The sequence below is a fragment of the Lissotriton helveticus genome, chromosome 2_1 (genome assembly GCF_964261635.1).
Source record: "Lissotriton helveticus chromosome 2_1, aLisHel1.1, whole genome shotgun sequence".
Taxonomy (NCBI): Eukaryota; Metazoa; Chordata; class Amphibia; order Caudata; family Salamandridae; genus Lissotriton; species Lissotriton helveticus.
The window spans coordinates 1,375,044,289-1,375,188,467 of record NC_136059.1 but is presented as its reverse complement, the minus strand read 5'-3'; positions in this window follow the sequence as shown (position 1 = coordinate 1,375,188,467).

Below are 144,179 nucleotides of genomic sequence, written 5' to 3'. Positions count from 1 at the left end.
CCACGTCTAAATTAAATGTCACATGATTGTTTTGATTCAAGGCGATAACAATTTTATTAATCTGATTGCTATTCAACATCAACCAGCACTGGTTAATTTCTATACCGAATGGTACATGCATTCATGCAGCAAGGATATAGCACCAGTCACTTTATCAGCCTTAGGGCATTTTTGCATTCATGCAGTTATGATAATTGTTCGAGAATACCAATGAGATATGTGCAACTATTTTAAATGGAAATAATTTTTTAATGTAACATTTTATGCATTACAAAATTATAAGACAGATTGAAATTTTAAAACAAGATTAACTTGTTTCATAATTTGTATTGATTTCAGGCAAAAAGTACTTTTTAACTGAATACAAATGTTCAATACAGTCTGTTTTTTACTTCATTATGTAATTTGCACCTTTTCTATGCCTATGATTAAATGACCATGTGATGCACGTTAGGAGGTGTGGCCCATAGGAGGGGTCAGGGAAATCAAGCATTTAAAAATAACAGGCTGACCCGTATATCGGTGTGTGATCAAGAGTACACGATACTCGAAACGCGTCGCCAGAAAGGTTACCAATAAAAGCAACATCTTGCCTGAAGCCGTGGGGTCTGTCTCCTTCTTTCGCCACGCCGTGCGGTGTGGAGGTTTGGGGATTTTCATTGATATATATATATATATATATATATATATGTATATATTACCTACTGGCGGTCGCCAGTAGGTATATATAGTTAGGATTTTTTCCCTATGGGATTTTTGAAAATTCTATGTCTAATAACTTTGGCGTTTGTGGACGGAATTGGCTGAAATGTTCAGGAAAATGGAACATTGTGTTTCTGAGCAGCCCCTGAAAATTTGGGGGGGGGTTTGTCAAGGGGGGGCCGAGAAAAAAGCGGGGTCCCAAAACGTGTTTTTCCCATGTTAATTTCCATAGGGCGGTTGGCCTCACTTTTAGCCCGAACGGCTGAATGGATTTGCACCAAACTTGGCAAAATTGTAGGGACTGTTAGCCCGATGTGCCTTTGCTAGGTCTCAATATATGTGCTCCAGTGGATTTTGAGAAATTAACGTTCAAAAAAAGATATATATCTGTAAGCGCGCTCCGGGCAGCGCTCCGGTTCGCGTACTTGACGCGTAACGGAACTTCGCGAAGCGAAGCTGATTGGCTCTCCGGTGTCTGTCAACATTCGAAACAGTCCGGAGCGGCCGCCATCTTGTCTCTCGGTAGGATCGAGAGACAAGAGGAGGCCAAAACAAAGGGGCAAATGACCATAAGGGGGCATAGTAGATCCTCCCTGACCCCCTAGGTTTGATGTGGAGGCTTTAAAAGGGCCCCGCAGGGCAAAAAAAAAAAAGATTTTTTTTTTTTTGCGTGGGGAGCGTCCGGTTCGCGAACTGGGAAGCGTTCTGGGGAGCGTACTATAAGGAAAAAAGAATGATAGACTTTTCAAATACTGTATGTTAATTGATTGTTGGTTTTGTTGATTATTTTTTAATTTCTTTATTTTTTAAGCGATTATTTATTATTGTGATTGTGTTTCAAAATTTAATAAACTTTCTAACATTTCACTGTCTGAAATGTCATTATTTTCATTGAACATAGTTTGTAATCTCTGAGGGTGTAAAATGTCCTCATTTTGAAGGAGGTCATCTACTGCTTGCACACATTGCAGTAGTTCTTGGTCCCAAGTTTCATCCATAAATTCTATATAATTTGGATCAATTATTTCTTGGCTGCTCTCTTGCAGGACAATTTGAAATGAAACTTTGTGTTCGCCTTCCATTTTGCCTGAAATTTGGATAAAAAAAATATATATTAGTAGAGATAGGGCACTGTTGGGATTAATTTTAGATAGGCAGTTTTTATCAGTGCATTTATCTTTGGGCAGTGTTTAGTATCAGAGTGGAAGTAGGAATATAAAAAAGTGTATGTGATTTAACGTAAGTAAATTCATAATTATACAAGAGAAGCCTAACTCCATCCATAACTATAACAGAGAAGTCTATCTAAATCTATAACTACTACAGAGGGATAGTATATAACTATCAGAAAAAGTTTACCATATTAACTTATAGTGCACAATATACTTCAGTTTTTAAAATAACAACTTACCTTTACAAAGAAGTTGAAGTGATTAGTGAAAATCCAATTGAAATGTACACCAGGAAGTAGTAGTCAAAATGGCTGTGTTCCCTTCTCTTCCTTTAAATATATTCAGGTATATAACGAATCAAATGTCAGGTAAAAAAAGTAGAAAATGAAAGTAACATTTTCATTGGTTGTCAATTCCAACACTTCAGATGTGTTTTGTGAAGTAATTTACCTCACGGTATTTAGAGAGGTCCACAGGCTAAATGGCTAAATGGAATTTCAATCAAATTTGTGAAAATGATAGGGATTGGTATGTAGTATGAGCTAATCTATATTTGGTGAGAGTGTCTCCAGTCGTTTTTCTGTAAATTACTTTCCCACCTTTTTTGATGGTGCGCTTCCCGGGGAGCGACCCGGTACGCGAACTGGCGAGCGCCCCGGTACGCGAACCTGAAGCGTAACGGGAGTCCACCATTTTGTGTTTCGGTCGACTTAAGATACAAGATGGAGGGCAAATAATGTTCAGAATGGGTAGAAGGGGGCACGGTAGACTTATCTTGACCCCCTAGGTTTTCTGAGGGTGGCTAAGGAGGCTTATATGTGCGAAAAAAAGCATTTTTTAAAAAAAATTCGCGAGGTTAGCTTCCGGTTCGCGTACCGGGTAGCGCCCCGGGGAGCGTACTTTGTTGAAAATTAGTGAAAAAAGTTAGAGAAAAATAATAATTGTGAGTGATCAGATGTAGGGTAGCTCTGAGAAGAGCTTTTGGGTTTATGGTACATTTAGGTACTTATAAGTAGGTACCAATGCACAGTCTTAAATTCAGAATGAAAATTCTGTTGCCCTCATCTGAGAAGTGAACTCCATCTCCTCTGTAGATATCTTGCATGTAGAAACGCAAGTTATTGTTGTACATGGAGCCCATTCCATGGTCTCTCATGTAAGCTGAAACAGATTTGTTTACATGCTTCCTCGACTTCTCAATTTGTGGACAAAATTGGTTTGACCACCTCCATTTCTGTCTTTGGCATATATTTGAATATACCAAGGCAGTTTGAGGAAAAAGTGCCATCAATTGCTCAAAGGTGTCCTTTAAAAGCATTTCCAGACCTACCCCAGTCAAAGTGCCCAAATCATTACCTCCACAGTGCACAATTAACAGGTCAGGTTTTGGCAAATGCATAAAGGTTTTCACCAATGGTATCAATTGGTGACATTTTAATCCTCTGTGGCCAAACCACTTACTTTCCACATCTTGTAAATTGAGGTTAGGTAAATTTCTGGTCTCAGCATACCTCTGAGCCCAATAGATGTAACTATGTCCAACAATCCAGACAGAAAACATGGTGAGAGAAGGTTCTGCTGCAGTCAGATGAAGTGTGGCAATGAAATGGCAGTTGAAAAAATAAGAGTTTAAAATTAAAAAAATTGTGGAGTTTCGGTGTTAATGAAGCAGTAACAGTTATTGGTTGATTTTGATTGCTGAAAACAGAAAGTTAGGGTGCATGGATGAGTTCTTTGAAAGATGTATTTTGAATGGTCAATAAAAAATCATTAAATGAAAGATTGCACTGGATATGCAGGTGCACTGAGAGTTCAGAGTTCAATTGAAACATTGTTGTGTGAACTTGCAAACACCAGAGGTCTTCCAAGAGGTGGTTGCTATGCAAAAAAGGCAGAGAGGGCAGAGGGGGGAAGGGTTTTGATTTGAAAAAAGTGAGGGAAGAGTTTTGATTGGGTGACATGAGAGATATGTGTGAAGAATTACAGCATTTCTGTGCTTTTGATAGCTGCAGACTCTGGAGTGCATACCTTTTGCTCTGCTGAAGACAAATTGGTGTGTTTCTGAGACTGTTTTGAAACTCATAAAGTATTTGCTAAGGTGAGAAAAGATTTCTTTAATTTAGATAGAGAATAGTGTGCTTTAAGGAGAAAATTATGAAGAAAGTTGTGTTTTTAAAATGTTGCTTTGTCTCAAGTGTTTTACAAATAGATTTTGTTTCTTTGAGAAATTGTAATTGGAGAAAATGTGAAGTATTAGTACTGACAGGGTGTTTTTGTGCATAGGAGCTGTGGAGTGTTTTCAAATTATGACTTTAAAATCGTTTTTGAGGAAAAGGAATGGTTTTAAAATGTATGACAAGGACATAATGGTGTATGCTTCTTTATAACGCATTTCAGTGTCTCTGATGTTATTTTTCCCATATTAAATTAAAAGACCTTTCCCTGTGGAGCAAATTCCTTGTAAATATGCTCCCACCTGTGCATGGCAAATTTAGATTTTGATTGTTTGCGTTACATAGCCATGTTAAAAGTGACCCAAACATGCTGCAAAGGCAATCAAAAAACGCTTTCATGTGTCTTAAGGACATTTTAAGTCATTTCCCCATGTGGAATGTTTTCAAATTATGACTTGAAAATCGTTTTTGAGGAAAAGGAATGGTTTTAAAATTTATGACAAGGACATAATGGTGTATGCTTCTTTATAACGCATTTCAGTGTCTCTGATGTTATTTTTCCCATATTAAATTAAAAGACCTTTCCCTGTGGAGCAAATTCCTTGTAAATATGCTCCCACCTGTGCATGGCAAATTTAGATTTTGATTGTTTGCGTTACATAGCCATGTTAAAAGTGACCCAAACATGCTGCAAAGGCAATCAAAAAACGCTTTCATGTGTCTTAAGGACATTTTAAGTCATTTCCCCATGTGGAGTGTTTTCAAATTATGACTTGAAAATCGTTTTTGAGGAAAAGGAATGGTTTTAAAATTTATGACAAGGACATAATGGTGTATGCTTCTTTATAAGGCATTTCAGTGTCTCTGATGTTATTTTTCCCATATTAAATTAAAAGACCTTTCCCCGTGGAGCAAATTCCTTGTAAATATGCTCCCACCTGTGCATGGTAAATTTAGATTTTGATTGTTTGAGTTACATAGCCATGTTAAAAGTGACCCAAAAATGCTGCAAAGGCTTTAAAAAAACGCTTTCATGTGTCTTAAGGACATTTTAAGTCATTTCCCCATGTGCAGTGTTTTGAAATTATGACTTGAAAATCGTTTTTGAGGTAAAGGAAAGCTTTTAAAATTTATGACAAGGACATAATGGTGTATGCTTCTTTATAAGGCTTTTTAGTGTCTCTGATGTTATTTTTCCCATATTAAATTAAAAGACCTTTCCCTGTGGTGCAAATTCCTTGTAAATATGATCCCACCTGTGCTTGGCAAATTTAGATTTTGATTGTTTGAGTTACATAGCCATGTTAAAAGTGACCCAAAAAAGTTGCAAAGGCTTTAAAAAAACACTTTCATGTGTCTTAAGGACATTTTTAGTCATTTCCCCGTGGGCAGTGTTTTCAAATTATGACTTGAAAATCGTTTTTGAGGTAAAGGAATGTTTTTAAAATTTATGTGCGCCATATGCCCCCAAATTTCTTTTTCAGGGGTGCAGCAGGGTGTTCTTTAGACACCCCTGCACCCTTGGAAAAATTCCTAATTTGCGATTAGCTAATTGCTAATCGCAAATTGCACCTTCATTCCTATGGGCCTCCTGGCCCATGGAAATGAATGGGTAATTTGCAATTAGCAATTTGCTAATCGCAAATTAGGAATGGTAAAGAATCGCTATTTATTCCTTAAAATTCGCTATTTAGGAAATGCAAAATAGTTTGATGATACATATGGCGGTTCATCTCTAACAAGATAAGAAGCTTAGGGATAGATTTATGATGACTGGCGCAATGAAGTGGACATCACTTACTTCATTGGTAGGCCTTTACATGTATTATCTCCTCTGTATTCTTCAACAAGCATAACTTTGATCTGCAACCCTGAGTAGGCCTCACCTTAAACAAACCTCTGGATAGGCCACACCTTATCGTCACCCTGAATTAATCATTTAAAATGCTAGGGACAGATTTATGATAGGTGTATGCCTCTTTTGCGCCACTGTGCGTCACTTTTGTGATGCAGCGGCGGTGCAAAAGATTTGCTATGAGGCGACAAAATTACAAATTGATGCATTTAGGCAGATGTGTCATGCTGTAAAAAAAGACGTGCCACATGAAACCAATGCAGCAGTGATGCAAAAGATGCACCATGTTGCAAGACAGGCCTCACTTGGGGCCATATGTATCAAGCTAATTAGCATTCGCAAAGGCCGAAATTCTGCGAATTTCGGCCTTTGCGAATGCTAATTAGACAAATGGTATGTATCAAACAAGTTTGATGCAAAATAAGGAATAGCAACATTTGCTATTCCTTATTTTGCGATTGCACTTAAGGATTTGCAAATTTTGCGATTCCTTAAATGCAATGTATCAAACAAAAAATATGCAAAAAATGCCATTAAGGATTTGCAAATTACCACCAACTTCTAGTTGGTGGTAATTTGCAAATTCTTTTCAAAAAGCTTTTTTTCCATAAAACAAAAGGTGCCATATGACGCCCATACATGCCCTTAGGGCATGTATGTGCGCCATATGCCCCCAAATTTCTTTTTCTGGGGGTGCAGCAGGGTGTTCTTGAGACACCCCTGCACCCTTGGAAAAATTCCTAATTTGCGATTAGCTAATTGCTAATCGCAAATTGCACCTTCATTCCTATGGGCCTCCTGGCCCATGGAAATGAATGGGTAATTTGCAATTAGCGATTTGCTCATCGCAAATTAGGAATGGTAAAGAATCGCTATTTAATACCGATTTTGTACATACATACCGTTTTGCATTTCCTAAATAGCGATTCCTTAAATTTCGCTATTTAGGAAATGCAAAATAGTTTGATGATACATATGGCGGTTCATCTCCAACAAGATAAGAAGCTTAGGGATAGATTTATGATGACTGGCGCATCACCAGGGATGTGCCAGTCATCCTGCGCCGCTGTTCCGCCACCCATGGTGTGCTGCATTTACAATGCGGCGCACCATGGGGCAAAAACGGCACAGATGCGTGACGCATCTGTGCCGTAAAGGTGGCGCATTGCTGGAGTTGTATCGCAAGTGCGATGCAGCTCCAGCAAGGCTCAGGGGTGCCCCATCTCCACAATGCTGTGTCAAGACCTATGCCTGCTTCAAGCAGGCGTAGGGTTTTGACGCAGCTTTGTTCTATCTGATTGTAAATGCGGCACACCATGGGTGGCAGAGCAGCGGTGCACGTATCAAACAAAAAATATGCAAAAAATGCCATTAAGGATTTGCAAATTACCACCAACTTCTAGTTGGTGGTAATTTGCAAATTCTTTTCAAAAAGCTTTTTTTCCAAAAAACAAAAGGTGCCATATGACGCCCATACATGCCCTTAGGGCATGTATGTGCGCCATATGCCCCCAAATTTATTTTTCTGGGGGTGCAGCAGGGTGTTCTTGAGACACCCCTGCACCCTTGGAAAAATTCCTAATTTGCGATTAGCTAATTGCTAATCGCAAATTGCACCTTCATTCCTATGGGCCTCCTGGCCCATGGAAATGAATGGGTAATTTGCAATTAGCGATTTGCTCATCGCAAATTAGGAATGGTAAAGAATCGCTATTTAATACCGATTTTGTACATACATACCGTTTTGCATTTCCTAAATAGCGATTCCTTAAAATTCGCTATTTAGGAAATGCAAAATAGTTTGATGATACATATGGCGGTTCATCTCCAACAAGATAAGAAGCTTAGGGATAGATTTATGATGACTGGCGCATCACCAGGGATGTGCCAGTCATCCTGCGCCGCTGTTCCGCCACCCATGGTGTGCTGCATTTACAATGCGGCGCACCATGGGGCAAAAACGGCACAGATGCGTGACGCATCTGTGCCGTAAAGGTGGCGCATTGCTGGAGTTGTATCGCAAGTGCGATGCAGCTCCAGCAAGGCTCAGGGGTGCCCCATCTCCACAATGCTGTGTCAAGACCTATGCCTGCTTCAAGCAGGCGTAGGGTTTTGACGCAGCTTTGTTCTATCTGATTGTAAATGCGGCACACCATGGGTGGCAGAGCAGCGGTGCACGTATCAAACAAAAAATATGCAAAAAATGCCATTAAGGATTTGCAAATTACCACCAACTTCTAGTTGGTGGTAATTTGCAAATTCTTTTCAAAAAGCTTTTTTTCCAAAAAACAAAAGGTGCCATATGACGCCCATACATGCCCTTAGGGCATGTATGTGCCCCATATGCCCCCAAATTTCTTTTTCAGGGGGTGCAGCAGGGTGTTCTTGAGACACCCCTGCACCCTTGGAAAAATTCCTAATTTGCGATTAGCTAATTGCTAATCGCAAATTGCACCTTCATTCCTATGGGCCTCCTGGCCCATGGAAATGAATGGGTAATTTGCAATTAGCAATTTGCTCATCGCAAATTAGGAATGGTAAAGAATCGCTATTTAATACCGATTTTGTACATACATACCGTTTTGCATTTCCTAAATAGCGATTCCTTAAAATTCGCTATTTAGGAAATGCAAAATAGTTTGCTGATACATATGGCGGTTCATCTCCAACAAGATAAGAAGCTTAGGTATAGATTTATGATGACTGGCGCATCACCAGGGATGTGCCAGTCATCCTGCGCCGCTGTTCCGCCACCCATGGTGTGCTGCATTTACAATGCGGCGCACCATGGGGCAAAAACGGCACAGATGCGTGACGCATCTGTGCCGTAAAGGTGGCGCATTGCTGGAGTTGTATCGCAAGTGCGATGCAGCTCCAGCAAGGCTCAGGGGTGCCCCATCTCCACAATGCTGCGTCAAGACCTATGCCTGCTTCAAGCAGGAGCAGGGTTTTGACGCAGCTTTGTCCTATCTGATTGTAAATGCGGCACACCATGGGTGGCAGAGCAGTGGTGCACGTTAACTGGTGCATCCCTGGGGATGTGCCAGTTAACATAAATCTGCCCCTTTACATTTAAGTATGTGCAGGGGACACAGAGTCGGTGAGGCTTATCCAAGGTTAAGAAGAGATGAGTCCTGTTCACTGAAAAATTGGACATAGGCTTCACCTCCTCAGCATCGCTGGACATGGCTAAATAATAGCTGCAAAATTTTACTCTTGTTAAACAATTTTACTATTATAATCTCTGAGATTTGTCTCTTACTCTGCAACATCTCATTGTTGTTATCTTTCTTTAAAGATAAAGACAACATCAACATGAGCGACAATCAGCAATCAGTTGATTTCGACCTCATCATTGAACTCGTAATTGAAACATCAGTGGATGTTGATCCCTTGGATAATTTAAATCCTGAGGATGAAGAAGAACGTGATGAGGATGCAGATTTGTCAGAATTGTATGACATAGGATGGGAAGCTGACGTGCTTGAGCCTATGGAACTATAAACATTTATTTTAAAAATGTATAATAAATGAAAAGTAAAAATGTAAACCGTTTCATTTAAAAATAAAGACACCTTCAAAAACAGGTTATGTGTAGTGTCTTCAATAAAATATTAAAATATGCTCATAAAATTAGATCAGATTCACATATAAAACAGCACAGGTAAAATGAATATAAATTCCATTTCTTTTCTGCTATTTCTGTATTCTAAATTTGCCAAGCACTAAAAAATCTTCTATGTAAAAATGTCAAGTAGTGTGTTAAGTTTTTGATGACTGTTATTGATTTACTGTTTGGTAATAGTGGTTAATAACATTTTTTATTATATTTTACCACAGATTCAACTGCAGATCATTTAAGATTTCAGCATGCCAACCAAAGAAAGACTGAGAAAGGCTGCAAAACGTCAAAGACAGCAGGTCAATGAAAAAAAGCAGCAGTCCTCTAACAAAAAGATTTGTCAAGTCACCAAGAAAGCACCGGGTAAGAGTACAAAAACATTCATAAGAAATATCTGTAGTAAAAAAAATATTACTACAGAAAATGTTTCAGTCCAGAAAAAGAGAAGCAATTTAAACGGAAAGGAAAGGCCAATGAAAAATGTTACTGCTAGAGCAAGAGATAACTCTGTGCATGATAGTAGAAGGAAACAACAGTTTAGGGACATTCGTAAACGAATGTTCCGCAACAGGATAATTGGCAATTTGTTAAAAAATATTAAGAAAGGTCAACAGAAAGTGGTTTTTTATAAGAGAAAAAAAATAGTTGAGAAAGTTATTGATCAGGCATTTGAAATTAAACGTAAGTTATTTATTTTGATAATCAATAGAATTAGGAAGCTAAACAAGGCAATTTATGATTTCAAAAGAAATAGTAGATGGAAGAGAATAGTTAATCGTAGTAATTTTTGTGAAGTTTTTTCTGGAGAATGGATGCATAGTTCAAGCTGTGAGGCATTTTTTAATGAGGAGAGTTATTTCCAGGATAATGATTTGGTGCATGCAGTTGACACCAGTGGTCGAGCTTATGAAGTGAAAGATGGTTGTCCAGTTGAAAAAGAAAAACTTGTGACAACAGAGACAGAAGAGGTGTTAGGTAATGAGGTTTTAGGAAGACGTCCTATGGGTCCTGTGTACACCTGGAAGTGTAGTAGTATTTGCAGTGTGCGACAGGATTCCATCAATTTGCTTTGTGATTTTGTACGGTCATTTAATAAGAAAAGTTTGAAGCAGAAAATGAAGTTGTTGCAAGAATTAGATCCTTGCAGAGTGAGAGAAGTGACAGGTTTGCATGGTCATTCACTGGCTTGTCTTTCCAGGAGAGTATGCCAGAGTGTTTTTCATCATTTCAGGATGCTAGCAGTGCATCATAATAAAGTGAGGAAATTAGTTAGAATGTTGTATTATGCTAAGAGTCCAGCAATTATGCTTAAACAATTATGCGCTGCTCTTTTGCATGGTTCTGAAATAGATGTGAAGAATATTTGTGAAGAAATTGAGTTTTGTTACTTTGGAAGTAAAGAGGAGAATGTTGAAATTGACCAAGAAGAAGAGGGTAATGTGGAAGATAGTGTACAGGTTTCCAGTACAGATAATTTCCAGAGGGAAATTGCGACGTTTCAGGTGAAATCAAGTGAGAGGCCAAATTTCACTTGTGTGTGTTGTCGACGCACTTATTATAAGAATCAGACTAAGTTAGTGGATTTATATGCAAAAAGTGAAAGGGAAAATAATAGTGAATGGAAGGATTTCACAACATACTTGATGGTAGAAAATTGTTTTGATTTGGGATTGGATCAACGTGTGTGTACTTATTGTTGTAATAAATTAAATCAAAACCAGATGCCTGCTAGAGCAGTTCATAATAATCTGGAATTGGTTGAGATTCCTTCTGAATTTAAGGATTTAAATACTTATGAATCTATTTTGATTCAAAGTATCCATCCCTTTCAGGCTATTGTAAGAATGGAGCCAAAGACAGGGAAATTGCCTCCATCAGATTTACAGAGAGGATTAAAGGGAAGAGTTGTTTATTTGCCTCTAGATTTGAAGAAAAACATTAACACAATTGGAGTAGAAAAAGTGGAAGAGGAACCTCTGGTTATCTTAGTTAATGGGGTTCCGACAAAGAATAAGAAAATATGGCAAGATTTAGTGGATGTTAGGAAAGTTAAAAAGGCAACATTGTATTTAAAAAAAAAAAAAAATACTATAAGAATGTATATGTTGCAGAAGAGGAAGTAAGTGAGGAAGAGGATAGTGATTTGTGTGCTGGTCAAATTGAGAAAGTAGAACCCTGTACTAGTGAAGAAATATATGAACATTATAGTGTTCATCCTTTGCATTCCAAGGAAGTCATGGGGAATGCTATTGAGTTGTTTCAAATGAAACAAGCCAAAGGGAGTCCCATTAGTGTTTGGGAGGAAAGTTTGGAAGCTCGGTGTTTCCCACAGCTTTTTCCAACAGGTCAGGGAGGAAGATATGATGAGCGACCTCATCAAATTCCTGCTTCTGAATACCGGACTTTGCGATTGTATGCAGGAGATGCTAGGTTTCGACAATGCATTCCCTATTTGTTTCATCTCCTGTTTGAAAGCGATCTGTCTGGACTGTCATATGCAGTGAACCACATCTTGAAAAGTGGTATACACATGCAAAACATCTCGGCAAGTGACTTTATGGATAAAGTCAATGTCCAAGACAGTATTTTGGATTCTCACCTGATTAATCTCATGGCGTGTCAGCGTGGTACTAATGAGTACTGGTACCGTCGTCATGGTGATTTAAAATGTATGCTGAGGAACTTAGGAACTCCCACATGGTTCCTCACTCTGAGCTGTGCCGAGTATGGCTGGGAAGACTTACTTGAATTTCTACGAGAGGCAAATGGAAACATCGAAAACATCGAATTCAAGACACCCGGAGAACTGTGCTCTTTGGATCCAGTCAATGTATGCAGGTACTTCAATCATAGATTTGAAGCTATGATGTCTTTCATCATGAATAAGAAGAATCCACCTCTTGGAGAGGTGTTGGATTTCTTCTGGAGAAAGGAGTACCAAGCAAGAGGTGCTCCTCATATACATATGCTGCTGTGGATCAAGGATATTTTAGAAAGAACAAGGGGAACCCAATAAATGGCCTGGGACCATGGGTATCAATTATTTCAAAGAAAACAAGTGGTCCCCAGCATAAACAAGGTAGTTTTAACAAATTAATATATAGACCACAATGGGCTACTGTATAGTATATAAAATCCCTTACCCAGCCGGGCAGGGAATCTTTATTCAAGTAATAATCTATTCTGATGTTTGAATGAAATAGGTAACCAAAGACATCAAGGTTACTGTAAGGCACAGTCCTGTGCCATACACAAAGGAGGAAGTAGAGAAGACAGTGAGTGCAAACAATATCAGGCAAACAAAGTGAGCTAACAGGCCACTGACATAAATTGAAATCAACAGTGTGACCTGGAGTTAGACAGCCATACTCTAATACAATAAATTTCAAATATGGGACACTCTTAAAGCAGTCGACGGACGTTTCGATCCCAAGCTCAATTATAAGGGGATCATCTTCAGGACTTTCTTAATCAAAACTTTTGCCTGAATATAACCTTTTCACATAGAAAACCGCCAGAGTTGTATCTGTTATTGGGGTTTTTTGTACTTTTCGGGTGTCTTCAATAGTTAGGACAGTAGCACGACATCCATGTTTGAAGATTGGGATTCCGAGCTGGACTTCAATTACGCCCGGCAAGGAAGCGATTTCGGTGGTTACGCCAATTTTTGGGGTCCTGGTTGGACTTAGAGTCTAATTCCACGGGATTGGGAATGCTAGTCCCAGTGTTTTTGTGCTTACAAAAAGGAGTTTTCTGCGCACTGAAGCCCTGCTGAGCATAACGCGCCACTGATGCACGCCAAACCACAGGTACCTCGAGGAGACCTTTAATTCTGGGGCCCCCACGGAGGATATCAGCGCGTGGTTTCCGTATTACAGTGTTAATTATTTCCACTGCAGCTAAATAGATCGGATTTCCGCAATTTGCAAAGGGAGATCAGAATCCATCGATAATGGGTCTTAGTTAATACCCACTATACATCTACAAAGACTTCCTCCATAGAAGTGGCTTCAGTGCGCAGAAAACTCCTTTTTGTAAGCACAAAAACACTGGGACTAGCATTCCCAATCCCGTGGAATTAGACTCTAAGTCCAACCAGGACCCCAAAAATTGGCGTAACCACCGAAATCGCTTCCTTGCCGGGCGTAATTGAAGTCCAGCTCGGAATCCCAATCTTCAAACATGGATGTCGTGCTACTGTCCTAACTATTGAAGACACCCGAAAAGTACAAAAAACCCCAATAACAGATACAACTCTGGCGGTTTTCTATGTGAAAAGGTTATATTCAGGCAAAAGTTTTGATTAAGAAAGTCCTGAAGATGATCCCCTTATAATTGAGCTTGAGATCGAAACGTCCGTCGACTGCTTTAAGAGTGTCCCATATTTGAAATTTATTGTATTAGAGTATGGCTGTCTAACTCCAGGTCACACTGTTGATTTCAATTTATGTCAGTGGCCTTTTAGCTCACTTTGTTTGCCTGATATTGTTTGCACTCACTGTCTTCTCTACTTCCTCCTTTGTGTATGGCACAGGACTGTGCCTTACAGTAACCTTGATGTCTTTGGTTACCTATTTCATTCAAACATCAGAATAGATTATTACTTGAATAAAGATTCCCTGCCCGGCTGGGTAAGGGATTTTATATACTATACAGTAGCCCATTGTGGTCTATATATTAATTTGTTAAAACTACCTTGTTTATGCTGGGGACCACTTGTTTTCTTTGAAATAGCTGTGGATCAAGGATGCACCTAAATTTGGAACGGATCCAGAAGACTCAGTGATGAGTTTCATACAACAGTATTCTACGTGTGCTGTTCCAAACGCAAAGGAGAAGAAAAGCCTAAGAGAAAAAGTTCTACGTTTCCAAAGCCATCGATGTGGAAAGTACTGTCGTCGTAAATTCCGAAACAAGGACAAGTTCTACACCAAATGTCGTTTCGGCTTTCCACGACCGGTGATTTCTAAAGGAAGAGTAAACAGTTTGATGTATTCGCTGCGACATAATGTGATGAAGAAATCACCTAAAAACACATACAATTTGAAGAGGAACGAAGAGTCCAAGTACATCAACGACTACAACCCGGTGATTTTGTCCACGTGGAATGCTAACATGGATATACAGTTTGTGGCTGATAACTGTATGGCTGTGGCTCGGTATGTGACATCTTACATCACCAAAAAAGAGAAGACAGAATTGAAGGATATGTGGGAGGACATTTCCCATGAAAAGAGCCTCAGTAAGAAGTTGTACAGTTTCAGTCTGAAGATGTTGTCGCATCGAGAAATCGGAGCTTACGAATGTTCTGACCGGTTGTCTTCAGCAAGTCTCTATGCCAAATCCAGGAGTATCGTTTGGGCGAGTCTTGGTCTTGCTGCAACGCGTAATCGAGTTCTGAAACCTGTGCGGGAAATTGAGTATTTGGCGGAAAAGGAGCCAAACAGTACCGACATTTTGAAGACCAACATGTTGGATACATATTATCCAAATCGAAGCAGTCACCTCGAGAATGTTTGTCTGTATGAGGTTCTTCAAAATTACATATTCAAGAGGAACATCAAAGAAAATACTGAGAAAGGAGTGTATGCTGTAATAGGAAGTGAGGGATGTCTGGTCAAGCAAAGAAAATGCCACTTGGTAAACCATCGAAAATTGAGTGGCGAATCTCCTGAAAAAAATGAGTTTTTCTATTTAGCACTTTTGCAACTTTTCAAGCCTTGGCGTGCAGAAGAGGAACTGCTTGGAGATTTCCTCTGTTACGAAGACTCTTTCAATGCTGCCAAGGAGATCATAGAATGTCCTGCTTTTCCCAAATATGTAGAAATGTTGAATGCGGAAATTGAGCAGGAAGCAACGATTGCAGCTGAGATTGCCAGAGACAGTTCTCAGGACAGTCAGAGTTCTGCTTCATTGAGTCAGGATCCACTAGGAGGACCTGTTATCAAAAATGAAGCTGCCACTGCTATGAATGAAGTGGAAAGAGCCATGGCACATGCTCAGGAGGATGCGGTTAACTTAGAAGAGTTGGCAAGACAACTCAACGTTGAGCAGAGGAGAATATATGATGAAGTTACCATGCAAATTGATCATGGATTAAGTCATGAGAAGAAAGAGTGCTCATGTACGTCGTTGAAGCCTGTCCGACTGTACGTGAGTGGAGAAACGGGAACTGGAAAAAGTTTCCTTATTAAAGCAATTTCATGTTATTTGCAGGAAAGGACTGAGTCATCGCTGTCTTGTGTTGTCACCGCTCCAACTGGACTGGCAGCACATAACATTAAAGGGATTACTTTACATCGTTTACTGATGCTGCCAGTGGAGCATGACAACAAATTACAATATCACAAGCTATCTGGAGATGCTTGTTGTGAAGTTTCAAGAATCTTGAGGAAAATGAAACTTCTTATCATTGACGAAGTAAGCATGGTTTCCAATGTCATGCTTGCCTTTGTGCATTTGAGAATGCAAGAAGTTCTCAAAACAGAGTATGATGTGTTATTTGGTGGCAAACACATCATTGTTTTCGGAGATCTTCTGCAGCTGACACCAGTGAAAGGGCAACCTGTGTTCAAAATGCTCACGCATGAAGATACCAGGAAGTGCCTAGGGAGCATTGGCAACGTCAATATATGGTTAAACTTCAATTATGCTGAACTGCATGAAAATATGCGTCAGGCGAAGGATGAAGTTTACAAGACTATTCTACAAGATGTTAGAATTGGAAAAGTGACCGAGCATGGGAAAGAAGCTTTACATGCACGATTACTGTCAAATTTATATCCAGAACAAGATGTTGTGCCTGAGAATATTTTTCAGAAAATTACTGAGAAGAAATCTGGAATATGTTTGATGCCAACTCTTGCAGAATGTGCCAAATTCAACAACAAAATGTTGCATTTAGAAAAGCAAGAGATTGTGAAACTGGAAGCTATTGACAGAGTAGAGCATATGGGATCAACAATTATTTTGTCTGAGAATTTGAAAACAAAATTGGATTCATCAGAGAAGACTATATCTAAAACTGCAGGTTTTGAAAAGACTCTGAATGTGTGCTTGAACTGCCGTATAATTTTAAGAAGGAATTTACATGTTGAAAGAGGTCTGGTAAATGGATCAATGGGTAATGTTGTTGATTTTGTAAAATACAGAAATAGAGATGGAATTGAATTTTTAAAAATTAAATTTGATGGCATTGAGGAAGTACAGCTAATTGGTCGTTGTTCTGCTAGATTTTTGCTTGTAAAAGACTTATATGTTCGCCGTAAGCAGTTTCCTGTTTGCTTGGCATATGCGGTGACAATCCATAAATCGCAAGGTTTAAGTGTAGACAGTGCATTGGTGAATATTGGCAGTTCTGTGTTCAAGGAGGGTATGGCATATGTGGCATTGTCACGAGTTAGAACTTTATCGGGATTGAACTTGATTGAGTGTGATCTCACAAACATTTGTGCGGATCTAGATTGTGTTAAGGAATACAATAGGTTAAGAAGAGAGTATGCGCCACATTTGCCTCAATATCCTTTGTTTGAGAAACGTGTGGTAGGCCGGAAACGAAGAAATGTGACCAATACTGGGGAGGTTGTAGCAAAAAGACGAAAAGTCGATGAACCTGAAATTATAAGCAGAAACAAAAAGGATTCTGTTGAAGATGTTGTTGGTTTTCAATTTGAAAACAGTTCTGGTGTCAACTGCTATGCTAATGTAGTGGTTAATGTTTTGTTTTCTCTAGAAAATGTAAAAGAAGAGATTGTGGTCAATTCTGATCAAAGATTTTGAAGTTTGTTAAATTCTGTGTTAGAGAAATGTAGCACTGATAGAACAAAAATAGAAAGTGTGTCTGAAATTCGAAATCTGTTAGACAGATATTCAGGCCAAACACAATTCTCTCAAAATATTCAGCAAGATTGTCAGGAGTTTTTAATGTATATGCTTGATGTATTGCATGCTGAAGGTGTAGATGTAGATCACCTGTTTGGGCTTTCTTATCAATGGCAGCATGACTGCGAGAACTGTAGGGTATCAAGTACTACTAGTGTAGACTCAGAAAGATTTATATATTTAACTTTGCCAGACAGTAAATCAGTCTCTTTTAATAAACTAGTAAAAGCAGCTGATCACAACATGGAGTGTAGCCAATGTAAATCTGAAATGATGTCCACATTATTTATACGAACATATGGCCAGTATGTTATTTTAATGTTCCAACGATGTAGGCCTGATGGAACAAAATTGACAACTTTAATTAAAAATTTTGTGGCTTCACAGTTGTCAATATCAGGAAGGACTTTTGTAACTGCAGCAATTATATATCATGACGGTCCTTCAATAACATCAGGACATTACACAGCGTATTTAAAGTCTAGAAATGGCTGGTCATTCTGCAATGATTCTGTTTTAATTTTCACAAAAAAAATGCCGTATGACCTTAAAAACTCTTACCTGGTGTTTTTAAAACCAAAATTTTAGGGAAAGAATCTCGGGATGTGCTCTAAGGAATTTCAAGAAGTTCTAATGGCTCCTACACGATTTGGCCTTGAGGATTAGTGTAGTACAGAGACATAACTTCTTACCATAACACTGGACGTCATGGAGAAATAACTGCACTTTGAATGAATTCAGAAAAACTGTTTCTTTTTATAAGCAAATTGAAGCAGCCAATCAAAACATGGAGTAGAGGGAATGTAAGTCTGCAATGCTGTCTACTGTTTTATATTGCTTTGTGATTAAAAGTGATGTAGAGAATTAAATAATTGTAGTAGTCATAGAGATAGTGTAAGTCTGCTTCATAGTAAGCAGTATCAGTGTCATAGGAAATGTAGAACATGACTGAGCAAGAAGGGGAAGATATTACTAGTCCAGGATTGTGAAAATGATCTTCAACATTTTAATTGTGAAAGTTGCGGAAATACAATATGACGGGATTGGCTTACAAGAATTCTAAGAGTTATAAATGGCTCTGACATGATTTGGCCTTGTGGAAACGTGTGGTAGAGAGCAAGAAGTCATTTATTGTATGTAACATGTTTTTCAAAACGATGGAGGTTTTCTTTCAGAAAGTGGCGGTCTGAAAGTAATAACAGCACAACAGAGTGTAAGCTGTTCATAGGACATCCTTCGACGTCATGGAAAGTAAGTTAACTTTAAGGAGTTCTGAATTCTGATTTGTTATGTTGTATGGGTTTTTTAAACACAATCATTTTGATTGTCTTTTTTTTCCCCGCTGTTATATGATGAATACCTTCAAGTCACTGTTTTTAGTGAAATTTGATACATTCTGAGAACAGCAAAAATAAACCATTTAACATGTATAATTAATTCTGTACTGTTTGCATTTATGATGTACATTTAGAACTGTGTACGAGGCATGGAGAAGGAGAGGCTTCTGTAAGTGTCAAAGTTGTTGCATACAGTGCTCATATTCTACGTAGTCTTTCATATGATAGACTACATTTCCACAATGAGATACCTAAGCAAAGGAAACACAGGTGATATGATTGTGGAATGAGCAAAAAAAATTGCACGTTTTTCAATTATATTACCTGTGTTTCCTAACATTACACATCACATTGTGTAGATGAGGTTTAGGCCTGTTCCTGGAGACAGAGGAGGTCTGACATTTGTTCAAGAGTGCAGTGGACATGACTCACTTCGTTGGTAGGCCTCCACATGTATTATCTCCTCTGTATTCTTCAACAAACCTAAATTCCATCTGCAACCCTGAGTAGGACTTACCTGAAACAAATCTGTGGATAGGTTACACCTTATTGGCATCTTGAAACAATCATTTAAAATGTTAGGGTCAGATTTATGGTGGCCATGCGCCTCTTTTGCTCCATTGTGGGTCACTTTTGTGTAAAAGATGCACCATGTTGCAAGATAGGTTTCAGTTCATCTCCAGCAAGATACCATCAGTTTAAAATGTATATAATTAGCACTGTGTAGGGGGCATGCAGAAGCTGAAGCTTTTGTAAGTGTCAAAGTTGTTGCATGCAGTGCTGCACTTCTGGGTACTGTTTAATATGCTGCACTACATCTGCACTATGAGATACCTAAGCAAAGGCAACACAGGTGATGTGATTGTGAAATGAGGAAAAGAAACTCCACATTTTTCAATTACATCACCTGTGTTTCCTAAGTTTACGAATGACATTGTGCAGATGAAGTTTAGGTCTGTCCACGGACACAGAAGAGGTCTGGCCTTTGTTCAAGAGTGAAGTGGACATGACTTACTTCATTGGTAGGCCTTCACATGTATTATCTCCTCTGTATTCTTCAACAAGCATAAATTTGATATGCAATCCTGAGTAGGCCTCACCTTAAACAAACCTCTGGAGAGGCCACACCTTATCGTCATCCTGAATCAATCATTTCAAATGTTAGGGACAGATTTATGATAGGTGTATGCCTCTTTTGCGCCACTGTGCGTCACTTTTGTGATGCAGCGGCGGTGCAAAAGATTTGCTATGAGGCGACAAAATTACAAATTGATGCATGTAGGCAGATGTGTCATGCTGTAAAAAACCCGTGCCACATGAAACCGATGCAGCAGTGATGGAAAAGATGCACCATGTTGCAAGACAGGCCTGACTTCATCTCCAACAAGATAAGAAGCTAAGTCTTCTGTAAATGTCAAAATTGTTGTATATACTGCTCAACTTCTATGTACTCTTTGATATGCTAGACTCCATCTGCACTATGAGATACCTAACCAAAGGCAACACAGGTGATGTGATTGTGAAATGAGGAAAAGAAACTCCACATTTTTCAATTACATCACCTGTGTTTCCTAAGTTTACGAATGACATTGTGCAGATGAAGTTTAGGTCTGTCCACGGACACAGAAGAGGTCTGGCCTTTGTTCAAGAGTGAAGTGGACATGACTTACTTCATTGGTAGGCCTTCACATGTATTATGTCCTCTGTTCTCTTCAACAACTCGAAATTTCATTTGGAACCCTGAGTAGGCCTCACCTCAAACAAACCTCTGGATAGGACACTTCTTATTGGCATCCTGAAACAATCATTTAAAATGTTAGTGTCTTGCGACACTTTTGTGAGACAACAGCAGTGCAAAAGATGCACCATGTTTTAAGATAGGCCTCGCTTCATCTGCATCAAGATACTGTTAGTTTAAAATGTATATCTTTAGGACTGTGTAGGGGGCCTGGAGAAGCAGAAGCTTCTGTAAGTGTCAAAGTTGTTGAAAAACTGTTTGTCCTTCAATCTTTTCCCTTGTCTTTTCTAATTTTTAAATACATGTTTTAATATTTTTCAAATGTTTGTTCTCTCTTTCACAGATTGAAAGTATAAAAACAAAAAGTGAGTAAGTTAACGACAATTATAAGGTAAATGTTTTGTACTCTTTTCGTTACATTTCTATCACATTCACCTACTAGTAGTTCGACAGCTTCATTTCTTTAACCCTCAGTTTCCTGCCTTTGCTACTTTCCTCATTCCTTTCTCTATTACCTACTTACTCTACTCCTTCCACTCCTTTTCTCAGTCCCTCTCTTCTCATAGTTCCTCACTCTTGTTCACTCACTCCGTCTCTATTACTCTTAGTGTCTTTGACTGATCACTCTTTCAGTACTTGTTCATTATGCTTTTTCTGTGTAGTTGAAGCACACTGAGGGGCATATTATGAACACAGCCAATAAAATTATTGCTGTTTTTATTGGCAGAAAACTGTTGCAAAAGTGGTTTTAGCGGCAGTTTTCCGCCGCAAAAGCGGCTTTAGCGACACATTTCTGCCGATAAAAGCTGCAAAACTTTTATTGCCTATGTTGATGATATGGCTCTATGTTATTTACATTTCTTTGCTGTTTCAATTAATCTTTTTCTGTTATTTTTTCTTTTCTGTTTTCTGTTTTTTCTCTCTGTTATTCCACATGTTTTAATCTTATTTTGAACATTCACTCACATTCTCCAAGAAACTCTTCTTTGTTATTGTTCTACTCTCTTTTTTTTCTTTCACTTCCTTATCTATTTTGTTTTTCACAATTATACCCTCTTCCATCTTTTCTTCGGTAAATAGATCTATTAAACAGTATCTCTGGTTTACTCCCTATAGCTGTCTTTCTTTTAACATTACTCTCTGTTTACTTCCCTTATACTTACTCTTCTTTTTTTTTTTTTTTGGTTCGCTCCCGGTTCGCGAACCGGGAAGCGAACGGGGAAGCGAACTAAAAGAAATAGAGCTTGCCAGAGTGCTAAACATTCTAGCAATTTTTTTTTGAAAGGGGAGGTAGTTCTGAAAAGAACTTTTTTTTTTATGTTTTTGTTGTTTTATATATTTTTTTATTTTTCTGAACATTTTTTTGTTTTTTTGTATTTTTTTGAACAGTTTTATGTTTTTTTTTGTTTTTGATGGAGGGGAAACAACAAAAAACAGGCATTGAAAAGGGCTCAACAGGAGCAAAAAAAAAATTACTGTCTGGGGCGGTTAGGGCAATTGTGATTTTTATAAGCTACGTTAATTAAGTTAATGCTCATGTTACCACATGATAGCAATGCACCGCAATACAAGCAGGTAAATTTGATATGAACAAAGTTCTCCTGAATGTTTGGCACGGTTTCCCGTGCCTCTGCTCCTGTCAACGATATCTGTGATGTTGACCTGGCCACAGGAGTTGTTGTTGGGTTATCCTGCAGGTCACGCATCTCTGCTTGGCTGTAGTTCAATGGATGCCACCTGCTCATGTGGCGATGCATGGTATAGTTACCGAAGCTATACTTTTTATCAGTGCCTCTAGATAACTGGTCTTTACAAATGAGGCAGGTGACATACCTAGCATTTACTTTCTTCTGCCCTCGAGGGATTGAAAAAAACTGCCAAATAAAACTGGCTTTCCGATGGGAAACCCGGGGCACCTCTTGTAAGAATTGTGGTCCTTCTGTCTCCTCTTCCTCTAGTTCATCCTCTTCCTCCTCTGTGTTGCTGATAAACTGGGGAGGTGGTCCTCTCTTCCCATGAGGAGGTGGAGGTGGTGGTGGGGGTGCACCAGCTGAAGCAACTAATGAAGCCATTGCTCAACTATCCAAAAAGGTCTTCCTCTCACAAAGATGAAAGTCAGAGTGAGGAAAGAAGGAGGGGTTTTCATCATTTGGGAAAAACAATAGTTCTAAACCAATGAAAAGTGTTATTTTTAGGTCACCTGACCTAGCCTTACATCATTATGAAACCAAAAGTGAAATGAACCAATGAAAAGTTTTATTAACAAGTCACATGACCTCTTACGCTTAAGTTACGCGCTGCGGAACGCGCCCCGGATCGCTTCCGGGTCGCTGCGCTTCGCGCCTCGGTTCGCGCTCCGGAGCACTTCCGGGTGCGCTAACGCGGCGCGTCATAAGATGCATTGCGCGGCAACGCGATACGTCGCGCTTTCGCGACGTGCCGCGGATCGCTTCCGGGGAGCTGCGCTTCGCGTCTCAGTTCGCGTACCGGAGCACTTCCGGGTGCGCTAACGCGGCGCGTCATAAGACGCATTACGCGACAACGTGATACGTCGCGCTTCCGCGACGCGTCACGATGTTGATTTCTAACGCGGCAGTTGCACAAACGGAACGTTTACCGGTTCGCGGACTGGGTCGCGGCATCAAGATGAGCTAACGGGAAGCTTCCCGGTTCGCGAACCGGGAGCGAACAAAAAAAATATTTTAAAAAAAATTATTAATAAACATATAAAATATATTTTGGGATTTAAAGAAGAATACATTTTACAGCTACAGATATTAGCTTTTAAAAAACCAATGAAATTCACTGAAAAAACCATAGGTTATAGACCATATATAGTTAGGAATTAGCATTTACAAAACCTTGAAAATTCACTGAAAAAACCATAGGTTATAGACCATATATAGTTAGGAATTAGCATTTAAAAAACCTTATTTTACTCACACAAAACCATTGAAATTCCATATATAGTTAGTTGTACTAACTATATATCGCGCACCCGCAATCCACTGCTGATCATCTCACATATTACATCATTCATGACATGGTCAGTGACATCACTGATGACATCTCAAATGACATCACTGATGACATCACTGATGACATCTCAAATGACATCAATGATGACATCACTGATGACATCTCATTTGACATTACTGATCACATCACTGATGACATCATTCATGTGATAATACGATGAACCTCTTCAGACTCTAATATAACTTTAGATATACTCAGTGTAAACAGACACTCACAGACTGTCACTCATCCATGGAGTTACTCACACACCTAGTCAGTCATGCAAACAATCAATCACACCTCCATTTCCTCAACTATACAGTTATACACACCTTACTTATTTAAACATATACTAACACATATTTACTCTCTTTTACAATGCCTGATACAAGTTCACAATGATCCATACAGCCACTCACACATTCACTGGCTCTTATGCACAGTTATTTATATATGTCAACTGTCACATGTACTGTGTTTTACATATGTACTTACTTTGACATGTAGCACTGAGATATCCATTCACTCACCTATGCACTCAGTCAACCGCCCATACAGGTGTTTCTACATGCACTTTTGAACCCATACATCTAGTGAATCAACTGCTCACACATCTATGCACAGAGTCATACACCTCCCAGCCACCCACACACACACACTCAGTCTCCCATACAAATACTTGGGCAACTAATCAATAACCCATATAGTTACTCATATAGCTACTGATCAACACATGCAGCAGTTTACAGAACAACAGACATAATGATGCACAAATTAAGACAGTTTAGTCACTAACCCATGCACTCAGTGACACACATTTATTCACTCACTCATACAGTCAGTCATGCACCTACTAAATCCTTCATCCAGACACGTATACATCCACTCATTCTTCAATATGTAAGACATATTTTAACTTTACAGAAACATACAGTCACTGGATGTTGTCATCAGTGATGTCATCAGTGATGTCATTTGAGATGTCATCAGTGATGTCATCAGTGATGTCACTGACCATGTCATGAATGATGTAATATGTGACATGATCAGCAGTGGATTGCGGGTGCGCGATATATAGTTAGTACAACTAACTATATATGGAATTTCAATGGTTTTGTGTGAGTAAAATAAGGTTTTTTAAATGCTAATTCCTAACTATATATGGTCTATAACCTATGGTTTTTTCAGTGAATTTTCAAGGTTTTGTAAATGCTAATTCCTAACTATATATGGTCTATAACCTATGGTTTTTTCAGTGAATATATATATATATATATATATTCGTTGACCACTCCTCTCTTCTTCTTACAAAAGTGAGCCGACACTCACTTGGATTAATTTATCATAGTGTGACGATATCTACGCGTTTCTACTGCTTCGCGCAGCCTTGTTCACGACACAGATCGCCATTTTTCTATGCTTAAATACACATAATCTACGATCCTGTAGATTAACATAGACAAAGGACAATTCAAATTTCCCCCCAAGGCAGTACATTTTGGCAAATGTGGGAGCCATTTTGAAACAGATTTTGTTTTACATATTGTATTGTCATTATTCAATGCTAATGCATACATTCATCAATATGGTGCCATTAAAAACAATAATTCCGTATAAATAGTTGAATAAATAAACGTCAGACACATTTATTTACACTCAAAAGGGAAAATTCAATTTTTTCAACTAAAGTGCAAGTGCCTACTGTTTCTTAGCTGCCACTTTACATATAGAACTTCTACATGTGCCTTCACTTTCCTGCCTTCTTGTTATAAAGTGCTTAATGCCTATTCATTTTTATTTCATTTTAATTTTTCTAAAAGAAAATGTTGTTTCTAAAGTACTAGTGCTCATACTAGTGTTTATACAATGCTCTTAAAGTGATTGATAATAAAGTGCTGGTGCCCTTTGTCCTTCTCCTGAATGTGTAAACTCTAAAACAGTTATTATTACAGGCATGTAAACAGGTCTTCATCAATATTCAGTCCATTCGGTTCTATGCTATCGAATCCAAGTATAAAATATGTCTCCAACTTTCGCCGTTCTTTTTCTCTATTACCTCCCCTCTTTTTTCTTGGAATTTCTGCTATGCAGCTATAGCGCATCAGGTTTGGGTTACTGTCATGGTGTCTTTTGAAATTCCTAGCTACGGGGTAACTTCTATCTTTGTAAATTATAGCCCTTTTGTGCTGCAATATTCTCTTGTGGGCTGGTAGTGTTGTACTCCCTACGTAGACCTTCTTACACTGGCATTTAAAAATATATACAACAAAACTTGATTTACAATTTAGGCAACCTTTTATCTTTATAGTTTGATTAAAAAGTGTTTTCAATTCAGTTAGGCTCTCCCCATGTTGGCATGCCTTGCATTTTAGACATCTCCTAAATCCCTCTCTCTGATGTAACCAGGCTTGAGTGCCCATCTTCTCATGATATTCACTTTTAACTATATGGTCTCTCAAGGATTTTGATTTTCTATACGTTATCTCTGGATATTTTTTTACTTGGTGGCCTATAATGGGATCTGCTCTAATAAGGTCCCAGTGCTTTTAAAAATTGATCTGATTTCTCCATGTCTGGTGTTATAGGTAGTTATGAACCTTTGTGTTCTAGTTTCTTCTTTATCCGCCTTCTTTTGAGCCGTTTTCGAAGGTTCAAATAACACTTAACCTCCACCAAACTGAGACATTTGTTGTCCATTCCTCCATCTCGGGACCGCCGAGCACCTACTTCTCCCACCAGCGAAGATGTAAATTAGCATAACTGGGGGCGTAGCAGGGGCCCATGGCCGCCCCTTGCTCTTGCTGGATCATTTTATTTCCGAACATGAAAACATTTTTTGTAAGGCACCACTCCATCATTTCAATTATCATCTTATTATGATTCACAAATGTCAATGGTTTAGTTTAAAAAAAATGTTTGGTTGCTCTTATACCATCATTATGTTGTATACTAGTATACAATGTGGCAATATCAAGCGTTAATAATGTCATATTTGGTCCCACCTCACATCATATAAATGCCTCAAAAAGTCTGATGAATCTGTTATATGGGATGGAAGTGTTCTCACAATGGGATTTAAAAATTAGTCAATATATTTGGAGACATTCTCAAATAAATTATTACAGGATGAAATTATAGGTTTTCCTGGCAGATTGTTAATGTTCTTGTGCACTTTTGGTATCATGTAAAATACTGGGATAATCGGATTTTCCTGCTTCACAAATGTATACTGATCCCAGCTTAAAAGTTCTTGATCCCTCCAATCATTCAGCTTGTCAAAAAAAAGATCCTTTACCCTTTCGTATTCAGACATCTCCATTCTTTTATAGCAATCTCTGTTGTTTAGCTGTTTCAATGCTTCATTTCTGTAGAGATCATGCCCCCAAATAACAGCATTATTAACTATACAGTGAATTTGAACCTCATTTGGGTCTGATTTTCTTTTTTGTTCTCCCATCTTGTGATATAATCTTCGCATATCCATTGTTACGTTCTCAGAAAAGATATCCAGATTCTCCCTCATCATTTGTGGTATGAAGTGTGATCTTGGACGAAAGAAGGTATGGTCTGCTCTTTCCAGCATTAGATTTGGGGTGTCATCTCCTGTATTCACCACTTGAAGCTCATTTATTCCATATCCAACATCATTATTTTCATTTTCAAGGGACCACAGATCTTCTAAAATTTGCATATCAGATACAGTCAGATTAGTTTTGTGCGGTTCGGTGTTACTTATGGCTCTAATTCAAGAATATTTCTGTTTTTATATAACTTCAGCAGTTTTATTTCCAGATAAATTTGTATAGGCCCATCCTACTACTTGCATAGTTGAATTCATTCTTATTGCAATAGGAGAGACCCAGCTCTAATCCAGATCTATCACCTTCAGTCAATTCCATTGAACTTAAGTTAATAACTGTTTTACTCTCATTCATTGTTTCGATTTCTGCTTCGCATTGGAGCTTGTTGATCTCTCTATCGCTTCTCCTTGTGCTCCTCCGATATCCTTGTCCTCCTCTCCTTTGCTTCCTCTTCCTCTCGGTCTTCCCCGACCTCTTATTACTTGATGGTCCGTTCCTTTGTCCAACTGCAAAATCAGAGCTCATTTGTCGCTGTGAGCTTCAAATTAGAACCACTATTTCTCACCTGATCTTCCTACTCCACTTCCGTGTCGGTATCTGAACTAATTTCACTTTGTGAGTGTTCCTGATTCATTACACCACTCTGGACCTTCTGCCTTCTGCCTTCTAACTGTGTCAAAATGCTTCGCAAAAGTATATATCCGTCCGTATTCGTAATCCAACCAGTCCCGAATAAACTTGGTTGCTTTTCCGTCTTTAATCCTCTTTTCATATTTTCCCAACTATTTTTTAAGTCATGTTTGAATTTTAAAACTCTTTATTGACCCACTTATATATATATATATATATATATATATATATACTCTTATAGTTTTCCTTGCATTAGGATACCCATGTTATGTATACAGGTTTTTTATTTATCGATTATTAGTGATGTAATTTTCTGGTTGACAGTACTAGATGATAGCCAGATATTGAGATTTTGCACATATTGCAGAATTTGCACACTGAATTGCTATTTAGCAAATTTTTTTGCGGAGTTTGCACATTGGATGGTTCTATTTGCACTGATTTGTACATCACTAAATGATGCATTTGCACTTTATTATCGATATTATTATGCTGTTATACTTAGAAACCTAATATGAAGGATTGGACATCATAACCTTTAAGCAGGGGGACACTTGGGATACTGACCAAATTGGATAACTAGTACACGAATATTTAGAACCTCTAGCTAAACATGTATTTTACCATGAATTTAAACAAGGTTATTGTATATCCAGAATTATTGTAAATATATATCTGCATAAGTGTATATATGTACATACTATTATAGGATTGTTATTACCATGTACCAGACCCCCATTTGGGTATTTTACTGTTATGTTTGTATAAATCAAACTGGGTTACCCGCTATCATAATACTATTGCAAACTTCAGCATAGTATGTTTTCTATGTCCTTGCCTAAACATGCACACGTGACGTCAATACAATCATCACTGGCACTTTAAAAAGCTGAAACCGATTAAATAACATTGTCATGTGAACAAGGCTTGTGGTGCCGAAATGTCATGGACTTTACCTGCACTAACTAAAATAAAGGAAAAAGGAAACTTCATTGGTCCGTGTCCGAGTGCTACTTACCCTGGCTGTTTTTTTATCTCAGAGCGAGGTGAGGCGAAGGAATGCAGAATATATATATATATATATATATATATTTCCAGTCTCTGTTTAACCAGTATATCGCCACCACAGATACACATACCACCACGCAATGGATAGTATTCAGCAGGTAGGTTTTATTTTTCCTCCAAAGGTCTTATTTCGGCATGACGCGTTTCGGGCACAGAATGCCCTTGATCACATTTCGACAGAGTTTTACACCTCACAATAAATACTAGTTTCATTGGTGATTGATAGCACGTGATATGATGAACAGTGAAAACATACTTCAAAGTGCAATAAGTGCAAATATTTACAGGGATTAACGCATATTTCATGTATCATGCATGATTGGCGACCAAGGCAGAAATATATTATTTTCCTCAGTTCGATGGGTCTTAGCTTTGAATTTAAGGCATAAATGCCAGGGATCATGACGAAGTGCAAATTCTAGCAATGCATCATCAATGTATACACATTACAATTCAGTAATTACAATCTGTCAAAAATTTCATTATAAATTTAAAACCAATTACTATCAAATATATAAATATGGTACAAAAATATATATTCTATTAAATAACATGTGCAAATGTATGCATATCATGAGTAAAACTAATTACAAGATATTCAAAGCACATCAGAATGAGTTAATTCTAAGCATAAATGCCGAGAATAGCGTTTCCAATATGACACTTTACTGAGGAAAATTATAAGAATTATTTTATGCCTGTTTGACATTTAAATCGCAAAAAATGTATACACGAATATTAGTACTACATAGTTATGGCAACATTCGATCCCGAATGTTGACCCACTTAATATAATGAATCTATGAGTAATTAAGTCCCTGTGTAAAGTGCTAGTGAAATCAAGTGATATATAACTAGGAAAAGATGAGTGGTGATTAAAATAACTGGGTACATGAATGATAGTATCAGCATCGGGAGTAGGAAACTCATATTCACTATATATATATATATATATATATATATATATATATATATATGCAGCCATATAAAAACAATGTGCATATATATATATATATATAGTTATATATCTAGCTTATTCCTACTATGTGTATCCTAACCTCAATGCCTGGTGTATGTGTTTTGCCAGATATCCCCCATTGGATGATTTAACCCCATTAGTTGAAGGGAAGGCATGTTGTTCCCCATTTTGGTCATAAATTAGACATCCCTTGCTGAGAAACCAGCAAACAGCTGGGCTGAGAAGTCAGCATGTGGTGACCTCGCAAATGACAGCGAGTGCTCCTTTGCCTCAAGCCGGAAATTCGTGTTTATTTATAATGGCAAATATATAGAGGGGTCCCCGTGAGAAGGAATTATTTATATGCAGACAATAAAAAAATTTTAAGCAAAATAAGATAATCCTCAAAGGAAAAGAGATATGTTGTCATTTATTTAACAACACAGGATAACAATTTAAAGCAATATTTGCAATCATTTAGAAATAGAACGAGAAATCGGAAAATGAAAAAGCCCCAAGAAGGGAGGAAAGGAAGTGTGCTCAAAGGCTGTGTGAAAGATTGTAAAGATAGTACACAAACTTAAACATAATGTACATATATCCCAAAATCAACAAAGAATTACAAATTATTCCAAGAAACCAAAACGGCCTACATCAATTAAGGCAAGTATTTGGGCAAGTATTACAAAAGAGAAATGGGGCATTCCACGGTCACATGTATAAATCAATCATATAAAGGAGATGTGCCGGATGTCCCAAAGTGAAGTGGTGTCGACGTTTCGACCCCTGTGTGTAGGATAAATTCAGTCCTTTGCCGGGGTCTTCATCAGGACCGTAGTACTGGGGGAGGGACGAAGAGGGGCCGTCCTATCTGAAAAATGTAAACCCATGTCAAGGAATGAGATATAAACTTTAAAAACTAAACAGTCGTTTGTACTGTACACCAAGGAGGTGACTTAGTTAAAAACAAAACTAAAGCCATGGAGTCCAGGTCTTAAGACCTCTGGACAAGGGGACCAAAAAGCAGAATATGTAATTTATCCATAGACATGCTTATAAATTAATTATGGTATACCATACATACGAGGCAAACATTAGTGATGTCCACACCAAAAGGGGGACCAGTTGATAATTCATGTGATGATATGGGACTCAGATTGACTCTTAATCCAAAGAGGACCTTGGTTCCAGAGTTGGGTCTCAATGTTTTAAAAGAAGAAATATAGGTGATTACCTGAAGTGGAATAGAACACACTCCGTAGAATTCAACTCAGGGAGCTGCCGGTTATGTAATAATTATGCAGCTGGGCAGGTCTAAGTAAAACCATTGGGTTCACGTTAGTTAGTGTAACCTCTACGGGTATATGGTATTCTATAGGACACTAAAACAAAGTGAGTTACCTTAGTCTATTCTATCCAACTGGTAGTGATGTTGCTGGTTGGTGAAAGGGCTGCGCTGATTCAATTAGCTGTCAATTAAAAGTATAGACACATAGATTAACATACGATCGCAATGCGAAGGTCTGATAAACAGACACCACATTCGCGTATGTCCGTACCTTATGACGTTCGTACAGTGATTAACGAACTGGAGAATTGGAAACAGAAAGACCGGTCGACTCCGTGTCGTCGTAATCAGGTCCTGCAACAACCATAAGGGATCGTAAGTGACTGAATACTAGATCTTGAGGCAAACGTATCCAAACGGGCCTTAAGGGTACTCTACTTACTCAGAATTCGGGCGCACAGCAGCAGAGCGTCTTGCTGCAGTCGTGACTCCCAACAATATTCAAATGCTACATGGAGCAGCCAGGTAAATCACCACACTCCACAGACCGCTATGCGGAGTTTGGGGGCGAGGCTACAGTGTAGCGTCAGTCAGTCCTCGCAATCAAGCCCTGCAACAACCATAACGGACCGTAAGTGACTGAATACCAGATCTTGATGAAAAAGTATCCAAAAGGGCCATTAAGAGTACTCTACTTACTCAGAATTCAGGCGCAAAGCAGCATGGCGTCTTGCTGCAGTCGTGACTCCCAACACTATTCAACTGCTACGTGGAGCAGCCAGGGAAATCACCACCCTCCACAGACCGCTACGCGGAGTTTGGGGGCGGGGCTACAGCGTAGCGTCAGTCAGTGAAACTAGAGGAAAGACTCGAAAGTGGTAGGAGCATCGTCCTATCCTTAATCGCTCATAATAATAGTTGGAAATTTATAAAAGAGGGGACCACCCTTTCACACAGTGTTAGTATATTGGCTTGCATGTATGATTAAAAAACTTTTCGAAAAAATAGCGCTCACATACAGCCCATCAGAGTAAGCGAAAATATGATTTGCACGTATAGGTAGAAGAAATTGTCAGAAAATATACACTCGCGCACAACCCATGCAAGGGAGTGAAGGCGAGTGGACACACTGGTTGGTAACCAATCATTAGATGTTTGTAAGGAGAATAAAAACAAACAATATCAACACTCAGTCATTACCCTTGATATACTATGGTACCCTTGCGGGAAAATACTCGTGCACCTGTCTCGCAGGATGGTGTAGACGAGTTACCTTGATCAATCAGATTGTTAAATGAATGAGAATAACCAGTAGGACTTATATATTACAGTGGGTTGATTTGTCATCTCAGTGCGGCCAATTGTGCAAGGCTGCCATCCTGTTCATTAAGGCCATTTTTGATGGAGTCCAGAAATGACATCCATTTGCATTCTCGTACATTAAGCACAGCAGCTAGATTTCCGCCTCTCCTCCCTAAGGACACTTTCTCGATTACCAACCACCGTAGATCTTTCACAGTGTGCCCAGCTGTCTGCCAGTGATCTACCAGGGGGGCACCTACAACCTTACAGCGTAGTCTGCTGCAATGTGCAGAGATCCGAGATTTAATTTTTTGCTGAGTTTGCCCCACATATACTTTACTACATGGGCATGTTATTATGTAAATCACATTGTCGGTATTACAATTAGTGTGATGTTTTAGTCTGAAAGTTTGTTGTCCATGGGTGAAGGTCTTGGTCTGGATGGTTGTCTCGCAAGCGATACAGGTCCCACATCTAAAATGACCTGTCACAGGTGGTAAGTTCCATAGGCTTGTGAGTGTTGGTGAGCTCTCTGGTTCCAGGTAAGAATGAACCACCATGTCTCGAATGTTTCTTGATCTCTTAAAAGCGTGAAGAGGGAGCTGTGGTTGATCAATCTCGTGGGCTATTAAAGGCCAATTCTGGTTGATCACTTTTTTGACATCATTGCTCCTTGTAGTGAAGGTGGTGACACAAATCATCCGATTCATCTCAGGGTCCACACGACCTTCAGGATTCAGCAAATGCTCTCTCGGGTTATACCAGGCTCGTTTTCTCGCACGTCTCACCATGCGTGTTGGATAACCCCGTGAGACTAGGCGATCTTTGAGGATCTCTGATTCCTTGAGATAGTCAATGCGAGAGGAACAGTTTCTTCTAATTCGCAAGAATTGTCCTACAGGAAGGTTATCTCTGAGGCCTCTAGGATGGTGACTACCATAATGTAATAGAGAATTCCTCTCTGTCGGTTTCCTATACAACGTTGTAAGAAGTTTACCATTTTCTACATAGATTGAAATGTCAAGGAAGGGTATTGATTTATTACTCGACTCAAGAGTGAATTGAATATTGGTGTTCCGTTGGTTCAACCAGGTATGATACTCGTTCAATTGATCGCCATTTCCTTGCCAAATACACAGAACATCATCGATGTATCTGACCCAAAGGGTCAGCATCGATGAAAAAGGGTTATTCGATGAAAAAACATGTTCCTGCTCAAAGTAATCCATATAAATAATGGCCAAATTCGGAGCAAAAGTTGCGCCCATGGCCACGCCTTTGGATTGTACGTAGAACTTCCCTTGAAAAATAAAAAAGTTCTTCATCATGGCTATGTTCAGTAAGTCGATGATAAACTCCGTTGGAACCTGGAAGGGGGCAGGTCTATGATTTAATACAACCTCCATTACATCTAAGGCCTCTTGTTGAGGAATACTCGTGTACAGTGATATAATATCACAAGTGACCAATAGCATAGTGGCAGGGTCAAAAGATCTCTCATCAATCATTTGGATGACTTGGGTAGTATCGCGTAGGTAGGCTTTAGTATTCAAGGCAAGTGGCTTCAGAAAAAAGTCTATGTATTTACATAGCGGCTCTAATATCGAGCCACACCCGGATACTATTGGTCGTCCGGGGGGGCTGTCAAGGTTTTTATGGACCTTTGGCAAGGTGTAGATGGTTGCCAACCTTGGGGATGGTTGATTCAAAAATTTGAACTCCTGGTCACTTAAAAAACCGGATGCCAAACCTTTTTGTGTGATGGAGAGAATCATACAAAAAGGTTTGGCATCCGGTTTTTTAAGTGACCAGGAGTTCAAATTTTTGAATCAACCATCCCCAAGGTTGGCAACCATCTACACCTTGCCAAAGGTCCATAAAAACCTTGACAGCCCCCCCGGACGACCAATAGTATCCGGGTGTGGCTCGATATTAGAGCCGCTATGTAAATACATAGACTTTTTTCTGAAGCCACTTGCCTTGAATACTAAAGCCTACCTACGCGATACTACCCAAGTCATCCAAATGATTGATGAGAGATCTTTTGACCCTGCCACTATGCTATTGGTCACTTGTGATATTATATCACTGTACACGAGTATTCCTCAACAAGAGGCCTTAGATGTAATGGAGGTTGTATTAAATCATAGACCTGCCCCCTACCAGGTTCCAACGGAGTTTATCATCGACTTACTGAACATAGCCATGATGAAGAACTTTTTTATTTTTCAAGGGAAGTTCTACGTACAATCCAAAGGCGTGGCCATGGGCGCAACTTTTGCTCCGAATTTGGCCATTATTTATATGGATTACTTTGAGCAGGAACATGTTTTTTCATCGAATAACCCTTTTTCATCGATGCTGACCCTTTGGGTCAGATACATCGATGATGTTCTGTGTATTTGGCAAGGAAATGGCGATCAATTGAACGAGTATCATACCTGGTTGAACCAACGGAACACCAATATTCAATTCACTCTTGAGTCGAGTAATAAATCAATACCCTTCCTTGACATTTCAATCTATGTAGAAAATGGTAAACTTCTTACAACGTTGTATAGGAAACCGACAGAGAGGAATTCTCTATTACATTATGGTAGTCACCATCCTAGAGGCCTCAGAGATAACCTTCCTGTAGGACAATTCTTGCGAATTAGAAGAAACTGTTCCTCTCGCATTGACTATCTCAAGGAATCAGAGATCCTCAAAGATCGCCTAGTCTCACGGGGTTATCCAACACGCATGGTGAGACGTGCGAGAAAACGAGCCTGGTATAACCCGAGAGAGCATTTGCTGAATCCTGAAGGTCGTGTGGACCCTGAGATGAATCGGATGATTTGTGTCACCACCTTCACTACAAGGAGCAATGATGTCAAAAAAGTGATCAACCAGAATTGGCCTTTAATAGCCCACGAGATTGATCAACCACAGCTCCCTCTTCACGCTTTTAAGAGATCAAGAAACATTCGAGACATGGTGGTTCATTCTTACCTGGAACCAGAGAGCTCACCAACACTCACAAGCCTATGGAACTTACCACCTGTGACAGGTCATTTTAGATGTGGGACCTGTATCGCTTGCGAGACAACCATCCAGACCAAGACCTTCACCCATGGACAACAAACTTTCAGACTAAAACATCACACTAATTGTAATACCGACAATGTGATTTACATAATAACATGCCCATGTAGTAAAGTATATGTGGGGCAAACTCAGCAAAAAATTTAATCTCGGATCTCTGCACATTGCAGCAGACTACGCTGTAAGGTTGTAGGTGCCCCCCTGGTAGATCACTGGCAGACAGCTGGGCACACTGTGAAAGATCTACGGTGGTTGGTAATCGAGAAAGTGTCCTTAGGGAGGAGAGGCGGAAATCTAGCTGCTGTGCTTAATGTACGAGAATGCAAATGGATGTCATTTCTGGACTCCATCAAAAATGGCCTTAATGAACAGGATGGCAGCCTTGCACAATTGGCCGCACTGAGATGACAAATCAACCCACTGTAATATATAAGTCCTACTGGTTATTCTCATTCATTTAACAATCTGATTGATCAAGGTAACTCGTCTACACCATCCTGCGAGACAGGTGCACGAGTATTTTCCCGCAAGGGTACCATAGTATATCAAGGGTAATGACTGAGTGTTGATATTGTTTGTTTTTATTCTCCTTACAAACATCTAATGATTGGTTACCAACCAGTGTGTCCACTCGCCTTCACTCCCTTGCATGGGTTGTGCGCGAGTGTATATTTTCTGACAATTTCTTCTACCTATACGTGCAAATCATATTTTCGCTTACTCTGATGGGCTGTATGTGAGCGCTATTTTTTCGAAAAGTTTTTTAATCATACATGCAAGCCAATATACTAACACTGTGTGAAAGGGTGGTCCCCTCTTTTATAAATTTCCAACTATTATTATGAGCGATTAAGGATAGGACGATGCTCCTACCACTTTCGAGTCTTTCCTCTAGTTTCACTGACTGACGCTACGCTGTAGCCCCGCCCCCAAACTCCGCGTAGCGGTCTGTGGAGGGTGGTGATTTCCCTGGCTGCTCCACGTAGCAGTTGAATAGTGTTGGGAGTCACGACTGCAGCAAGACGCCATGCTGCTTTGCGCCTGAATTCTGAGTAAGTAGAGTACTCTTAATGGCCCTTTTGGATACTTTTTCATCAAGATCTGGTATTCAGTCACTTACGGTCCGTTATGGTTGTTGCAGGGCTTGATTGCGAGGACTGACTGACGCTACACTGTAGCCTCGCCCCCAAACTCCGCATAGCGGTCTGTGGAGTGTGGTGATTTACCTGGCTGCTCCATGTAGCATTTGAATATTGTTGGGAGTCACGACTGCAGCAAGACGCTCTGCTGCTGTGCGCCCGAATTCTGAGTAAGTAGAGTACCCTTAAGGCCCGTTTGGATACGTTTGCCTCAAGATCTAGTATTCAGTCACTTACGATCCCTTATGGTTGTTGCAGGACCTGATTACGACGACACGGAGTCGACCGGTCTTTCTGTTTCCAATTCTCCAGTTCGTTAATCACTGTACGAACGTCATAAGGTACGGACATACGCGAATGTGGTGTCTGTTTATCAGACCTTCGCATTGCGATCGTATGTTAATCTATGTGTCTATACTTTTAATTGACAGCTAATTGAATCAGCGCAGCCCTTTCACCAACCAGCAACATCACTACCAGTTGGATAGAATAGACTAAGGTAACTCACTTTGTTTTAGTGTCCTATAGAATACCATATACCCGTAGAGGTTACACTAACTAACGTGAACCCAATGGTTTTACTTAGACCTGCCCAGCTGCATAATTATTACATAACCGGCAGCTCCCTGAGTTGAATTCTACGGAGTGTGTTCTATTCCACTTCAGGTAATCACCTATATTTCTTCTTTTAAAACATTGAGACCCAACTCTGGAACCAAGGTCCTCTTTGGATTAAGAGTCAATCTGAGTCCCATATCATCACATGAATTATCAACTGGTCCCCCTTTTGGTGTGGACATCACTAATGTTTGCCTCGTATGTATGGTATACCATAATTAATTTATAAGCATGTCTATGGATAAATTACATATTCTGCTTTTTGGTCCCCTTGTCCAGAGGTCTTAAGACCTGGACTCCATGGCTTTAGTTTTGTTTTTAACTAAGTCACCTCCTTGGTGTACAGTACAAACGACTGTTTAGTTTTTAAAGTTTATATCTCATTCCTTGACATGGGTTTACATTTTTCAGATAGGACGGCCCCTCTTCGTCCCTCCCCCAGTACTACGGTCCTGATGAAGACCCCGGCAAAGGACTGAATTTATCCTACACACAGGGGTCGAAACGTCGACACCACTTCACTTTGGGACATCCGGCACATCTCCTTTATATGATTGATTTATACATGTGACCGTGGAATGCCCCATTTCTCTTTTGTAATACTTGCCCAAATACTTGCCTTAATTGATGTAGGCCGTTTTGGTTTCTTGGAATAATTTGTAATTCTTTGTTGATTTTGGGATATATGTACATTATGTTTAAGTTTGTGTACTATCTTTACAATCTTTCACACAGCCTTTGAGCACACTTCCTTTCCTCCCTTCTTGGGGCTTTTTCATTTTCCGATTTCTCGTTCTATTTCTAAATGATTGCAAATATTGCTTTAAATTGTTATCCTGTGTTGTTAAATAAATGACAACATATCTCTTTTCCTTTGAGGATTATCTTATTTTGCTTAAAAATTTTTTATTGTCTGCATATAAATAATTCCTTCTCACGGGGACCCCTCTATATATTTACCACTAGACGCCCAGGTCCCCACGACTGCATGGGTTTTACCCCCCCTTTATAATGTATTTATAATGGCAAGCACCCTTGCACTGGGCAGAGATTCTAGTCAGGCTGCTATTGTTTATGTGCTATAGATAGATGTGTTGCCGCATGGATGAAAACAAACAATAACATGTGCACACTTTATTTATGCACCTTGTACATGATGTTCAAAGTATCATGGAAGTGTTCTTGCGAAGTAGATTTTGTAAGCAACCATAGTTTTATGGAAACTGATCCGCACTGTCATGGATGCAAATGTGTGTCGAAAGTCATTGTGTGACAGTGAAGGCAACTTAGAGTGCTGAGTGATCGCTGGACACCAGCGCTGTCACGACTGAAGTTCTGCAGCATAAAGTGTCAGCCAGTGTGACTGTGGACTAGTACACACACACACCAGAGAAGGGGGTTACAGATATGCCCTTGATGAGCAACGACCCGGTATATAAAATACACAACAAATAGACAACCATTGGTGCAGTGTGGAAAATTTGACCCTTGCCCTGACGAAGTTGCCGTAAGTTCCCCCTTGGAATGAAACATGTCGGCTGTTAAATGAGCAGACACACAGCATGGAATAAAGTGACATACCAATGTTGTCGAGCACAGTTTCAGACTAGGAATGACGGTGTTTCAGTCCAGATCCCGCCAGTCCTCAAAGGGTTGACATTGCCGTATACCTGGATAATTTATCTGGCACACTGGCAGCACATGACACCACACTTAGCACTTTTTCTTTTTGATTTGCTTTCACTATATCACAATTTATGTTATGGTTTGGCGGTTGCTGATGATGAAAACATGAGGACGCAGGCGAGCACCGGTCTGCAGACTCCATGGTGTTACTCCCCTGAGGCACTGCCTACCTTTCATCACATTTTTTCATGCTGGTTTATGTTTGGTCTTTTCACACCAGAGAGTGGGATAGACAATGGAAGAGAAAATTCACAGACACAACTGATTTTAATAATAAACTGGTGATCCAGGTCCCTCCTGAACAAAGTTGGGTGACTGGCTGGAAGGTCCACTGAGCGAGGTGTTTACCCTCTGAACAGGTCCATTTTTGTTTATGAACTTAGGAAAGAAACCAGTGTACATGTAAAATGGCAGTGTTTCCTTCTAGTCACAATATCAATTGTAACCTAGGTCACGGCACCTTTCTCTTCTGTTTTTTTATGGATATCTACCACGTTGCAGTCAATTACAACAACCTCCCCTCTTTTAATGATTATGGGGTAGGGGATATATCACTCTCGTGCCCAACTTAAAAAGCCCATCCCTTTGAAATAAACAATTGTGAAACCATAAACCACAGTGAGAAAAAGTGTGTGGAAGCGAGATGGCACCTCACGGGCGCACCACCAACGGGGAACCTGGCAGGTACTCACCAGGATAGCCCTGTTCTCATCATTTGTGCCATCAAGCTCAAAGAAAAGTGTCCAAGTGAAAGCAGAAATGTGTTTGCAAAGAAAGAGTGCAGTGGACAAGACATACAAGATAGTGTCACATAAAATGCACCCAGCACAAATACACAAACTTTATTCCTATTTATTGTGCTGATTGCATGGTTAAAAATAGTGAATATGCCTGCTGTTTATACAGCCATATTCTACTTGCCAACATGTTTCATTGCCATAGTATTCATCTGGCAATTTCTTCAGGGCATATAGTTTTTTGCCACTGCTTTGGACACCGGGGCTTCACAACTGTCAAAATATAAAAACACCCAAATTTTGGTTTAATACCCTGCCGTGTTGGTATTCAAAAACCACATTACTGCGCAAAAAACACTGTGCTGCTATTTGTCAATATTTACCCTCTACCGGCAGCAGTCTCTCATACCAGCCGAGAGGTACTAAAAACATTTATAGACTAACTCCTTCTGTGAGTTGTCTGGCATCCACTTCGTGGTTATCACTGTAAAAAAACAAACATCGGGATATGTCTTAAATTGTAGCTTACTTCTCACTTCTCACTTCTCATCTTCATCTGTTTTCCAGACCACCCCTATTTTGGCCACCCTTCCACCTTACCGATAGTTAGAGACCCTCCAGCTTCAACTCGACCCGTGTAATGTTCGCGGTCGACAGCCGTTCTTTTACATAATGATGCACGAGAAAAACAAGCCATGATTGGCTCTTCTAATCTCGCGTTACTAGCGGCCATGTTGGATTGGGCTCTTACACATAAGAGCTACAGAGAAGTGCACATCTTTTATTCCTTCTCGCGAGATTACGCCCATTAACATTCTGTCTTCACCGAGTTTTCCATCGCACAACTTTATTAAAACTCGTGTGTACAGATTGTCGTTTCCCAATTCTGATACAGCGTACAGTGTTCAATCCCTGACTCCTCTTAAAAACCGACGCTGTGCATTCCTCCTCCCAAGCCCAAAATTGCGCATCTTGACATCTTGTTTTTACAGAGTTTTTTACCATAACACAGTCTTATAAAAAACAATTTTACTAACCATAGCACAATTTTATAAAAAACTATTTTATAAAGAAACCGTGTATGTAAGTGAGACCTGTCACTCATTAGATTACATGCAATAAGATGCACTGTATAATACTCGCTCTCAAGATGCCAATGTTATATTAAACAAAGGTCTTTTTTGTTACAGAGAGTGGAGGGGCAGGCGGGCGAAGAGGGGGAAAAAACAATTGGGGAGACAAAATTGGGGAGAAAAATTGGGGAAAAAAATCCCTGTCCAGAACTTATTTTAACCTCAGTTTAGCACTCACATATGGAGGGTGTCATAACTTATCAGTATTTTCAGGATAAACTGGATCACCAATTATCTTTGTATCATAAAGTCCACATTTGTAAAGCGCACAATCACCCGTAAGGGTCTCTAGGCGCTGGGGGCCGTCGGGAAGATTAAGCGAGCTATTGCCCAGAGTCACATGGTGCTGGGCTAACCTGCCGCCGGAGCCGGGGATCGAACCTTGGTCCCCAGATTCCAGCGTCAGTCGCCCTGGCCGCGGCGCCACACCTATCATCATGTTCATCTTCACCCACGCAAAAGAACATGTACTTCAGAATAGCTTACTGAACCCACAGGTACTGCCTGGATCTCAGTGTAATTTGTTCCACTCCAAGAGTTCATTTAACCCTCTCTGTTCACTTCTTTCCTGATAGATCCACCGTGCCTCTTTTGTGGCTAGTAGTCTATCAATCGTTTGGGGGTCCCATGTCACCTTCTCCAATACCACCCACGTAAATGTATGTTTATTCACGTGGCAATGTTGAACCAGTTTTGTGGTGATTTTGCCTGTTCTTATAGTGCTAAGGTGTTCTTGGATTCTTAATTTCACCTTGCGCGTTGTAAGGCCAATGTATTGAAGGCCACACTCGCATTGAAGTCTATACACCACATTGGTGGTGTTACAGTTGCTAAATTGTCCTAAGAACCATTCTCTTCCAGACTGTAAAGTTACAGTAGATGTTTTGATGGTTAACGGACAAACAGAGCAACTTCCACATGGGAAATGGCCTTTGGGGATGTTGTTATTTTTCATTTCCTTCGCTGATTTTACCCTTGTGTGTACCAACTTATCTTTTAAATTGCATGATCTTCTGAATGCAAAGCGAGGAGGTGGCATCTTAAACTCATTATTTGACAACACAGACCAATGCTTTCTAATTGATTGTCGTATTTTAGTAGCTAGGGGGTCATATGTCATGATGACTGGAATGCAATCATCCTTCTTTTTCACTTTGGTCTCCAAAAGCACACTTCTTGGGGTATATAACGCTCTCTTTTTGGCCTGTTTAATAACTCGCGTGGGGTAATTTCTGTCTTCAAGCTTTTTACTAAGGACCTTGGCCTGTTCATTATAGCCTGATGTGGAGGAACAATTCCTGCGGTAACGGAGGAACTGTCCCACCGGTAGATTGTCTCTATGTGCCCTCGGGTGGTATGACTCATATGAGAGCAAAGAGTTTCTGTCGGTGGGTTTCTGATGGACACTGGTACTGAGGCCACTCTCACTAGCCTCAATATCCAAATCTAGATATACAGCTGCGTTCCTACTATAGGACCATGTGAATCGGAGGCTTGGATCTTACCCATTCAGCCATTTGAGAAAATCCAGCAATGCGGTTTCTTCTCCAGACCAGATGCAGAGCACGTCATCTATATATCTCCTCCAAAGGCGGACATGTCCTTTGAAGGGATTAGTGGTAGGGTAGATGACGTGCTCCTCGAATGGCCGACATAAATGCATGCCAATCTCTGTGCCATAGTTGCTCCCATTGATGTTCCGGTAGTCTGGAGGAACGGTTCGTCTTTATAGCAGAAGAAGTTTCGTGTTAGGGCAAGTTCTATACATTGTAGAACAAAACTTTGGGGAGCATCATAGAACCATTCCTGTGTCGCTAATGCTCGCACTGCTGCCACCAGCGCGGCATCCTGGGGAATACAGGAATACAAAGATTCAATGTCGATGGTAACTAAAATTTCTTCGGAGGGGTCAAATGTCATTTCACTCAGTGTATTAAGAATATCCATCATATTCTTTACAAAGGATTTTTGAGGGATAACGGATTCTCGCAGGAAGTAGTCGGCAAACTGCGATAGCGGCTCCAGAACTGACTGAATGCCCGATACAATAGGCCGGGTCGGCTTATGTATTTTGGGTAAGATGTAAAAGGCGGGGGTCCTGGGATTGGTGTTCACCAGGAACTCCGCCTCCTTGGAAGTTATCCATTTCTTTTCTTTGGCATTGCCAACCAAGCCTTTTATAGTTTCCAACAATTCAGGCGTAGGGTCTTTTTTCAAAGGCTGGTAATTGGCACCAACATTTAGCAACCGGTAAACTTCGGCCTCATAATCGCAGGTGTTTAAAACGACTACTGCCCCACACTTGTCAGCACTTTTTATTGTGATTTCAGAGTTATTCTGCAAGGATTTAACTGCATCCCAGTCTAATTTGGACATGTTTTTAAAAATCCTCTTTTTATTATTGGATTCAATAAGTTCGATATCCTGCAAGACTTTTGATTCGAACACAGCCACTTCCGGTCCTGCCGCTCCACTCGGGGGCAGAAAGTAGAGGGCCTTCTTAAGTTGGTGTTGAATCCCCCTTTCTCCTCATAAGGTTGTTTAGCAAATAATTTCTTAAGTTAAATTTTTCGGACTGTTTCGTGAAATTCTACTCAACATTTAAAAGTATCATGAGTGGGAGTCGGGACGAATCCAAGTCCCTTATTTAGGACTTTCTCTTCATTCTCAGACAGGTGATCACTTGACAAGTTGACTACAATACTGTTTAAAGTTGTTTTCTCCCCCTGCTCCGTATTTGTCGCGGGGAGAATGCCTGCCATTGTGGGGGTTGGCGGTTGCCCCGCCCTCTTCCCCTCCCTTGTTGACCTGTTCCCCTGTTCGCCCCTTGTCCCTGTCCTAAAAAAGAACGTAAGAGTACCCCAAGATCAGCGTTGTTAGGATCCTGTTGTTGGAACCTCACTCTATTTATCTGTGGCCCTGGCTCTAATTCTTCCTCACTCGATGTGTTGTCGAATGTCCAGTTGGCAGGGGTATGTCTCTGCTGTTGTTGTTTGCCACCCCGCCCTCTACGTGGACCGCCTAGGTTCTGTTGTTCAGATCCCGTCTGATAATGGGAGTCACTCACATACGGAAATGCCCACTCATGTGTATATCTCTGTAAATTACGTTGGAGCTCCTTGATCTTTTGGGTTACCATATAATTTTTATATTCATTCCGATCTTCTTGTATTCTACTGAGATGTTCTTTTACGTCTGTGAAGGTGTAGTCACGTTTAATACTTTCTTCAAGTTCGCAAATTTCCTTAAGTAGTTCTTCGCTCAATCGTTGGGCTGTGCTTATAATGAGAATCAACCAATCTCTTGTACAATTATTGGCTATATAGCTCCAGTCTAATCTGAACTTTTTATCATCCAAGAAAATTCTGGGTTCTGTTCTCACAAGTAAACTGGCTGGGGAAGCTCCTGCTCTGTAATATTCTGACATCAATACCCCATGTAGGGCAATCCAATCATGCTTTTTCTTTAAGTTACTTAGTTTATCCCACTCCTCTCTCACTGAATTGCTTCCCAATAGGGGATTGTCTTGGAAGAGTGAGGGTCCAGCTAGAATTGCAGCTATTTGCTCATCAGTGAATGCCAAACAGTGTACAGATTGTCGTTTCCCAATTCTGATACAGCGTACAGTGTTCAATCCCTGACTCCTCTTAAAAACCGACGCTGTGCATTCCTCCTCCAAAGCCCCAAATTGCGCATCTTTCTTTGCAAACACATTTCTGCTTTCACTTGGACACTTTTATTTGAGCTTGCTGGCACCAATGATGAGAACAGGGCTATCCTGGTGAGTACCTGCCAGGTTCCCCGTTGGTGGTGCGCCCGTGAGGTGCCATCTCACTTCCACACACTTTTTCTCACTGTGGTTTATGGTTTCACAATTGTTTATTTCAAAGGGACGGGCTTTTTAAGTTGGCAGGAGAGTGATATATCCCCTACCCCATAATCATTAAAAGAGGGGAGGTTGTTGTAATTGACTGCAACGTGGTAGATATCCATAAAAAACAGAAGAGAAAAGTGCCGGTGACCTAGGTTACAATTGATGTTGTGATTTGATGAGTGGAGGGCAGCCTAGGTCCAAAAAATCCCTCTTTGCTCCTTATTGTTGTTGGTAAAGTGTTTCCTTCTAGACCTAACCATGACGAATGACACCATGGCAAAAAATTATGCAAGTTTGTATAGCGAAATAAAGTTGAATTCAAATACATGCACCTTTTCATTTTATATGAAAGCTTCCTAAATCACAGGTAATCAAAGAAGGGTTAAGATCACCCCTGTACTGAAAAGGTTGTTTAAAATGTGAGTTTTTACAGTTCCTATATGTATACATTATTTTATTTATTCCATTTATAAGGGTCTTGTATGTTAGAAAAATTAAAAGGCACGTTCCAGAATGCAAGACAATTACAGCAGGATGACCTACTCACATGTGGTATAAAAAAGCAACTTAAGACCTCCTCTCATTTAAATCTATGCTTGTGAAAGTTACAATTTTCATATAAATTCCTTTTACTGTGACCGGAAAAGAAAGTTTGATTATGCACTTATTTTGGAACCATTAGTGAAGCCAGTTGTGAGGATAAGGCAGTCAACGGCTTTGTTGTGAGTATGTTCACCCAAATGTGTGTGTTTGTTGCAGCAGTATGCCATTGCTGTTTATTCCTGACACTGCAATATGATATCAAGGCTTTGTATCATCTAGACAGAGAAACAATATCAGCAATTAGGTTTTGCATCAAGACTACTGCAGAATAGCTCTGTTTCTTAGTTAGAAACTGGCCCCTAAATCATCCCTGAGAATAGGTTTTATATACTCTTGGAGTCATTAAGAAGTTCTTGCATTGCATTGCTCCTGGAATGTTACTAAAGTGCTCTTGCTGTGGTGGTGAACTAAGGGGCAGGGTGCTGTGGCAGACTCACTATGAGGTGCAATTTATGGATGTGTGAGCAAGGGTGACTTAAAATAAGGAGTAAGACTTTGTTTATGTGGGCATTTTAGAAAACTGCAATAAGTTTGCCATACCGGGAGGCTAGCACTGGCTGACAGGGGTCGCAAAGGTACTCTCTGCAGCGCTCTTGAAGATGGCACTGAGAATACACTATTACGCAGTTTATTTTGGACGCTTTCCTATTACTACAAATGCAATATACTCCTCAGGCACAGCTCATGGCACTATAAGGCTCTCTCTAGAACCTTACACTTAAAACAAAACATACTAAAATATACAATTACAAGAGTAGCATTGAAGGAGTAGTTGGGTGTCACTCAAAATTTGATAAATATGCTGTAGATATGCCATAAGTAAACACACAGCAAATACAGAAGTGTCACACATAGACAAGGGAGTAGCCAGAAAATGAAAAATAACTTCAACTGTGAATCAAAGTTCTTATGTCAACAAGTGAAGCAAGTCATCGCAACCTTCCTCAAAAGAGCTCTCTTGTCTCTTCCATAAATGTATCTACCCATTCATCCTTCCAAACACCTGCTGATATCCACAATTTCACCTTTACATTCTGTCATCCATTCATTCTTCCATCCATCCATCATTTAGTCGTTCACCATTCTGTCCATCCGTGCATCCCTGTTCCAATCTATATCAGAACATATCCATAAATATCCAAACCTATACATCCATCCACCCATCCATCAGTTTACTCATCCATCCCTCTACCCAGTCTTTCATTCATCCAGCCAACCATTCATCTATCATTTCAATAATCCATCCGCACTTTCATTGCATAGTTTCCCTCATCCTTCATTTACCCTTTCACCCATCCACCCATTCGTTAACTTACTGATTGATCTATTCACCCACTTGTCTATCCACTCAAACTTTTACTCATCCATCCATCCTTTCTTCCGTCACTCCATCCTCCTTTCACTCAGTTATCTATTCTTTTACTCATTCACATTTACATCCATCCTTTCACTGATTCATCTATCCTTTATTCTTCCGGTCATCTTTCTATCCACCCTTTCACTTCTTCTATCCATCAACCCTTTCACTCTTCCATCTACCCAACCTTTCACTCACCCATTCATTCTTTCACTAATCAATCCATTTACCCTTTCACTCATCCTTTCACTCCCTATTCTATCCAATTTCTTATCCTCTGTCTGCTCTTTCACTCATCCATCCTTACATCCACCCATTTACTCAGCTGTTTATCCATTCATTCATCCATCCATCTACTTAACGATCATTCCACTCATCCATTCATCTTTTCACTCCATCCATCCTCCCTTCCATTCATCCACCCTTTCACTTAGCCAAACATCCTTTCTTTAATTCATCCCCCTTTCATCCACTCATCTATCCATACATTTACCCTTTCACTCATCCATCCATTCTCTTATCCATTCATCCCCTCTTTGACAGATCCGTTCAAATTTTCACTTATCCATCCATCCATCCACTCATCCATAATTTCACTCATCCATCCACTCTCTCTCTCATGTATCCACCCATACAGAATACCTTTCACTCATTCATCCATTCACCCTTTCACTCAGCCATGAATCCTTTCCCTGGGCCATCCACCCATCTACCCATCCACCTATCCATTTTGCATGGGGTGCACTAGTCATGCCTCCTGCACAGTTCCAGGATGTGAGGCGACTGTGACATGGCATTGTGGTTCCTTTTTTCAAACTTTTAAAATAGCACAGACTTGGCCCAAGGTTTTTGGAGTGCTTTACTCAAATACCAATACCATTACCATTTTAAGCATGGGGAGATTTAGTGATTTGCCCAGAATCACATCATATAGAACCAAAGCCAGGACGTGTACCTAGTTCCCCACTTCCTTTCAACTACTCCATTTGCCGAGAGGCCCAGGGGAGGAAATTTCAATCCCTGAGCTGCACAACAATAGTATAGCACTGATGTCAAGGAGAGGGGACCCCTGCCCAAAGCCTCACAGCACTGGATAATGGCTGCAAGGCCCAGAGAAGGGGGCCCCATACTTGGACCATGAAGCCTGATGGAGCATTTCAAGACCCAGGGGGTTGAGCTTTGCTAAACTCTGCTCTTCCATGTCTGTCTTTTCTGGCTGCTCCCTCATCCCCCAACCCAGCACTCGTCACCTGATGATGTCCAGCTGGTCCTTATGGCAAAGGGGCCCTTTTGTTGCCTGACAATGCAAAACGGGATGAAAAGGAGAGGAGAGGAGAGGAGAGGAGAGGGGAGGGAAGGGGAGGGGAGGGGAGGAGAGGAGAGGAGAGGAGAGGGGATGGGAGGGGAGGGGAGGGGGAGGGGGAGGGGTAGGGGTAGGGGTAGGGGTAGGGTTGGGGTTGGGGTTGGGGTAGGAAAAGGAAAAGGAAAAGGAAAAGGAGGTGCTGCCCCACCCCTGAAGTTTTGAGTCATCACAATAATTTGCTTTGCTGCTGCCCACTTCCCCACCCACTATTTTCCTCCCCCATCCCTGCGCACCCAGGAATGCTGCCACACTTTTTGACTAGGGAGGTCAAGACACCTCACTTAAAAATGTAATTTGTAATTGGATTTATATAGCGCTTACTTCCCCTTACGAGTCGCTGAAGCACTTTGATGTGATCGCACACTGGAGGTGCAGGTGGGCTGACTGATAGTGTGGCCTTTCACGTATAAGTGGGACCCATGGTTTTGACTGGAGCGCGGGGCCCTGGGCAGCAGCCCACATTACCCATGCTTAGCGCCAGCCCTGACGAACAGCAACATACAAATATACAAAAACACACAAACAGACATACCTTTCAGTACTTTATTTTAGACGGTGGTTTCTTGTGGGGACCACCGGTGCTCAATTTTGGAGCCAGAAACCGGTCCTTGGATGCTTGATTCCGGTCTGGGAAAGACATGGCTTGGTAGTACGGACTGGACTGTTCCCATGAGGCACAGGGTCAGAGCTGATTTGCATATAGCCAGTGTCTAACACAGGGTGGTGTGGAGTGCAAAAGAACGATGGATTTAGGCCCAGATCCTTGTACTGGGGTGAATGTATGACATTGTTCTACATTCTGTCCATCAACTGTGTTTTTTGCAATTTCACCCCGAGTGTGCTGGGGATGCTCAGACGTGAGTCCCAGGCTCTCCACACCACTGGAGTCAAGCTATCCAGGCTGATGAAGGCTGATAGCCAGAAACCGGCCCTTGGATGCTTGATTCCGGTCTGGGAAAGACATGGCTTGGTAGTACGGACTGGACTGTTCCCATGAGGCACAGGGTCAGAGCTGATTTGCATATAGCCAGTGTCTAACCCAGGGTGGTGTGGAGTTCAAAAGAACGATGGATTTAGGCCCAGATCATTGTACTGGGGTGAATGTATGACATTGTTCTACATTCTGTCCATCAACTGTGTTTTTTGCAATTTCACCCCGAGTGTGCAGGGGATGCTCAGACGTGAGTCCCAGGCTCTCCACACCACTGGAGTCAAGCTATCCAGGCTGTTGAAGGCTGATAGCCAGAAACCGGTCCTTGGATGCTTGATTATGGTCTGGGAAAGACATGGCTTGGTAGTTCGGACTGGACTGTTCCCATGAGGCACAGGGTCAGAGCTGATTTCCATATAGCCAGTGTCTAACCCAGGGTGGTGTGGAGTGCAAAAGAACAATGGATTTAGGCCCAGATCCTTGTACTGGGGTGAATGTATGACATTGTTCTACATTCTGTCCATCAACTGTGTTTTTTGCAATTTTGGAGACCAGCACTTATTTTTACTAACTGGACATTTCCTGCGAGGAAAAACACACAAACAGTAAAAAAAGGAAGAGGAAAACTGTCACCAAAGGAGAAAGCAGGAAATTCAAAGAGTGAGACAGTGCCTGGTGGTGGATTGAAGAGGTCTGAGGTTGATTCAGTACTAAGAGCCTTAGTATTTGGCGCACTGGCATTTAATAGTGCTGGATGAGCTTCTAAGCTGGGCTTCTGCACACCAGCACTCATTACTGAAGAGATTAAGCACACCATTGTCTGTTGCTTGATGCAGCTTTCAAGTGGGCAGAAGTTTACTTTTCTAGTTACAATAATTGTCGGCACATAATTCACATAATATGATGAACCAGATGGTTTGCAGCCGCCACGCTTCCTCTCCCTGGGCTGTGCAATATTGACAGATTGCATATGCTGATGAATGGAAATTGAATTTGCTTGAGTTAGTATTACTGAAGCAGATGATATAATCCGCTGAGACTGGTTGTGCCCTCTGGGTCTACGTTCCAAATAACTGGGTATTTCTAATGGGTCAGTTGTCATAAAACATTCATGTCCAATTTACATGGGTTTAGGAGACTAGTTTATTTTCTGCCTTGTTTAGAAATTTGATTTAATGAAGGTAAAGGATGCAAAATAAGAACATAGAGCATTTGCCATTTGCATTTCTTTTCATTTTTAATTTGCAGGATGGTTGTTTGATAGATTAAAGCTTAGTTAAAGCACTTATTTTATGAAATATGTCCTACTTAACCTGGTAAGATAAATGTACACCTGCACGTTACTGACTTACGCACAAGGGAATGTAGGTGCAAGTATATTATTGTCGTAGCCTAGCTACTGTGATCACAGATATACAAAGATAAATATACATATGCAGGTCTACTCATGAATATTTACTACTACATCAGGGTGCAAGTCTGCACTTGTTTTGCTATTCACCATTTCCGAGCGTACGTTCACACCTAAGTGTAGACTTATCTGTCTACACTCACTTGAGGAGTTTCCTACAACAGGAATAAGTGTAAAGTTAATCCTAGTAATGTCTTGCACACAGGCGGAGATCTCTGACATCGTAGAATTCATCATCATATGGGAAAGAATGGGAAAAAATAAAGTTTATTAAGCTTTAAAAATATGCTAATATAAAAAATAAATATAAAATATTTAAGGATATTTGTGACTAACCTGAAACTAATAAAATAAAAAGGTTAGAGCACATGAACTAATTAAATTACATGTATATTAAGAAAAGAAGTCCCTGCCTTCATTGTTTTTCATTGAAGTATGTTGCAGTGCCTGTGACTGCCTATACGTGTGATGCTTGATTTTCTCTAAGGCTATTTTGAAATACGTTTACTTCTGTTGTTATACCTTTAAGACTGTGTAAACGTGAGAAGTGAACTGTGTGAATACCAATAGGCTTTCTCATTTGTAGGTGGGTGTTTGCAGTATCCTGTCACTCCATAATCTCCTCCTTAAATTTCCCCAAACCCTATTAGTTAGAACTCCTCATTTTCAAGCCACTTCCTTATGTCCCTCCCATATGCACTACTAAAACATAGGAGTATGAACATGGAGATCTCCACCAACATGCCAGAGATCTCCGCATAGAAAAGATAGGGCAGGGGAGGAAGGCAGAGGTTTATATCCTTAGGTTTCTGAATATCATTTTGTAGTGTGTACGCCTTACTACTTCACATACTAAAAAATTAAGTTTGTGACTAGACCCCTGTGCTCATGCAGGGGCAGGGATGCGATCTCAAAAATTATTTGCGCTGTGCAGTATGTATCGATCCAGAACAATAAAAAGAGTCAAGTCAGAAGGATTTGCAAAAATCTTACCTTACCAGTAGTCATGATGTGAATGAAGAGATCAAGGCTTGAAATGGGAAGATATCACCTTCATTTGTAATATGTCATTATTACAGCCCAGTGGCCCTTAACTCAACAGTACTGTAATACCAAAATAGTGGCACTTTGAGCAAGACACACTGGGGAAGCTATCTAGAGGCCACTGTAAGTTCTCGCCACTTCAACAATGTGAAAGCTTCCCGACTGACAAGGGCAGCCATGAACTTTTCACTGCTTTGAGACATAGAAGCCATCAGAAAGCATTCAATCACTTCAATGCCAATGGTAAGGAATATGGGATATACCTCTTTGCCGCACATTGCCCTTGCAATCGGAAATGGTGACGATTAGAGTCATAAAGACTTCTGTGGCAATTTCCCTTTCATACATCTTGACATGGCATTTTACCTTTGCAAGGCCTGTCACTTAGACAAGCACTGGATTTGCTAAGGTATAGACATCAAGCCTGTAGACTTTTGATGTGCTTAAAAGTTTCAAAATAAAACCTGAAAGAGACTGGAGAGCAGCTGTACCATTTCCACGGAATGACTCGATCAGACTCCGTTGGAAATCATTTACTGGGTAACCTGAATGGGGCAGAAACGGAAGAAAGGAGGCTACTTTGCATGCGTTGCCCCACCACAATTTGGGACTGGAGACAGACACGTGTAGGATTGTACTTGCAGACACAGCACCCCATTTTATCTTAATGATCTATACTTATCCCTATGCTGAGCTCACAAGTTAAGCATAGATTTGACGTTTACCATATTCTGGCCTTGCTATGTTTTTGCCAATAACTCTGCACCAATCACTGCACCAAGCTCCCAAATAACACAATACAATGGAAAGGATGGAAATGCCTGGGAACAGCACGTAACCCTACTGCCAGAAGTTTCACATATTCACTTTAACTTGTAAATGTTAGTGGCAAACATATGCAGGAATATGAGCCTAATGTACTAAAAAAACTGGTCGCAATTTGTGACCAGTAAAGAATTGTATGCACTGAGCTATATACTAACAGGTTGACTCATAACATTTCAATTTGAAGTGGGTTGCTGTAGGAAACTGCCCTTTTTTGACATGGTCACTCCCTCTTTTTGCCTGATACCTGATTTGATGTTGACTGAAAGTGCACTGGGTCCCTGTAACCAGGTCCCCATGTGCCAGAGCTCTTTCCCAAAAATGTACCATTGTTTCACAATTGGCACAATTTCAGCCCCCTCATAAGTCCCTAGTAAATGGTCCCCTTGGTATCTAGGGCATTGGGACTGAAGAGGGTCCACTAGGGCTGCAGCACAAATTGTACCATTTTAGGGACCCCTCACCAATATCATGCACACTGCCATTGCAGGCTGTGTATCTTGGTGTAGACGAACCCGAAGAATAGACATGGTACACATCTCTGTGTACCATGTCTGCAGACACTACATGAGATATAGCTAAGCCACCATTACAGCAGACCTTACAACCCACAGGCAGGGTGTACTATGTACAATGTGTTGACATATCTGCCTGAGCAGATATGACCCAGCAATGCCTAAGTCCATCTTAGACATTGTGAGTGAAAAGGGAAGCCATACAGAAAACAAGGGCTGGATACTCATCATTACGAGTTCCCCAGCTCCCTGATTGCTTCACTGTACCCCAAGATGTTTGATACCAAATATCCTATCCTAATAAACCTGCACTGCTATCAGTGGCAGATTTATTATTAGAGGTCACCTTAGAGGTGCCCCCTGAAAACCAACCAAGTACTAGTGGAGTTATCGACTGGTCTCAGCCAGCCTGCCACCACTAGACATGTTTCAGGCCTCCTGGGGTGAGAGCCTTTGCTCTCAGAGGCCATGAATAAAGCCTACTCTGGGTGGAGGTGTTCACACCTCTTCCAAGAAGGAACTGCTTTCCAGGGCGGGAAGCTGTAAAGGCCATGCCACCTTTCAAATGCAACCCAAGCCTCTCCAGTTAGTGGAAGCAAGCGCTGTGTCCTGACCCTGCTTTTTGGCGGGAGGACAGACGGTAAAATTAGTTAGATTAGGAGTTCTCCCCACACCTAGCCTGCACCACCCCTAAGGTGGGGAAGCTGATGTTGACCCCACATTCCAAATCCTCCATCTTGTGTTAGAGATAATTACTCTATTAGGGTGAGGGTCATATAGAGTGTGTAGTCACCCTAAAGGTAGGTAGGTAGTCCATTGGTTACTACCTGGTACTCACCTTAAAACCCCTTAATTAAGTATTTGGGTGGCACACCTCAACCTAGAACTTCAGATTCTATGGAACTAAAAAACAGAAGAGGACAAAGAAGAGCTTTTGAACCTGATTACTGAGCGCCTGCTGCAGAGTTTCAGAGCAAAGCCCTGCCTGCCGCTTTAAAGATCTTGACAATTGAAGTGAACTGCCTCATCCTGCTGCTGTGTGACCTCTAAGAACCCAGAGGACTTCCAACCTTTGCAAATTTCCTAAGAAATCCCTCGGAGTAGAGGAGCTACTCCCCTGCAGACGACAGGCACCAACGCTACAGAGTTCGGTCCACCGACTTGCAGCTCTCCAGCCCATACCAGTGCAGAAACCGACCAAGAAGAGGTACTCGTGCTCTGGAATGTCAGATATGTCTCCCCCTGAGTGTGGAGACACCAGGATTGACCACAGCCATGCATCACCAATACCCGGGATACCGGATGCCCTGCAACAAACACTGACTTTGAAGAGTCCAGTCTGGATGCCAAATGCACCAGAGCCCAGAAGCTGCTGAGGGACATCACAACACGTGAGACACACTTTGTGAGTGATCCAGCAGTCCTGAATTCATCCCCGCCAGCTGTTGGCCCCTGACCATGAGAAGCATCTTTATGCTCCAGAGCCAGACAACCTACCTGCTCTGCACCCAGCCCGCCCAGCCTGGGAAATGACGAACAAGCTGTGCTCCCTTGTCCCCAAGGCCCTTCTGACCCTAGCCCTCATTTGGGAGCTCTCAGACTTGCTTGCAAGTTCACTTGTGCAGCCTGTTTTCATGTAGCACCCCTTCCCCCATAGTGTGCCAGTTACCAACCACACCAACTCTCTGCTCCTGGCGAAATTCGGGACTCACCCGATGACCTGTTGGTAGTACATAGAACCTTGGCTACCTGCTACCCTAAACCCAGAAGGTGAACCCCTACCACTGTATGTGCTGTGTGCTTTACCTACCTGCTTTATCTTCCGGTAGAACTGTATGGTGCGTAATTGTGCAGAACTTTGAACTATTTGCTAAAATTCCTACAAAATACAGTACGTACCTGTGAAACTTAGTCCTTGGTTCGAAAATGTATATAAAAAGACTTGTTATTTTTCTAAATTGGTCTCGGATTTATTCTTAAGTTTGTGTCTCATTTATTGCCTCTTTGAGTACAACAAATGCTTAGCACTACCCTCTGATAAGCCTAAATGCTCAGCCACACTGCATAGTGTACTTTGTTTTAGTACACTATATAGAGAGCCAGCTTCCTACAATTGCAATCCGATCTACCTCATGAATATTAATTAGGTAGGTCATAAATTGTGAATCACTTTCATTGGTTGCCTGATAATGTCAGCACACCACAATATCTGTGATAGCCTGTAAATAAAGTAAACCTATTTTTTTTAAATACAGTCCACTTTTCTTCAAAGAACTGGTTCTGTGTTTAAAAATAAAAGTTTACAAATTGTTTTAAGTTTGTTTGAGAGTTGTAGGTAGTCCCCCAGATCACTGCCTCCTCCCCAACACACTTTTGTTAACATTCATAAAGCAGAAGTGGTCCTAAGGGGACTCAGGAGTCCATTACATCTCATACCATATTGCTATTTGGGAGGGGCACCTACAGTACCCTTCCAAACAGTGTCTAGATCATCGAGGACATTTTTGAGACTATTGACCACTGCATCATTGTGGTTGTTCCAATCGAGATTGAAGTCGCCAAGGAATATTTGGGTATTTTCACGCCCGGTATTCGTTAAGACCATATCCATGAAGTGTTCGGAGAAGGTGAAGTTGTCACCTGGTGGATGATAGATGGTGTGTAAAAAGCATAATGGTTTGCCGTTACTGGTGATGTCAAGGCGTATGTATTCACAAGAAGGGAATACGGGGTATATGGATCTGTTTACAGAGATATTACTATGGTGTAGACAGGCGATACCTCCCCCTGTCTCATCAATTCTGTCCAGTCTGATGATGTCGTAGTTTGGGGGTACTAGTATGTCGATGATTGGTGTGGAGGATTCCGTTAGCCAGATTTCAGTTAACATTATCAGGTCCGGTTCTTGTGTGATAATGAGGTGAGCTATGTCCCCTGCATGTCTAGAGGCCGATCTAAAATTTAGGAGTTTGCATTTAAGACGGGACATGATGAGGGATGAAGTAAGTTCCTAAATGAGGGGGACTCTTCTTAGGTTGTTGTCAATGATTCCTCTAGTGTTGTGTTTAGTGGTCCTGTGAGGGTTGGGGGGATAGCTGGGATGGTCATTGAAGTGGGAGTGAGGGGGTTCGTGAGAGAGGGTTCATATGATTGTAGTAGAGAAGGTAGATCGCTCTCAGAAAACGGATTTGTGCTTCCGATTGGGCGGGTTGATTTATTACTGGAGGGAACTGATTTCCAGCGGGGTAGAGTACATTTCGAGGTGACTGTTAGGTGGTTCGGGTGCCCACTAGATTTAGACTGTCTTGTAGTTCTGATGAATCACGGTTGTCTCAATATCACCTCTTTAAATGCTAGGAGTTCTTCTTTGATTTGATGTAATGAGATCATGATCTCATCAAGTCTGGGGTCTGGAACGGTTATGAGTAGGGTTGGAGGCTGTGTTATGGATGTGGATGGCTGTGTTGTGGTCTGGTGAAGTCTGTGGTCAGGTGCAGGTATGAGTAGAGTTGGAGGCAGTGTTACGGATATGGATGGATGAGTTGTGGATGTAGATGGCTGAGTTGTGGATGTGGATGGCTGGGTTGTGGGTGTGGGAAGTGTACTTGGGTCCAATGTGTGATCTGAGGGTGGCGTGTTTTCTATGTGGTAATGGAGTGTCCTTTTATGTTCCAACAACTGAGCTGGGTGGGGTGGGCTGGAAAGGGGCATGTACATTCTAGGAGTATCAGTGTGGAGCAAGGATGAGGTAGCGGGAGTGTTGATTGTGGAAGGGATGATGTTAACAAGGGGAGCTATGATCGTACAAGGAGGGGATTCAATATCTATTGGGGGTGTGTATGCTGTCTCCGTCGTGCTGGGTGGATGTATTTTGTGTGGGTCAGGCAGTGTGGTAGTGGCATGTGTCTCCAATGTGGATAGTGGTCGATGTAATAGAGAAACGTGGTTGGAGGGAGGGTTTTGTAAAGTGATGTGATGTGTGTTGGTGGGGGGGTAGACTGGGTAGAAGTAGCTAATGATTCCGATTCAAGTAATGGTCAGAGTAGTAGTGGGGCGTGGCTGTCAGAAGGGATTGGCGATGTGATATATTGTGTAATGATGGTGGGAGTAGCCTGGGTGGCAGTTTTGGGTTTAGACACTTGTTCTTTAATAATGGGGAAGATGTTATCCATGAGATTTAAATGACGGTCTGTGGATTGCATGAGGATGGTTCCGTTATTGTAGATGGTGATGGTTGCTGTCGCTTGGAAGAGCTGGGAGGGGGAAATATAAATAACTAGACCATGCACGGTTTTCCTAGTGGAGATCACAAATAAGGCTAGGAATGCTTTCCTCCATTGCGCTCTTTGTTTCGTGTGGAAAATGATATCAGTGGTTGTGTGCCTGTTGTGTATTGAGAAGTAGGGTGTTTCATGGTGAAGTTTTATGAAATTGTGCTTAAATCGTTTGGATGATTTTCTTGAGAGGTTGGGTTGGCGGTACCTCAAAAGCACCACCAGCGTATTGCAGCCTCACACTGCTGCAAGACCACCAGGCATTGCAGATCCCTGGTAGTGGCAGCGGTCCTATGGTGGTCCGATTGCCAAACTCATAATATCGCATTGGACCGCCGGTGCGGCGGTGCCAGCACCACCACAGTCATAATCAGGTCCTTAGTTGGAGCTCAAAGATGACACCTCTTGAGGTTCTGGAGAGGATTATTTGCTTTGTGAGAATGATGAGGTTAACAGAGTGAATGCTTCACAATATGACATAAAATGTGATGTTGGTAGTGGTACTTCCTTGAAGAGTTCATTGAATACAATTTTTATAATTCTGAGTTGAGCGCTCTGCTTGCCTAGAGCCATCCATCATTGATTTCCTTAGGAAGAGGGGGGTGAATCTCTGTGGATCTTGAAGAAAATTATTTTCGTAACATTTTTTAATTCGATGAGCAGGGAGAAGAAAACTTGTTGAGACTCCGGAGTTTATTCATGATTTTGCACAGGGAAGGGGAGGTGCAGACACATATTTTATGTAGTCCGTCGTTAAAAGTAATCAGCTAAGGAAGTGGAGAAGACAAAGGATTGAAGCCTCACTAATGAATACAACTGTATAACAGGGCTCCTTGTGTTACTGCATGTGATAACGTCCACACACGAACTTTCTGAAATGTACTGGTGAGTGAAAAAGGACTGCACAAGCTTTCCTTGCATGCAGGACTTGCGGGCAGATTTTAGTGAGGTAGGCACTACTACTCCCCATTGTTAGGGGGAAATTTCCAATGGTGCTAATCATAACACCCAATAAATTCTCATCTTGAAGAATCAGATTGTATTGGGTACCTTAAAAATGACACCATCATTTGACGGGCCTCGTAATCAGGTTATAAGAAGGGCTCTTCCTTTGAGACTCTCATTATGAGTTATTTGAAGCGATAATGATCGTATCTCAAAAAACTGACATTGAGGTGTTCAGAACTTTTCAGGTGCAGTATTTATTACCTAGCATGATTTGTTTGGGCAAAACATGCAGATTTTGATGCTCATTACCCCAAAATCTGCATGTTCCAGTAAATACCAGGGGCCTCATTTATGAAAAGTGACAAAGATATATATATATATATATATATATATATATATATATATTACCTACTGGCGGTCGCCAGTAGGTATATATAGTTAGGATTTTTTCCCTATGGGATTTTTGAAAATTCTATGTCTAATAACTTTGGCGTTTGTGGACGGAATTGGCTGAAATTTTCTGGAAAATGGAACATTTTGTTTCTGAGCAGCCCCTGGAAATTTGGGGGGGGGTTCGTCAAGGGGGGGCCGAGAAAAAAGGGGGGTCCCAAAACGTGTTTTTAACATTGAGTTTTCCATAGGGCGGTTGGCCTCACTTTTAGCCCGAACGGCTGAATGGATTTCCACGAAACTTGGCAAAATTGTAGGGACTGTTAGCCCGATGTGCCTTTGCTATGTCTCAATATATGTGCTTCAGTGGATTTTGAGAAATTAACGTTCAAAAAAAGATATATATCTGTAATAGCGGACCGGGCAGCGCTCCGGTTCGCGGACTGTACGCGTAACGGAACTTCGCGTAGCGAAGCTGATTGGCTCTCCGGTGTCTGTCAACATTCTAAACAGTCCGGAGCGGCCGCCATCTTGTCTCTCGGTAGGATTGAGAGACAAGAGGAGGCCAAAACAAAGGGGGAAATGACCATAAGGGGGCATAGTAGATCCTCCCTGACCCCCTAGGTTTAATGTGGAGGCTTTAAAAGGGCCCCGCGGGGCAAAAAAAAAAAGTTTTTTTTTTTTGCGTGGGTAGCGCCCGGTTCGCGAACCGGGAAGCGTTCTGGGCAGCGTACTATAAGGAAAAAAGAATGATAGACTTTTCAAATACTGTATGTTAATTGATTGTTGGTTTTGTTGATTATTTTTTCATTTTTTTTATTTTTTAAGCAATTATTTATTATTGTGATTGTGTTTGAAAATTTAATAACATTTCTAACATTTTATATTTTAACTAGTTTATGAATTACATATAAAAATGATTAAAGACTCAAACAATTTTTTAATATTACATACAATTTTATTTTTCGGATTGTTTTTCAAAATTTAATAGAACGTCTAGGATTTGACTGTCCGATATGTCCTCTTGTTGAGTGAACATAAGTTCCCACATTTGACCGTCATCATAATGAAGTAAATGATCCACAGATTCTACACTTTGAACTAATTCATGGTCCCGTGATTCATCCATGAAATCTGAGTCATCATTGTCCTCAATATCTTTTTCTGTGTTGTTCTCCAGAACAATTTCGAAGGAAACATTCTGCTCACCTTCCATTTTATTGCTGTAATTTGCATAAAAATAAATATATCAGTAGAGATAGGGCACTGTTGGGTTTAAGTTCAGACAGGTACTTGTGAGTTTATAACAGAGAAGTAATCTATGGGCACTGTATGGTTTCAGGCGTGAAGTAGTACTATTAAAAAGTGCCTGTGAAGAAGCCTAAGTAAATTCATAATTATACCACAGAAACCTAAATCAATCCATAATTATAATAAAGAAGCCTTTCTCAATGTCTAACTCTTACAGAGGGATAGTATATAACTATCTGAAAATGTTTTCAAATTTATAAAATAATATCTCACCTTCTAAAAAGAAGTTTAAGTTGTGAGTGAAAATGATCTTGCAATGTAGTTCAGGAAGTAGTAGTCAAAATGGCTGTGTTTCTCTCTCTTCCTTTATATATATTCACGTACATAGCCAATCAAATGTCAGGTAAAAAAAGTAGAAAATGAAAGTAACATTTTAATTGGTTGTCAATTCCAACGCTTCAGATGTGTTTGTGAAGTAATTTACCTCAGGGTATTTAGAGAGGTCTACAGGCTAAATGGTTAAATGGAATTTCAATCAAATTTGTGAAAATGGTAGCATTGGTATGTAGTATGAGGTAATCTATATTTGGTGAAATTGTCTCCAGTCGCTTTTCTGTAAACTACTTTCCCACCTTTTTTGATGGTGCGCTTCCCAGGGAGCGACCCGGTACGCGAACTGGCGAGCGCCCCGGTTCGCGAACCTTAAGCGTTACGGGAGTCCACCATTTTGTGTTTCGGTCGAATTAAGATACAAGATGGAGGGCAAATAATGTTCAGAATGGGTAGAAGGGGGCACGGTAGACTTATCTTGACCCCCTAGGTTTTCTGAGGGTGGCTGAGGAGGCCCATATGTGAGAAAAAAAAACATTTTTTTAAAAATTTAGCGAGGTTAGCTCCCGGTTCGCGTACCGGGTAGCGCCCCAGGGAGCGTACTTTGTTGAAAATTAGTGAAAAATGTTAGAGTAAAATAATAATTGTGAGTGATCAGATGTAGGGTAGCTCTGAGAAGAGCTTTTGGGTTTATGGTACATTTAGGTACTTATAAGTAGGTACCAATGCACAGTCTTAAATTCAGAATGAAAATTCTGTTGCCCTCATCTGAGAAGTGAACTCCATCTCCTCTGTAGATATCTTGCATGTAGTAACGCAAGTTATTGTTGTACAGGGAGCCCATTCCATGGTCTCTCATGTAAGCTGAAACAGATTTGTTTACATGCTTCCTCGACTTCTCAATTTGTGGACAAAATTGGTTTGACCACCTCCATTTCTGTCTTTGGCATATATTTGAATATACCAAGGCAGTCTGAGGAAAAAGTGCCATCAATTGCTCAAAGGTGTCCTTTAAAAGCATTTCCAGACCTACCCCAGTCAAAGTGCCCAAATCATTACCTCCACAGTGCACAATTAACAGGTCAGGTTTTGGCAAATGCATAAAGGTTTTCACCAATGGTATCAATTAGTGACATTTTAATCCTCTGTGGCCAAACCACTTAATTTCCACATCTTGTAAATTGAGGTTAGGTAAATTCCTGTTCTCAGCATACCTCTGAGCCCAATAGATGTAACTATGTCCAACAATCCAGACAGAAAACATGATGAGAGAAGGTTCTCCTGCAGTCAGATGAAGTGTGGCAATGAAATGGCAGTTGAAAAAATAAGAGTTTAAAATGAAAAAAACTGTGGAGTTTCTGTGTTAATGAAGCAGTAACAGTGATTGGTGGATTTTGATTGCTGAAAACAGAAAGTTAGGGTGCATGGATGAGTTGTTTGAAAGATGTATTTTGAGTGGTCAAGAAAAAATCATTAAATGAAAGAATGCACTGGATATGAGGTGCACTGAGAGTTCAGAGTTCAATTGCAACATTGTTGTGTGAACTTGGAAACACCAGAGGTCTTCCAAGACGTGGTTGCCATGCAGAAAAGGCATGAAATGGCAGAGGGGGGAAGGGTTTTCATTTGAAAAAAGTGAGGGAAGAGTTTTGATTGGGTGACTTGAGAGATATGTGTGAAGAATTACAGCATTTCTGTGCTTTTGATAGCTGCAGACTCTGGAGTGCATACCTTTTGCTCTGCTGAAGACAAATTGGTGTGTTTCTGAGACTGTTTTGAAACTCAAAGTATTTGCTAAGGTGAGAAAAGATTTCTTTAATTTAGATAGAGAATAGTGTGCTTTAAGGAGAAAATTATGAAGAAAGTTGTGTTCTTCAAATGTTGCTTTGTCTCAAGTGTTTTACAAATAGATTTTGTTTCTTTGAGAAAATGTAATTGGAGAAAATGTGAAGTATTAGTACTGGTAGGGTGTTATTGTGCATAGGAGCTGTGGAGTCTTTTCAAATTATGACTTGAAAATCGTTTTTGAGGAAAATGAATGGTTATAATATTTATGACAAGGACATAATGGTGTATGCTTCATTATAAGGCAATTGAGTGTCTCTGATGTTATTTTTCCCATTTTAATGTAAGACCTTTCTCTGTGGAGCAAATTGCTTGTAAATATGCTCCCACCTGTGCATGGCAAATTTAGATTTTGAATGTTTGTGTTACATAGCTATGTTAAAAGTGACCCAACCATGCTGCAAAGGCAATCAAAAAACGCTTTTATGTGTCTTAAGGACATTTTAAGTCATTTCCCTATGTGCAGTGTTTTCAAATTATGATTTGAAAATCGTTTTTGGGGAAAAGGAATGGTTTGTAAATTTATGACAAGGATATAATGGTGTATGCTTCTTTATAAGGCATTTCAGTGTCTCTGATGTCATTTTTCCCATATTACATTAAAAGACCTTTCCCCGTGGGGCACATTCCTTGTAAATATGCTCCCACCTGTGCATGGCAAATTTAGATTTTGAATGTTTGTGTTACATAGCTATGTTAAAAGTGACCCAACCATGCTGGAAAGGCAATCAAAAAATGCTTTCATGTGTCTTAAGGACATTTTAAGTCATTTCCCTATGTGCAGTGTTTTCAAATTATGATTTGAAAATCGTTTTTGGGGAAAAGGAATGGTTTGTAAATTTATGACAAGGATATAATGGTGTATGCTTCTTTATAAGGCATTTCAGTGTCTCTGATGTCATTTTTCCCATATTACATTAAAAGACCTTTCCCCTTGGTGCAAATTCCTTGTAAATATGCTCCACCTGTGATTGGCAAATTTAGATTTTGATTGTTTGAGTTACATAGCCATGTTAAAAGTGACCCAAAAAAGTTGCAACAGCTTTAAAAAAACACTTTCATGTGTCTTAAGGACATTTTAAGTCATTTCCCCGTGGGCAGTGTTTTCAAATTATGACTTGAAAATCGTTTTTGAGGTAAAGGAATGTTGTTAAAATTTATGTGCGCCATATGCCCCCAAATTTCTTTTTCAGGGGTGCAGCAGGGTGTTCTTGAGACACCCCTGCACCTTTGGAAAAATTCCTAATTTGCGATGAGCTAATTGCTAATCGCAAATTGCACCTTCATTCCTATGGGCCTCCTGGCCCATGGAAATGAATGGGTAATTTGCAATTAGCAATTTGCTCATCGCAAATTAGGAATGGTAAAGAATCGCTATTTATTCCTTAAAATTCGCTATTTAGGAAATGCAAAATGGTTTGATGATACATATGGCGGTTCATCTGTAACAAGATAAGAAGCTTAGGGATACATTTATGATGACTGGCGCAATGAAGTGGACATCACTTACTTCATTGGTAGAGCTTTACATGTATTATCTCCTCTGTATTCTTCATCAAGCGTAACTTTCATCTGCAATCCTGAGTAGGCCTCACCTTAAACAAACCTCTGGATAGGGCACACCTTATCGTCATCCTGAATTAAACATTTAAAATGCTAGGGACAGATTTATGATAGGTGTATGCCTCTTTTGCGCCACTGTGCGTCACTTTTGTGATGCAGCGGCGGTGCAAAAGATTTGCTATGAGGCGACAAAATTACAAATTGATGCATTTAGGCAGATGTGTCATGGTGTAAAAAACACCGTGCCACATGAAACTGATGCAGCAGTGATGCAAAAGATGCACCATGTTGCAAGACAGGCCTCACTTGGGGCCATATGTATGAAGCTAATTAGCATTTGCAAAGGCCGAAGTTCTGTGAATTTCGGCCTTTGCGAATGCTAATTAGACAAATGGTATGTATCAAACAAGTTTGATGCAAAATAAGGAATAGCAAAATTTGCTATTCTTTATTTTGCGATTGCACTGAAGGATTTGCAAATTTTGTGATTTCTTAAATGCAATGTATCAAACAAAAAATATGCAAAAAATGCCATTAAGGATTTGCAAATTACCACCAACTTCTAGTTGGTGGTAATTTGCGAATTCTTTTCAAAAAGCTTTTTTTCCAAAAAACAAAAGGTGCCATATGACGCCCATACATGCCCTTAGGGCATGTATGTGCGCCATATGCCCCCAAATTTCTTTTTCAGGGGCTGCAGCAGGGTGTTCTTGAGACACCCCTGCACCTTTGGAAAAATTCCTAATTTGCGATGAGCTAATTGCTAATCGCAAATTGCACCTTCATTCCTATGGGCCTCCTGGCCCATGGAAATGAATGGGTAATTTGCAATTAGCAATGTGCTCATCGCAAATTAGGAATGGTAAAGAATCGCTATTTATTCCTTAAAATTCGCTATTTAGGAAATGCAAAATAGTTTGATGATACATATGGCGGTTCATCTGTAACAAGATAAGAAGCTTAGGGATACATTTATGATGACTGGCGCAATGAAGTGGACATCACTTACTTCATTGGTAGAGCTTTACATGTATTATCTCCTCTGTATTCTTCATCAAGCGTAACTTTCATCTGCAATCCTGAATAGGCCTCACCTTAAACAAACCTCTGGATAGGGCACACCTTATCGTCATCCTGAATTAATCATTTAAAATGCTAGGGACAGATTTATGATAGGTGTATGCCTCTTTTGCGCCACTGTGCGTCACTTTTGTGATGCAGCGGCGGTGCAAAAGATTTGCTATGAGGCGACAAAATTACAAATTGATGCATTTAGGCAGATGTGTCATGGTGTAAAAAACACCGTGCCACATGAAACTGATGCAGCAGTGATGCAAAAGATGCACCATGTTGCAAGACAGGCCTCACTTGGGCCATATGTATGAAGCTAATTAGCATTTGCAAAGGCCGAAGTTCTGTGAATTTCGGCCTTTGCGAATGCTAATTAGACAAATGGTATGTATCAAACAAGTTTGATGCAAAATAAGGAATAGCAAAATTTGCTATTCTTTATTTTGCGATTGCACTGAAGGATTTGCAAATTTTGTGATTTCTTAAATGCAATGTATCAAACAAAAAATATGCAAAAAATGCCATTAAGGATTTGCAAATTACCACCAACTTCTTTCAATTTCCAATCTTTATTTCGACCATTTGGTCATAAAAGATACACAATACAAAGAAGGAAAAACACATATTCACTTATCTTTACATCTAAAATATGAATACGTAAAAAGGGTTCAGTACAGGGATAAACAACTTTATAGTGGATTCAAAAAAAAGTTCAGTCACTACCCAACATTTTTTAAAAAACGGTTTCGTATAAACCACACATTGATAAAAAAACTTAGAAAGTGCAAAAACAGTTGGGCCAGTAACATCAGTTTTTAAAACCCTGTACATTGGTGCATATTCCCTACCACCCATGTTCCTTATCAACGGCAGCAGCCAATACTTTCTAGCTGCCCTGTAGGCTGGGCAAAAAAAGACCACATGCAGGTCGTTCTCCTCCCTATCCTCACACACAGGGCAATACTTGCTGGGGGCAGCCGGCGACCAACGACTAGTAAAAGACCGGAGGGGTAGTGTACCATACCGCCACTGGAGATACAATTTTCTTGCCAGTAAGGGAAAAATAGGGTCCAGAACCTCTTCAAACTTATAGGTGTCCTTACTTTGCAGGAACACGGCTGACAAAGACCCGTCTGGCTGGGCAGCTATAGCCCCTGCCAATTTATGTTCGTGGTATAAATTCGACAGAGACTTCTTAGAAATATTGGGCGCTGCCGTGGCCGGGTCTGTCCATAGATCAGGAAGCCCCAAATCCATGCAGATGGCTTGAATATTTTTAACCCAGGGGACACTAAGCACCTTGGGGTGTTTCAGTATTTCGACCAATTCTGCCCTGTAATCCGTAAGATCGTTGCTACTCCATAGTCTGCGCCAGAAGGCTATGGGTCTCAGGCCTATCTCATCAGCTAGTGGTCGTAATCCTAGATCAAGCCTCAATGGAAGAAGCGGAGTGCTCGGGGGGAGAGCAGCCACCCTTCTTATAAACTTGTTTTCTGTTACAGAAAGGCTATGACAAGGCATGTGCCCCCACAGTTCAGCCCCATACATGATTGCTCCCCTCGCCTGGGCCTTATATATCTGAACTAAGGCGCCCAACGGCCGGTACGTCGAGCCGGTCATAATTCGTGCAATGCCCCCAGTAGTTTGCACGAGTTTAAGATTTGCCCTGCTCTGATGGGATCCCCAGGTCATAGTTTCATTGAGGGTTACACCCAGATATTCGAAAGTGGCCACTCTCTCGAGCCGCGCGGTTCCCAGTAACGGACTCTGGCGCAATTTATGACTCGGGTTTAAAACCATATATTTGGTTTTAGTGGCGTTAATTTCTAACCCTCTATCCAGGCAGAATGCGGTAAAGGAGTCAAGTATCCTTTGAATACCCATAGGGGTTTTTGAAAGCAGCAGGGTGTCATCCGCAAACATAATTGCGGGCACCCTGCGGCCGTTTAGTTTAGGGGCGTCGGTCTGATCAGTGGCATTGAGATGGGCGATTACCCCGTTGACAAAGAGGCAAAACAGGGTCGGCGCCAGCACACAGCCCTGTCTTACCCCTCGGCCAACGGGGAACCTATCGGTAAGCTCCCCAGACCTCCCGCACCTCACTCGGGCATAATTCCCATGATGGAGCCTCTGTAAGATTGACAGGATGTCCGGGGGGACGCCCATCTCAGCCAGGACGCTCCATAATTTCCCCCTGGGGACCAGGTCGAAAGCGGCCCGTAAGTCCACAAAAATTGTGTACAAACTGCCGCCGTCGAACTTTGCTGTCTTCCAGTATAACAAATTTAGTCTAAAAACATGGTCCACTGTGGATACCCCCTTCCTAAACCCCGCCTGATAGGGACTAAGGGCCTCCGTCTCCTCTATCCAGTCCTGAAGCCTATTCAGCAAGACCCTGCCGAACAGTTTCTGCGGTACAGCAATCAGGCTGATTGGCCTGTAGTTGACTGGGAGAAGAGGGGAGCCCTTTTTAAAGATAGGGACCACCTCGGCCCCCAGCCAAGTACCAGGGATTTCCATCCCACCGAGAACACCGTTAAAAAGGGCCGCGAGATAGGGTGCCCAGACAGTGGGCTCTTGTTTGAACAGGTCCCCCGGTAAGCTATCCAGACCTGGCGCCTTTGCAGAAGCCAGGCCCGAGATAGCGGCCGTGACCTCCCCCAACGTAATTGCCTCCCCTTGGTGGCCCGGCCCCTCCACCTCGATAGATTCAGGGACTTCACCTGGTTCAGAGCTATAGAGCGATTGGAAATGGGCCTTCCAAACCCCAGGTGCTATATTTGGCTCCAGTGCCGATTGTAGATTCCCTGACCCCCCATTCACTATCCTCCAAAACAACCGTTGGTTTTGGAATGCTAGGGCATTTGTGAGTTCTTCCCACTGTTTTTCTTCCCATTCTATTTTAGCCTGATCAAGAAGTCTTTTGTAGACTTGCCTGCTGTGTTTCAGGCGTTCTCCTCCCACCCCCTCCTTTACTACTTTGAGCAGTTCTAATTTAGCCCGTCTACAAGTTTGATTATACCATTGTGCTTTACCTTGGGGCCTCTCTCTGGTCTTACGTGCGCTACTAGTGAAATGTAGTGCCGCAATTTTTGTAAGATCCTCATGGGCATTGAATACTCTGGTCTGGGAGTCTATATTATTTTCCCTCATGTCTTCACTCCCCACAGCTTCCAAAATGGGGACAATCTCAGCGTACAGCAGAGGAAGTTTGTCCTTAATTGCAACCATGCTTTCCCAACTAATTCTTCTCCTGCTGTTATCTAGGAGGAGCGCGGGTTTATTCCCTTCCTCTATAGTCCCCGAAACTATGGGGCCTGGATGCTTCAACTTCTAGTTGGTGGTAATTTGCGAATTCTTTTCAAAAAGCTTTTTTTCCAAAAAACAAAAGGTGCCATATGACGCCCATACATGCCCTTAGGGCATGTATGTGCACCATATGCCCCCAAATTTCTTTTTCAGGGGCTGCAGCAGGGTGTTCTTGAGACACCCCTGCACCCTTGGAAAAATTCCTAATTTGCGATGAGCTAATTGCTAATCGCAAATTGCACCTTCATTCCTATGGGCCTCCTGGCCCATGGAAATGAATGGGTAATTTGCAATTAGCAATTTGCTCATTGCAAATTAGGAATGGTAAAGAATCGCTATTTATTCCTTAAAATTCGCTATTTAGGAAATGCAAAATAGTTTGATGATACATATGGCGGTTCATCTGTAACAAGATAAGAAGCTTAGGGATACATTTATGATGACTGGCGCAATGAAGTGGACATTACTTACTTCATTGGTAGGCCTTTACATGTATTATCTCCTCTGTATTCTTCATCAAGCGTAACTTTAATCTGCAATCCTGAGTAGGCCTCACCTTAAACAAACCTCTGGATAGGCCACACCTTATCGTCATCCTGAATTAATCATTTAAAATGCTAGGGACAGATTTATGATAGGTGTATGCCTCTTTTGCGCCACTGTGCATCACTTTTCTGATGCAGCGGCGGTGCAAAAGATTTGCTATGAGGCGACAAAATTACAAATTGATGCATTTAGGCAGATGTGTCATGGTGTAAAAAAAACGTGCCACATGAAACCGATGCAGCAGTGATGCAAAAGATGCACCATGTTGCAAGACAGGCCTCACTTGGGGCCATATGTATCAAGCTAATTAGCATTCGCAAAGGTCAAAATTCTGCGAATTTCGGCCTTTGCGAATGCTAATTAGACAAATGGTATGTATCAAACAAGTTTGATGCAAAATAAGGAATAGCAAAAATTGCTATTCCTTATTTTGCGATTGTACTGAAGGATTTGCAAATTTTGCGATTCCTTAAATGCAATGTATCAAACAAAAAATATGCAAAAAATGCCATTAAGGATTTGCAAATTACCACCAACTTCTAGTTGGTGGTAATTTGCGAATTCTTTTCAAAAAGCTTTTTTTCCAAAAAACAAAAGGTGCCATATGACGCCCATACATGCCCTTAGGGCATGTATGTGCACCATATGCCCCCAAATTTCTTTTTCAGGGGTGCAGCAGGGTGTTCTTGAGACACCCCTGCACCTTTGGAAAAATTCCTAATTTGCGATGAGCTAATTGCTAATCGCAAATTGCACCTTCATTCCTATGGGCCTCCTGGCCCATGGAAATGAATGGGTAATTTGCAATTAGCAATTCGCTCATCGCAAATTAGGAATGGTAAAGAATTGCTATTTATCCCTTAAAATTCGCTATTTAGGAAATGCAAAATAGTTTGATGATACATATGGCGGTTCATCTCTAACAAGATAAGAAGCTTAGGGATAGATTTATGATGACTGGCGCATCACCAGGGATGTGCCAGTCATCCGGCGCTGCTGTTCCGCCACACATGGTGTGCTGCATTTACAATGCGGCGCAGCATGGGGCAAAAATGGCACAGATGCGTGACGCATCTGTGCCGTAAAGGTGGCGCATTGCTGGAGTTGTATCGCAAGTGTGATTCAGCTCCAGCAAGGCTCAGGGGTGCCCCATCTCCACAATGTTGCGTCAAGACCTATGCCTGCTTCAAGCAGGCGCAGGGTTTTGACGTAGCTTTCTCCTATCTGATTGTAAATGCGGCACACCATGAGTGGCAGAGCAGCGGTGCACGTTAACTGGTGCATGCCTGGGGATGTGCCATTTAACATAAATCTGCCCCTTTACATTTAAGTATGTGCAGGGGACACAGAGTCGGTGAGGCTTATCCAAGGTTAAGAAGAGATGAGTCCTGTTCACTGAAAAATTAGACATAGGCTTCACCTGCTCAGCATCGTTGGACATGGCTATATAATAGCTGCAAAATGTTACTCTTGTTAAAAAATTTTACTATTATAATCTCTGAGATTTGTCTCTTACTCTGTAACATCTCATTGTTGTTATCTTTCTTTAAAGATAAAGACAACATCAACATGAGCGACAATCAGCAATCAGTTGATTTTGACCTCATCATTGAACTCGTAATTGAAACATCAGTGGATGTTGATCCCTTGGATGATTTAAATCCTGAGGATGAAGAAGAACGTGATGAGGATGCAGATTTGTCCGAATTATATGACATAGGATGGGAAGCTGACGTGCTTGAGCGTATGGAACTATAAACATTTATTTTAAAAATGTATAATAAATAAAAAGTAAAAATGTAAACCGTTTAATTCAAAAATAAAGACACCTTCAAAAACAGGTTATGTGTAGTGTCTTCAATAAAATATTAAAATATGCTCATAAAATTAGATCAGATTCACATATAAAATAGCACAGGTAACATGAATATAAATTCCATTTCTTTTCTGCTATTTCTGTATTCTAAATTTGCCAAGCACTAAAAAATCTTCTATGTAAAAATGTCAAGTAGTGTTTTAAGTTTTTGATTACTGTTATTGATTTACTGTTGGGTAATAGTGGTTAATAACATTTTTTTATATATTTTACCACAGATTCAACTGCAGATCATTTCAACATTTCACCATGCCAACGAAAGAAAGACTGAGAAAGGCTGCAAAACGTCAAAGACAGCAGGTGAATGAAAAAAAGCAGCAGTCCTCTAACAAAAAGATTTGTAAAGTCACCAAGAAAGCACCGGGTAAGAGTACAAAAACATTCATAAGAAATATTTGTAGTAAAAAAAATATTACTACAGAAAATGTTTCAGTCCAGAAAAAGAGAAGCAATTCAAACGGAAAGGAAAGGCCAATCAAAATGTTACTGCTAGAGCAAGAGATAACTCTGTGCATGATAGTAGAAGGAAACAACAGTTTAGGGACATTCGTAAACGAATGTTCCGCAACAGGATAATTGGCAATTTGTTAAAAAATATTAAGAAAGGTCAACAGAAAGTGCTTTTTTATAAGAGAAAAAAAAAGTTGAGAAAGTTATTGATCAGGCATTTGAAATTAAACGTAAGTTATTTATTTTGATAATCAATAGAATTAGGAAGCTAAACAAGGCAATTTATGATTTCAAAAGAAATAGTAGATGGAAGAGAATAGTTAATCGTAGTAATTTTTGTGAAGTTTTTTCTGGAGAATGGATGCATAGTTCAAGCTGTGAGGCATTTTTTAATGAGGAGAGTTATTTCCAGGATAATGATTTGGTGCATGCAGTTGACACCAGTGGTCGTGCTTATGAAGTGAAAGATGGTTGTCCAGTTGAAAAAGAAAAACTTGTGACAACAGAGGCAGAAGAGGTGTTAGGTAATGAGGTTTTAGGAAGACGTGCTAAGGGTCCTGTGTACACCTGGAAGTGTAGTAGTATTTGCAGTGTGCGACAGGATTCCATCAATTTGCTTTGTGATTTTGTACGGTCATTTAATAAGAAAAGTTTGAAGCAGAAAATGAGGTTGTTGCAAGAATTAGATCCTTGCAGAGTGAGAGAAGTGACAGGTTTGCATGGTCATTCACTGGCTTGTCTTTCCAGGAGAGTATGCCAGAGTGTTTTTTATCATTTCAGGATGCTAGCAGTGCATCATAATAAAGTGAGGAAATTAGTTAGAATGTTGTATTATGCTAAGAGTCCAGCAATTATGCTTAAACAATTATGCGGTGCTCTTTTGCATGGTTCTGAAATAGATGTGAAGAATATATGTGAAGAAATTGAGTTTTGTTACTTTGGAAGTAAAGAGGAGAATGTTGAAATTGACCAAGAAGAAGCGGGTAATGTGGAAGATAGTGTACAGGTTTCCAGTACAGATAATTTCCAGAGGGAAATTGCGACGTTTCAGGTCAAATCAAGTGAGAGGCCAAATTTCACTTGTGTGTGTTGTCGACGCACTTATTATAAGAATCAGACTAAGTTAGTGGATTTATATGCAAAAAGTGAAAGGGAAAATAATAGTGAATGGAAGGATTTCGCAACATACTTGATGGCAGAAAATTGTTTTGATTTGGGATTGGATCAACGTGTGTGTACTTATTGTTGTTGCAAATTAAATCAAAACCAGATGCCTGCTAGAGCAGTTCATAATAATCTGGAATTGGTTGAGATTCCTTCTGAATTGAAGGATTTAAATACTTATGAATCTATTTTGATTCAAAGTATCCATCCCTTTCAGGCTATTGTAAGAATGGAGCCAAAGACAGGGAAATTGCCTCCATCAGATTTACAGAGAGGATTAAAGGGAAGAGTTGTTTATTTGTCTCTAGATTTGAAGAAAAACATTAACACAATTGGATTAGAAAAAGTGGAAGAGGAACCTCTGGTTATCTTAGTTAATGGGGTTCCGACAAAGAATAAGAACATATGGCAAGATTTAGTGGATGTTAGGAAAGTTAAAAAGGCAACATTGTATTTGAAAAAAAATAATAAATACTATAAGAATGTATATGTTGCAGAAGAGGAAGTAAGTGAGGAAGAGGATAGCGATTTGTGTGCTGGTCAAATTGAGAAAGTAAAACCCTCTACTAGTGAAGAAATATATGAACATTATAGTGTTCATCCTTTGCATTCCAAGGAAGTCATGGGGAATGCTATTGAGTTGTTTCAAATTAAACAAGACAAAGGGAGTCCCATTAGTGTTTGGGAGGAAAGTTTGGAAGCTCGGTGTTTCCCACAGCTTTTTCCAACAGGTCAGGGAGGAAGATATGATGAGCGACCTCATCAAATTCCTGCTTCTGAATACCGGACTTTGCGATTGTATGCAGGAGATGCTAGGTTTCGACAATGCATTCCTTATTTGTTTCATCTCCTGTTTGAAAGCGATCTGTCTGGACTGTCATATGCAGTGAACCACATCTTGAAAAGTGGTATACACATGCAAAACATCTCGGCAAGTGACTTTATGGATAAAGTCAATGTCCAAGACAGTATTTTGGATTCTCACCTGATTAATCTCATGGCGTGTCAGCGTGGTACTAATGAGTACTGGTACCGTCTTCATGGTGATTTAAAATGTATGCTGAGGAACTTAGGAACTCCCACATGGTTCCTCACTCTGAGCTGTGCCGAATATGGCTGGGAAGACTTACTTGAATTTCTACGAGAGGCAAATGCTAACGTAGAAAACATCGAATTCAAGACACCCGGAGAACTGTGCTCTTTGGATCCAGTCAATGTATGTAGGTACTTCAATCATAGATTTGAAGCTATGATGTCTTTCATCATGAATAAGAAGAATCCACCTCTTGGAGAGGTGTTGGATTTCTTCTGGAGGAAGGAGTACCAAGCAAGAGGTGCTCCTCATATACATATGTTGCTGTGGATCAAGGATGCACCTAAATTTGGAACGGATCCAGAAGACTCAGTGATGAGTTTTATACAACAGTATTCTACGTGTGCTGTTCCAAACGCAAAGGAGAAGAAAAGCCTAAGAGAAAAAGTTCTGCGTTTCCAAAGCCATCGATGTGGAAAGTACTGTCGTCGTAAATTCCGAAACAAGGACAAGTTCTACACCAAATGTCGTTTTGGCTTTCCACGACCGGTGATTTCTAAAGGAAGAGTAAACAGTTTGATGTCTTCGCTGCGACATAATGTGATGAAGAAATCACCTAAAAACACATACAATTTGAAGAGGAACGAAGAGTCCAAGTACATCAACGACTACAACCCGGTGATTTTGTCCATGTGGAATGCTAACATGGATATACAGTTTGTGGCTGATAACTGTATGGCTGTGGCTCGGTATGTGACGTCTTACATCACCAAAAAAGAGAAGACAGAATTGAAGGATATGTGGGAGGACATTTCCCATGAAAAGAGCCTCAGCAAGAAGTTGTACAGTTTCAGTCTGAAGATGTTGTCGCATCGAGAAATTGGAGCGTACGAATGTTCTGACCGGTTGTCTTCAGCAAGTCTCTATGCCAAGTCCAGGAGTATCGTTTGGGCGAGTCTTGGTCTTGCTGCAACGCGTAATCGAGTTCTCAAACCTGTGCGGGAAATTGAGTATTTGGCGGAAAAGGAGCCAAACAGTACCGACATTTTGAAGACCAACATGTTGGATACATATTATCCAAATCGAAGCATTCACCTCGAGAATGTTTGTCTGTATGAGGTTCTTCAAAATTACATATTCAAGAGGAACATCAAAGAAGATACTGAGAAAGGAGTGTATGCTGTAATAGGAAGTGAGGGATGTCTGGTCAAGCAAAGAAAATGCCACTTGGTAAACCATCGAAAATTGAGTGGCGAATCTCCTGAAAAAAAGGAGTTTTTCTATTTAGCACTTTTGCAACTTTTCCAGCCTTGGCGTGCAGAAGAGGAACTGCTTGTTGATTTTCTCTGTTACGAAGACTCTTTCAATGCCGCCAAGGAGACCATAGAATGTCCTGCTTTTCCCAAAATTTTTGGAAATGTTGAATGCGGAAATTGAGCAGGAAGCAATGATTGCAGCCGAGATTGCCAGAGACAGTTCTCAGGACAGTCAGAGTTCTGCTTCATTGAGTCAGGATCCACTAGGAGGACCTGTTATCGAAAATGAAGCTGCCACTGCTATGAATGAAGTGGAAAGAGCCATGGCACATGCTCAGGAGGATGCGGTTAACTTAGAAGAGTTGGAAAGACAACTCAACGTTGAGCAGAGGAAAATATATGACGAAGTTACCATGCAAATTGATCATGGATTAAGTCATGACAAGAAAGAGTGCTCATGTACGTCGTTGAAGCCTGTCCGACTGTACGTGAGTGGAGAAGCGGGAACTGGAAAAAGTTTCCTTATTAAAGCAATTTCATGTTATTTGCAGGAAAGGACAGAGTCATCGCTGTCTTGTGTTGTCACCGCTCCAACTGGACTGGCAGCACATAACATTAAAGGGATTACTTTACATCGTTTACTGATGCTGCCAGTGGAGCATGACAACAAATTACAATATCACAAGCTATCTGGAGATGCTTGTTTTGAAGTTTCAAGAATCTTGAGGAAAATGAAACTTCTTATCATTGACGAAGTAAGCATGGTTTCCAATGTCATGCTTGCCTTTGTGCATTTGAGAATGCAAGAAGTTCTCAAAACAGAGTATGATGTGTTATTTGGTGGCAAACACATCATTGTTTTCGGAGATCTTCTGCAGCTGACACCAGTGAAAGGGCAACCTGTGTTCAAAATGCTCACGCATGAAGATACCAGGAAGTGCCTAGGCAGCATTGGCAACGTCAATATATGGTTAAACTTCAATTATGCTGAACTGCATGAAAATATGCGTCAGGCGAAGGATGAAGTTTACAAGACTATTCTACAAGATGTTAGAATTGGAAAAGTGACCGAGCATGGGAAAGAAGCTTTACATGCACGATTACTGTCAAATTTATATCCAGAACAAGATGTTGTGCCTGAGAATATTTTTCAGAAAATTACTGAGAAGAAATCTGGAATATGTTTGATGCCAACTCTTGCAGAATGTGCCAAATTCAACAACAAAATGTTGCATTTAGAAAAGCAAGAGATTGTGAAACTGGAAGCTATTGACAGAGTAGAGCATATGGGATCAACAATTATTTTGTCTGAGAATCTGAAAACAAAATTGGATTCATTAGAGAAGAGTATATCTAAAACTGCAGGTTTTGAAAAGACTCTGAATGTCTGCTTGAACTGCCGTATAATTTTAAGAAGGAATTTACATGTTGAAAGAGGTCTGGTAAATGGATCAATGGGTAATGTTGTTGATTTTGTAAAATACAGAAATAGAGATGGAATTGAATTTTTAAAAATTAAATTTGATGGTATTGAGGATGTACAGCTAATTGGTCGTTGTTCTGCTAGATTTTTGCTTGTAAAAGACTTATATGTTCGCCGTAAGCAGTTTCCTGTTTGCTTGGCATATGCGGTGACAATCCATAAATCGCAAGGTTTAAGTGTAGACAGTGCATTGGTGAATATTGGCAGTTCTGTGTTCAAGGAGGGTCTGGCATATGTGGCATTGTCAAGAGTTAGAACTTTATCGGGATTGTACTTGATTGAGTGTGATGTCACAAACATTTGTGCGGATCTAGATTGTGTTAAGGAATACAATAGGTTAAGAAGAGAGTATGCGCCACATTTGCCTCAATATCCTTTGTTTGAGAAACATGTGGTAGGCCGGAAACGAAGAAATGTGACCAATACTGGTGAGGTTGTAGCAAAAAGACGAAAAGTCGAAAAGTCGATGAACCTGAAGTTATAAGCAGAAACAAAAAGGATTCTGTTGAAGATGTTGTTGGTTTTCAATTTGAAAACAGTTCTGGTGTCAACTGCTATGCTAATGTAGTGGTTAATGTTTTGTTTTCTCTAGTGGTCAATTCTGATCAAAGATTTTGCAGTTTGTTAAATTCTGTCTTAGAAAAATGTAGCACTGATAGAACAAACATAGAAAGTGTGTCTGAAATTCGAAATCTGTTAGACAGATGTTCAGGCCAAACACAATTCTCTCAAAATATTCAGCAAGATTGTCAGGAGTTTTTAATGTATATGCTTGATGTATTGCATGCTGAAGGTGTAGATGTAGATCAGCTGTTTGGGCTTTCTTATCAATGGCAGCATGACTGCGAGAACTGTAGGGTATCAAGTACTACTAGTGTAGACTCAGAAAGATTTATATATTTAACTTTGCCAGACAGTAAATCAGTCTCCTTTAATAAGCTAGTAAAAGCAGCTGATCACAACATGGAGTGTAGCCAATGTAAATCTGAAATGATGTCCACATTATTTATACGAACATATGGCCAGTATGTCATTTTAATGTTCCAACGATGTAGGCCTGATGGAACAAAATTGACAACTTTAATTAAAAATTTTGTGGCTTCGCAGTTGTCAATATCAGGAAGGACTTTTGTAACTGCAGCAATTATATATCATGACGGTCCTTCAACAACATCAGGACATTACACAGCTTATTTAAAGTCTAGAAATGGCTGGTCATTCTGCAATGATTCTGTTTTAATTTTCAAAAAGAAATTGCCGTATGACCTTAAAAACTCTTACCTGGTGTTTTTAAAACCAAAATTTTAGGGAAAGAATCTCGGGATGTGCTCTGAGGAATTTCAAGAAGTTCTAATGGCTCCTACACGATTTGGCCTTGAGGATAAGTGTAGTTCAGAGACATAACTTCTAACGATAAGACTGGACGTCATTGAGAAATAAGTGCACTTTGAATGAGTTCAGAAAAACTATTTCTTTTTATAAGCTAATTGAAGCAGCCAATCAAAACATAGAGTAGAGGGAATGTAAGTCTGCAATGCTGTCTACTGTTTTACATTGCTTTGTGATTAAAAGTGATGTAGAGAATTAAATAATTGTAGTAGTCATAGAGGTAGTGTAAGTCTGCTTCATAGTAAGCAGTATCAGTGTCATAGGAAATGTAGAACATGACTGAGGAAGAAGGGGAAGATATTACTAGTCCAGGATTGTGAAAATGATCTTCAACATTTTAATTCTGAAAGTTGCGGAAATGCCAAATGACGGGATTGGCTTACAAGAAATCCAAGAGTTATAAATGGCTCTGACAAGATTTGGCCTTGTGGAAACTTGTGGTAGAGAGCAACAAGTCATTTATTGTATGTAACATGTTTTTCAAAACGATGGAGGTTTTCTTTCAGAAAGTGGCGGGCTGAAAGTAATAACAGCACAACAGAGTGTAAGCTGTTCATAGGACATCTTTTGACGTCATGGAAAGTAAGTTAACTTTAAGGAGTTCTGAATTCTGATTTGTTATGTTGTATGGGTTTTTTAAACACAATCATTTTGATTGTGTTTTTTTTCCCCGCTGTTATATGATGAATACCTTCAAGTCACTGTTTTTAGTGAAATTTGATACATTCTGAGAACAGCAAAAATAAACCATTTAACATGTATAATTAATTCTATACTGTTTCCATTTATGATGTACATTTAGAACTGTGTAGGAGGCATGGAGAAGGAGAGGCTTCTGTAAGTGTCAAAGTTCTTGCATACAGTGCTCATATTCTACGTAGTCTTTCATACGATAGACTACATTTCCACAATGAGATACCTAAGCAAAGGAAACACAGGTCATATGATTGTGGAATGAGCAAAAAAATTTGCATGTTTTTCAATTATATTACCTGTGTTTCCTAACATTACACACCACATTGTGTAGATGAGGTTTAGGCCTGTTCCTGGAGACAGAGGAGGTCTGACATTTGTTCAAGAGTGCAGTGGACATTACTCACTTCGTTGGTAGGCCTCCACATGTATTATCTTCTCTGTATTCTTCAACAAACCTAAATTCCATCTGCAACCCTGAGTAGGACTTACCTGAAACAAATCTGTGGATAGGTTACCCATTATTGGCATCTTGAAACAATCATTTAAAATGTTAGGGTCAGATTTATGGTGGCCGTGCGCCTCTTTTGCTCCATTGTGGGTCACTTTTGTGTAAAAGATGCACCATGTTGCAAGATAGGTTTCAGTTCATCTCCAGCAAGATACCATCAGTTTAAAATGTATATAATTAGCATTGTGTAGGGGGCATGCAGAAGCAAAAGCTTTTATAAGTGTCAAAGTTGTTGCATGCAGTGCTGCACTTCTAGGTACTGTTTAATATGCTGGACTACATCTGCACTATGAGATACCTAAGCAAAGGCAAGACAGGTGATGTGATTGTGAAATGAGGAAAAGAAACTCCACATTTTTCAATTACATCATTTGTGTTTCCTAAGTTTATGAATGACATTGTGCAGATGAAGTTTAGGTCTGTCCACGGACACAGAAGAGGTCTGGCCTTTGTTCAAGAGTGAAGTGGACATGACTTACTTCATTGGTAGGCCTTCACATGTATTATGTCCTCTGTTCTCTTCAAACAACTCGAAATTTCATTTGGAACCCTGAGTAGGTCTCACCTCAAACAAACCTCTGGATAGGACACATCTTATTGGCATCCTGAAGCAATCATTTAAAATGTTAGTGTCTTGCGACACTTTTCTGAGACAACAGCAGTGCAAAAGATGCACCATGTTTTAAGATAGGCCTCACTTCATCTGCATCAAGATACTGTTAGTTTAAAATGTATATCTTTAGGACTGTGTAGGGGCCCTGGAGAAGCAGAAGCTCTTGTCAGTGTCAAAGTTGTTGAAAAACTGTTTGTCCTTCAATCTTTTCCCTTGTCTTTTGTAATTTTTAAATACATGTTTTAATATTTTTCAAATGTTTGTTCTCTCTTTCACAGATTGAAAGTATAAAAACAAAAAGTGAGTAATTTAACGACAATTATAAGGTAAATGTTTTGTATTCTTTTCGTTACATTTCTATCACATTCACCTACTATTAGTTCCACAGCTTCATTTCTTTAACCCTCAGTTTCCTGCCTTTGCTACTTTCCTCATTCCTTTCTCTATTACCTACTTACTCAACTCCTTCCACTCTTTTTCTCAGTCCCTCTCTTCTCATAGTTCCTCACTCTTGTTCACTCACTCCGTCTCTATTACTCTTAGTGTCTTTGACTGATCACTTTTTCACTACTTGTTCATAATGCTTTCTCTGTGTAGTTGAAGCACACTAAGGGGCATATTATGAACACAGCCAATAAAATTATTGCTGTTTTTATTGGCAGAAAACTGGTGCAAAAGTGGTTTTAGCGGCAGTTTTCTGCCGCAAAAGCGGCTTTGGTGACATATTTCTGCCGATAAAAGCTGCAAAACTTTTATTGCCTATGTTGATGATATGGCTCTATGTTATTTACATTTCTTTGCTGTTTCAATTAATCTTTTTCTGTTATTTTTTGTTTTCTGTTTTCTATTTTTTCTCTCTGTTATTCCCCATGTTTTAATCTTATTTTGAACATTCACTCACATTCTCCAAGAAACTCTTCTTTGTTATTGTTCTACTCTCTTTTTTTTCTTTCACTTCCTTATCTATTTTGTTTTCCACAATTATACCCTCTTCCGTCTTTTCTTCGGTAAATAGATCTATTAAACAGTATCTCTGGTGTACTCCCTATAGCTGTCTTTCTTTTAACATCACTCTCTGTTTACTTTCCTTATACTTACTCTTCTTTTTTTTTTTTTTAAAGTTTTTTTGGGTTCGCTCCCGGTTCGCGAACCGGGAAGCGAACTGGGAAGCGAACTAAAAGAAATAGAGCTTGCCAGAGTGCTAAACATTCTAGAATTTTTTTTTGAAAGGGGAGGCAGTTCTGAAAAGAACTTTTTTTTAATGTTTTTGTTGTTTTATATATTTATTTATTTTTTGAACATTTTTTTTTTTTTGTATTTTTTGAACAATGTTATATTTTTTTTGTTTTTTGGGGGGGGGGGAAACAACAAAAAACAGGCATTGAAAAGGGCTCAACAGGAGCAAAAAAAAAATTACTGTCTGGGGCGGTAAGGGCAATTATGATTGTTATAAGCCAGGTTGATGGAATTAATACTCATGTTACCACATGATATCAATGCACCACAGTGCAGACAAGTAAATTTCATATGCCCAAAATTATCCTGGATGTTTGGCACGGTTTCCCGTGCCTCTGCTGCTGTCAATGATATTAACGATGTTGACCTGGCCACAGGAGTTGCTGTTGGGTTTTGTTCCATGTCACGAATTTCCTCCCGGCTGTAATTGAGTGGATGCCACCTGTTCATGTGCCTATGCATGGTATAGTTCCCATAACTATACTTTTTATCAGTCCCTCTTGATAATTTCTCTTTGCAAATGAGGCAGGTGACATACCTCGCATTCACTTTCTTCTGCCCTGGAGGGATTGAAAAAAACTGCCAAATGAAACTGGCTTTCCTATGGGAAACCCGGGGCACCTCTTCCAAGAACTGTGGTCCTTCTCTCTCCTCTTCCTCTATTTCTTCCTCTTCCTCCTCTTTGTTGGTGATGACCTGGGGAGGTGGTCCTCTCTTCCTATGAGGAGGTGGAGGTGGTGGTGGGGGTGCACCAGCTGAAGCAAGTACTGAAGCCATTGCTCTACTATGAATAAAGGTCTTCCTCTCACAATGATGAAAGTTAGAGTGAGGAAAGAAGGAGGGGTTTTCATCATTTGGGAAAAACAATAGTTCTAAACCAATGAAAAGTGTTATTTTTAGGTCACCTGACCTAGCCTTACATGATTATGAAACCAAAAGTTAAATGAACCAATGAAAAGTTTTATTAACAAGTCACATGACCTCTCACGCTTATGTTACGCGCTGCGGAACGCGCCCCGGATCGCTTCCGCTTCGCTTCGCGCCTCGGTTCGCGCACCGGAGCACTTCCGGGTGCGCTAACGCGGTGCGTCATAAGACGCATTACGCGGCAATGCGATACGTCGTGCTTTCGCGACGCGGATCGCTTCCGGGGAGCTGCGCTTCGCGCCTCGGTTCGCGCCCCGGAGCACTTCCGGGTGCGCTAACGCAGCGCGTCATAAGACGCATTACGCGACACCGTGATACGTCGCGCTTCCGCGACGCGTCACGATGTTGATTTCTAACGCGGCAGTTGCGCTAACGGAACGTTTACCGGTTCGCGGACCGGGTCGCGGCATCAAATTGAGCTAACGGAAAGCTTCCCGGTTCGCGAACCGGGAGCGAAACAAAAAAAATATTACAAAAAAAATTATTAATAAACATATAAAATATATTTTTGGATTTAAAGAAGAATACATTTTACAGCTACATATATTAGCTTTTAAAAAACCAATGAAATTCACTGAAAAAAACATAGGTTATAGACCATATATAGTTAGGAATTAGCATTTACAAAACCTTGAAAATTCACTGAAAAAACCATAGGTTATAGACCATATATAGTTAGGAATTAGCATTTAAAAAACCTTATTTTACTCACACAAAACCATTGAAATTCCATATATAGTTAGTTGCACTAACTATATATCGCGCACCCGCAATCCACTGCTGATCATGTCACATATTACATCATTCATGACATGGTCAGTGACATCACTGATGACATCACTGATGACATCTCAAATGACATCACTGATGACATCACTGATGACATCTCAAATGACATCACTGATGACATCACTGATGACATCTCAAATGACATCACTGATGACATCACTGATGACATCTCATTTGACATTACTGATCACATCACTGATGACATCATTCATGTGATAATACAATGAACCTCTTCAGACTCTAATATAACCTTAGATACACTCAGTGTAAACATACACTCACAGACTGTCACTCATCCATGGAGTTACTCAGACACCTAGTCAGTCATGCAAAGAATCAATCACACCTCCATTTTCTCAACTATACAGTTATACACACCTTACTTATTCAAACATATACTAAAACATATTTACTCTCTTATACAATCCTGGATACAAGTTCACAATGATGCATACAGCCACTCACACATTCACTGGCTCCTATGCACAGTTATTTATATATGTCAACTCTCACATGTACTGTATTTTACATATGTACTTACTTTGACATGTAGCACTGAGATATCCATTCACTCACCAATACACTCATGCACACAGTCAACCGCCCATACAGCTGTTTCCACATGCACTTTTGAACCCATACATCTAGTGAATCAACTGCTCACACATATATGCACAGAGTCATACACCTCCCAGCCACCCACACACACACTCAGTCTCCCATACAAATGCTTGGGCAACCAATCAATAACCCATATAGTTACTCATATAGCTACTGATCAACACATGCAGCAGTTTACAGAACAACAGACATAATGATGCACAAATTAAGACAGTTTAGTCACTAACCCATGCATTCAGTGAGACACATTTAATCACTCACTCATACAGTCAGTCACGCACCTACTAAATCCTTCATCCAGACACTTCTACATCTACTCATTCTTCAATATGTAAAACATATTTAAACTTTACAGAAACACACAGTCACTGGATGATGTCATCAGTGATGTCATTTGAGATGTCATCAGTGATGTCATCAGTGATGTCATTTGAGATGTCATCAGTGATGTCATCAGTGATGTCACTGACCATGTCATGAATGATGTAATATGTGACATGATCAGCAGTGGATTGCGGGTGCGCGATATATAGTTAGTGCAACTAACTATATATGGAATTTCAATGGTTTTGTGTGAGTAAAATAAGGTTTTTTAAATGCTAATTCCTAACTATATATGGTCTATAACCTATGGTTTTTTCAGTGAATATATATATATATATATGTATATATACACACACACACATCTAAATAATACATATATACACATATATATAATATATATATGTGTGTGTGTGTGTGTGTGCGTGTGGGTGTGTATGTGTGAGTGTGCCTGCTGTGATGCATTTGCCTCACTGTGAATATTGGTAAACCCTTTCCTGCAATTTAATCAGAATCAGATGCTCGCCTGCGAGTGATTGCAGGAGCTGTCCTTGGAGTGCAGCAATCTATGCCATAATTATAATTCATGGCGCCGCTGCTCTCTCGTGGACCAGCACATTTCCATCTCAATTTTACTTTCCTGGTAATGACATAAAAAGATAATGATTTCGAAAACTTCTGATTTAATGCGGTAAGTTCTTTACACACCCATTTGTATTCTGGGAGAGACTTGCAGTTCTATTGAAAATCAATGAATGGAGCCTTGTCAGCTTCAATCAACACCCACGGGAAGTGGCAACTAATTTAGGATGACTACATGCAACTTCAGTTTTAATATCACGGGTGATTATGAAGTCCTTCACATGAAAAGGGACAATCTGTGGGCTAATTTGTTTCAATTTCAAGGTCTGAAACTATGAAAAAGAACAAGGGCAATGGGACGTCTCTCAATGAGGTGCATAACAAAAAATACAAGCATTGGCAAAGACAATAATAATAATAATAATAATAAGCCATTTATAAAGCGCCTGGCTACACAAAGAACAGTGTGTCCCTGCGCTAACTGCTGATAGATTTCGAGAGGCAGATATTTGATAAGCCATAGGGGGCGTTTACGTGATAGGGAACATAAACGTTTTAAGTTTTCCCCGGAATCTTAATTCGGATGGTTCCATCCGGAGATGAAGCGGGAGTGCGTTCCACTGTTTAGAGGCTAGGTACCTAAAGGAACGTCCACCCATCCTGGCCCTGAAGATACGGGGAGGTTTAAACAACATCGCACCAGATGATCTTAAGTTCCGAGTGGGGCGATGTGTAATAAGGAGGTTCTTTAGATAATCAGGGCCTTTGCCCTGGGCGATGCGATGCGCATAACAAAGGGCTTTGAATTTAATCCGCTCCCTAACCGGAAGCCAGTGGAGCTTGGCCAGGGCAGTCTTTCCAGAAGCTCTGCGTGAAAGCCCAAGCACGAGGCGTGCAGCAGCATTCTGCACGCACTGAAGTTGGTGAAGGCCTTTTTGACTCAGCGCTATCAGCAGGGCATTCCCATAATTAAGGTGCGGAGTCACCAGAGTATGGACAATGGTTTTTCTGGCTCCGGTAGGGATGAGATCTAAAACCTTCCGAAGCACCCTCAGTATGCCAAAGCACCTCCCAGTCACCCTGCTAACATGGGCCTTGTAAGAAAGGTCTGAATCCAGCATTACACCGAGGTTTCTTACTGACTCCACGGGAATGGGAGGACTCCCTAATTCAGTGGGCCACCTCAGGCGAGACCATGCTGATGTTGCTCTCCCAACCACCAGTAATTCTGTTTTTTCGCCATTAAGGCGCAAGCAGTTGTTGTTCATCCATGCTGCTACTGCTGACATACAGTTTGAAAAGTTAATGGCGTCTTCTCTGCGGTCGGGTATGAGCTTAAACATCAGCTGGGTGTCGTCGGCATAGCTAACAATGCCCACCCCGAATGCCTCCACTACGTGAGCCAGGGGTTCCATATAGATATTGAACAAGGTAGGGCTCAGACTTGAGCCCTGAGGAACCCCATGGCTTACCTTCCGGAGGGAAGATTTAAAGGGTGGGCAGTGCAACTGAAAACTTCTATTGGCCAAAAAGGATCGTAGCCAAGCAAGCGCTGATCCTGTCACCCCCATCTCCGAAAGACAAGAAAGCAGTGTTGTGTGCAGCACGGTGTCAAACGCTGCACTCAGGTCTAATAAAACCAACGCTGCTGTCTCACCTTCATCCACTATCTGCCTAAGGCACTCGGTGGAATACAGGACGGCCGACTCTGTTGAGTAGCCAGTTCTAAATCCCGATTGCGAGGTTTCCCCTATGCAAATTCTGTTATCTTTGTCAATGTTTTTTTCCATGGTGAACAGCAGTTGACCTGCTGTGCATCATAGAGTAAAGTAAAAAAAAATAAAAGAGCTATGGCCAGCTTTGACCGCATCATATTGTTTATTTATTTATTTATTTTATTTACAAAGCTAATAGATTTCGCATAGGAAAAACCTATTGGCTTTGCTTTTTTTCTGTAAAACAAAACCACCATTTGGTGCAAGGTTTCCATATGAGCTCTTAGCCTGCAAGGAAATACCGCTGCTACAGTTGCCCACCCACAGGCGCAAGTCCTCATAACCCCCGCACTCTGCCCACACTCCACATGTACGCCATCTTTCCCCACGCTGTATTCCTTAGTCTACCAAGAAAAGCCAACGTACACATTTGTCTTGTGGTGGTCATTAGTGGGCCGCAGTTTATTAGGAACGCAAGGAAAAGTATATACTTTGCATTTTGTATGTTACTTCATAACAAACTTCTTTGGTATTGTCTCTTGGCCCCTTTTTTCTTAGTGCCTTGTTTGCGCAGGAAGGGAGTAGCTTCTGTCCCGGAGTTAGGCCACCTCGCTACCTTGTCCGTCTTTGTTGTGCCCTGCCAACCGGCGGGGGCTGGGCTGCGAGCGCCGTCTCCGTTTGCAACCCCCTCCCTTGGTAGGCCAGGCTACCCAGCCATGAGGCATCCCAAAGTGTGTGGTCCTACACACCTGTCCTTAGGCCAACTCACCCAGCCGTGAGGCATTTGAAGGTGAGTGGACCTATTCTGGCACACCGCCCTCCGGTGTGCCTCCGTACCAACCGGTCTCAGCGTAGTTCTTTGCCAAGCCATCCGGAAGGCTGCCGTCTCCCTGCTGCTCCCCCCAACTACGTTCTGACCTTCTTTTCTTTTATTCGCAACCTGCCAATACCATTGCGCCCCAGAGGTTGCTCCAGAACATTCCCATTCCTTCTTCAGAGAGGTGTACCCCATCGCTGGCATAGTACTTCGGGCGGACCGTGTCGATGAGCCCATGTCTGATTGCTCCCAGACCGTTGGCCCTGCAGAATTTGCTCACCGTGAGGTTTAGTTTTTTGCTCAAGTCCTCGACGCCTTTCTGGGATTCCGCCCCGTGCCATTCCTTTCTGCTGATCAACTCTGACCAGATGATGGTGGTGTGCCCAAAGGCCGTGGCTGCTTCCATGAGGTATTTTTGTATTCCGTGGAGGAGTTCTCTCCGCCCAAGCATGGCCAAGTCGTTCCCACCCAGGTGTATGATCAACACATCCGGGTGCCACACTGTGTCTGCCCGTAACACCTTGAACATTGCTGGAAGTTGTTCCCATCGCATTCCTGACTGGCAGAACCATCTAATGCAGGTGCCCGCCTGCCGGTCTTTGAGCGTGCAGCCCCTGCGTTGCCACCAGGCTTCCATCCGCCTGATAAATGAGTGCCCCACCACCCAGACCAGGCGTGGTCTTCTCCCTGCCAAAGTAATGAAAAAAGGCCAGTCACTCCCCTGTCTGTCCTAGGAGGGAGGGTTGCCCCCTTTCTCCTCCCCAACGCTCCTACATGGTCCTAACAGTTGTGGTCTCACGTATGTTTTGTATGCCTGTGACCGCCACCTTCCCACGGCCTGTATTCATGTCTCGCTCATCCCAAGTTGTGCGGCAGTTGTGGCCGCCCCTATCCGAAATGAATGGGAACCAAATCCCTTTGGTGGTAAACCTGCCTTGTTGAGCGCGAGGCGCATGACTGCTGTGAATTGGAATTTGCTCTGGTGGGTAGCATCTCTGTGCTTGAACAGGGGGCCCTGGCCGGCTGGCCGCACGGCCATGAAGGCGAGCGGGCAGCATAATGCGCAGCAGCTCTGGTCCTCAATGCATTGTAGCCTCACTACCATCCCTCTGGCGGTTTGGTCTGTTTTTGACATTCTTAACAAAATTTCTACCCCTCTTGCCTTAGGGTTGATGTCTCTAGCTTGTAAGCAGAGAGCTGCCAGACCCTCCCTTGCCGGTGCTATCAACTCGCTGAGGCGGAATGCCCCAAAGAAAGCAGTGGTGAATGCGGCTCTAAACAGTGTGAGCTTGATGTTGTCTGCCGTTATACCCCCTAATGCGCCTAGCAACAACTGCAGCTTCTCGAAATCTATCGGGCGCCTAGTGTCGCCCTTTGGTCCCTCCTTGCGTCGCCATCCCTTCATTGCTGCTTTAATGTAGTGTGATGCAATTGGGTCTTGACTAGTTTCCAATTTTGAATAGTGTGCCACGGCTGCCAGGTGGACCTGCGCCCATGACCTGGACTTCTTGCATTTAAATGCCCAGCTGGTGAAGTGTTCAGATGCCCTGCTTGTGTCCCTCGTTACTTAAAGACTCAATGCCCACTATCCTCATTACAATTGCAATGTATTACTTGTATCCTTTAGCTGCTGCCGGTGTGAGTGCTAGGAGTACCAGTTCTGTTAGGTCCGCCCTGCCAGGTCCCATAGCTGCTCCGTTAAGGGGGTCATGTTCTGCTCTGCCCCAGGCGCCAGCTCCCTGAAATTGCTCATCCTGGACCTGGACAGGGTGTCTGCTACTTCGTTTTCTACCTCTGGTAGGTGCCTTGCTCGCAGGTCTATGTTGCCATCCAGCCTCAATGTAACCAGTCGGCGCATTAGTCGCAGAGTATCCGGGCACCTGGCTGAACCCCTGTTAATGGCCTGCACTACGCCTTTGTTGTCTGACCATAATGTCAATTTCATGTTCTGAAGTTCTTTCTTCCAGATAGTCAGTGCCTATATGATGGGGAATAACTCTAGAAAGGGGATGTTGCTGGTTATGCCCTTCCTACGCCAGCTGCCAGGCCACTGCTTTGCACACCACTTGCCTTTCAGGATCGCGCCAAACCTTGTGGCACCTGACGCATCTGTGTATAACTCGATCTGCTTGCTAGTCACCAATCCTTCTCTCCAGATCAGCAGGCCGTTGAAGTCTGACTGGACTGGAAGGTATCCCACATTAGTAGGTCCCTCTTTACCTCTGCCCCGAGTCTGACATGGTGGTGCTTTTGTATGAGGCTGCGTGTCAGTTGTGTCAGTCGCCTGGCAAAAACTTTGCCTCCGGGATGATCCTGGTTGAGAAGTTTAATTTCCCTGTGAGCTGCTGGAGGTTCCTAAGGGAAGCTTTCTTGCGCCCTCAGAGACTCCTGATGTACCGCCTGAAATCTTCTACCTTCTCTGGGGGTAGTCTGGATGTCCCTGCTACTGAATCTAGCTCGATCCCCAGGAACGTAATTCTTGTTGCTGGCCCCTCTGTCTTTTCTATCTTGCCTGCTAGCCCTATGAATGCCTGCAGCGTGTCGCTGCACACTGGAGATGCTGCTGGGCCTGTGAATAGGAAATCATCTAGGTAATGCAGTTTCCCCCCTGCCGGGTGGCTGTCGTGCACTGCCCACTCGACGAATGTACTAAATATCTCAAAGTATGCGCATGATACCGAGCACCCCATGGGCATCGCCTTATCAAAATAGCAGTTTCCTTCCCACTGAAAGCCTAGCAGGTGGAAGCTTGAAGGGTGAACCGGGAGTAAGCGAAATGCGGACTCAATGTCTGCTTTAGCCATGAGGATCCCCCGCTTGTCGCCCTCACTAAGTCTATTGCATCATCAATTGTAGAGTAGCTCACTTTCCATTCCATTGTTCACTGACATACCATCTGGGAATGATAGGTGGTGGATCAACTGGTATTGGCCCTGCTCTTTTTTCGGAACCACCCCTAATGGGGAGATAAACAGGTCCCTGATCCCTGTGCCCGGGAAGGGGCCCTCTATCCTGCCCAGCCGCTTCTCCTTCTGAATTTTCTTTGTTATTACTTTTGGGTGCTGGAGTGCAGATTTCAGATTCTTCTCGCTGCCAGGGGGGAGAGGGCCCGAAAATGGGATTGGGAAACCTTTTTCGAAACCGTGGACCAATATCTCTGCATCTGTTTTATTGTGGTATCTGTTGGCTAGCATGCACAGTTTTTTCGTGTCAATGGGGGACCTTGCCAGTGTGGAATTAGCCCGTTTCAGAGTCCCCCGGCTGTCTCCTGTGCCTGCCTGGTTCACTGCTTCTTTTTCTCCCTCTTATCCCTTTTTGGGCCCTCCCTGCACCTGCATCCTGCTGCTGGGTGTCCCTCCCCACATGATGAACATATGTGTTGGAATTTATATGCTGCTCCGTATGTGCACTCATTGGCCTCAATCTTCCAGCATATTGCTGGTGTGCTGGTGGCGTGGGTTCCCTTCCCTGTGTTGAAATGCCTGGGTCTTTGAAAAGGCCTCCCTCTCCCTTTGTGAAATGACCCCCAGGAGGACTAATCGCTCTTTCCTCCCCATGTCTTGACCTCCCTCGCTCCCATCATCTAATGGATGAAACCGGAAACATCCTCCTCGTTCCACTCTATCTCTGGGTGTGTCTGCATTTTTAGCCTGAAACCCTTGTCGTATTCTAGCCATGCGTCACCCTGGAATTGCCTTTGTGCGCTGAGGATGTTGGCTTCGTAGAGCCAAAGGTCAGTTGTGCAGCGCAGGAACTTTTCTACTATTATGCACGCCATTATCCGGAATGTGTCTAACCAATTATCAAAGTTCCATTCCTTGCGCTCCCTCCGTCTCTCCCTCCTATCTTCCTCCTTTTTGTCACAGGTCGTCAGATCTAGCCCTTCTAGCTATATCTCTAGTAAGGCAAAAATGTCAATGAATTCTTTCCTCCAGATATTCTCCTTGACCGCTAATGGTATGAGGCTCGCTAAACCTGTGGCCCTGGTAGTCAATGATGCTGGACCTGGAGATGGCCGTGTGTATTCCTCTGTACCAGTCGGCATTGGCGCGCTAGGTCCGGGTCAAGCAGGTGTCAAGGCAACCCTGTGGTGTCACCCTCCCCACAGGTGCCCGTTGCATCCTTCACCTGTAAGGACCATTGCCATCCACCCGCCTGTGACCCTAGCACCCTTGTGCCCTGTATGCCCAATCCTTGCAGCAAAATTGGTGCCACCGTTCTGCAGCATTCTTGCACAATTGCGATAATATGCTCACTGTTTGCCGCCGTGTCACTGATCCCCCGGTCTGGTCCCGCCGCCGCCGCCGTGCTGGCTCCAGTTGGCTAGGCCCTTTTCTGTGGGACCCTCGTGGACCTTGCGGCATCCGCCAGTTTGGCCGGAGCCCTCATCCATCTTTTCGCTGCTGGCGTGCTGATGTCCTGCTGCTGGCTGCTTGTCCCTTCCCCTGCATCGTGTCCCAGTTGGGGCTGCAGCCAATCATTCCCGTGTACTTCTGAGGCTGCCCGAATCCTTCTTAACAGGCCATTCAGATCTTCTTGACCTTGACCCTGGCTCCCTTTTCTTGCCATAGTTCGCGCTTGGAGGGTCCTTGCGCTCTGTGGGACTAAAGGCGGGGTGCTGCCCGGGTATCTGCACCAAGAAGCTGACTTTCAGTTCTTAAGCGGGGTGCTGCCGCCTGTGTATGCACCAAGGTTATACTGTATATCCTAGGCGTGGTGCTGCCGCCTATGTATGCACCAAACTTTGCTGAAATGCTTACTCATTTTCTGCAGGGATTGTTACAGCTTCCTTGTCTCGCACTGTGCAGCTCCCAGCGCCTCCTGCTGGTGTTACTCATCGGCTCCTTCTGCCAGTTCGCTCAATGGCCTCAGGGCTTCTTGCCTGCCCTGCCGGAGTTTCCAGAGTTGCTCTCCAAATGCACGTGCCCTGTGAGTCCGAAGCGCTGCCTGATCGCGCCTCCTCTTTGTGCCCATTCAGTGTGCCTTTGTTACGTCTTTGGCCACGCCCCCTCGCAGCGCCTGCTCGCCTGCTCTTTGCTCCTGTCTCGGCGGCAGCAGCTATGGGGAACGCATGCAGCAGTCTCGCTTGCTGCTCCAGATGTGTTTGAGGCCTGTTTGTACCGCCCGTAATTGGCCTGGGCTGCCACACATAGGAGGAGGGGGGGGACGCTGGATCGCTTCAAAGAGGGAGGAGGGCAAGTGCGGCTGTGCACTCTCTCACCCTGCACCTGCCCCTTTTGGTGCCCCTGCACCTCCTACAGCTGATCTTTGTGCTTCCTGTCAGTCTGCTCAGTTCGGGCCCCCAATCCCAAGCCGGTCCGCTGGCTCTCGCTCCCAGCAGCGGTTGGCCCGGGATCGGGCAGGGCCTCACGGGGTGGGATCCCGGTCGCCGCCTTGTGTCTCTGCCGTCGCTCCTTCGCACTCACAGCAGCAGATAGCCCGGGATTGGGCAGGGCCTCACGGGGTGGGCTCCCGGTCCTCGCCTTGTGTCTCCGCCCTCTCTCCTTCACGCTCACAGCAGTGGTTTGCCTGGGATCGGGCAGGGTCTCACGGGGTGGGCTCCCGGTTGCCGCCTTGCGTCCCCGCTCTCACTCCTTCGTGCTCACAGCAGCGGTTGACCCGGGATCGGGCAGGGCCCCACGGGGTACGCAGGTTACTCCCCCACCTGTCCTAAAGAAGAACCGCAGGCACAACTTACGTGCTACACAAGAATTGTATTGTGTTTCATAAATCCAATGAAATTGAAATTACAATGTAAACATATGTGGCCAGAGTTTTGAAGGACTGGACTGAAAGTAAATGACCAGTCTATTTTTGAACTATTTATCCTTACCTCCACCACTATCTCTTGAATTCTTTTCATCCCCCTACACCAGAGCACTCACTTCTGCTTTTGCACATTTCCAGGAGTAACTGTCTCCATGTACCTTGAACATGTATAAACTAATGTCTTTCTTTTTGAACCTTCGCAATTTTGGGAATTAAAAAACACTGATTTCAACTACTTTCTTGGTTTGTGCACATCAAGAAGAATGAATGCAGTAATATGGTGAGCCATCAGGTTGAGGCTCGAATTTCTTAAATAATTATTGAAAGTCTGTGCTTAGATCACTTTTGAATTAGGTCTAGGACCATTGTTTTCCATACCACTTTGTACCCAGGTCTAGGACCGTATTTGGGTTACCCCATTTGTATAATGGTTACCTTTTTCTCACCACAGCGGTCGGCCCGAAGTCGGACAGGGCTTTGCCTTCTCCCTTTCTTCTCCACAACAAGACAAGATTCTGCTTCCCCGCCGACGCTGCTCCCCCACTCCGCGAAGATAGGAGCTTACCTGGGGGAGTAGCGCTTATATGCCCCCCTGCTTGCCTCGCTCCCCCTGTAGACCCCCTTTCTATTGGGGGTTTGTATCCCGCCTCGGCCCCATTGGCCGGGGGGCGTGTTGGTGCCTCTTTTGTAGGCTCCTGGGGGGGCCTTGTCTTCTCCTTCCTTTGTCCCGATTTTCGTGCTAACTGGCCGATCCCCACTGGTTTGTCCGGTGGCGCCGCACTGGTTATGGCGCCAGCTCTTGAGCCCCCTACGGGAGCAGCCTCTGCAACAGAAGATGCACCACAACATGCTGCACTATCATTTACCCCCAAGGAGGCGACACCATCGTTTCTTTTTCACAGGCAAAATGCAGCCGTCCAATGCCACCGTTTGGGGTGGTGAGGGAGTCACTGTCACTGTCACTGAGTGAGCATTCAATGTCCATTACATCAAAGCGGGAGATAACGTGCATTTGTAAGGCAAATGTTCACCAGTAGGCATCTTGGTGCTGAATAACAGCTGTTTATTGTTACCAAACTCAATGGTACCCATTTTACAGACGTCAGATGGATGAAAGGCTGAGGGGATCCATGGGGATTGTAACCTGTGACCATGAGGTCAAACACAGGTCCCTGCAGTGGACACATTAGTCCACTAAGCCCCCAGACCTGGCAACAGTAGTCCGTCAAGGAGGGGTATCAGAACATTAGATTTGCTGTACACTGCACAATGGCATAGAAGCAGGAAATTGCACTGCCCTAGCATTTAAGCGTGAGATTGCATCATTCACGAGACCTCAATGCTGTTTCATTACAGTGGGAGATTGCAACATCATTTCATTAGCATGGGAGACCACTGGAGGATTGAAATACTGCGTGAGATGACAGCACCTTCAGATTAGAGCAGGTGATCACATCATCAGTGCATCAGATTTAGAGACACAATGCAGTTAGATTATAGTGGGAGATCACATCACCAGTACATCAGTGAGAGATCACAAAGGCACTGGAATGGGAGTCACAATACCAGTGTATAAGGGTTAGTGAACACAGATTACACTGCGACATCACAAAACCAGTATATCAGAGTGGGACATCACAACACTATCAGAATGGGAGTGCACATCACCATTTGTGTTGAGTGAGAGATCACAACACCAGTGCATACGAGTTGGAGATCACAAAGTCATTAGAGTGGGAGATCACAGAACCATTAGTTACAGTGAGTGATCACATCAACAGTGCATCAAAGTGGGAGATTCCAAGGCCATTAAATTTTGAGGGGTCATTCACATCGCCATTATTTTAGAGCGGGCGTTCACAACAACAGTGCTTCAGAGTATAGAGATCACAGCACCCTTAAAGTGGGAGATCACACCACCATTTGCTTAGAGTGGGTGATCACAATACCAGTTCACCAGAAAGTGATCTCTCATTACCACTGTGTTACAGTCGGAGAGTACATCAGCATCAGAGTAATTGAACACAATAACAGTAGATTAAAGTGGAAGATCACAACAGCAGAAGATCCAAGGTAGAGAGCACATCATCTGCACATTTGAGTGCGAGATCATAACTCCTGTGCATCACAGTGTGAAACCACAACTCCTGTACATCATAGTGTGAAACCACAACTCCTGTACATCACAGTGTGAAACCACACCTCTAGTACATCACAGTGTGAAGCCCCAGCTCCAGTACATCAGAGTGGGACCAACACACAAGGGCATTGGGTTGGAGATCACAGTGCATCCCCATAAAGGTATCTGGTTGCCTTAGTAGGAACTTATCGAGTAACACCACAGCTGCTGGGTTTACGACACACTCCAGAGGGGTCCTTACATGGGTTAACCCTAGATCGAAGCTAACACTATCGCTGCTTCACGCAGACCCTGATGGTCGCTTTGTCCTATCCAGATGCTCCGGGAGGGGACATGACTTAATTGTCGTTAATATTTATGGCCCCAATTATGACTCACCGTCCTTTTATAACAACCTAGCTCAACTTTCCCGCACTTACCCTACAACGCAGATGGTTTGGGGAGGTGACCTTAACCTGGTGCTGAATCCCATGTTAGATAGGTCAGTGGGTCCGCCACGCAAACCCTCGGCGGCGGCACTAGCGCTACAGACAGAGCTACTAACTACAGGCCTGGAGGATGTGTGGAGACACAAGCACACAGAGCAGGGGGGTACACTCACTGCTCGACATACCACAATATACACACACGAATCGACTACTGGCTTGCGCCTTCCTCGATTCTGGGTTGTATCAAGGCTTGCACGGTTCTTCCGCGTACACTTTCTGACCACTCGCCACTACTGCTAGTGTTAGAGACACCAGTTAAGAAAATCCAGCCATTTACATGGCGCTTTCCTCCATACTCGCTACTGGACAAACACTTCCGAGGGGAGCTCGCAGAGGAGATTGATGTCTTCTTTAAAACCAACATAGTCTCGGTTGATAGTTTCCAGACAGTTTGGGAGGCATTTAAGGTCTATATTAGAGGGGTGGCTATGTCTAAACACTCGAGCGTCCTCAAAGCAATTCGACAGAGATTGCAGCACCTAGAAAAGCAGATAGCTGAACTTGAAAGGAGGCATCAGGCGAGTCCTACCTCTGTAATAGAAGAAGACATCAAACGATTAGTGGCAGACTATAACGAATAAGCTGACAAAGAAGTACAGCACATGGGGAAATATGCATCAGCACGGACATATGGTGAGGGGGACCGACCGAGCTCGCTTTTAGCTAGGATACTGAAAGGCTCCAGAGAGCAGGCGCAGATTACTGAGCTGACAACCGCCACAGGCGGAATAGTCACAGATGAGGTTGAGATTTGGCAGGAGTTTAGGAATTATTATTCGAATCTGTACTCCGCTAGCTCGGAGGACTGCGCAGACGATATTGCAGACTATTTGGAGCATATAAATTTACCTATGCTCACGAACTCGGATCGCGAATTCTTAATGCAACCCATCAGCAAAGACGAAATCATTGACGCGCTGTTGAGTATGCGCTCAGGTAGCGCCCCTGGGACAGACGGGCTCACGGTGGGGTTATATAAAGCGTTCCAGGATAAATTGGTTCCGCACTTGTCCACTCTATTTGACGATGTTTGTGTGGAAGGCAGCATGCCCCAATCTATGAGAGAGGCGCTGATAGTCACCATACTTAAACCTGGTAAGCCCCGCAAGGACTGCGGTTCGTACAGGCTTCTGTCGCTCCTCAATGTTGATGCGAAGCTGTATGCGAAGGTGTTGGCAACTCGCCTTGCGTTGCTTGGGCCTCAACTGGTGGCCCCGGAGCAGGCGGGGTTTATCCCCAGCAGGAATCTTACTTATAACATTCGAACGGTTGTGGGCACTATACAACATGTAGGGCAAGATGCGAAAGCGATAGCGGTCTTTCTTGACATGGAAAAGGCCTTCGACTCTGTTCAGTGGCCTTTCATGGTGGGAGTTTTGCGCAGACTAGGTTTGGGTGAACCATTTCTCCAAATGATAGGAGCTCCATATCACCAGCCAACAGCCCAACTTCGTCTGGGCAACCTTGTATCTGACCCCTTCTCGATCTGTAGAGGAACTAGACAGGGCTGCCCGCTCTTGCCTCTACTTTACGCGCTTGTGGCTGAACCGCTAGCGTGTGCTTTATGTGAGTATCACAGCGCTGAAGGCATTAGCTTCCCTACGTATAAGATCATAATATCAACGTATGCGGATGACACTCTGCTCTACGTGCAAGACCCAGAGGTTAACCTAACATCAGTACTCAGAGAGGTTGTGTGCTTTGGGGCGCTCTCGGGTCTGAAAATCAACTGGGCGAAGTCGGTTGCCTTTCCCTTGACTCCGGCGACACACCAGTTTGACATGGAATATCCGTTACAATGGACACAAGAGTCTATACGGTATTTGGGGATACAACTCCATACAGATCCGGAAATTCTCCTGAGAGAAAACTATGGTGTGGCCTGCAGTAGGTTGGAGGATGAGGTGGAGAAATGGTGCAAATTACCATTATCCCTAATGGGGCGAATAGCCATCATGACAATGGTGGTGCTGCCTAGATTCTTATTCCTGTTTAGCGCTATCCCGATGGTTCTCTCCAGAGCTTACTTCAAAACCCTCACACAACTCTTACTTAGACTGGCATGGGGCGACAAACAGCCCAGAGTGAAATGGGCCACTCTCACGCTTCCGTACGAGATGGGCGGACTGGGTGCGCCCGACCTGGAGTTGTATTACAGGGTAGCTCAGGCCGCCCACCTGCACACGTGGATACACGGTGACTTGTTGATTCCACATATATGCATGGAACGCCTCTTTGCAGACCCTCTCCCACTCCCAGGCATAGTATTCAAACTAATGGACCGCAGAATGGGCATCTTAGACTCCCTCACTGCAACGAATCATGCATGGCACTGCCTCTTACACGCGCAGGACTGTGTTTTATTATATTCCCCTGCCATGCCCATTGAATGGATGCTATGGCTGTCGCCGCTTGCAGAATGCAGAGTCACTCAGGCACTACACAGGGTGGGCATTGTTCGGGCGGGCGACCTGTTTGAGGAGGGCAAAGCGAAAACATGGGACAAAGTGGAAACTGACCCTGATGCGGCACCGCTGTTAGCCCGTTTCCAATTTCATAGGGTGCGTAGTGCACTTCTGGAGCTTCTTGGCCCGGACATGATGGAACCGCCGGAGATCAGGGAACTCACACATGTGATCAACACTAGCTCCCCCCGGAAATTAATCACAATTCTGTATAGGATGGCGATGTCGCACAGACAGCAGCAACTCTCCGCAGCTAGAATAGCCTGGTAGAGGGATCTGCAGACAACGATAGATGATGGTATGTGGCGTTATTGCTGCACAAATACTAAGACACTATCACTGAATGGCAGGCACCGATTGATACATTTTAAGTACTTACAAAGAGTGTATTACACCCCGGAGAGGCTTCTGAGATATGGCCTACGACAGTCCTCTGAATGCGATCGCTGCCACGAGCCGTGAGCGGACTTCGTGCACCTTGCGTAGCTGTGCCCAGGCATACAAAGATTTTGGCTGAGCATATTCTCGAAATTGAGCGAAATACTGGAGCTCGAACTGACTCCGGATCCGGCGCTGGCGCTATTAGGTCATTCGCGTGGGCTGCCAAAGGCAGTGAGAAGACTGGCAGACATGGGGCTGTTAGTAGCTAGGCGAGTGGTTGCACTTTGCTGGATGAGAGGCCCGCTGCCGACAGCAAAGCGATGGGAACACGATATGCTGCACTGCTGCACGCAGTCGGAACATTACAGTGAATTGCTACCCCCCACAAGCCGACTGAAGAACTTCTGGGGCCTGTACCAAACGCACTTTCAAACTAGAGATGCTGAGGGAGATACCGCTGAAACGATGGGCGAGGAGGGCGCATGGCCAAACACTAGTGTACCCACAGAGGAAGTATAACCGGAGGAACATGGTGACACGCACGTAGATGTGATGTTGGAGGCAGGAGGCAGATAGGTAGCTGTTAGGGGGACACACTCTGACAATATATGTCCACTCGACAACCCTTCAGGGGACATCCTCGGCTTGATGCGCGGGGTTACGAGACACTTCAGTCTCAAATACTCGAAATGACCACTAGTGTAGCTGCTCGATCTATGAGTGGAGGGAGAGTTAAACAACATGATATCCATATACAGTTTTAGGCGCCCGGAGATAGGACTAGATGTGTGCATAGGACAGGGGGTGGGGGGTTGTTGGGAATTTGTTCTTTCGAATTGCTCTACACGACACAGGATACTTGCAGCTGTGTGGCTATAGCATGGAGAGCCGCACTGAAGGCAGCATGGGAGTACACTAAACTATCCTCTGGGATCGTTATGCTACTCTAAGCCTGGTAATATATGTTATCGTCCATTGGAATATATATCATTGACCCGCCGCCGAGCCTCCGGGCTGTCGGCTACAAGGCTGTGTATCTTGAAAAGTGGCGATTCATGGATGGGGTCCTACCTGCTGCCGGCCTCCGGGTTGTAGGCAATAGCTGTGTACGATAATAGCTGTAAAATAAAAATAAATTAATAAAAAAAAAAAAGGTATCTGGTTGCCAGTGAACTGTCAGTAACGCATATCCGTGTAAACTGCTTCAGGGACATGTATGAGGGGGCTTCTGAGCTGGGGAATGGAGGAATTCCAGCCAAATACAATAGTTATGAAAGGGATGAACAAATACATCACCTTAAAAGAATAATTCCAATTTCATTAAGAGACAAGTCCTTTTATACTGAAACCTGTGTTTTCTGCCATTTATTAATCACCAAGAATGAATACTGCAAGTTGAGTAGACTGGTTAGATTGGAAATGTATGGGGGACCCTTGACCCTGTCTGCAGGGAGGTCGCCCCCCATGCCGCGCAGCCCCACCTGACTGCACCCGTGCCTCTGCCCATGTATCTGCCCAGCCGCCGCAACGGGAAATCGAGGACCGCCTCCACCCCCAGGCTACCACCTGCGCCTCATCCCTGGTGGCCAGTGGTAGGCCAAAGGTTTGCTTTCCTGCTCTAGACTTGCTCTATATTGTACTTGCATTGTGCCCCTTTCTGCTTGTGACCGTCTTCTATTGTATTCTGTGCCTGCATTTTGTGACCGTCCTTCCCGCGTGCTACTGCCAGTCTCCTCGCCACTGCTTCCCCTGTGGCCCCGCCCACTGCTCTAGACTTGCTCTGTATTGTACTTGCATTGTGCCCCTTCTGCTTGTGACCGCCTTCCATTGTATTCTGTGCCTGTATTTTGTGACCTTCCTTCCTGCATGCTACTGCCACTCTCCCCGCCGCTGCTTCCACCATGGCCCCACCCCCCCGCTCACCCTCTCGTCATTCCAGTCTTGCATCTGTATTGTATCTTGTATTGTGCCCCATTTGCTTCTGTGACCATCCTTATTGTAGTGTATTTTCCGCTTCTGTGACCGTTTCTCCCCCTTGCCATTCTCTGCCACTTTCTAAGTATGGGCGAAATTTGTGAATTTTCGGTACGCGAATTCGTGCGAATACGTACTCACGGTCTGCAAAATTCGCAAATCTGTGCAAATTTACAGATTTTTTATTTTTGCGTGTTCGCGGGGTTTTTTTCAGCGCAGCTACCGCGAAGTTACCCATGCGGTCGTACATGGGTGCAGCCATCTTGTTTTCAGTGTTCGCGTTGCTTATTTCCATTTCCGGGCGCTATTTGCATGCTCGCGTAGGGCATTTCTTATGTGCGGGGCGTAATTACGTGATCGCGTCCGTTTTTGCGTGCTCGCGGGGAAAATATTGCGCGAACTTATCCACGTGGTCGCATTCATTGCTATGGTTCTGGGCATGCTTTTTCTATCCTGCTTTAATCTTTGCAATCCTTTGTTTGTTTGAACTTTTTTAAAATCTTTTTTACTCATTATCTATCCCTCTATTTTTTTACATCTATATTTTGTGTTTTTTTCAACTTTTTGTTACTTTAATAACTACTTTTTTTGTTTAGTTCTCTCTTTTCTTTTATTTACTTTTTTTTCCTATTCTTTTCTTCTTTTACCCAGGACCATGGCAAAGGGAGCCGGCAAGTCTAAGGGAAAGGGTCCCGCACCCCGTAGCCGGCTCCCTTGCGGGCGCTTAAGGGGGGAGGAAGTAACTGCCCAGGAGATCTTTAGTGCGGTGGAGGTGGCCGCACTGGATTTCTTCGTCCAGCGCCACCTCCCCAAGACCGTCGTGGCAGGCGGCAGGCCCAGTAGCAGGTACGGGCTCAGGGAGCGTCGCCAGCTATGGGGAAAGGTGTGCCGGGCCAAGTATCGGGAGTCTGGGGTCCGGCGCACCTACAACCAGGCAATGCACCGTGGTCCGACAACCTGGACCGGCAACACGACCTGCTCGGCGTGGAGATCCCTGGGCTTGGTGAGTAGTAGTAGCTATTTAATCACTACTTTGTTTTCTCCTGCTCTGTGTTATTATGATATTGCAAATATTTGTTTTTTCCGAAGAGCAAGAATGCTTGCCGATTGCATTGCAGGTAAATTATGTTTCAAAAGCTTCTGTGATTGCAGATGCTCGCCTGCTCTCTGGCGGTGCTACTATGCTTACTTGTTTTCAATTTTGTGCTCATTTGGCCTGCGTGATTATGTATGAGTGTACTTTCCAGAACTACGTAATGCTCGACACTCAAGATTACATTGCAGGTAAATTATGTTTCAAAAGCTTCTGTGATTGCAGGTGCTCGCCTACTCACTGGCGGTGCTACTATGCTTACTTGTTTTCAATTTTGTGCTCATTTGGCCTGGGTGATTATGTATGAGTGAACTCTACAGAAGTGCGTAATGCTAGACACTAGAGATCAGATTACATTGCAGGTAAATTATGTTTCAAAAGCTTCTGTGATTGCAGGTGCTCGCCTGCTCACTGTCGGTGCTACTATGCTTACTTGTTTTCAATTTTGTGCTCATTTGGCCTGAGTGATTATGTATGAGTGTACTTTACAGAACTGAGTAATGCTAGACACTAGAGACTCAAGTCCAGTCCTTCCTTTGTACTCCTGCCACCAAGAAGAGATAGTGGTGGAGGATTGATAGTTTGAGTATATTATGACGTGTTATTTAGTAGGAAACTTTCTAGTGGTCTGCAATAATGACAGACTGTATCTGTCACTTCGCGTGCTGCAGAGTGCTGCCTAAGCGGTACAAAAGGGGGTGGTGTTGGGCGGAGCATCTGAACCAATCAAACACTCACACCCAGTCAAAAGATCTGGGTTTGATCCATCACCGTTCTTTAGCCCACTCTGCCACCCCAGTTCAGACATGGCCATATGCAAATCAGTCTGACCCTGTGCCTCATGGGAACAGTCCAACCCGAACTGCCAAGCCATGCCTTCCCAGGACCGGAAACAAGCTTCCAAGGACCAGTTTCTGGCATTACAGCCGTCTTCAGCCCTGCCAGTCCTAGTAGAACCTTTTTGTAGTTGGTTTAATGAGTTACATAACTTTCCAAGTAGACGGTCCGCGAATCCAGCAATACTAATATCCTAGTAGACCACATCAGATAGGTCAATAAATTTAGTGCAACTGTTGTCTATTTCCCCGAAATAATTTGTTATTGTTTTTTTGAAATGTTTGATTTGGTTGACAACAATCATCCATGTTTGTATCTTTCTTTTATGTTGTACATCAGCTTCCCCCAGGGGCAAGAGGACAGAGGAGGAGGTAGAGCAGGAACAACAGGAAGGCCAGGATAGGTCCGCCGAGGGCTCCTGTGCTGGCCCCAGTACATTTTCCTGTTAATATTATTAATTATACTTCACTTTCTTTTACAGCACCTATTTATTCCAAACGTTCCTCATAATTCAATTTTTTCCTAAATCATCTTTGATCTTCTTGTAGACTGTTTCTAAATTCCTATCCTGCCTCTACTATGACTCTCCGTGCTACTACTAGATTATTATTAGTCTGTCTGTGTAGCTAGCTAAGCTTGCACAGTTGGCAAAAGGTGTACTGTTAAACAAAACTCCTATTCAGCAATAGCTCTAGGCACTGAATGCAGTCGTCTGGGTTGTCCATAATGTCTATTGAAGCCTTCTAAATGTTTATGCTTTGACAATTCCCAACTATAAAATGTCAATGGCCACCAAGAATAAGATACTAGTTTACTTTTTGATTGGATAGGAGGACATACTACTACTGTTGCAGGGACTATTCTGCACATACAGAACTATGGACAAGAAATAGGGCATTGGTGATAATAGGCACAGTTAGACTTTCCACATACCTCAGTCATAACAGAAGTTAAATCCCCAATCTCCTTACTGACTAGCTAGTGTGTCAGAGTCATTATTTAGCTCCCGAATGCAGCGATGATTCCCAATGATTATACAACCCAGAACATAAGACTATGGAGTCAGAGTCCCGACCTCTCAGAGTCACGGACTCATGCTTGCAAATTGCAAACCCTTTCGCTCACTCACTCATGACCAGAAACCACAGTCTATGTAAGTTTTAAAGCTTTATTAAAAGTGAAACAGCTAGCTCTGTGTGTACTCTGTAAAAATTAAAATTGTGCATTATATAAAAACATTTATTAAAATCAATGTCATACAACAAACGGTGAACGACTGAAAAGTGGCTGATTTCACACATTAATTGTGGGAGAGCCCTCACCTGGTTGGAACTTAAAGTCTTGGTGGGGATGAATCGTTGACGACTCCGCCTAACATATGATGATGATCTTGCTCTTGTTCGTAGAAGGGAAGCTTCTGTCTGGTATGAGAAAAATGGTGCGTGTTAAAAAGCAAGATTATTAAATTTGTTTATGTATTACTAGTAACATTTTTTTATTCCTAGACAAAATAGGGAGTGGTGTATATGGCTCTCCACACCACTGGAGTCAAGCTATCCAGGCTGATGAAGGCTGATAGCCAGAAACCGGTCCTTGGGTGCTTTGATTCCGGTCTGGGAAAGACATGGCTTGGTAGTTCGGACTGGACTGTTCCCATAAGGCACAGGGTCAGAGCTGATTTGCATATAGCCAGTGTCTAACCCAGGGTGGTGTGGAGTGCAAAAAAACGATGGATTTAGGCTCAGATCCTTGTACTGGGGTGAATGTATGACATTGTTCTACATTCTGTCCATCAACTGTGTTTTTTGCAATTTTCACCCCGAGTGGGCTGGGTATGCTCAAACGTGAGTCCCAGGCTCTCCACACCACTGGAGTCAAGCTATCCAGGCTGATGAAGGCTGATAGCCAGAAACCGGTCCTTGGATGCTTGATTCCGGTCTGGGAAAGACATGGCTTGGTAGTTCGGACTGGACTGTTCCCATGAGGCACAGGGTCAGAGCTGATTTGCATATAGCCAGTGTCTAACCCAGGGTGGTGTGGAGTGCAAAAAAACGATGGATTTAGGCCCAGATCCTTGTACTGGGGTGAATGTATGACATTGTTCTACATTCTGTCCATCAACTGTGTTTTTTGTATATGGCATCCAAACATATTAAATGTATTTTCTAGGCGTAACAACATCGGCACAGCCATCCACCAGTGCCGGGGCCAGCGCCGAGGTGGGCACTCCAGGGGCGGATGCGGTGCCACAGCCAGCAGGAACTACTGTGGGGGATGCCACGGTAGTGGCGGGCAGTGGTAAGCTATTATATTCCTTACTTATTGAGATTGCAGAGTGGGCTCTCTGCAGGGATGTATATGTTGTACAGTACAAGCACACTTTACTGTTAAGAAGACTTACAAATTTAGAACTAAGTTTTTGTCAACCAGGTAGAAGACAGTCACCCTTGACTTCTCATTAGCAATAGCATTAGTGGTGGGAGTTGACCAGTAACCAATGGCCTCTTCTAAATTTGACTTCAACTCAGCTGTGAAAGTTTTATCGAGAAGCCAAGTCAGATCAAAGATGAACTTGATGGATGGGATGAACGAAAAGGGAAAGAAGGGTGTAAGGAAGGACGAGCAATTTAAAATTAATGACTGGCAAAGAATGATACGTGTTTTTGAATGCTGCCCGAGGTGGCTGGGAATCTGATGCATGGGCGGTTGAAGGCTGAAGCAAGGATAGGTGGAAGGAGAAAGAAAAGAGGTCTGCCTGGGTAGGTGAAACAGAAACTGTATGTGTGCACAATATATCCTTTGGTTCAAATTCAAATGCAAGTCAAGCATGGATGCATGGCTGGCGGTTTACAAAATTAAATAAAAAGGTTGTTTTTTGGTGAGAAAAAGTAAGGTTTGTCCAGTTGAGACATTATGAAGAGTGATTGACATTTACTTTGAATGACTGGATGCCGGGATGGTATCTTTCTCATAGATAGCATAGGTGTATGTAGACAGAGTAGACGGTCACTGTATGAAGAGTGTTACTTTGAAGAGCATGTAACAACGCACCTCCGTGCCAGAGTAGCAAAGCCAAGGAAAGAAGTTGTAATTTTTCAGAATTCTACCATGACTAGTAACAGTAGTTTGCAAGCACAGCATATGTCCGGCGATTACGGGGAGTCGGGGACCACTCACTACCTCTCTTCATAATTTTTTTACAACTCTGTCATTGACATTGATGTGTGGCCTATCGGTGTTCAGTCAATCAAAAACAAAGCACCTAAAGTCATCCCATATGTAAGCAAATATCCTGTGAAGGGATAGATGATCATATTATCTTCTTCATTTTCCTTTTGTAGTAGTCAGGGGCAGGCCAGGGTGAAAGTTAAATTAATTGAGCAGTAGTCCTTGTAACAGAGTATGGCCAGTGCCACCCGTAAAAGAAAAGAAAGAGCTTCACCACCTGCATGTACTGGACTGGTAACAGTAACGCAAGTCTGTGTCATCATGGCTTGCGTCTGTTTTTCTCAAGTGCAAGTTGACTGCGCTGGCATTATGCCGGCTTCCACAAGTTTACGTACCAATTTCGCTAAACAAGAGAGAAGAAGAAGACTGGTGTACTGTCTGAGTCTAATGTAGTGAGTCCATATAGTGCTAGTAGAATTCCTGAAAATCCCACTAATGTTAGAGCAGAGGCCGACAAAGTGGGAGGTTAGATAGATACATGCCAAAAATATTATGTACTGTGCTTGCAAGTTGCTAGTGCTACTGTGACACAACTTTCTGCTGAATTATTTTGTGTTAATCTTAAAGAGCATTGGTTACAGTATGTTTTTCTTTCTTCATATAGATGCTCCTTCCAAACTAACAGGGAAGGAGTTGGCTAGGCGGGCAGGGCAACGGAAGCTGGAGGCAATTGTCGCCGAATAACAGTCGACAACATCCACGACAGCTGCATCCTCCTCTGCTGCCCCTGGGTCATACGGTCAGCGCAAGCCTTCAGCGGTATGGAGCCGTGGTCCGGCAGCCACCCGCAGCCGCCGTGCAGCAAAAAAATCAGCTGCCACCCACAGTACCTGCAGGTGCAAGGCTTGTGTGCACCGTTTGACCCTCAGAGAGTCCAACCTTGAGCAGGAGGTGGCGAGGCAGAAAGCCCTGCTCAAGGACCTCCGGAGAGAGCTGTGTGACCACCTGGTCACAGGACACCGCCGGCAGTAGAGGAGAGACTGTCCCTCGCCCCTTTTTTAAAGACTTTTGGGGGGGTGGGAATTGGGCGTTGAGGTTTTTGGACTTTGGGGACTTTGATTTCATGGATATTTGTTGGTGTTAGGGAGGAGGGTGGGTCGGGTCTTCTTGTGGGATAGTTTATTTTTGTTAGGGCTCCGTTAATTATTTATTTCTACTTAAACATAGCGCACGCGTTTTTTTCACTGTTTTGTGGGGGAGGCAGGGGGGAGTTAACTGTACGTTTGTTTTCCTGAAACTTAACTGGCTGGTTGATTCAAATTGTCTAATCGCCCACATTTGTAGAAAAGTGCCACTGACAGAGTTAGTGCCTGGGAACCAACAGCACATCATTGCTGAAGTGACCAGAGCTCCACAAATGCTGAGCCATCACTGCAGCCCCTCCCTTACTACGGAGGAAGCGGACCAAACCTTGCCTCGCACGAATCGAGGTTCTTACCCTGGATAGGAGCCATGCTCCTCAATTACATTCACCCCTTAATGAGAAGCCCGTGAAAGTGGTACGCCTTAATTCGTGACCAAAACGAATCTGAGTGGTTCGGAGAAACTACTACTTGTCCGCCCAGAGCGCCTTAATCATCCATAGCATTGTGGCGTTATTGGTATACACCAGGCAATTGTTATTATTTAGTCCTGATGATGGTCCCTTTATTTAATTAGCTTGGGATCGAAACGTATTCGACATTCCAAAATTGTACCACTATGTTCCAATGTGTTTGATTATTGTGGTTACTATTTGGTTAACCTTGTTTTACTGTATGCTAAGTGCAAGCTACCGCAGCTCTAAGTTTTATTGCCTGTAACTTCTTTTTGTTTGACTGTTTATTTGTTATCCCATGTTCCTCCACTTCCCTTCTTGTGTCAGGTGTAGGATTGTGTCCCGTTGTAATGTTCTTTTGTGTATTCCTTACTCTTCCTAATACATTGTCACAATAGATTTCTCTGTCCGGCTGGGCATTGAATATATATAGCACCCAATAAGGTCTATATCTCATTTTTGGTACACACTGGCAGTAGCAGCATATGAAAAAAAGGAAATGAAACATTGAGTGGCCTGAGCGGAGCATTAGAGCAGTACGATAGATAGTGCCGTACACAAGAACAGTGCCATAAATTGTAGCCTAAGCAATGCTAAAGTATTCAAAATATAACTACTAGTTGCATGGAGTATGGGCACTACAAGAGATAGTACTGAAGGTGAAGGACACAGCAGCGTAAGCATTCGTGACGTCTAGGCGTAGGATGTTGTTGATGATCAATCCACTTGATGGTGCACATGAAATTCTGATTTGATTTGCAAATACTCATGGGTGTGTGTCAAGCAGAATAAGAATAAGAATATATCCGCGGATTTCTTCACCAGCCTTGAAATTGATTTCTGTTGCTTTGACCTTATCCTCCCCAGCAAGTGTGTGGAATTATTGTTGTCATTTAGTCACACTACAATGAAAACCACACAGCCCGGGGGAAGAGGGTTAGGGTTTGAAAATTGGATGGGGATGGGGTTTTTTGGGAAAGTTTTGTGGAGAGAGGAAAAAAAAACACAGCATGGACAAACAACAAATGAAGAAAAACAAATGTTTGGATACAAAGACACCCATAAATCTTTTAAGGGACGTAAAGGAAGTGCACTGCATGCATGATGAAGTTGTTTGCTAAATGGATGGTTAGGTTACTGAAAAGTAGTACTTACTACAACTTACTAACTATGAATAAACAATTTGACAGTACAGGGCTGCAGTAATTACGCAATTTCACTTGCCTATCTGCCCTCAGAGAGAATAAACACTTAAAAGTACATTAAATTAGTTTTAAAAATAGCAAAGAAACGTATCAAATAGATGTAGGGATGAATTTGAAGCAGAGAGCAAACGCACAGAGTCACACTCATAGAAGTTCACAACAATAACATTCTTTAAAAGATAAGGAGAAGTGAAGAGGATACTGTAACTGTATGTTGTAGTTGTCCTGTTCAATTTGGGAAGTTGCATGCATCCAGCCATTCCTCTCATTCGTGTCACTCCTCCATTCCATCTGATGCTCCGTTGATCAATATTGGTGACCAGACTCACTGTCCACTGCCTGCCTGGCGGATGCGGAATTGCGGATTGCTAATGGTAAGCCTGAGTTAATGTTTCTACCATCGCAACAGGGTAAAAGCCGGCCTGTAAATGTTGAAGGAAAAACAGGAAGTTATATTAAAACACAACGGAGAAAAAATATAAGGTACGGTGTGTAGTAAAAAATAACACTTTCAGTTTCAGAGGCAACAGAATTACATATAACAAGCATCATTTCTAAAGTGCGTACTCTGAGTCTCCCTTTCAAGGATAGTAATTAGCACACAGCAGGCCAGGGCCATGCAGACGGTCAAGGCAGGCACCACTGAGTGAACCAACCTGATGTAGCATACCTCTTTGACACTGACAGACAAAGCATATCTAATTGTATGAAGCAACCCACATAGCTGCAATTTTACGTGAACTGCTGTCTGGACTCTGGCATAACAACACTACACTAGCTCGACCTCTCCATACCATGACTAGACAGACATGTAGTTCTGCTGTGGTTGTTGTGGACTTGTTTACCTGTTTGCCACTCACGTAATGGCCATAGTCCTTCCGTAAACCGACAATAATGATCAAGCATCAATCCCAGTGAGTGACTGTAAAGAATAAAGATATTATGTAACTTTGATCATCAAGACTCATCATCATCATGGTATATTGGCAAACTCAACGTTGTTCATGCAGTCACAGTCTACACACAGTGAGTCCAAGGACATTTTCCATATTAAAGAATGCAACGTAGTGGCCCCTGCAGTAGAAGTACAATTTGAATTAAACAAGGTAAAAACAGAGTAGACTTGAGTTAGATATAGTGTGTAAAAGATTAAATAATAACAGAACACATATGATTCATTTCATGCACAACAAACAAACAGTAATTGCTTTCAACAGAGCCAGACAGCCAGTGTTGTCCACCGCATGCCATCTCATTATACATTACCTGTTCCACTTTTTGTCCACATCTTGTTCTTAAAGTTAAGGCCCACAGGGCAGCCTCTTGTGTCAATTTCTGAAGTAACAGTCAGCATCAGCAATCAGCATATAGTCAGTAATTCCAGTCCCACTTCTTTTGAGGGGACTCGTCTACGAAGCGACAGTTTCTTGATTCTGCGTAATCCAGCCATCTGCCTTGAGGGAAATGGATAGGCGGAGTCTGGAGGAGGAGGATAGAGGAGAATGACTGAGTTGTGAAATTGTGAACTTCAGGAATGCAGACAGCGGCACCTCCAATAAGGAAATAAGACAAAGACAGTGCTGGTGATGGATTTGTTGTGATTATAGTTTTTTGTGGTAAAAGTTGCAAAACAAAGAAAGACAAACAGGAATAAAAGTGAATAAGGACGGAAAAAAAGGAAGTCAGTATTTCAGACCTAGGTCGGTGTCAGGGAAATAGAGCTTGTCCTCAAACTCTGTGACTTGCAACAGGAGTAGGTCAGCTAACAGAGAAGAACTTCCGTCACCTAAGTCGGTATCCTCCTCTTCAACCTGCATGGATTCACGTATTTTGTAATCTTTTGGTATGAAGTGCTGATTCATCTTGATCATTGTTAACCTCTCTACATTTTTGGGTGAGAGGCGGGTCCTTTTCGAAGTTACAATGGCACCAGCAGCACTGAAAACACGTTCAGAAGACACACTTGCGAGTCGGCAAGACAAATAATTTAGAGCCAGCTTGGTGATCAGTGGCCATTGACCCCTTTTCCCATACCAATACATCAATGGGTTGTGATCAATGTAGACCTCTGTTGGGTCATCCAGACAGGCCTGCACCATCCACTCAAGGTCATCCAGGGCTGCTCCACTTTGCGTACCATCTGTGGCCTTTGCATCACCACTGGAACGAGCAAACCCTTGATGAGTTATCCAATCCGCTTCCGACAATAATATGGCTGGGCCTGGTGCAGGTGAGGATGATGATGATACGGTTGCTGCTGTCGGTAATGGCTCTGAGGGAAAGTGACTGCCTTCGGCCACAGAAGTGGACCTTGACGCCGGATGGCCTGCTGATTCAGTAGTACTTCTGCCGGTTCCTTCAATTTTCTGCTGCTCTTTTTGAACCGAGTGGCTGACAGAGCTAGCCAATGTTTGTACTTTGAAACATATGCTTCTTTAAAAGGAATGAATGTATTGCTGGCCAGTGCCTTTTTGTACCGTGGATCCAGAATAGTTGCACAAATGTAATGTTGATCACAATGTATTCCATTGAGCCTTGCATTGTCAAGTAGGCGGGTTTATAAACTCTCCACCAACTGATATGCGTCTTGCTTGTCAGTAACATATTTGAACATTGAAGACACCGCCTTCAGTTGGTGCTCTAGCATGCGCAACAATGGGATAGCTTTGCCGAAAGTACAGTCCTCCCTGCTGACTTCATACGTGAAGACCTCAAAAGGACGAAGCATGTCTGTCAGGATTTTTACCAGGTCCCATTCCTCCACCTCTAGCCTCATGTCTTTCATAGAAGAACCCAGTGCAAAGACATACTCATTGATTACCAAGCACTGCTCCAACAGACGCTCAAGCAAGTAGAATTTTGAGTTCCAAAGTGTTGCCACCTCCTGTATGAGTCCTCTGACTGGCACTCTACGGTCACGTTGAATGGTCCTCAGCTGCTTCCGGGCCTTAAAAGAATGATTGAAATAATTGTAGATTCTTCAGCAGGTGGTCAGTAACTTGCTGACTTTGTTTTCTTTTTTCAAGAAATCTTGAACAACAATGTTAATACTGTGCGCCAAACACGGCACTCTGAAATAGCCACCATCATTCATGGCCCTAACTATATTGCTGGAAATCCAATAAACGGAGTGTGGAAATCGCACTCAGGTTTGTTTGTCTCCCAAAAATGTGTCTTTCTTTTCTGTGGTGCTATCGAGGTGTACTCACCTGGGCTGCGGGTGTGAATGACTGATAGATGCGCTATTTCCCTTGGGAGTAACGTCTCCTCAATGCACTCGAGGTTACATTTTCAAACAAATGTTCAATGAAGGTCCATCTCTTTATTCTTTAAAGTAATATCTTTATTTCATATCACTTTTTCATTCTTCATATTATTGTTGCCATAATATGTATTCATCATTTATGCCCAATGCATTTCGGGCTTCTGCCCTTCATCAGGGGACTTAATATCTGAAGGCAAAACAAGTAAAGCAATGTATCAATACATCTGGTATTCAAGGAAATGTTCTTACAGTGAGAGTTTCTTAAATACACGTAGTTGAAAAGACATGTTATTTAAGTGCATCTGTATACTTCACACAGGACTGAACCGAGGCAGTGAATGCGGAAATGCAATAGGTGAACTGAATGTGACTTCTGTGCTTGAAAACATGCATGTGCATATGTGAGGCGCGATCTTATTCAGAAGTGTAAATAGATTATGAGTGCTCCGTTAACTGTGCCCGGTGCTTGCGGTGTGCCACCCGATCTGCATGCGTGCTAAAAAACGTGACACAATGACTACATCAATGTCTGACCTGACTCGTGAAGATACCCGGTTTCCACTGTGACTTATTCCAATGAAAGAATCTGGAAAAACATGGAGTAAGAGTTACACGCGGGTAGTGAATAACGCGGTACAAATACACGCGAATCGCCGTTAGTGCAAATGCTTACCCGATTGGTTTAACGAAACATTCCTCTTGTTCTACTATCAAGCAGAGTGAACCCTGTGGTGACGGTTTGTGAAGCGCCATGTTAAGACGCTGACTGATATACGTGCTCCTTCGTGTGGTTGGCGGGTCAAATGTCAGGTGACCCTGCTCTATGTTAGCCGGCCGTGGATAGGCTGAAGGGTTCCGTGAGGTGTGCATCGCGAATAGGAAAACTTTCTTGGGTGCATGGTGAACAAAGTGGACCGGTCCCTAAATGTGAATAAGTAAATGAACTGAGAACTGCGTGACTACATACGTACAAGCCTATGTGAGAAAGTGAATGGACTGTGAACTGCGTAAATAGATAAATGCGGGTCATAAGAATGTGATATGACAAGAATGACCATTGTGCATAAATTCCAAAATAACCATGAAATACATAATATCCAGGGAGAATATATAACGTGTATATGAATCTGACAAGAAATGTGCTACTTTGATTTAGAGGTGACAACTGAATTCCAAACGTTCATTAAGTCCTTTCGGCTGTGTCCATGACAGACGGTGTATCCAAAATAATTCTCTTCTCAGTAGATATTGGGCATTGTCTCGCCCAGGTAACACTGGTACTTGTTCCAATATGCAAAGGCGTAACTGGCTGGCATTATGTTTGAACTCATCAAAATGTGTTGCCACATTTGATTTGGACAATTTTAGTCTGATATTACTTTTGTGTTCGATTATACGCGTTTTGATTTTCCTGGCAGTCTTGCCCACGTATACTAGCCCACATGGGCATTTCAACATATAGACGAGATTTGTTCTGTCGCAGGTCCCAGTTACATTGAATTTGATGTTATTGCCGGTTAGCGGGTGTGTGATGGTGTTGCTTTTGATAATGGCGTTACAATTGCCACAATTGTGGCACGGGAGAGTTCCTTTGTATTCAGTTGTTGGTTCAATTTTCTGGGAATTCAGTAGTTCTTTAATGTTTTTGGTTCATTCATATGCAAATCTGGGATTGTGTGTGAATATGCCTTTGAAATCTTCCTCCAAAGCCAGTAGCGGCCAGTGATTCAGGATGATTTTTTTAATCTGGTGACTTCTGGTGGAAAACTTGGACACAAGCTCTATTCTGGGTTCGTCATTTCTGTGTGTAGGAGATAACAATTGGTCTCTGTTTAACTCTTGTGCTCTTTTAACGGCCTCTTCCAATATGGTTTCAGGATATCCTCTTTCTTTAAACTTTGCAATGGTGAGATTCTTGTGTTGTTCATAGATGGCCGAAGATGATGCAATGCGTTTGGTCCGTACTAACTGGGAGAATGGGAGATGTTTTTTCAAGGATGGTTGGTGGAAACTGTGAAAATGAAGAAGGTTGTTTCTGTCTGCAGGCTTTTGATATATACTGGTTTGTAATGTGCCGTTCCTGTTGATGGTAATGACGTCAAGAAAAGATACCTGGGTTTCACTGATGTTAAACGTGAATTGAATCCGGTTATTGACATTGTTGAGATTCCCAATTGCTCGTTCCAAGGAGGTAGTTGATCCCTTCCACAGGATGAAGATGTCATCAATATACCATTTGTATAAGATGAGGTTATCGGTCCATTCTGTGTTGGTGAGTATGTGTTCGGTTTCATAATGATCCATGAAAATGTTTGCATATGATGGAGCTGCACAATTTCCCATCGAGGTACCAGAGCATTTTGCGAAGAATTGTTTATCCCATTGAAAATAACTGTGAAATAAGGAAAAATGTATTAATTCCATTAATACTAATTTGTGTTTTTCTTCTTTGTCACAGTTTACCAAGGCTCTTTCGATGGCAATTAACCCTAGGTTATGGGGAATCGAGGTGTACAATGCTCTCACATCAATGGTGCTCATGATCATGTTGGTAGTGAATGATGATTTATGCTCCTCCAGAATATTTAAAAAGTGTGTGGTGTCTTTGTACTAAACTAAACTACTGAATTCCCGGAAAATTGAAACAACGACTGAATACAAAGGAACTCTCCCGTGCCACAATTGTGGCAATTGTAACGCCTATATCAAAAGCAACACCATCACACACCCGCTAACCGGCAATAACATCAAACTCATTGTAACTGGGACCTGCGACAGCACAAATCTCGTCTATATGTTGAAATGCCCATGTGGGCTAGTATACGTGGGCAAGACTGCCAGGAAAATCAAAACGCGTATAATCGAACGCAAAAGTAACATCAGACTAAAATTGTCCAAATCAACTGTGGCAACACATTTTGATGAGTTCAAACATAATGCCAGCCAGTTACGCTTTTGCATATTGAAACAAGTACCAGTGTTACCTGGGGGAGACAATGCCCAATATCTACTAAGAAGAGAATTATTTTGGATACACCGTCTGCCATGGACACAGCCGAAAGGACTTAATGAACGTTTGGAATTCAGTTGTCACCTCTAAATCAAAGTAGCACATTTCTTGTCAGATTCATATACACGTTATATATTCTCCCTGGATATTATGTATTTCATGGTTATTTTGAAATTCATGCACAATGGTCATTCTTGTCTTATCACATTCCTATTCTTATTCGGGACGCTTCAATATCTTTAGGAAAACCTTTTAGAAACATATGAATCGTTATGTTAAATATTTCGCTTCGATTCATTTCATAAAGAGAAATCATACTGACATTTTTATTTTTGCAATATAAGAAATAATGAAGAAATATTGGAAAGTTTCATAGGAAAATGTTACCTCCAATTTAGTAAAAAGTCTTGGTCACTTTAAACTATTACAACCACTCATATTTTTCAACAAAAACAATAATAACTTTAAAAAAACCTAATTAATTCTCCCCTATTAAGGACGCATATACACCCGCCGATCGAACATCATTACAACACACATACAAATTATGTACCCTTACTTAAAAAAAGGTACCCTTTAATAGATTACCTATGATGCTCGAATTATAAGGCCTCAACATGTTGAGATTATAAGTTGTACGTAAAAGCATCTTGCTAGCATTATTGTCTAATTTGATAAGCTTTTCTTGCATATCAGCAATACGGTACGGTCCAGTAAACTTATGCTCCAAAATGCCTATTTTTCGTGTTGTTCGCTTGCAATTTGTAGGAAGCACTAACTCTCCTTCTCTGAAGGTGTACAGCTTATATATTAGTATGCTCATCTAAACCATTTGTCTGTGGGTGATAGGTTGCACTTACAGAGCGTTCTATTTGTAAAAGCTTAGATAACTCTGAATTAACCTAAAATAAATAGGTATAATTATATTTGGCAAGTAAAATAGAAAATAGCATTGCATTATACAAATGTTAGGCCGAGATTTGTCATTCACTTCATTCACAAACTCCTAGCCTTGATCTGATAGAATCCTTTTTGGACTTCCATGATCTAGAAATTGAGAAATAAAGATCAAGGAAAATAGAAAGACATGTCTTCAAATAAAAAAATTCAAAACAACATTTTCACTTTGTATCTCAAGTGCAGGCGGAAAATGTGTAACGAGCATTTAAATGAGAAATATATGGGTTTCAGAAACCAACGTCTATAAGACTATCACAATGGAGATTAACATTTAAAAAAAATATTTATAGAAGCAAGAAAAATTATAACTCACCCATTGTTCAATTTCAATTGACATATTTGGCCAATAAAATCGGGAGGACATGCTTTTTTTCGTTTTGTTGATACCAGAATGCCCACTAATAAGAGACAAATGGAATTCAGAAAAAAAACTTTTTGGGCTGCTTCAGCACCAATGACAACTTTAGTGTTCTTTTCTTTACCAGTGTAGAACAAGCTACCATCTATTGAAAAAAGAGAAAAAAAATGTTACAGTAACTATGCATGTCAAAAAGATTAACATGAAATGAGACCATGCCTTTTCTCAACCAGCCTTAAAACATTACAATGAAAAAACATGAATTAAAAAATTATAGTACCGTCAATGGTGAATTTTTTAGACAGTCTATGCAATCCATGCTTCTGGACTTTAGTGAAACCTTCAGGATACACATTATGTCTCACATAATCAAAAACCTCTTGGTACTTATTGGCATTCATTTCTATTTAAAATGAGGATAAACATAAAAACAAGAGAATATCATTACATGCTCACAGTACACTACAATACCATAAATAACTAAATATGTGAGTGAATACACCAATAATATAACAACTGCCCCCCCACCCCTTTCCCCTCACTCTATTCACAAAGTTTAAAGAAGGGATGGTCACATGGTGCAGCACTTCACAATCATGTCGCCTCACATTCAGGGCCGGGGAGAATAAATGGTTGCTGTAAATGCCCAGAAACAGAGGCCACAAGGAAGCCCCAAAGGAAAGGCCACTTTGATGAAGATGCCAAGTTGTAACTTAGTGAAAACAAGCCTCTTCAGCAAGAGGCCTGTGCGTGGGATGGCCACGTGGTGCAGTGCTTCACTATCAGAGTGGGAGAGATTAAGTGCCACAGAGAGATTAAGTGATTTGCAAACACACAGAGGTTGTACTCTGTTTGTAAAATGGTCGACCCTACGCACTGTGGTTATCTCAAGTTGGTGGTAACAGAAAGTGCTGACTAGCTTGTCAATTGTGTATCAATGATTACCACGAGTACTCTAATCCTTGGGTAAAACCTGTCCTACAAATGGGGAGCACAAAACCTTGTTGACTCTGGCGCAGCACTTTCCAATAAGTCACAGGGAACAGGAGCAGCGCCTCTTAGCATTCTCTTAGCATAAATGAAGTGGTGTTTGTATAACTGTGTAGCTGAGTGAATGTAAGTATGATCAATTGTTTGCATAAGTGAGTAGGATGACTGCATAAGTGAATAGGATGTGTGCTGTGTGTAATGTCGATATAGGTGTATAAGTATATTTGATAGTGTTCTATTGATCTTTGTCAGCATATATGAGTGAATCTATAGGTAAGTGTTTAGATGTGTGTGTAGATCTAGGAATCACTAAGTGGGTTTTTAGAAACTTGTATTGGTGTGTCAATGGTTTCAAATATGGTACTCTGTATTTTACAGTGAGTGATGAAAGGTTATGTAGTGTAGCTCCTATTTTCCCAATAGGCTCTGCGCATTGGAATAGTACCTACAGCAGTAAAGGCCTAGGCCAGACGTTAACTAGGTCTACTACTGTCGATACTAGACTTAATTTTTGGGTTTGCCAGCTAAGCTCAGAGTTCGCTAGAAACTTTCTCGAATGTTCAAGGAAGGATTAACTCCCCTGATTAGACAAGAAGGGATTTAGTTTCTGACAACCATAGAACATGACAACTTTGCTCTCCCCTAATCAAGAGTCAATCTCGAGAGTCGTGTGAGCACAAGGCAATTATTTTACTCAGTCAGTACGTGCATTCTTAGTCTCATCAGAATGTAGAGAAAAGGAAGAGACGGGCGTGTTCAATAAAAGATGTTATTTATTGATCAGTCTCTTTTCTCGTACAAGAGAAATGGATCGATATTATTGCAATACTTATAGTTAAGTAAAGTGCATACATTAGAAGCAATAGTATAAAATAATACTGTAAAAACATTGATATGGTTTCTGAGCCATATGATGTTTAAAATGATTAAAATATATTTACATACACATATACATTTGACTAAACGTACTCAACTGGTGTTTCTAAATACGCCTACCCCGTGTACCTGACCTAAGTCTAATGCGTGGGCGGGAATAGAAAGTTACAGTTTAAGTTAAGTTTGTTTTTGCCAAGTGAATAACTAAAGAATTCTCTAGGAGGGGTTATTCAGTTCTGTACCTGGAATTTAGGATGAATGAGGAATGGTATCTCTTTCTCTGCTCTCGATATTCCAGGCTGCCTGCGAGGGCTGCCCAGAAGCGCCGGTGCTGGGTCTCTCGGCTTGAGATAGCAGCGCGTCTCTCAGCGCGTCAGGAAGGCGGGGCTGCTGCCTGCGGGGTCTGCTTCTGCTCTCGGCTTCGGCAAGTATGGCTGCTCCGTCTTGTCACCACGCGTGTGTTTGCATAGGGCAAGGTCGGCAATATTTATACCTTAAAGGTGCCGGGATTGACGTAAGGATGGACATAGGTACGTCAATAAAGATGTCATACGACTTGCTCGTTAGCACATTCTTTACTAAAGTTCTCTGTGAAATCAAAACAATGGCCGCACGGATTATCCAGGTTGTCATAGGTTTGATTTGTTATGAGAACGTCGTATGCCTTATCAGGGGCTGGAGGAATGTCGCTTGTCTAATTAGATCTCAAGCGTTATGACCTAATCAGATAACACGTTCCTGTGCCGTAGTGTGACTGCGTCAGATAACGGTATCTGCATCATGGGGGATTTCTTGCCTCATGGGCTGACTGTTAGTTAACTAGCTAGTAAGTTTAACCAGAATAGGGTCAGGAATAGGGGGATCGAATCAGAACCTATAGAAATACACGACACCCACTCCACGCTAACTATGGTCATATCTACTAATCTATGCATAGTATAACATAGTACAACATACTATAGAGTATAGTGTATACCTTACCACCCCAAAATACATAAATGCATTTCGAAATTTTCAAATATACTGAAAAATTGCAGTCATATATATTGTATGCACTTAAGCTATGAATTAAATGCAAAAGTAAACACGCATTGTTATGCATTATTGCTTGTTGGTATATGAGAAATACACATGAAATGGCTCTTAATATGGCTATACAGAAAAAAAGTCGAAACCATTTCATCACATAAAATCTATTGCGAACATACCAGCGGGCAGCTAAAGTCTATAAAGTCTATAAAGTATCTAAAATAGAAATCTTAGTTCTCTAGGAATAGTCTCTTACTTTAAGCAGAAAATCAGTGTCCCGGGAAAAAATATATAGAAAAATATTTTAGGGGCTTGCTGAAAAAAGTTGCTGTCCGTGAACTGGATTGTAATTGTTCATGTGACTTTATTTTTAAAGTTGAAGGCCGAATTCAGGGAACGCCGTGTGCGAGTTTACTCAAAAGTCTCTATTTCTGTTCCGGAGAGAACATCATATCATTCAGGCTTTCGAAAAAACTGTCAACAGCTTCATGGGAAAGTTCCTCTAAGTCGGAAATAGGGGTAACCATGCATTCATGCGCATGATTGTCTCCATTGACATTCTGATTTGCATTGCTGACAGAAGGTCGTACCTGTTCGATGCTGCTTTCATCTTGAACTTCACTACTCTTCAATCGCAGTGGTGAAGATTCCAGGAATGCCGTCATCAGAATTGGCAGCCTTTGAGGGCAGCACAGTGCGTGAACCTTGGTAGGAACCAACAGTGTATCTGCATCCACCGGCGCATCCGATTGTAGCGTCAGACAGGTGTCTAACACGCATTCTTCTCCGCATAGCAGACACCTTAGTACAGGTAAAACACACCTTTGCCACATTGGTCGAAATGATAGAAACCAAGTCATGTTTAGGTCTCTAAGCCGGGATAGTCCCAGGATTTTTGATATCCGGTCCCGGTATCCAATGGCTAGGATCGTATCTTCCATTGTCGCGAGAGTTTGATCTGTGACATGGGTTGCCATAACGAAAAATAAGGACTAGGAATAGGATTCCTGCAATTAGTCCCAGGATCAAGGGAAGTCCGCCAAAAATCGAATGGACGAAATCTGGAAAAATACCCAGTATGGCTTTGAATGGTGTTAATGCCATCGAAAATACTGTCTTAAATACCTTTGAGACCCCAGTGGTATCAGAAATATTTAAGATTTCGCTCAGGATTTCCGCGAAATGTACGGGGGAATTAGTTGATAATAATGTATGTATCTCTGCAGTCGTCCTTGCGACTTGTAGATCATACGTTTCTTTAGATGACGTGAGCCTTGTAGGCGTCTGAAGAAGCACTGTTTTCATTCTGCTTAAAGTGTCTATTCGAATAGAAGTAATTTTCAAACCGGGCCATGCCCTTGCCTCCCTGTCTGGAAAGGAGCTGGGAAACAAAGAACGTCCACAGCACTTGACCTTCGCCGTCGTAGTGACGAGATAAGGAGTCCCGGGCATAAGACTACAGCATCTGCGGTCTACAATAAGAATGTAACTCCCATTATAGAGTCTTTGAAAGAATGGTTCTATTTCAGTTGCAGGTGCGCCTTGCTGGTGACATGAAAGGTTGTATGAATTCCCTTCACAGGCTCCGTGCAAACTAATACCGTTACACAGAAGCGTGCCGCTTAGTGACATAGCACAATTGTTGCCACTAAGAAACACTTTCTGTCCTTTGTTACTGACACATGCATGTGAATAGGGCAGGTTCCAAGTTGTTTTAAGGTACCCCTTTCCCAATTTCTCGTACATGCCAGCCTGTATATATTTTTGGCAGTATTGAAACCTGCAGGTTGAGATTGGAATATTTATGATTCCGTGGATTATCCATTCACTGACAGGTCGTTCTGACATTGTCAACGGTAATCTTTCTAGTTTTTCAATGCTCAAGATTGTATAATCAGCACCCTTCTGCGCCATACCGATCTGTCTATCAGTAAGGTTAAAGATTTGAAATAGTGACGTTGTGTTGATTAAACGCCAAGGCACATAGCCTGAACGCAGATTTTGTAACGTCCAGCCAAGCTGTACAATAGAACGCAATTGTGACTGACCATGTTGTAATAACAGTAAGTCTTGCGATAATATATCGATTGCTGAAGACACAATGCTGTCCAATGAAAAAATTCTGGAGGACAGAGTCATTAACCCATTGTCCACTACAGAAAGTGATTTTTCCAAATTAATACGGTCAATTTCCCGTATTCTCTCTGCTGTCTCAATTTGAGTAACCTTCCAGGCCTCATTGTATGCTGCATATACAGAGGCTGCTATGAAACGCTTTTGACGCTGTTTGCGTGGTCCCATTATGAAATCACGCAAGTCAGCACCATCAGTAAGTAAAGTTAGGTGTTGCTTAATTTCAGGCAGTGTGGAAGTTTGTAGCCATTGAAGGCATAATTTGCCCACACTGTAGGTTGTTATTATCCCTGGGTGATGTCTTTGGGGATATCTAGGGTCTGGCCTGTTCATTTTGAAACCCTGTGTTTTATTAAGGAATCTATCTTGACAGTTATTTGTATCTGTGGGCCAGATCAACCATTGTTTCCAATCAGGATGTGTTCTGTTTTGGTTAAGTATATGGTTTATGTCTATTTCTTCATCTGTTTCAGAGTTATTGCTAAACATTATTGGCTTTGGAATAGACAGGTTATTTAAATCTTTGATTTTGGCTAAGCCAAGACAGGTGGTTTGTTGAACGGTGTCATTTAAAAATATCATTTGTTCTGGGATCATGCAGGCTCTAAACAAAGCTTCTATACCCTGTACTTGCCATTCTTTTGTACCCCAAACACTTTTTAAATCAACATTTTTGTCCCAATAATCAAATCCAAAAGTATTCATTTTTTCAAAGAAAGAATCTGAATATATCAATTTTGTGTTGGTTATCATGGTTTTCATCCCTGTCTTGTTTGACAATTTGTAATAAAATGTTTCAGCATTAGTTATGTTAAAACCTGAAAAATATGAATATTTGCCATACACGGTTCTAGAGCTCCCTTTTGGAGGTGTAGCACAATGTTCCCATTGATTAAAATTTAAAACATTTCTAGGTTGTGCAGATTTATGCAAGAAATGGTTACCATAATGGTTATAGCAGTACATGCTGTCATAATTTGTAGAACCCTGCAAATAATCATGTTTTGTAAATTTAGCAGACATTACTAAGTCAGACATCATATTGTTTATACTTTCAAAGTCCCAATCATCAGCAAATGAGTTTGGTTTAGCAAAGTCACTCAAGGAGATCTTGATTTGGTGTGGATATTTCAGGATCTCGACCGGACCATAAATTTCATAGTCAGTGTTGTCCCAGGCTACCCCACCAGATATTGGAATTGCTGTGAAGTTGGCTGAAGAAAGTTCTGAAGAGAGTTCTCTTTTCTCGACGTGTGAAGATGTGTGTGGTTTGAGGACCAAGTTGATGTTCTGACTTGCTGTGTCCATTTTAGCATATTTTCCCTCAATGAAGCGTCCCAAGGTAAATACCATGATGAGCCAAAGTATGAGGATAAATGCACCAAAACCCACCCAAAATTCAATCCATGGAGAAACTAGATATGTTTCTTTCAGTTGTTTCAAAAGTTCCTTAGCTTTGTCTTTAAAGGATTTTGATGATGGCTGTGTCTTTTGTTCGCTGAAGCCTTCAGAGGAATCATCGAAGTTGATGAAGTAACCGGATGCAGTTCTGTCAATTGTTCCAATTGGTTCAGGATTTTTGTTTCTCGCATTTTCACTTGGTACTTCTGTATAGATTGGTGTGTCTCTGCTAAATGTCTTTATTTGGGTTTTCAGAGGTCTAAGTTCTATTGCATTGTTGCATAGTCCTTGTTGTTCTTCTGTAGGCGTTTCGAATGTGATGAGCCTCTTTGATAGGACCTCTGTACTGGTAGCAAACCTTGGTGTTCTGCTACTTATTGGGAGTCCACTTGGCCTACTGTTGGTTATCGGCCACATGTTGTGGTTTTACCAGGTCGATGGATACAACTCGGTTCTCCTTTTTTCCAGCAAGTGGCGGTAGTACAACTGATCTTGTCCCGTTTACAGACAATACAGGAACTGCTTTTCTGTAAGAAGGCCCAAATTCCTTCTTTACCGCGATCTTCTCCCTGACTAGATCCCCGACTTTTGGAATCCAGACAGGTCTTGCTGGGACAGGTGGTGATTCTTCAGTGGTCGTTGGCTGTTCTTTCAACTGTATGTTGCTCAGGTTTTTTCTTGTTTTGTTTAAGTCCTGCAAAATAGCCAAACGGTCTTTGACATCAAAGCTTTTTTCTGTTAACACTGAAGTCTGACTATCAAGGTCAGAGATCAACATCCTAGTTCCGAATAATAATTCGTACGGACTGAATCCCTTCAGAGAATTTCTTGGCAAGTTATTTAGACTACGTTGGACACTTATTAGATGTTTGACCCACCCAGCTCCCGAACCTAATATCCTTTCTATTATAGATTGCTTTCTGTCTTGGTTTTTTCTTTACACCATCCCATACCCTCAGGAAGGAAGTGAGAAGATTCCCGCTGGGCTGTGCTCATTTGGCCATTCTTTCCCCCCCCAGGCTGGATTGCCTGAGAAAAGGAAAAAAAAAATGGTCGAACGTAGCATGCTCTTAGCGTATATGCCAATTAGACTCGCAAATCTTGTATAACAGTCCGGACGTCAGCCGAGTGCTGTGGATCTCCATTATAAGTGGGAACTAGCCTGTATATGTTAATCGCAAGCCATTCTTTTTAGTGGTGATGTTATCTGCCTTGATACGACGAGGTATTAAACTGCTTCTCTCCCCACTGCGATCTCTGTTGCAGTTTGGGCAGTTTTTTACAAACATGGTGTAGTGCAGGCTCATGCCTGGCCACCAGTACCGTGATTGTAATTCTTCCAGAGAATCTTTTAATTTAAGGTGTCTGAGACCCTCGCCCATGTGTGCGTCTGCGATTAACAAGTTTCTCCTGTCCATGTTTGGAATCACTCTATCCCCCACTCCAGGGATTCGAGCAAAAGGAATGGAGTTTGCATCTATGATGTATGTGTAATTGAGTGGATAGTTGATCGGTAACGCCGAGCAGTCGCCTTTTGATGACGTTTTTACTGCCAGCAATGTTTCGCCGTCAATGTATTTTAATGTACGCTTTTTTCGATCTACGGGAGCCGGTTTACTGGCTGCCGCTGCGGCTGTTTCAGCCAATGAATTCCCTACAACGTGAACGCCATCACGCTGATGACTCAGTGAGTGTGTCACGTGAGTCTTTGGTAGTTCTTTTTTCAAAAGAGCTACCTGTTCCCAGAGCAATCTCTGCTTTATTGGTGCATCTGTGTCATCTTTGTAACCGTTCTGAATCCATGTCTGCAAATCCTTGTTATATGCTTTGACGCAGAAATATGAATCTGACACTATAAGTGTCGGGAATTCGCGATCCGCATTATCTAGCGCCATTTTCAAAGCTATTATTTCAGTTTGTAGTTCTGAATTAGTTTCTACTGAGTGTGATTTTGTTAATAGAGGTCTTAGTTTACCTCCGTGCCACACTTCTTTTGTAATCTCACATGTGGGATTGTATGCATGTTCTCCCCAAACGGAGGGTTGAGCATGTCCGTCTGTATAGATTACACAGGCGTAATGTCGTAGAGGCAGAATGTCGATTGGCAGAGGATACGTTTTTTCATATTTTAGATTTTTTAATTCTTCTAGTTCTGGATCAAAGAAGTAATATACTTTGTCCGTTGTGATTGAATTTACCCATTGTAACCATTCTGGATCCAATGTTGTTGTTGGTAAATTACACGGTGTTGTTAATGCCTCAAAGGCTGATTCTGCTGTTCTGACTGTGATATGTCTACCGTCAGCTATGTCTTTTTCTCTAGCTATTGCGGTTTGAACTGCTTGAACAATTTTTCCTTTGTTGTTGAATCTCTGTTCAGCTTTTGTGTACAAATGTGATTTGAATGCAATTGGTACCTTTTCTCCCTCATTAGAGGTCAGGTATGTGAATCCGCATCTCCCTGGGATGACTCGGATCACAAGGTTGCGTGTATTATCACGGGTTTCTAATTTTGTTTTAATTAGCATGTCTGTTTGTAAGGATCTCAAAATTTCTGTGTGTGCTTGAGTCCAACTGGATCTTTTAAAGTCTGGTTTAATTAGATCGTAAAGGGGTTTGACCCTTTCTGCGTAATTTGCAATATATGTTCTTCCGAAATTTAGGAAGCCTAGAATTGACTGTAGGTTTTTTAGTGTTTTAGGAGCTTGGATTACGGCACATTTCTCTAGGAAATTGTCTGCCAGGCTTTTGCCTTCACTTGATAACTCATATCCTAAGAATAGGACCGTCAGATGGGCAATTCTGGACTTTTTGAAGTTGAATTTGTAACCCTCTGCAGCGAAACCAAGTATTATGGTGTTCACTCTTTTCAAGTGAGTCTCCAAGTCATCATCTGTTAAGTAAATGTCATCGACATAAGATAATGCTTCATCATCATATAGTTGTAGTAATTCTGTTACTCTCGCTGAGAATACCCCGGGCTATTCTTGTACCCCTGGGCTAACCGACAGAATTGTTTTTGAGTGCCATTTACTGAAAATGCAGTTAAATATCTGCTCTCTGGTGCTATGTTTTTACAAAAGAATCCGTTGGAGATGTCCAAGGTAGTTTTGTATTTTTTGCGCACTATGTTATTCATTAGTGCAGCACTGTGTGAGTTTTGCACTGCAAAAGTTTTGCAACATGTGTTAAGGTGTCGGTAATCCAAAACTAGACGATATGAATTGTCTGGTTTGGAGACCGGAAACAAAGGATTGTTCATTTGTGAGGTGCAAGTTTCAATCACCCCCTGGTATTCTAGCTGATCTAGTATTTCATTTACTTGTTTTTTAGCTTCTTGCTTAATTGGGTACTGCCTTTGTGCAGTAGGTTGTGATTTTAACTGGACTTTGTGAGGAGGAGAATCCTCATCCCATCCTACATGATTTTTATATAAAGCAGGTGCTAAGGCCACTGCCCACTTTCTAGCAAGTGTATATTTTTTATGAATCGGTATTTGATTCGAGAAGGCAGGCATAATTACTTCTTCGCCATGAGGGCACTCCCTGACAAACTCCGGTGGCCAGTCTTTTTCAGCTAGAAGGATGTCATAGCCCTTGGATAGGTTATCCCAAAATAGTCCCCTTATTTTCCTAGTCTTATCTCCCTCTATACGTAATGTTATCTCGTATATTTTGTGGGGCTTGCTAACTCTGGTGTCTGCAGTTTCCACTTGAAGGTATTCATTCGTGTCCACTGTCTCCAGATGATTCATAAGGACTTTGCGAGCTATGCTCACCTCTGCTGCGCTGTCTAGCATTGTCTGAGCCCATTCTCCGTTTTTCAGTTGTGTCCTCAGTATTCTCGGCGTTGTTAACTACCTTGATACTGGCTACCTTCTTTTTTGGAAATTGTGATTTCTTTTTCAGTTGAGCAGGTTCCTTGTCTTTGGACTTGGCGTGCTCTTTTGATCGTCCTCTTCTTTCCGATTTCTGCGAGGAATTCTGAAAAGATTGAGAGGGACGTGTATCAATGTCTTGATATCTATCAGGTTTTTTAATATTATCCCTATTTCTAAGGTTATATCTATTCCCAGAGGGTTCACTCTGAGGTGACCTTTGTCTCGGGTTTGGAGATTTCTCTCTTCGCCTAGGAGACCTTCCTCTGGACTGGAATTTCTTTTCTTTAGGATTGGATTGTTTATTTCCATCCCAGTTCTTTTTTGGTGAATTACTATTAAAAAATATTTTTTCTGGACTTGTAGTCAGTTGCGGTTTTACTGGTATTCCACCTAGACTATCTCTGCCTAGTTCTTCATAGGATTTTTCTATGATTCTGGCAATTTCAGCTGGTTGGTCTGCTATATCTGTCTCTTTTAACCTCTGGCGGATCGCCACGTTTGCTGCTTCACCCTTTATGTTGGCTAGTAATATAGCCGAGACTTGCTTGAAGTCTTTCAGTAATTTCATACCAAGAGTTAAAGCAGGTTCTGGACCGTATTCATCTTGAATTTGTTTTAGCACATCTGGTATTACCGAAATGGATGGAACACCGTGCGTTTTTGTATAGATGGAAGCAAAGACTGTACCCCAAGTGTCACAGTCCTCAATGTGTGGTGCGATTCCCATTGGGAGACATATAGTCAGAATCCTGTGTTTTTCCAGCGGGGTGGTGTCAGGAAACACCGCCTCTATTTGGGTAATTTTCTGTGCCAACCAGAATGGTATTTGTTCCCGTTTAGCTGGAACTTTACCTAGGCAGGATTGGATGTTCTGTGGTGTAATTTTATTTGTGTTCCCCTGGTGAGGGGTCAGCTGTGGAAGTTTAATCGCTGGCTGAATTGTTGGAGTCCGCATTACATACTGAACTAATTGTCTGTGAATTTTTAGTAGTTGTTTTAGCTGTATTAACAGCTCTGCTGCAGGCATTCTTTCGATGTCTGGATGTGGTGTGTATCCGGCTAGGACCGGCCACGTTGCTCCTGGTCTTCCTAAAGGACCGAGCCTTGTAATGTGATTGTTATGTATTAGGGCGCCATCAAATAAGAGCAAATGCTCTTGGAATTTGAGTGGTACTTCCACCTCCTCGAAAGGAGTGTACTCATTAGGAGGTTCCTCTACTTTGTAATAGTGGAAGTACTTTGTTACAGCATTTGCTGCTGGAAAATGTATCCATGTATAGTATACCTCTGTCTGCCGATATTCGTGTGCCTCGATTACGAATATGACTGTACCACCTCTAGGTGTCAGTCCATTTTCTATAAGTTTTAGAGTTATAGCTCTCCTTTTGGCGACCTGGATGAGTATTATATCCGGGTCTGCATCGAGTGCTGTAGTATCAGCTGCTGCTATTTCAGTAGCTAATCTAATTGCCTCTCTTTCTCCATCACTGTCTCCCATTTTACAGACAGGATGGTATTATGTCTATTTGCAGATCAGGTTTCTTTATGGAAACAGAGATTAGATGCACAATATTTTGGAACTGTTTATCCTTCAACGTTGACTAGACCAAGAACCATACATAGGAGTTCCCTCCTGCGAGGTTTTGGAGGATATAATAACCTTTCACCCACTCCAGACGTCTTTGGAGTATTTGGGAAAAGGGGTCTGAGTGAGAAAGCACGACTGAGTTACTCTAAATGTCTTACGTTAGTTTTATCGCCCTTTCCAAACGCGTTGGGCGCCATGTAGTGTAGCTCCTATTTTCCCAATAGGCTCTGCGCATTGGAATAGTACCTACAGCAGTAAAGGCCTAGGCCAGACGTTAACTAGGTCTACTACTGTCGATACTAGACTTAATTTTTGGGTTTGCCAGCTAAGCTCAGAGTTCGCTAGAAACTTTCTCGAATGTTCAAGGAAGGATTAACTCCCCTGATTAGACAAGAAGGGATTTAGTTTCTGACAACCATAGAACATGACAACTTTGCTCTCCCCTAATCAAGAGTCAATCTCGAGAGTCGTGTGAGCACAAGGCAATTATTTTACTCAGTCAGTACGTGCATTCTTAGTCTCATCAGAATGTAGAGAAAAGGAAGAGACGGGCGTGTTCAATAAAAGATGTTATTTATTGATCAGTCTCTTTTCTCGTACAAGAGAAATGGATCGATATTATTGCAATACTTATAGTTAAGTAAAGTGCATACATTAGAAGCAATAGTATAAAATAATACTGTAAAAACATTGATATGGTTTCTGAGCCATATGATGTTTAAAATGATTAAAATATATTTACATACACATATACATTTGACTAAACGTACTCAACTGGTGTTTCTAAATACGCCTACCCCGTGTACCTGACCTAAGTGTAATGCGTGGGCGGGAATAGAAAGTTACAGTTTAAGTTAAGTTTGTTTTTGCCAAGTGAATAACTAAAGAATTCTCTAGGAGGGGTTATTCAGTTCTGTACCTGGAATTTAGGATGAATGAGGAATGGTATCTCTTTCTCTGCTCTCGATATTCCAGGCTGCCTGCGAGGGCTGCCCAGAAGCGCCGGTGCTGGGTCTCTCGGCTTGAGATAGCAGCGCGTCTCTCAGCGCGTCAGGAAGGCGGGGCTGCTGCCTGCGGGGTCTGCTTCTGCTCTCGGCTTCGGCAAGTATGGCTGCTCCGTCTTGTCACCACGCGTGTGTTTGCATAGGGCAAGGTCGGCAATATTTATACCTTAAAGGTGCCGGGATTGACGTAAGGATGGACATAGGTACGTCAATAAAGATGTCATACGACTTGCTCGTTAGCACATTCTTTACTAAAGTTCTCTGTGAAATCAAAACAATGGCCGCACGGATTATCCAGGTTGTCATAGGTTTGATTTGTTATGAGAACGTCGTATGCCTTATCAGGGGCTGGAGGAATGTCGCTTGTCTAATTAGATCTCAAGCGTTATGACCTAATCAGATAACACGTTCCTGTGCCGTAGTGTGACTGCGTCAGATAACGGTATCTGCATCATGGGGGATATCTTGCCTCATGGGCTGACTGTTAGTTAACTAGCTAGTAAGTTTAACCAGAATAGGGTCAGGAATAGGGGGATCGAATCAGAACCTATAGAAATACACGACAGTTATACTAGTGTATGATGAGGTGTATCAGATTTTCATGTGGATGATATCATCAGTGATGTCATTAGTGATGTCATTTGAGATGTCATCAGTGATGTCACTGACCATGTCATGAAAGATGTAATATGTGACATTATCAGCAGTGGATTGCGGGCGTGCAAGTTATAGTTAGTAGAACTAACTATAACGGAGGAATTTCAATGGTTTTGTACGAGTGAAATGTCCAGCTAACTATAACGCCCCTGAAACCTATGTTTTTTCATGAAGCCTCCCCAAGGGGAGGCTTCATGACTGGTGACACGGCATGATCTAGCCCACATTGAACTGTTTGCTCCATCAACTGACATTGTGTTTTCCTCCATGTCACCAACCTGAGTGCGGATTACAGTGCACTCTGGGAGCTGTAGGCGATATTCGAATCTAGCAAGACAGCAGGGGAAAATCGTTCGGTGGAGGAGGAGCAATTGACCCCTATTAATGTGTGAAGGGAAGCGGGACTGCAATTTTACTCTGTGTAGTGAAGGGCGCTGATGAGGGCACATACACTCGCCCAAAATGCATACGCCGCCACTACTCTGCTGTGCCTCGAGAATAAAGCTTACCTGTTGGAATCCCCTCTGGACCCCTGCCTGATTTCTTTCGAAGGATGGTGTTATGCGATATTTCTGCGCTGACCAGAGGCGCAGTAAGGGTGTCCCTGCCCCACAAAGAGACCCGGACAAACGCTGGTGTTGCTCCGCATTCGTTTTCAAGTCGAGGGATCGACAGTTCCGGAGTCCACCACAACGCTAAAGAAGGGACCCAGGAGGACTGAGGTATTCACCTCGGGAGGCCCACGTGCAACTCACAAGTGGCCCCTGTTTGGAACTTTCTTCGATGGCAAGTGGTCGCGGTGGCCCGAGGGGACCCAAGGGGAGGCTTCATGACTGGTGACACGGTATGAGCTAGCCCACATTGAACTGTTTGCTCCATCAACTGACATTGTGTTTTCCTCCATGTCACCAACCCGAGTGCGGATTACAGTGCACTCTGGGAGCTGTAGGCGATATTCGAATCTAGCAAGACAGCAGGTGAAAATCGTTTGGTGGAGGAGGAGCAATTGACCCCTATTAATGTGTGAAGGGAAGCGGGACTGCAATTTTACTCTGTGTAGTGAAGGGCGCTGATGAGGGCACATACACTCGCCCGAAATGCATACGCCGCCACTACTCTGCTGTGCCTCGAGAATAAAGCTTACCTGTTTGAATCCCCTCTGGACCTCTGCCTGATTTCTTTCGAAGGATGGTGTTATGCGATATATATATATATATTTATATATATATATATATATATATATATATATATATATATATATATATATATATATATATATATAAAATCAAACAAGTAGTCTTGAACTTCCAGCTCCGGCGCACAGAGACCAAACGAATCCCAAAGATAAGGCAAAAGAAATGTATTAAACCAAGTTCAACAGCGCAGCGGACTGACGCGTTTCGGGCGGATGTCCTTGATCACAGTAAAATGTAATCCAAATGCCTTGTTTTTATATGCTGTTGTGCACACCATGTGACTCCCACTGGGGCGGGCCTCAGCAAAGATACCAGGTGTTGTATAAAATGGGAGGCGTTGCCTAATGACTGTTATGCCCATGATTAAGTGCAGGGTTGCACGAAACGCGTCGGGCTTTCAAGACTGCTGGAGAGGTCCTGATGTCATGCTGCATTCTTTCTCAAATAAAAGCGGAGAAAATATACCTCTTGCGTGTGGCTTTCTTAAAGAGGGCAACTTCAAGTTTGGATTTAAAACGGCCAGCTCGGTCGTGAGGAAGCTCCGCCACAACGTTGGTCTCGTGGCTGCATCTTGGGGTGCCCGCATTGAAGAGGCTTGAGGGAACGCTGAGAAAGTGCCTACTATGGAGCATGTTTTCAAAGACTTTATTTCACACCCACTGGGGAGTTATTTGTCGAAATTGGTGGCAGCGCCTCGCAGCTCACTAGAGAAGGACTCATCAGCACTACAGAGGCCAGCAGGCAGTGCGCCTGTGAACTCCCACTGGGGCGGGCCTCAGCAAAGATACCAGGTGTTGTATAAAATGGGAGGCGTTGCCTAATGACTGTTATGCCCATGATTAAGTGCAGGGTTGCACGAAACGCGTCGGGCTTTCAAGACTGCTGGAGAGGCCCTGATGTCATGCTGCATTCTTTCTCAAATAAAAGCGGAGAAAATATACCTCTTGCGTGTAGCTTCCTTAAAGAGGGCAACTTCAAGTTTGGATTTAAAACGGCCAGCTCGGTCGTGAGGAAGCTCCGCCACAACGTTGGTCTCGTGGCTGCATCTTGGGGTGCTCCGCATTGAAGAGGCTTGAGGGAACGCTGAGAAAGTGCCTACTATGGAGCATGTTTTCAAAGACTTTATTCCACACCCACTGGGGAGTTATTTGTCGAAATTGGTGGCAGCGCCTCGCAGCTCACTAGAGAAGGACTCATCAGCACTACAGAGGCCAGCAGGCAGTGCGCCTGTGAACTCCCACTGGGGCGGGCCGCAGCAAAGATACCAGGTGTTGTATAAAATGGGAGGCGTTGCCTAATGACTGTTATGCCCATGATTAAGTGCAGGGTTGCACGAAACGCGTCGGGCTTTCAAGACTGCTGGAGAGGTCCTGATGTCATGCTGCATTCTTTCTCAAATAAAAGCGGAGAAAATATACCTCTTGCGTGTGGCTTCCTTAAAGAGGGCAACTTCAAGTTTGGATATATATATATATATATATATATATATATATATATATATATATATATATATATATATATATATATATATATATATATATATATATATATATATATATATATTCAACAGGAATTACGCACAGCCGTCAGCAGCGCAATGACCGGCCACACCAGCATGTTCCAGGTTCTTTATTTCCAGGCAAGAAATTATTTGCAAGCAGGATAGCATAACGCGTTTCGAGGTCAGTTACCTCTTAATCATATGCAATGGTTTCTGGGGTGTGTTCGTTAGTCTTTTCAAACGTGGCTAGAACACTGAAGAGGGACAACAGTCCATTAATTTAAAGAGGCAGTCTTTTTAAATGTTGTTTCCAAGTGTTGGTCGAATTCAAGGTAAAAGTACCAATTTTCATTCTTTTATAGTGCTTTAATGCTAACAGTCACTTAAAATGTTATTCGGTTTACCTTAATTCTTTTAACTCCCAATGTACTCCTTCATTCAGACTACCAGGTCCACAATGCCTCTTTCTGCATTCGCAGCGTTAATCATTTCTTCAGTGTCGATTTAGGTAAACAATCCACAGTGTGTTCACAGCCAATTGCTAGACGCTTTGATCAGTTTTTCATCCTTTTCCCCGATGGCCGGAGCAACACTGGAACAGATTACAACCACTCCGTCATTCCAATTCAACTTGTTTGCCTTCGTGGAGATAATTGCCCGTGCATGCTGTGCTTAAGGAACTCCTTTAGGCAAACTCTAGCTGTCGCAGAAATTATTTCCATGGTGAGGCGGGCCTCTCAATGTGGCCACTCCACTCAGCCTTTTCCATTATCCATGTTTCAGCCGGCGGGCGCTTTTTTAATTTGTTTCACACAAGAGACAAGAATCTGACAAGAAAAGCGCCACAACCTTGCGAGTCGGGGTCGGTTTCGGGATGTGTCAGACAGCCCAATAAATTCAACAGGAATTACGCACAGCCGTCAGCAGCGCAATGACCGGCCACACCAGCATGTTCCAGGTTCTTTATTTCCAGGCAAGAAATTATTTGCAAGCAGGATACCATAACGCGTTTCGAGGTCAGTTACCTCTTAATCATATGCAATGGTTTCTGGGGTGTGTTCGTTAGTCTTTTCAAATGTGGCTAGAACACTGAAGAGGGACAACAGTCCATTAATTTAAAGAGGCAGTCTTTTTAAATGTTGTTTCCAAGTGTTGGTCGAATTCAAGGTAAAAGTACCAATTTTCATTCTTTTATAGTGCTTTAATGCGAACAGTCACTTAACTGTGGATTGTTTACCTAAATCGACACTGAAGAAATGATTAACGCTGCGAATGCAGAAAGAGGCATTGTGGACCTGGTAGTCTGAATGAAGGAGTACATTGGGAGTTAAAAGAATTAAGGTAAACCGAATAACATTTTAAGTGACTGTTCGCATTAAAGCACTATAAAAGAATGAAAATTGGTACTTTTACCTTGAATTCGACCAACACTTGGAAACAACATTTAAAAAGACTGCCTCTTTAAATTAATGGACTGTTGTCCCTCTTCAGTGTTCTAGCCACATTTGAAAAGACTAACGAACACACCTGCAAACTAGAGCATTTAAAAAACCCCAGCCGGGATTTAAACCAGGACTGACTTTTCAGTAATTCTGGGAAGGAATTAGATACATGGGTATGCATGGAGGGGCCCCTACGAAAGGTGATGTTGGGATTGCTAGGAAGTTGTGGTGCCAAGACCCCATCTGTCATTAATATGGGCCAACTTTTGGTCAGAATTGCCCGGATCTTTCTTTCCTGACAATTGAAAGACGTGATGAACCTGATATTAGACTTATCAGGATCTTCTACCGTCTCAACAATGGGGGCCTTAGATGTAAAAAGTGACTCTCTAGTCCTTTCCTTCATCTTATTGACTGCTTTGCTGAGTATTCTCTCGCTGTACCCTCTGGCTTTGAATCTGGCAAGTGCTTCAGTGGTGCATGTAATTAATTCCTCTTCATTACTACAGATCCTTTTCAAGCGGAGCAATTCCCCATAGGGTATATTATCAATGACATGGCGTGGGTGAGCGCTGCTCGCATGGAGGGTGGAGTTACCCGCTGTACTTTTTCTATGTAGGGTGGTAGTTATTTTATTTCCCTTCAAAAAGACCTTCACATCCAAAAAGTCTACAGTATGTTTGCTGATGTTACATGTAAACTTCAAATTTTCTTGATTGGTGTTGAGGCTTGTAATGAAATTTCTAGCACTGTCTTTATCCCCCCTCCAGATTAAAAACACATCGTCAATATAACGAACCCACAGCGCTACATGCTCCGAAAATGTCTTGTGGTGTTCCCCCATGAGGACCCACTTCTCCCACCAGCCAACGTGCAAGCACGCATAGCTGGGGGAAAAGTATATATATCCACAGTTTCTGTTTCTCCGTCGAGGCTGCCCACTGCTAGCGACTGCCCCAAACAGCACAGACACGGACCTCAGTTCCAGTGCAATTCTCTATTTGTTGATTTGCGTGCTAGTCGCCATAACGTTTCGGCTCAACCCTGAGCCTTGTTCCCATGATATATATATCTTTATTACCGGTCACCAGTAGATGTAGTTATAGTTAGGACCTAGTTTCTGAGGAAAAGCATTTTATGATTTGCCCATAACTTTGGCGTAGTTTGACCAATCTTCATGACATTTTCACAAAAAAGTGTCAAAGTAGTTTCTGGATGTCATGGAAAGTTTGGGATGATCCATGCAGTGGGTACCAAGAAATAGGGGCACAAAAAAAGAGCTTTTGTAATGCTAAATCTCGTACAAAAGCATTGTTGAACCAACAGCCCGAACCCCTGGACGAAATTGCACCACATTGAGCAGAAAGGTAGATATTGTTACGCAGAATGTACTTTTTGTTATTTGGTGCAAATCTGTCCAGTAGTTTTGGAGAAAATTAAGCAGAACATTATAGATATATCTCTGGCAGTGGATATTTCACTACGGTTTTACTACGAATCACGGGTATGCACGCCAATGGGAATGCTCTGATTGGCTGGACGCAACCTGAACAGAAAGTTGTGGCAACCTTTTTATTGTCCGGGAATGGCTCCTGGGTTGAAAATTTGTGTGAAAGCCTATTTAAGCAGTCAGGGTGGAGATACTCTGACCCCTTGTTTGAGAAATGAATGCGTTATTGACGCAAGTTGTGTGTCAAAAATTGTTTTTTTTTAATCACGTATGATATTTGTGACAACGCTGTGATTGCCATCATGGCCCCCCATGTACTGTTGCAGGGACATCATGACTTTCAAGACGACATCGCGAATATTGGTGAAAATATTTTGAAATATATATATTTGTGCACACTCACCGGTCACTGATACACACTCATGTACGCACTCACAAACTAACTCAGACACTTATATACCCATTCACATACCCACTCACACACTTATACATCCAGTTACATACCCTCTCAGATATTCATGCAATCCAAACTTTTGGTCTTTTACCTAATACCCAAAATTCACAAAGATGTAAACAAACCCCCAGGCAGACGCATCATTGCAGCACAGGCCAGCCTTTTTTGAAAATGTGTCCAAATGCATAGACACATTCTTAAGACCATTTGTGGAAGGGCTACTAAATACATCAAAGACACAACAGACTTCTTGAAACATAACCAGGATATCCAATGGACGGAATGTATGCTACTAATGACTCTAGATGTACAATCATTGTCCACCAGCATAAACCATAAGGACGGTCTGAGAGAGACAGAACATTTTTTGAAAGATAGTCATATAAGATTTTACAAACACAATCATATGCTAGTAGAAATTATGAGTTGGTGCTTGAGATACTATATTTTCAATTTTAATCATGATATGTATGAGCAACAACAGGGTACAGCAATGGGTAATTATTTTGCCCCATTTTTTTGCAAACCTACACATGGGTTGGTGGGAAGACCGAGTCCTTAATAGCCATTCATTAGACAGATGGAACAGCAACATATTGTAATGGCTAATATACATAGATGATAACTTCGTAATATGGAAAGGAGACATAAAGAGTGCTCAGACATTTGCAACACAGATAACACTAACAAACTGAATCTCACATTTACCAGCCATATCAGTACCACCACAGCTGAATTTGTGGATGTTAAATTGGATGTGAAGCAACAAAAACTAATAACTTCTTTATTCAGAAAACCCAGTGCAAGCAACAGTAAACTACATGCTAAAAGCTTTCACCATGACTCCCTAATCAAGGGAATTCCGTACACTGAATTTTTTAGAGCGATTTTTGAAGCTGCTTTCAGACAGGCTAGGGAGAAAATGACCAAAATATTTAGACGAGGATATAGTCTGAAACCTCTAACTGCAACAGGCGATAGAATTGAGAGAGTTCAAAGAGAAAGCCCACTCTTTAAAGGAAAACAGAGAGCAGACAAAGGAAAAGCAGAGCATTGCTTTATCAAAACACACCACACCGCACATCTGAGATTGAGGAACGTGCTACAGAAACTCTGACACTCATAACTGAGACTATGATAGGTAAAGACATACCTAAAAAACACTTATCACCTTCAGGAGAGCACGCTTCATGAGACAAAAGTTAATCGGAGTGATATGAGGGCAGATAAGGGTACATGGCTACGTTCTAAGGATTTTTTTTTCATTGTAATAAATGTAAGGCATGCAAGAATAGAGAAAGTATGAAAGTACTGGTTATAAACACAAGAATTGTTGCCCCTATGTAGGTAGTTTTTAATGCACCTTCTTAGTTTGCACTCTGCCCCTCCTGGTCCCTCCGAGTTGGTAGATCTAACACGTGCTTTGCACTCCTGCTCCTTCCCTCTTGGGTAAGTTGTAGCCCATACGGGGTACCTCGAGATCCCCGTGTGTTGGAGAAACCCAATTATTGAGCATGTCACCCTCGGGTGAGTGAGGGTTTTTGTCCACAACTTGGTTGTGCCCCACCCTTGTCCTCCTCCTTTTCGTTTTCATTTTAACAATTAGTGCTACCCTATACATTGTGTGAGTTCTATGATTATGGAAATAGTATAGGATAGAATCGGTTGTACGGCATTACAACGAGGGCTTTTACCCCGCATGCCATTAAAACGCAGTTTTTACAACGCAAGTCGTTACAACGACTTGCGTTGGGGGGCGCTGGATAGTGGAATAGTTTAATTTTCTATTCCAACTCCAGCCCACGTTGACAGTAGTGAAGGTGTTAGATAGAAAATTGAACTATTCCCTATCCTACAGCACCCTCCAGCGCAAGCCGTTGTAACGACTTGCGTTGTAATAGCAGCGTTGTAATAGCAGTGCAGGGTAATGCCCGCGTTGTTATGGATATTTCCCATAGAATACTTCTATTTTGTAGCATAGTCTTCCCATAGACCCTCTTGTGTGTGAGACATATTAGTACAGACTTGTTCTGTGGGTCATTTTTCCTGATTTTTCCTTTTCGCCTGTTTTGCCTTTCATGAGAAGACTTAGCCTTTTATTAGCTATATATTGTCAAGTTGATAATTAGTCCACAAAAAGTTTTTGGGACTAGTGATTTTTGACTGACATCATGACTGAGAAGACAGGCTTAGCTTTTAATGACGACATGGTTTAAGCCATATTACAAACACCTAGTATTTTAGACACCCAGAATACACAGACACTAGCATTGACAGAAGAATGAAATAAATTTACTAATTTGAAGAGACAACATATTCGGACAGCATTACATGCAGCTATTCTCACTGAGTACCTGAGAGCTAATATATCTTCCCCAGGGTGTGATAGTCTCCAATGCTCCCAAATAATTTCTTGATAATAAAGTTTTCAAGATCAATTGGTCCAAGATTGCTTGGAAGTGCTCCAGGGATTGACTCATTCTTTTGATCACTACAGCGAAAGAAACATCTGATCTTTTGTTAATTGAAATCCAAACTCTGGAAAATCAGTTAAAATGTTCGGCACAGATTACCTTCTATAAAAAAAATTTAGAAGAGATTACCAAGACCTTAATTGATACGAAAGACGATCTTATTAAATATAAGGTGAACAAACTTAAAAAAGATATGGAAAGGTTTACACAAGAAAAAATCTATCCATATATTACTGATGAATACACTACACTACCAACTAAAAAGACCAACCGAAGAGGAGCACGTGGATGGCGTCGGAACACAGACGAATGGACTTTGAATTCAGATGATTGGAGTCAATCAGAAGATTCGGGGTCCAGCGACTCCAAGACTCTACAATATACCGAACAGATGAGAGGACGTGGCAATTTTCCACACAGGCTGCCTCCTAACGTCTGGTGGCCACCACAACCTTTTGAAGTTTCATCCACCACCTTTCTAACCCTTTGGCTATCAAGGACAAGGGTATCAAGGACATTTTTTAGGCCAGAACAGGGGACGAAGAAGACGAAGAAACAACAAAGGCCGCCACCCAGAATCATGACCTGCACAACAGAGACCACAGGTACAGTGGGATCCGTCTTTGGAACAACGGATCACCCGGAGCATGTTGGGGGCATCCATGAGTGCAACAATGACCAAATAAAAAACTTAAGTCCCGAAGTTCTGAACCCACTAGAAACCATGGTTCTGAATAAAGGACTAGGGTTTGTCCCCACCTACATTGGTGATGATTTTAAAACCCATAAATAACTTTTTGCCCTTTTTCGCAAAATCCGACTTTAATTTTCCTTTGAGAAATCTGATTATACTAGACTTGAGAATACGGATAATATCGGCCTGAGGATGAAATCATTCTTCTTGCCTACACTACAATTACCTCTTGAGGTAGCGACCTTTGAAAAAGCTGTTTTACAGTCTTTTAATAATGAAAAGTGTGAAGCAACACAGCCATTCTTCAACATGACCAATGCAGAAGTACGATGTGCACATGAATTATGAACAGATCCTTTGATTGTTATCAAACAAGCTGATAAGGGTGGAGCTACTATGGTGATGGATTCATTGGATTATCGTACAGTATGCCTGCGGCAGCTACAAGATACTAAATATTATAAGCCCATAAAGCGTGACCCTACTATCAGACTGCAGAAATCCATTTGTACCTTGGTCAAAGAGGCAGTGGAAGCTGGATGGATCACCAAGAATGAAGCTGAATTCCTCACCCCTAGACATCCCAAGATTCGGACATTCTACATCTTGCCGAAGATACACAAAACACAGAGGCCACCTCCTGCTGGGCCGATAGTTTCTGGCATTGGTTCTTTATTAGAACCACTGTCCCAATTTGTCGACTGGTTTCAGCGACCTTTGGTAGCCAAAATCCCATCATACTTGCAGGACACTAAACAAGTTCTGTCCTTCTTGACCACAATTGAATTTGATCCGACTAAACATCTCATGGCATCATTTGATGTTTAGGCTCTTTATACTAATATACCTCAGGAGGATACGCTCCGGACCATTGAACATCAATTAGAGGAGAGTCCGTGAACTGATCAGACTTTTGTGATGAAATGTACTACGCAGGAGAATTTTTTCTGTTTTGAAGATCAATTGTATTGGCAAGTTATTGGCACTTCAATGTGCAGTACTTGAGCCCCCAGCATGGCTAATCTCTTCATGCACTGGTTTGAGGAAACATACATCTACCCAGTGTTGAATCGTTTCCACAGTAAATTGTTACTGTGGAAACGGTACATTGATGATATCCTGGTCATCTGGAAGGGTGACCAGGACTCCCTGCAAGATTTTTACGAATGGTTAAATTCCCTCAACATCCATCTGAAATTTACTTGTGAATCTAGCAGTGAGACTCTATCATTCTTGGATTTGAGATTGTACCCCAAGGATGGGATGTTATACACTGAACTATACCAGAAACCGATGTACCGTAATGCTCTTTTAAACTACAAGAGTTTTCATCCTCGGGCCCTCCGAGATAATCTCCCGGTGGGCCAATTTCTACGGTTGAGGAGAAATTGTACATAACTCACCACATACTACAAACATGCAAGCAATTTGAGTGAACATTTGTTGACCAGACAATATCCAGCACATCTGATACGGAATGCTAAAAAGAGAGCCCGCAATAATAATCGGGAGGCACTGCTAGAGACACATCAGAAACCTTCTACTGATCATTTGGTGTGTGTCAGTACATTCAGCCATCTTAGTACTACGGTCAAGAAAGCCTTCAATTCTTAATTGGCATATTCTAAATAAAAGCAAAAACATTTGTGAGAGACCATTGTTTGCCTTCAAACGTAGCAGGAACCTTGGCAATATACTTGTACATTCTTGACTGAGGGTCTCCACTAGAATAGATCAGCTACTAACAATTCACACTGGTACACCTGTTCAAGGCCACTTTCCTTGTGGCACATGTGCAGTTTGCCAACTGACCACAGGAACATTACAACTTAAATTGGGCCTGAAAACTCCTTGGGTACTTAGCAGTCACACTAATTGCAATACAGAGGCAGTCATTTACCTGTTAACATGTCCCTGCAAGTTAAAATATGTGGGGATGACAACACGAAAAGTTAAGACGAGAATAATTGAAAACAAAAGTTCAATCAAACGGAAGAAATTTAACACCAAACTCACTCTGCATTTCATAGAAGCAGGACACACAGATGATGATCTCAGATCGGTGGTACTAGACAAATCCCACTATCATAGAAACATGGGACCACTTGAGAACATCCTGTTCCATAGAGAACAAAGGTGGGTGTTTAGATTGGGCAGCCACCAGAATGGCCTGAATGATGACATACCTTGGTGCTCAGTGTAATTCTGCAGTGACACATGTAATAGGAGAGGCGGCCTAGGTCCGTTCTCGATTTAATGAGTTATCCATCTAGATACACTCTATAGGGTGCATAATAATTTTGGTACCTCGGGATGCACTTCATATGCACTATTTTAGTGGCTAGTATGAACTATAACAACCAGTATTCAAAAATACATACCTTTGTGCAGTTAATCCACAACGTCTGCTACTTGCGCCAAGGTGGAGCCCCAAAGGACTCTTTGGACTACACCCAGCAAAGTTTTAGACATACACAAAGAGAGGACTATATTGACAAACAATAAGCACACTAAGCTATTATAGTTATTTCCATCAGATTACTCACACAATGACGTTACAGACTGGTGTCTTTGTTGATTTAGTTGCCGCGGCAACCATACGTGCACGTTCCCTGACGCGACACGTATATGTTATACGTCGCGGGAATATTGCGTTGACTCCTTTAATAGTGAACAGTTACTTTAACAACTAACATCACAATAGTCTCATTATAGGGCTCTGCAGACTACTCCAAGAAAAGTTATAGCAGCACATATGAATGAATAAAATGTCTATTGATAAAGAAAAGTGAGCTCACATTGTTACTTTACTGACAAACATCAAGATAATAGAGATGGCGGTATTTGTTGATGGGGTTGGCATGGCAACTGGATGTTTGCCATGACGGGAGACGTACACGCTACACGGCAAGTTAGGAATACGTTTACTTCCGTATTAATGAATGTATGATCACCGCATCGGTACTCCTTTCAGAGTCTACTAGGAGCACTGTATCGGTATTCAAGGTGAGCGTTGATAAAACTTACTTTGAGAAATCCAGCTATGTTCCTAATGCGAGCCAAGTAGGTTTAGTCTATAAATACCGAGTCCGGTTTTAACTGAGCACTTTTTTAGAGCATGGTTATTACACAGAATGTTGATTGTCGAGCACGCTGGCATTAGATTCTATCGAGTTTTCTGCTTCCATACAAAGCTATCGATAAGTAATACCCTCGAGATTAAAGGGAAGACAAAAGAGACTTTCTTGCCTGGTCCTGATGACTGCTCTGTTTAAAAGCTCACACTTTGATGACTTATATAATAGATTCACTAGAGGTACACATGACCTAGATGACACATTGTTTTATTTGATTCACGTTAAAAGTGTTTGTAATTTTTCATTTTTGTTTGACCGTACATTTTCAAATTGAGCCTCTACAATTCAATTTTTATCCCCTACTAGAGAAAGCGATGAGGTGAGAGACTCTGTAGAAGGTTGAGTTTGATTATAACTTTTTTACGATGAGGTAAGAAGTTCTTATTTTTTTGGGCACATAATGAAGGGTGATGGCATAGATGGAGGACTGGGCACCTCTATTTGTAACATGTGTCCATGTTCGTTTGCTTTACAGAGCCTCCTGACCACTGATACTGATGGATTTTTTGTTCAAGTATTGAGGCCTATATGCCACCCATGCATTATTATTATTATTTTTGATGCACTTTACTTAGCAGAGTGACTAATAGATACAGGTCCTGCTGAATGCCCAGAACTGGATTGTCGTTAGGGCAGAAACATGTTGACCATTATGTAGGGTATATATCCATAACCCTATTTCTCACTTGCTTTTTAATACTACCACATAGGAAGGAAGAATAACGTTGTTGCCCCTATGTAGGTAGATTTTAATTCACCTTCTTAGTTTGCACTCTGCCCCTCCTGGTCACTCCGAGTTGGTAGATCCAACACATGCTTTGCACTCCTGCTCCTTCCCTCTTGGGTAAGTCGTAGCCCACATGGGGTACCTTGCGGTCCCCGTGTGTTGGAGAAACCCAATGATAAAGCATGTCACCCTCGGGTGAGTGAGGGTTTTGGTCCACAACTTGGTTGTGCCCCATCCTTGCCCTCCTCCTTTTCATTTTCATTTTTACACTTAGTGCTACCCTATACATTTTGTGAGTTCTATGATTATGGAAGTAGTATAGGATAGAATCCTTCTGTTGTATAGCATAGTCTTCCCATAGACCCTCTTGTGTGTGATATATATAAACAGAAGAACACACATGATAAAGGCTCACTTTACATGTAAGAGTGAGTATGTGGTGTATATTTTGAGATGTGGATGTGAAAAGATTTATGTGGGCAGCACCACCCTTCAGGTGCATAAGAGAATATTGCAACATCTATGAGCAATAAAAAACAATGACACCAGCTACTCAGTTGTGCGCCACTGTCATGAGGTACACAATGGTGATGCAAAAGGCCTCAGATACAGTGTCATTGATGGAATGAAAATGGATGAGCGAGGTGGTAATCGAGAGAACAAATCGAGGATATTGGAATCGAGGTACATATTGGCACTAGATAGTAAAGACCCAAGAGGCCTCAATCTTGATGAGGAAATGTATGTGCATTTATAAATTGAGATGTGTTACTGTAAGGAAACAAGTAGACTGAAATAAGTTTAGAATTAAGCAGTGGTTGGACCTAATTCCTGTAGGCAGCAGTTAAAGCCATTTTACAGTTAACATTTGTTTTAGGCTAATATAGTACATTTTCTATGTGTTCTCCATTATAGGGTAGAAAACTTGAAACATAGCATATTAGACTGGTAAGATGATCTAAAACGACAGTCACAAGCCCACCAGGCTAAATTGTTCAGCAAGTAGCTTTATTAGGTTTTGAAAAAATATATGTTTTACATTTGCTTTGATTTCAATTTATCATTATGAATAATTGTTCTAGAGCAAGGAATATTTCTGAACTGGGTTTATGAAATATTTGAATAAGCCTACTTGGGCATAATTGTAAGAATTTTCTCAATAACCTCGTAATGCTTAAAGTATTTTCTATAAAAATTAGCAATACCATGTCATGAGTGATGTAATATGTGATGTCGTCAGCAGTGCATTGCCGGGGCGTGTGTTATAGTTAGCTGAACTAACTATAACGGAGGAATTTCTCTGCTTTTGTACGAGTGAAATGTCATGACTTTCCCTAAAACCCATGTTTTTTTCAGTGAATTTTTAAGGTTTTTTAAATGCTAATTTCTAACTATAACGTGCCTGAAACCTATGTTTTTTTTTCAGTGAATATAAGCATTTTTTGATTTGCCAAGAACTTTGGCGCCATTTGACGGATCTTCACGAACTCTTCAAAACTTTTGGCCCACTCATGTCAGCTGCTGTCTTGAAAGTTTCAGGGTGATTTGTCAAGTGGGGGCCAAGATAAAAGGAGGGTCCCAAAGTGTGTTTTCTCAATGTTAATTTTGATAGGAAATTTTAGACACGGCTACAGCCTGAACTGCAGAACAGAATCATACCAAATTTGGCAGAGAGATAGCTCTTAGTTCAGAAAGCTTTTCTTTAAATGGTGTAAATAGTTTTTGAGATATTTAAAGATTTACAGATATCGATATTTGAGAATTGTGAGATCTGATTGGCTGAGCCCTCCCGAGCATGAGCTTGCCTCTGATTGGCTGCCAACACTTCAAACCAGGAAGTGTTGGCAGCCATCATGTGACTCGGTACTTAGGGAGTAGGAAAAAGGTGAGAGAAACATTAAAAAAAGGGGGCAGGGTAAAAATACCCTGACCCCCTAGGCATAGTAAGGGGGTACCACAGGGAACACCAGAGGCAAAAAAGCATTTCCTTGAGAAAAACAATTGTCCGGAGTTGCACCGGGTGTGCAAATCTGGCTGAAAATGTAAAAAAAATTAAGCACCCACATCTCGGGGCTTTTAATAAAATGCGTGGTGGGCTCCTGCCCCTCCATGCTGCCCCAGGGACTGCCACCTCCCCAGAGCAATCAGTTATTGGGGGGCCTCGTGGGCCCTCCAATGTCCCAGGGCTCGCCACCTCCCGGGGGCTTCAATTATTAAGTTTAAGTGTGGGGGGTACCACCAATTTCCCGGGGCACATTTTATTTAAATACAGGGGTCCATTGTGGACCCCTGGCCTTGGGGACCACTATCTCCCCGGGGCTATGTATACATTGGGAGGGGGCCATGTGGCCCCCCTCCAGGAGCTTTTCATGACCCTTGGGACCAGCAGCCCCTAGGGCAGGCTCTAACAATGTTCCGGGCTGCCTACCCCCAGGACATTGCAGTTTGCAATGACAGGGTGGGATCACGGCTCCCGCCCTGTCATTGAAAACACTGCTTCACTTCATAAAAGCGAGAGCAGAAAACCTTCTCCTGCTTCCATGAAGTGAAGCAGAATTCCTTTTGAACAAGTGGAGCTGGAAGTCAGCAGCATCCCTTTTCCAAAAGCAATGCCGGCTCCCGAAGGAGGCGGAGAGCCGGCTGGGACCGCGGGGGCATTGGGGCTCCCCCTTGATCCCCAATGTGAGGGCTGGCCTCTGGGGATGAGGTCCATGGGGCCAAAAGTGGCTCAGGGAAGGGGGGCCACGCGGTCCCCTCCTGTGATAATAAAAAATGAAAACGAGGCTAGGACCCGACGGTTGGGATCCCTGGGTCCAATAGTTGCCCAAGGAAGGGGGGCCATGCGGCTCCTCTCCTGTGATAATAAAAAAAATGTATTAAACGAGGCCAGGCCCCATGGGATGGGGTCCCCGGGGCCAGAAGTGGCCCAGGAAAAGGGGGCCACGTGGCACCCCTACCATAACATTAATAAATACAAAATAAATAAAGATGCAATGCCCTGGGGCATGGGGTCACCAGGGCCAATAATGGCCTCAGGAGGGGGGCCGCGTGGCCCCCTCCTTTTCTAAAAAGTGGCCATGCCCCAGGGGATGATGTCCCCCTGGCTGAAGATGGCCTAGGGAGGAGCCCCTTGCCCCTTTTTTTTAAAAGTAAAAGCATATGTGTGAGGCCCTGGGGGAGTGGGTCC